This window comes from Rutidosis leptorrhynchoides, chromosome 8 (genome assembly GCF_046630445.1).
Source record: "Rutidosis leptorrhynchoides isolate AG116_Rl617_1_P2 chromosome 8, CSIRO_AGI_Rlap_v1, whole genome shotgun sequence".
NCBI classification, from domain to species: domain Eukaryota; kingdom Viridiplantae; phylum Streptophyta; class Magnoliopsida; order Asterales; family Asteraceae; genus Rutidosis; species Rutidosis leptorrhynchoides.
Window position 1 is genome coordinate 51,675,100 of NC_092340.1, and position 144,179 is coordinate 51,819,278.

At 31.8% G+C, this 144,179-nt stretch overlaps 1 protein-coding gene across 1 annotated transcript; it reads left to right on the top strand.

The window, feature by feature from the left end:
* Positions 1 to 71,203: 71,203 nt before the first annotated feature.
* Positions 71,204 to 74,104, top strand: LOC139863403 (uncharacterized). Its single transcript, XM_071852037.1, has 2 exons — positions 71,204 to 73,400; positions 73,846 to 74,104. Exon 1 carries the CDS (start codon positions 71,204 to 71,206, stop codon positions 73,292 to 73,294), a length of 2,091 nt encoding a protein of 696 aa, XP_071708138.1. The 3' UTR covers positions 73,295 to 73,400; positions 73,846 to 74,104.
* The last annotated feature ends 70,075 nt before the right edge of the window (positions 74,105 to 144,179 follow it).

Consider the following 144,179-nt stretch of genomic DNA (forward strand, 5'->3'; position numbering starts at 1 on the left):
TCGGCCCTTTGACATGCATCACAGGATTTGCAAAGAAGGTGTGCGTCTTTAAAAATTGTAGGCCAATAGAATCCAGCGTCGTAAACTTTTCTTGCTGTGAGTTGAGGCCCATAATGCCCTCCTGTTGGTCCTGTGTGACAATGGTTTAAGATTTGACTAGCTTCATCCCCGAATACACATCAGCGGATTATTCCATCGGGACAACTTGTAAACAAATGTGGATCTTCCCAGAAATAGTGTTTTATATCACTAAAGAATTTCTTTCGTTATTGGTACGACAACCCTTTTTCAAGGAATCCACATACTAAGTAGTTTGCATAGTCTGCAAACCATGGAATTTCATTATAATCGATCTTCAAAAGATATTCATCAGGAAAATTATCTTGTATGGCCGATTCATTTAGAACTTCTATTTCAGAATTTTCAAGACGAGAAAGATGATCAGCGGCGAGATTCTTTGCTCCCTTTTTGTCTCGGATTTCAATATCGAACTCTTGTAAGAGTAAGATCCAACGGATTAATCGTGGTTTGGCATCTTGTTTTGAAAATAGGTATCTAAGAGCAGAATGGTCGGTATAGACCACCGTTTTAGCTAGAACGAGATATGAATGAAATTTGTCAAAAGCAAAGACAATAGCAAGGAGTTATTTTTTAGTAGTTGTGTAATTTGTTTGTGCTCCTTGTAACGTCTTAGTAGCGTAATAAATAGGTTGAAATCGTTTTTCAATCCTTTGTCCTAAAACGGCTCCCATTGCAAAATCACTTGCATCGCAAATGAGTTCAAATGGTAGATTCCAATTTGGAGTTATCATGATCGGCGTATTAGTGAGTTTTTCTTTAAGAATATTAAAAGATTTGATGCATTCATCTGAAAATATGAATGGAGCATCCTTTTCTAGGAGTTTATTCTTAGGAGTGGCAATTTTAGAAAAATCTTTTATGAAACGTCGGTAAAAACCGGCATGCCTTAGAAAACTCCTAACTCCTCTAACATTGGTGGGATGTGAAAGTTTAGCAATTACATCTACTTTAGCTCTATCCACTTCAATTCCTTCCTTTGAGATTTTATGACCAAGAACGATGCCTTCTTTAACCATGAAATGGCATTTCTCCCAATTAAGAACTAGATTTGATTGTTCGCATCTAATAAGCATTCGTTCAAGATTAACTAGACATGATTCAAATGTATTACCGAAGACTGAAAAGTCATCCATGAAAACTTCCATGCATTCTTCTATCATGTCATGAAAAATTGCCATCATGCACCTTTGAAAGGTTGCAGGGGCGTTGCAAAGTCCAAATGGCATGCGTTTGTAAGCAAAAGTACCATAAGGGCACGTGAATGTGGTTTTATCTTGGTCTTCGGGTGCTATTGGAATTTGAAAATATCCGGAAAAACCGTCAAGAAAGCAATAGTAACTATTTCCAGCTAACCTTTCCAACCTTTGATCAATGAAAGGTAAGGGAAAGTGATCTTTTCTGGTGGCGTCATTTAGTTTTCTATAATCAATACAAACACACCATCCTGTTACAGTCCTAGTAGGAATAAGCTCATTTTTTTCATTTGTGATGACAGTCATGCCACCCTTCTTAGGTACGTATTGAACTGGGCTTACCCATGGACTATCAGAGATTGGATAAATTAATCCTGCATCAAGCAGTTTAATAATTTCTTTCTTAACAACATCTTGCATATTAGGATTTAGTCTTCGTTGGCGTTGCACATAGGTTTTATGACCTTCTTCCATAAGGATTTTATGTGTGCAATACGAAGGACTTATGCCTTTAATGTCATGAATCTTCCATGCAATAGCTGGTTTATGAGCTTTTAACACAGAAATGAGTTGAGATTTTTCATTTTCAGTAAGATAGGACGATATTATTTCAGGTAATTCAGATTCACCATGTAAATAAGCGTATTCCAAATGGTTTGGAAGTGGCTTTAACTCTAATGTCGGTGGTTCTTCTATCGATGATTTGTATCGATATCTGTCTTTCTCTTTTAGCATTTGAAATTCTTCTGTTGTTGGTTCATAATCATTAGCCATGAGCGTAGCTAACAATTCAGCTTCATCAATTAGTTCAGTTCCTTCTCCTAAAGAACATTCTCCTGTTCCTTGTAATTCTGGAAATTCTTCTAACAATTCTGCATGTGAATCTATAGTTTGAATATAATAACATGTATCATCTGCAGATTGCGGTTGTTGCATGGCTCTATCAACAGAAAAGGTAACACTCTCGTCCTCTATACTTAGGGTCAGTTTCTTACCGAACACGTCTATTATTGCTTTAGCCATGTTTAAGAATGGTCTTCCTAATATAAGAGGAACTCGAGAATCTTCTTCCATGTCCAGAATAACAAAATCTACTGAAAATACTAAAGTACCAACTTTAACTAGCATGTTCTCCATTATCCCTCTAGGATATTTTACTGATCGATCGGCTAGTTTTATGCTTATTCGTGTTGGTTTCAATTCTCCAAGGTCTAGTTTAGCGTATAGTGAATATGGCATTAAATTTATACTAGCACCTACGTCTGCCAATGCTTCTATTGAACTAAGACTACCCAGAAAATCTGGAATTGTGAAACTTTCTGGATCTGAGAGTTTTTCTGGTATCTTATTTAACAATACTGCAGAACAATTAGCATTCATTGTAACAGCCGGAAGTTCTTCCATTTTCTTTCTATTTGTGATTAGATCTTTCAGAAATTTAGCATATCTAGGCATTCCTGATATCACATCAATGAAAGGAAGATTGAAATTTATTTGTTTAAACATATCCAGGAATTTGAATTGTTCAGCTTCAAGTCTTTCTTTTCTCATTTTACTTGGGTAAGGAAGTGGTGGTTGGTATGGTTTAACATAAGGCTTTGCCTTAACTGTGTTATCTTCATTAACCTTTTCAACTACCGGTTCTGATTCTTTATCTTGCTCAGGCTGTGGTGCCTATGTAGTAGGAATAGAGTCATCAGAAATTTCAGGCATTTCATGTGGTTTAAGTGTAATACCACTTCTCGTGGTAATGGCTTTAGCTGTTTCATTCCGGGGGTTAGCATTTGTATCGCTAGGTAGACTTCCCGATTTTCTTTCACCTATCAACCTTGCTAGGTTGCTTACTTCTTGTTCCAGATTTTGAATAGAAGCTTGTTGATTTCTAAATGCTTGAGCATTTTGTTCATTGGTTTGTTTCTGAGATGTGAAAAACTGCGTTTGAGATTCAACTAGCTTCGACATCATATCTTCTAAATTTGGCTTTTTATCATCAGTTTGTGGTGGTTTAATTGGAAAAATATGTCTTTGCTGATTGTAAGTATTGTTGGATACGTGTTGATTGCTAGGACCTTGTTGTTGTTGTATGGAACATTTCGGTTATAATTCTGATTTTGATTGTAGATTGGTCTTGGCGGTTAATAATTATTCTGATAATTATTTCCAGGCCTTTGATTTATGTATGAAACATTCTCTCTTTGTTCCATTGTTTGTTCAATACTTAGATAATCTTTTGTTAAATGTGGTCCTCCACACTGCTCACAACTAATTCGTATTGAGTAAATATCTTTAGTCATCTTTTCCATTCGTCTTGCGGACATGGAATCAAAGTCATGGCTAGAATTGGCTCTAGCCGCTTTAGATGATCTAACGATGTCTTTTTCTTGATGCCACTCATGTGAGTGGGAAGCAGTGTTATCAATAATTTTGTAAGCTTCAGTTGCGGTTTTATTCATAATGGAACCACATGCTGCTATATCGATGTCTTTTCTTGTAGTAATGTCGCATCCTTGATAGAATATTTGCACTATTTGATAAGTGTCTAAACCATGTTGCGGACATCCTCTTAACAACTTTCCAAATCTTGTCCACGCCTCATATAGTGTTTCATTTGGCTTTTGTGTGAACGTAACAATTTCTCCTTGAAGTCTCACGGCTTTAGATGCCGGAAAGAATTGTTTAAGAAATTTTTCAACTAAAATATCCCATGTATCAATCGCCCCTTCAGGTAACGATTCTAACCAATCTTTGGTTTCTCCCTTTAAAGTCCAGGGAAATAACATGAGATAGATCTGTTCATCCTCAACTTCTCTGATTTTGAATAGAGTACAGATCCTATTAAAGGTACGAAAATGTTCTTTTGGATCTTCCTTCGGCGCACCACTAAATTGGCATTGATTAGTTACCATGTGTAGGATTTGTCCTTTTATTTCATAATCTGTTGCATTAATGTCTGGTTGAGTAATTGCGTGACCTTGGCCAGTGCGTTTAGCCCTCATTCGGTCTTCCATACTTAGAGGTTCCAGATTTTCCATGATTGAATTTGTTGAATCTGAATCACTAGAGGATTCTGACTTAATGGTTTCTTCCTCGACAATCTCTGGATGAGTGATTTGTGGTTCAGGAGGAATAATTAGTGGTTCAGGATCTCTGAATTGTCCCTGAATATTCTTCGAATTCTCAATTGTGAGGTCGGGTTCAAAAAATGTATTATCGGAAATTTGAATTGGAGTACTTGGTCGACTAGATGATGATTCTAAAGAAAAATCAATGACGACAATATTGGCTAGATGTCTTGATCGAGTTACAGGTGGTGAACGTATGAAAGGTGGTGAACGTTTTGCTCGGTGCATGAATATCCTATTAGTTATAAAAATAAAAATTATATAAGTTATCAAATTAATAGACTTTTCTGATTTTGCTCACGTTTCGGATAGCCAATAGATGCATCAGGTAGCCAGGACCCTTTAAATCGGAAGCCTACAACTCGCCACTAACAAATCCAACTATTACTACGAACCAGAAAATTTTGGATGTCTATCAATTTAACCGCTTAAAATAATTTTTCGTTTTGAAATTTTAGAGGAGAAATAGAAAATTCTATGTTCTTTTAACTAGAAAGTCGAGAAATAAGAAAGAAAAAGAGTGCGTCGTAAAACGTCGAAAAATAAAAGTCGAAAAATAATAATAATAAAATGCAGCGTTGAAACTTAAAAGTCTAAAAACTAAAAATTAAAACTTACGTCTAAAGGTATTAAAGCTTAAAGGAATTCTATATCCAAAATGGCAATAACTTAATTAAGCACTAAAATCTTAAAACGGCGTCGCTAAATTCTAAAGCACCTAAATCTTAGTCTAAAGAAATGCACTTAAGGGATTTTAAGGCAAAGCCTAAAAATCTAGAGCTATTATGACAAAATACTAAGTTTAAAACTAGTTACAAACGAAAAAAAATAAATTACGAAATAAACGATAAAAATATACAATTTATAACTAGAATGATAAAAATACAAATTTTATAAAAATATTATTTTTATATTATTATTTTATAAAAGTAGTAATTTATATAATTAATAATAATTTTAAAACTTAATATTACTAAATATAAATTAAAATTAAACTTAAAAACTAATTAAATAACTAATAACTAATTAGGGTTAATAATAATAATAATAATAATAATAATAATAATAATAATAATAATAATAATAATAATAATAATAATAATATAAATTAAACCCTAATCCGTATTAATTGCAGTACTAGGTTTCAGCTGTCACAGCCCTCATGCGACCGCATGAGTTTTGCACTTGAGGGCCATGCGATCGCATGGAATCAGATACCAGGCCAGGAGTTGGGCTTCGACAGGCTCGGCCCAGATTCTTTTTACTTATTTTTTTAAAATATAAAAAATATTTATAGAATATTTATATAAAATATAATAAACTTATATTTTAAAATCTTAAAAATAAAAGTACTTTTTATATAAAGTCTTAAAAATATATTTTTTCTTTTTATTATATATTTTTTATATATATAACACTTGTTATTAATACAAAATATTTTTACGAAATACAAAATAATATATTTTTACAAAAATATAGTTTACAAAAATATAGTGTTTTGATTCGGCGTCCTCGGCAGCGGCACTAAAAATACTTGATGTTATGCGATGTGTATACGAAATATTTATATTTTTATTACGAAATACTATTAAATACGATACAATTTTACACAAGTTATTTATTTATTTATAGAGTGGATATACCTAAACCTTGCTACAACACTTATAGGCAGTGTACCTAATCGTACAGTAGTGTAGTTTTTAGTAAGTCCGGTTCGTTCCACAGGGAGCTAGCCAAGTTTAACGCTATATTTTATTTTAAACTAATATTTGTATATATATATATATATATATATATATATAAGTAGTATTATTATTATAAAATAAAAATGGAGTTTTACCGTTTAATGACCGGTTTGTCGATTTTATGTCTTAAGTCACAATTAAAACCTAATGTAAAAAAATAAAAATAACTTAATTTAAAGCGTAAAGTAAATGATGATAATAAAAGTGCGATAATTAAAAAGTGCGATAAATAAAATTGCGATAATTAAAAAGTACGATAATTAAAAGTGCGATAAGATATAAAATAAAGAAATTATGCTTATTTAAACTTGCGTAATCATGATGTTTGACGTGTTTATTTTAATTTATTACCATGGGTTAATTGTCATTTGTCCTGGATTATTCAATATGTCCATACGGTTTTTGTCCATAACAGTCCATCAGTCATAAATATAAAGTGCAAGTGTCCTCGTCAAATTATACTTATACCCGAAGTCAAATATTCCAACTAATTGAGGACTTAAACTGTAATAAGGTTTTAATATATTGTTAATGATTACACCAAGTTATCGACTGTGTGCAATCCAAGGTTTTAATACTTTATTATCAATTACACCAAGTGTCCTTGTATGTAATCCACCCCTATTTTAATGAGTCCATTGACTATTAATCCATTCTCGTGTCCGGTTAAATGAACGATTATTAGTACTTATAAATATCCCGCCCATCGTGTCCGATCGAGTGTATGTGGTTATTTATAGGTACGTCCAATTGTAAATCTCTATATTAAATTAACGAACTATCATTCAGTTAAATAAATATAAAGCCCATTAATAGTCCATAGTCCAATTTTCACAAGTGTCGGTCTTTTGTCCAAACCCCAATTATGGTACAAAGCCCAATTACCCCGTCTTTAATATTTAGCCCAACATCACGATTACTTCGATTTAAATAAGCATAATAATAACTTAGCTACGAGACATTAATTTAAAAAGGTTGAACATAACTTATAATGAGTATTAATCGCGTAGTGTTACACGGACAGAATTTCGACTTACAAACTTAAAACATTCGCCACTATAACCTTATTATTATTAACTTAATTTTAAAATTAAAATATAAATATAAATATAAATATATATTGAGAGTGAGAGAGATTGAATATTGTGTAATTCATTCGGCCGAATTCGTTGCTTTTTATAGCACTTGGGCAGCTACTGGACTTCATGCGATCGCATGGAGTTTATGCCTCCAGGCCATGCGATCGCATGGCACCATTTTACAGCTCAGGATCTTTTGTTTGCAAGCTTGCCGACACTTATTATATATATATATATATATATATATATATATATATATATATATATATATATATATATATATATATATATATATATATATATATATATTATATATATATATTATATTTATATGTATAGTTGACTTGTCATTTTAGCTCCGTTGCGTCGCGCGTTGAGAGTTGACTCTGGTCCCAGTTTCGGATTTTCGAACGTCCTTTCGTACTATTTAATATCTTGTACTTTGCGTTTCGTGGCTCGTACTCTTGTAACTTTTAGACGTTTCTCATCAATAATTTGAACCACTTTGATTGTACTTTGTACTTTTTAGCGTTTTGGTCGTTTGCGTCTTCAAATCGTCGAATCTGTCTTTTGTCTTCACCTTTTATTATTTAAACGAATATCACTTGTAAATAGAACAATAGCAACTAAAAGCTAGTCTTTCTTGAGGGATAATGCTATGAAATATATGTTCGTTTTTAGCATTATCATCAGGCAACCTGTAGAGATGATTTACAGTTTAATTGGTCTAGATCAATCTACGCTTGATCAGGTATTCATAGATCTCAAGGATCTAGATCAAGAGTTGAGCGTAGAGATCTGGTCAGGGTAAAATAAAGCACAAATAAACACGAGACTCCCCTATTAGAATGAAAACTCTAATCTGATGAAGAAACACAGAGAAGCAATGAACAAGAAGCAGCAGAAGACAATCAATAACCAGTTCTTCAAGATCGGCCAAGAAGAACAAACCCTAACCCTAATTTTTCAAAATTAGGGTTTTCAAAAGAACACCACAAATCTGTCAACAATCGGTTGATAGAAACACCGGGAAACAATTAGAGATCGATCTGCTCTGATACCATGAAAAGTATACGAATCAAACACCAAAAACAATCAAATTTCAATAACAGAGATTTGTACTTCGTTTGAATCACCAAAACAGTACATAAATTGCGATCTTCTTAATATAGAAGAAGATTGTTAAGGTTCAATCAAACTAGAAACCAAAATTACAAGATCATAACAGATGATCACTCGGCTAGTCGAGAGAGAAAGCAAAAACACAGAAATCGATTGAATGAATGAATCAATCACATAATAACCCTAAAATCTATGCTATATATATAAATTAAGAATGACAAGTTTAGCCCCTCTTGAATGGACAGCTATAATCCTTGAGCACCAAGTAATTCCATAAGTTCCATTCCAGTCCTCATGTTTCTTTAGTTTTATCACCAGCCATCCAAAATCATCCATCTTGACATTTAACTACAAACACATAAAATAAACAAAGTAAAAAAGAATAAAAATAACAAGAATAAGAATAAGATTGTAAACATAATATAATTCATCAATATATATATATATATATATATATATATATATATATATATATATATATATATATATATATATATATATATATACACACACACAGTGGTAGGATCAAGGGGGAAGTAACCAATCGGGGGGAAGCGGGGGGAAGCAAAAAATTTTTTTTCGTTTTTTGAAAAAACTTTGTTCACGAATATTATAGATTGAATGAAAATATGAACATTTAATAAAGACACTTTGTGATAAATGTTTTTATTTTGGCGGAAAAACGCTCGAAGAATTAATATATAACAATTATCGTATTTTTCGAGCGTATTTTGAGGTTTTAGATATTAGGGTTTATAGGGTTTAGATATTAGGGTTTAGAAATTTAGGTTTAGGGTTTAGATTTAGGGTTTAGATTTAGGATTTAGATTGAGTTTTTAACACGAACGGTTTAGAGTTTAGGTTTTAGGGTTTAGGGTTTAGGGTTTAGGGTTTAGGGTTTTGGGACTAAACCCAAAACACTAAACCTTAAACTCTAAATCGGGCTAAATTTTACTTCACAAAACATGAAGAAAAAAAAACGTTAACATTCTTCACGATTAATATTATCTTGAAAGTTATTTTGTCGATCGTTTTCCCGCCTAAATAATAACATTCGTCACGAAGTGTCTTTTTTAAATGTTCATATTTTAGTGTGATCTTGATGCCTGAAATTTGTTTTTTCAAAAAAATGAAAAAAAAAGAAAATTTTTTTGCATCCCCCCGCTTCCCCCCAATCGGTTACTTCCCCATTGATCATGCCTCTATATATATATATATATATATATATATATATATATATATATATATATATATATATATATATATATATATATATATGTATTGGTAGGATCAAGAGGGAAGTAACCATTCGGAGGGAAGCGGGGGAAGTAAAAAATTTTTTTTTTCGTTTTTTGAAAAAACTTTGTTCACGAACATTATAGATTGGATGAAAATATGAACATTTAATACAGACACTTTGTGATAAATATTTTTATTTGGCGGGAAAACACACGAAGAAGTAATATATAACAATTATCGTATTTTTCGAGCGTATTTTGAGGTTTTAGATATTAGGGTTTGAATATTAGGGTTTGAATATTAGGGTTTAGATATTAGGGTTTATAGGGTTTAGATATTAGGGTTTAGAAATTTAGGGTTTAGGGTTTAGATTTAGGGTTTAGATTTAGGATTTAGATTGAGTTTTTAACACGAACGGTTTAGAGTTTGGGGTTTAGGGTTTAGGGTTTGGGGTTTTGGGTTTATGGAATAAACCCAAAACACCAAACCCTAAACCCTAAACCCTAAAATCTAAATCGGGCTAAATTTTACTTCACAAAACATGAAAAAAAAAACGTTAACATTCTTCACGAACAATATTATCTTGAATGTTATTTTTGTCGATCGTTTTCCCGCCAAAATAATAACATTCATCACGAAGTGTCTTTTCTAAATGTTCATATTTTCATCCAATCTATAATGTTCGTGAACAATGTTTTTTCAAAAAACAAATTTTTTTTTTTGCTTCCCCCCGCTTCTCCCCGATTGGTTACTTCCCCATTGATCCTGCCCTTATATATATATATATATATATATATATATATATATATATATATATATATATATATATATATATATATATATATATATATATATATAACAAAAATAACTTCTACTGGTGTTCATCTGTTATCTAACTGTTTTACCTCCTTGTACATGCATCACATCGATCGCTACTAGTTAGTTTGCGCTGTCAAAAAATCGCGGCACATGGGAATGTGCAAGCAATGAGAGTTAGACCTATAAGCTACATTGTTGATTCATAATAAATTTGTAGGGAACTAGTGATTAATAACAGTTTAGTTAATATAGGGGTCATGAAAGGTTAAACTGGAAAGATTTGTGAGTTAGTGACCTCTGCCATATGCTTGTACTAAACAGCTTATCACATGGCACAACTAAGGACTGGTAGAGAACTCACAATACAAATATGGCCCTATTTTCTTTATTACTACTTATACTTACATTTTTAAGTTACAGCTGTTTTTACTTTTATTACAGCACTCCCAATAGAGATGTGAAAGTGTTGTGAATCTTCTAGCCAATAATTGGCACCATTAGGAGCAAAGTGCCAAAGTATTGCCAATCTTAGCTAGCCAATGGTTTAGTGAATGTTGAGCATTTTTTTTCACGAACTTTATTGGTGTAGTTAGTTGTACATTTGGGTATAAGATGTGTACTATAGTTTATTTAATTTATATATAGTGGTTGAGAAAGGGTGTGATTGTTGGGAGTGATATGTGATGGGTTAGTGGTGAAAAGAATTAGGAAGAAAATGACGATGTGTCGCTGATGTGGCAGTGTATTAATTTGAAGAAAGGGTTTCATTGTTGGGAGTGCTCTAATGTCGTAGAACGGTTATAACTTTATTTATCTTCTAGAATGATTTCATCTTACTTGGAATGTTTTTCGATCAATAGAATGCAGTAACATTTCAATTTTGTTGCGAGGATACTTAAATAGTTGTCGAGTGATCTAAACCGCAAAGGCCACTTTTTTGTATATATTTTGTATGAAAATGAAACTATTATTAATTTTTTTTTTTGGCGAAAATACATATTATGTATATAAATAAAAAAGATCTGATGATCTGATACAACTTGTGCGCTCTAATGAGTATCAGTTCAGGAGTTGATATAATCTTCACTAAATACTATTCTACTGGTTCAGTTTTAAAATCAGCTCTGTTCACTAGAGTGGAAGGAAGAGTATGTACATGAATTCCCTTGTTATGTTAATAAATGAAATAAATAAATAATAAATATAAATATATACATAAAAAAGCGAAGATAAAAACTAAACTTTTTTATCGACTTATGAAATAGTAGTACATGATTGGGATATTTAAACTTAGGAATAAAAAATAAAGTTTTTTCCTCCGATTCTTTTTAAAATTTTGTGTTCTGATTCTCTACTATAAGTGCGCTTGATCGTTGTCGTTACCACCTAAAGTACTCAATTTGCTAGGGCATCCGAATTATGTTCAGCTGAAAAGGCATTGGTCAGCTCTGTTATGAATGTTTTTCAAGTGTAGGAAAACAAATTGAATGGTAAAAGAATTATACAAGTAGCCTTGGGCCCGTTAGTTGTGGGCTCAAATAGAGCAATGTGAGCTGACATGACACGAACAAAATTAGGGATTATCACGTAAATACTCATTTTTTCTACATTTTTATGACTTAGAACCAAAAAAAAAAGTTGACAATTAGTCAGCGCAAGGTGCCTCTTTGCGACCTTGCATCCCGGTAGACGCAAGGTGCCTCTTGCGACCTTGCTTCCCGGAGACACAAGGACGCAAGGTGCCTCTTTTTTTGGCGAAAATAACGAGAACTTTATAAAAATGGAAAATATTTTCGAAAAGAAAACGAATTCAACGAGAAGTACAAAAGAGGAACCCGATGAGGCACGTACCTAGAAAGTGACTAACTATCAAACTATCTATCCCGAGCCTCATCTAACTTAAACCGAATCGAAATCAATAAACTTAAAGCAAACGAGTACAATAATTACGAATACAAAAGAATATAACGAGACATGAACCCGATATACGAGGACTCAAATGTCCTTAATGAACACACTGAACTTTGTCATTTCAGCACCTTGAACTACTTTTTGCTTACGTTTTTGCCGTTTCTTGTTCAAAAACGGCGCACGCGGGATTATTTTTTTTGAGTTATTAAGGTTATCCGTAACCGGTTCATTCTCGGCCATACTCATCATCATAATATCAAAAGCCGCGAAAGCTTCTTTGGACATCTTATGATCTGCCTCTTGATCCTGCCTCATATCATAATTAATGAAAAATTTCAGAAATTTCATCAAACACCTTACGCGCAATTTACTGTAAGATTAAATGTGCAAGATACACCATATACTTATATGGCTAAATTTATTTGAGCCTTCGGGGTCACACACATATACACCTAGACGTCAAATGAAATATATATATATGATGTATATATATTACTCAAGTAACGAAACAAGTTAAAATAATTAGTTATGAATTGATTAATTAAGTAATTAGTTTATATGAATTAATTATCTAAAATTAAATAAGAGATTTAATAGTTTAATTAATTAAATCATACTCCGTATCTTTTAATAATCAACATGTTTGTTGCTTTCGGCCTAGTGCAGTAGTTTGGTCACAAAAGGAATTAAACATCTTGAGTGGAGTATACCTACTATCTTGTTTTAAATTAAAAAGTAGATCAAAATTATTGACCACTAACTTATGAGTGTTTGTATGTGTATATAATACATATAAAACCTCACAACATATAGTTTTGCTCTCTGACATTCTTTTGTGTACAAAAAGAGAAGAAAACCAATTTTTCATATAAGGCTCACAAACACCAAAGCAAAGTTTACATTGTTTTTGGTTTCTTCTGAAATCAAATCGGAAATAATACATACGGAATATTAGTTCTTGTATTAATATAATTTGATTATATTAATACGTTACTTGGGGTTTGGACTAGCATCCATTGACAGTCGCTTGAAGTGTAGTGTGGACTATCCAAAGAGACGGTCATAATTTTGATCGTGAGTTTCTCTCCATCAATTCATTTCTTCAAGAAAGGTATAACGTTTACTCACTTTGTGAATTTATATATTTTGAAAATTATTAGTGGTGTAATTGGATCTTGTTGGAACCGTGAATCGTGTGCATGTTTTGTAATGTAAAATATGTTTATTTTAACTATCCGCTGCGTTAATCTGAATGAAAAGTACACACGGTTTTCCATCAGTGGTATCAGAGCCGCTTTTACACCATTTTAATTGTCACGTGATTTTCTGAGATCTAGTTTTGTGGTGAATTGGTAAAAAAAAAACTTTTTTTAATATAATTTCAACATGTTTGTTTTAAATTAAACCTCATGAGGCACAAATAAGATCTGAAAAAATATCACTATTATAAATTTTAAATTTATTATGCCTTGAATAATTGTTCTTTATTTCATTCCATGGTTGTACACATGCATTGTAATCATGGACAAGCCATATGTATTTTTTAATAATATAGTTATTAGAATTGTGATTGCACACATAGTCTATAATGCCCCGACCTATGTATGATTGTTGTGATTGTTGATTACGGCAATATTATGTCATGTTGATTAATTGTATTATTAATAAGGCCATTTTTGAAGCCAAAATTGTATTATATTTATTTTTCATTTTCATAAGTATTGTATTTAAGTTTATTCTAAATTGTAAAAGTATTAGATTAGTTGTATTTTTCAATTTTATATAAATGTAATAAGATGGAGATTAAAGATAAAGATGCAACGTGGAGTTTGACTTAGAAGATGGCGAACAGGTCAAGTTGACAACGATGGCGTTTGTCAAGTTTTCACTTGATTCTTGAATCAAGTGAGAGCTACGATATTACACTTAGTTTGACCTCTTGATCCCATGTCGGCTCATGGGATCGAGAATAGGATTTTCGGGCTAGGCTATGTGTGTGTGTGATGCATGATATGGTTATGTTTTATCTTTGCATTATACATAATTGTTGATTAGAACATATGCTAAATGTTTTTGATGAAAACATCAAATAAAACCGGAAAAAGTTTCAAAGATTAAAATTGATGATTTTAAAAGTTAAACTCTAACGAGTTTAAAGTTAAATGATTTTTGAAACACAAATTATGTATGACCGAAATCTTTTAAAATTGTTTTAAAATGATACACGTTTGTGAATTTGTTATTTTTATATATATAATAAAATAACAAACTAGATGCATAAACACGATCGACATATATATAATTGGTTAAAATGGTTTTTAACAAATAGTGTAGCGAATCTTGTGTGCATGCATTATTCGTTAAAACAAACCATTTTAAAATACCCATCAAATTTAAGTCATGCCATCCAATGAGCTTGTAAACACTCCTCGTTATTTTTTGGTTACGGTGAGACCTAATTGAATTATAGCCACGAGGTATATTTTCAGTTACGAGTGAGACTAGGCTGAATTTCCACTGTTTTCAAATTGGACGACTTAATCGTATTCACGGTGAGACCTGAGTTCGAGGCAAGGATGGGACAGACATGCTAGTAGATAATAGTGGTTTGTTAAACTACACATATTTCTAAGTCCCATAAAGATCTAAGAGTTGCACTTGTGATGCAATTGGTAACCGCTACCTACCAATACGCTCTATAACTGCTAGCTGATCAACAGATGTAGTTATGGAACCTCTATGTGGATCTTAGGCTTTCGTAAATTAATTGTTTTTAAAAAATGTTAACTCTTGGGTAATTATTTTATTAAAGTATTATATCGAAAATATTAAAATTGAACCTTTTTCTTTTGTAGATGCCAAACAATCAAAACGTAAACTAAAACACCATCCGTTCTTTGTTGGAGAAGGAGAAACTCAATGGTTCAAACTTCCTCGATTGGTACCGCAACCTAAGAATTGTTCTCAAATATGAAGGAAAGTTGAACAAAATTGAAGAACCCTTACCCGAAGCTCCTCCTGAGACAGCTACTGCTGCTCAAAAGAATGCTTATCAGAAGTTGTTTGATGAGCAAGAGAAGATAGCTTTAATCATGCTTGCTAGTATGACTTCTGACCTCCAAAAGGAAATGGAAGATCGTACAGCATACGATATGATGACTGAGCTGAAAAATATGTTTCAGAAACAAGCTAGTCAAGAGTTATATGAAACTTATAAGCTTCTTCAAACATGTAAAATAGAGGAGGGTCAATCAGTGAGCTCTCGTGTCTTAAAAATGAAAAGCTACATTGACCGATTGGAAAAACTTGGAACTACCTTGCCGCCTAACTTGGCTATGAACACAGTTTTGGTTTCACTACCAAAATCGTATCACCAATTTGTGATGAATTACAATATGCAAGGTTGGGAGAAATCTCTGGCAGAGGTGCACTCGATGCTCAAAACTGCTAAACATGATATTTCATATAAGGTTTCCAATCCAGGTGTCCTGATGATTAGGGATGGTAAGGTGAAAAAGAATAAGCTGAAAACTTGGGGAAAAGGAAAAGGCAAGGCAATTGCAAAGAAAAAGATTCCACCACCTCCCAAGAAAGAAAACCCAGCAAAAGACGCCGAATGTTTTCACTGTGAAAAAGTTGGCAACTAGAGGAGGAACTGTCCTTCCTACTTATCTGAGTTGAGAAAAGGCAAAGCTGGCCAGACCAGCAAATCAGGTATATTTCATATACAGTTATATACTTTTTCTAGTGATTCCTGGATTTTTAATACTGGTTGTGGTACTCACATCTGTAACAATATGCAGGGAGTGAGAAGAAGTAAGAGACTGAAGAACAACACACTAGACTTAAGAGTGGGCAATGGGGCTCGAGCTGCAGTCGAAGCTATTAGCACCTATGAGCTTACTCTACCTAGTGGTCTTATTATTTTGTTGGAACAATGTCATTATGCTCCTAGTATTACGAGCAATGTAATTTCAGTTTCTCTTTTGAAAGATGTTGGTTTTGAACTTACATTTACGCACCTTGGTATTTCAGTTTCTAAGAATAATGTATTTTATTTTAATGCTATTCCACGTGATGGTATTTTTGAAATTGATATGCATGGTGTGATTTCAAATAATAATTATGTATATACCTGTACTGCCAAAAGAGTCAAGCAAGACTTGAATAATACCTATCTATGGCATTGTCATCTTGGTCATATAAATAAACAACGCATTTCAAAACTCCAATCTGATGGGCTTTTGGAATCAACTGGCTCTGAGTCATTTGATGTATGCGTGTCATGTTTATGTGGAAAGATGACAAAGGCTCCTTTCTCTGGTTTAGGTGAAAGAGCTAAAGATCTTTTAGGACTAATACATACTGATGTATGTGGCCCTTTTAGAACTATGTCTAGAAATGGTGAATCATACTTCGTTACATTTACTGATGATTATAGTAGATATGGTTATGTTTACTTGCTGAAACATAAACATGAAGTTTTTGAAACGTTCAAAATCTTCCAAAATGAAGTAGAGAATCAACTTGGAAAGACCATTAAAGCCCTTCGCTCTGATCGGGGAGGGGAATATATGAGTCAAGAGTTTTTGGACCCCTGAAGAATCGTGGGATTGTCTCACAGTTCACTCCACCTTACACACCACAGCACAATGGTGTGTCGGAACGGAGGAATCGAACTTTACTTGATATGGTTCGATATATGATGAGTCTAACTACTCTACCAATGTCTTTTTGGGGTTATGCATTAGAGTCTGCTGTACGCATACTCAATATGGTTCCAACCAAGAAGGTAGAAAAGATACCATATGAGTTATGGCATGGAAAGAGTCCTAAGTTGTCTTATTTGAAAGTATGGGGTTGTGAAGCGTATGTGAAACGTGACACTTCAAACAAGTTAGAACCCAGAGGTATCAAATGTCACTTTGTGGGATACCCAAAAGAAACAATGGGTTACTACTTTTACTACCAAGCTGAAAATAAAGTGTTTACTGCTCGTTTTGCTGAATTCTTTGAAAGAGATCTTCTCTTACAAGAAGTCAGTGGGAGTAAAGTAGATCTTGAAGAAATTCAAGAATCACAAAGTAACATACCTTCTGAAGGCACTAACCAACTGCACGTTGAAGCTGAACACACTGTTGATGAGCCAGAACGTGTTGCACCTGTAATTCGTAGATTTAGTAGAACTCCTCATCAACCTGAGAGGTTAAATCTTCTGATTAATTCAGATGAATCTCATCTAGGGGATTATGATGAACCCTCTAGCTACCGTGAGGCCATATCAGGTTTAGAATCTGAAAAATGGCGAGATGCTATGGATACAGAGATGCATTCCATGAAATAAAATCAAGTATGGGACTTGATTGATCTTCCACCCAATTTTAAAGTAGTTGGGTGTAAATGGGTCTTCAAGAAGAAGGCTGACATGGACGGTAATGTAAACACTTTTAAGGCTCGATTTGTGGCAAAAGGTTATACTCAAACTCAAGGAATTGATTATGAGGAAACTTTTTCACCAGTCGCGAGCATTAAATCAATTAGGATACTTATTTCCATAGCTGCTTTTCATGATTATGAAATATGGCAAATGGATGTCAAAAACCGCTTTCCTAAATGGCGATCTAAGCGAGGACGTATATATGGTTCAGCCGGAAGGGTTTGTGAATCCTAAGCATCCTACTAAAGTATGCAAGCTTCTAAAATCCATTTATAGATTAAAGCAAGCATCCAGGAGCTGAAATCTTAAGTTTGGTCAGAAAATCAAAGAGTTTGATTTTTCTCAAAACCAAGATGAGCCCTGTGTTTACATTAGAGCTAGTGGGATCAAAGTTGTCTTCTTGATCTTGTATGTTGATGACATACTACTTATTGGAAATGATATTCCAACTTTGCAAGATGTCAAATCTTGTCTTGGAAAATGTTTTGCCATGAAAGATCTTGGAGAAGCTAAGTATATTCTAGGAATCGGGATCTATAGAAATAGATCCAAAAGGCTTATTGGTTTGAGTCAAAGTACATACATTGACAAAATCTTACGAAGATTTAACATGCAAAACTCCAAGCGTGGAGCATTGCCCATGCAAAAGGGCATAACCTTGAGCAAGTCTCAAAGTCCTATCACACCTGATGAGATAAGACGAATGAAATGTGTTCCTTATGCTTCGGCTATAGGATCCATTATGTATGCCATGTTATGTACTAGACCTGATGTCTCGTTAGCCTTAAGTTTGACGAGTCACTATCAACAGAATCCAAGTGAAGAACATTGGATTGCTGTTAAGAGCATTCTTAAGTATTTGCGGAGAACTAAAGATATGTTTTTGGTTTACGGTGGTTTGGAAGAAGTGTTGAGTATTAGATGTTATATAGATGCTAGTTTCCAAACTGATCGATATGATTCTCGATCCCAGTTAGGGTATGTCTTTGTCATAAATGGCGGGGCAGTTGATTGGAGAAGCTCAAAGCAGAGCACAGTCTACAATGGAAGCAGAATACATTGCTGCCTCAGAAGCTGCTCAAGAAGCTGTCTGGATTAGGAAGTTTATTGCTGAACTCGGAGTAGTTCCCAGCATTGAATCCCCTATGAAAATGTACTGTGATAAATCAAGTGCTATTATACTTGCGAAAGAATCACGTGTACGTAAAGGTAGCAGACACATTCTTCGAAAGTTCGACTACATTCAAGAAGTCGTTGAGAGGAATGATATTAGTATTCTTAAGGTTCATACAGATGATAATCTAGGTGACCCGTTCACGAAGCCCATGACACACAACAAGCATGATGATCATGCTAGTAGTATTGGACTTCGTTATGCTGCTGATCTTTTTAATTTGTAATTTAGTATTTGGATATTTTTGGAACATTAAACAGTTTTATCATAATGGATTGATATATTGATGGTATGATCATTTTTATTTATATCATTGTGTTCTATATTAGCATGTTTAATCCATGAGTAATTGTTGATTATTTAAAATCTCCATAATCAATCATGTTATGGGAATAACATGAACTAAGATTAATATGAATAGTTGGTTATATTTATTGATGATAAATAGTTAACTTGTAGAGACCAAATTCATATGTATTCATTGATGATGGATATTGGAATGACCCAACAGAGATATCACTACATGGATCATTATCAGTTGTGAATCTTTTAGTGATTATGTCTTTATGTCCTTAGACTTGAGATGCACGCCGGTTTCGATGTGTGGAATATTGTACTTTGATATGGTTAAATGCTGTCCTGAATAAGGCTGTAATAAAGGCCATTATTGAGTATAATGTAAAGCTCGTGAGAGACATGTGTATGCAATATAGGATTTGTTCCTCCAAAATGTTTGGAGTTACATACTTTTGAGCTCCTCGATGAATGAATAAGATATTTGTGTGGCCGTACCCAGATGTAATTAAGATGATGCTTAATTAATTTAGTGATCTAATTCAGTTCTAAGATCGAGAAATAAAATCATTAAACAAATGAGAATGACCGATGATCCATATCTCAAGTTTAACTAAAGTATCTGAAACAAAAGGACACATGACATTTATCACTTACTAAGTGCAGTTCTGAGAAACTATCCTCAAATGAATTTAGAAACAATGGTGTGTTGCTAGATGCTATACATTGTTTGTATAGTTACCTAGTGTTGTGTCATGCACAAGTGGGAGTCTGTAAGATTAATGTGCAAGATACACCATATAACTATATGGTCAAATTTATTTGAGCCTTCGGGGTCACACATATACACCTAGACGTCAAATGAAATATATATATGTGACGATCGCTCCAAATCCATATGGACGAACACGTCATTCATTAATTTCATTGCGAGGTATTTGACCTCTATATGATACGTTTTGTAAACATTGCATTCTTTTCAAAAGGTACACAATAAATGAATATCAATTTCTAAGGTTTTCAACGTTTTCTACATATAGACAATCACCATAAATAATAGTTTACCATAATACATCTGTTGATAATGAAGTCAAAATAAGATACACGGTGATGATTTTGTGAATGCAAAGTTTTCTTGAATAAAGTATGTATGACTCCATGCACATAGCTTGTATCACATATAAGCAAACAGCGGAAGACTTCTAGAAACCTGAGAATAAACATGCTAACAAGTGTCAACACAAAGGTTGGTGAGTTCATAGTTTTAGTGTTTCGTGTAATCTGTATATAAAAGTGGATCACAAGATTTCAGTTGTTTCATCCAGAAACGTTTATCAATAGATTCTACGTAACAGAGCACCCTGGTAACTAAGCTTTAACGTTATAATGATAAATACCCCATTCTTTTTAATACACGCAAACCAACGTGTCCTAAACTCAAATAACACACGTCCGTTAAAAGGCTAGCGCTCTAGCTCGGACGGGGATGTCAAGCCCTATGGATCCATATACTGTTATTCACTCCCACCAGTCCATATCCTATGTACTGGCAGCTACTAGTTACCAAAGCTAAGGGATTTTCGGTTCAAACTCAGTGTAGAATTTAGTATGTACTTGTGTCCATTGTGTTTAAAATAAAGTGCATGTATTCTCAGCCCAAAAATATAGATTGCAAAAGCAATTAAAAGGGAGCAAATGAAACTCACCTTAGCAGTACATAAAGTCGTTCACCGAAATGTGACCGAAACTTGGAATACCAAATAACCGTAGATCTCAACCTAGAGAACATATGTTGGTCAATAATTGTCTATCAAGCTAGGTCAGGTCATAGTGTATCACAATCCTAATGCCCGAGATCGACATACAAAAGTTATCTAAAGTCGTTTCAAAAAGTCAATTTTGACAGTTGTTTAACAAAATGAGACGTACCTTATATAAGGATTCATTTACTCGGTTGGTAATATTCAAAAATCCAATTTATCAATCTCGTAAACAAGTTGTTTAAATCTTAATTGCAGATTCAAAAGCAATTTCAATTAACGTCAATCATAATTCAGTTGATCATATCTTTTAATCCGTTCATCGAAACTATTCGATATCTAAATGAAAAGTCATTGATTTTTCGCCAGCTTTCCAAAAACATGCATATCATGTACCTTTTACCAGTAATATATGTATTTAATTCGTGATTCATCATAAACTGTTTAACGACAAAATTTAGCATACAAGCATGTATAAATATATATACTCGAGCACTAGACATGGATACACAATTAATATATAAAAGATAAAATATGAGTGCTTACGTATCAATATTGAGATTCAATATTGTAGGAAAGTACGTAGACCCAACGGAGATGATAAACACTAGGTTTGATTCACAAATATACCCCCGAACATTACCCATAATCTCCTTGGCAATAACCCATAATTTTCTTAGCTCTATCTCGCTTGAAAACCATTTTGAAAGTGACACGCTCATAACCTCGTCGTAGTATTTTATGTATAATACTAATTAATAATATTAATAATAATAAGATTAATAATAATATTAATCTTAATAATAATAATAATAATAATAATAATAATAATAATAATAATAATAATAATAATAATAATAATAATAAAATATGGAGTAATATATGATGTGTGAAAACTAAGCCAAAAATCGAGCAATTTATAGAACCTTTTCTGAAAAAGTACCCCATGCGATCGCATGGGATTTGTGCTTCAAGGCCATGCGATCGCATGGCCCTCTGATCCAGCTCACCAACTTTTGTTTTCTTGTTTGTCGACATATTTATTTATTAATATATAATATATATTAATTAATTATATATTATATTATATTCTCGTACATAGTTGAAATTTTCGTTCCGAGGTCTCGTACGTTGTCACTCGACTTATGCCCCGGTTCCGGTTTCTCGAACGCATTTTCGTATGCTTAGAAAACTATCACTTTACGTTTCGTGACTCGTACCTTTGTCAAAATATAGTCTTAAATTATCAATAAACTATACCACTCAAAGTATATCTTAATCTTTCGAGTGTTTTGGTCATTTACTTCTATAAATTATTGTCTCGTTATTTATTAATATAATAGTATTTATCAAACGTTTCATAACCAAATTAATATCTATTCTCATTATTTATAAACACGTTTTAAAATACATCTCACATGTTATTCATATACTTAATTCTAACAGTTAATATTCTTTATTTTTGTATATGTCCAAATTACGTTATTTAAATAAACACACTTAATTAACCAATTCTATTATATCGAAAAACGTTTTCGCACGTTCGAAACACAATCAATTAAATATTATGCAGTTTAGTTTACCACTAACTTTTATCTAACTTTTGTCATCAAACACTTTACCATTTATTCCGAATACCGTTAAAAAGGAATAAATTCTCAAATCAGTGTGGACCTCACAACAGAGACCTAATAAATATCTTTTAATTCAATTGTTTGGCATAATATTTTAACTTCGTAGTTGAATATATCAATCAGATAATCAAACCAATAAGTTTAATGCACATTATCATTTACTTAACACTTTGTTACGTTTTCAGGTTATAGTATATGTATCTATTTACATATAATTGTTCGCGAATCGTCGAGAACAACTGAAAGGTATTTGAATAGTTCAAAAATTTTGAGATTCAGTTTTACAGACTTTGCTTATCGTGTCGAAAATGTTAATCATACAAAGATTAAGTTTAAATTTGGTCAGAAATTTCCGGGTCATCACAGTACCTACCCGTTAAAGAAATTTCGTCCCGAAATTTGAGTGAGGTCGTCATGACTAACAATAAAAATGTTTTCATGCCGTATATGTGTTGATAAATAGAGTTTTATCACCGTTAAATAATATGGATAAAACAATCCGATTATTCGAAGCGTATGAGAGAAGTTATCGTAAAAGAGTGAAATGAAGAATAGAGATTCGTCTTAACTCTTGACGTATTAACGATTGATTTCCGTAATTTAAGGAACAGAAAATCTTCATAATCTAAATAAGATTTGATTCTTCGGAATTTAAGGAAATTAAGATTTCTTTTGATTATGCGTAATTTGCCTCGATTGCTATGTTTGATATTTCGCTATAAATTGACCTCTTTCGTTTCATTATTTTCATCACTCTTACATCTTCTTCCTCATTTCCTATTTTCAAAAGATTGTAAAAAAAATGCTTCATCCAGTTCTAATTCTTGATATACTCCTAACTTTCATATCTGTCATTCTTCTTTTTCATCTACCACCGGAGGAAGTTATTTTCTTCTACCATTACCTTGGGGTTATAGTGTTTTTCATTCTCCCGTGTCTTTATATTGCTATACGCATTGATATACACAGTTTGTAATTTCTGGGTGGTTTTTGGGTTTTATATCTTCCCTTATATTTCGATGTCTCTGCTTCCGTCTTTCCATAATCATTGACATCCACAGTTAATACTCTCTCCAATTTACTGTGATTTATATATACTCTCATTGATATTTTGAAGCTTCATGCTTTTGTTTTATCTTCCCGACTTTAAATCAAACGAATAATGGTCCAGAATTCGTAGGTATGAATTTCGGAATGAACATAACTAATGTTCTAAAAAGAAACGGTAATAGCACAATCTGACTTGTCAAATTACCAGAATACCTCGAAAAAGACCGAATCATTAAGAAAATATTTTCTTGATAGTTTAGAGGTTAAATAGAATGAAATAGTTATGTAACATGGTTTATAATGAGGGTATGATCTGTGAACCTTTATCACATTCCATTAGAAACTCAGCATGACTTACTGTAATATAATCACGTTGATCAAGTGTCATTATATTATACTAATTCATGCTTCAGTTCCCAACACTACTTCAAACATCCATTTTTTGAATTTTTTAGAATTTAGAAACTAAAATAGTTTCTTTTATGATGTAACACAGATAGCGCGAAGAGATAAATAATTTTGGATAATAATAGTTATGAAGATATCTTCAGAAATATCGAAGATATTTATAATGAAAGATATAATGATATCTTAAAATTTCTAATATCGAAGGATGATGAAGAAGATTTGTTCGTAACGGTTTTGAGTCAGGAGCAAGGTATTCGTTAATGACTTCAGTAGATACTGAATCATTTGTATTCTTTGAAGGCGGGTTTAGTCTTTGTGATTTGTCCACAACCTCCTTCATGGTTTGCTCAATCCGTTTTTCAGTTCCAAACCTTCTCTTTTTCTGAGCTTTGCCAACACACTATTCTTTATCATCAAACTTTTGGCTAATAAAGTCGTTTACAGTTTTTGCTGCTTCATCAGCATTTTTCCAAAATTCAGAGGACTAGTTTCGCAGTTTGGGGTGTTTTTCAGAAAATTCACCTTCGAAGTAAATAAGTCTAGGAGATAGACATTATATGTATATATATAACTGTTGGTGTAGAATTGCTGCGAAATTCAAAATAGTGATTGCTAATTCCCGGTAGTTGGTATGGCAATTACCGTTACAAGATGTGGATGAGTACATGATAGGGTTTCAATGAACAATTATAATGGTTTTTTGGAGAGACTTTAAGTCACAGATTAATGAATTTACTGGTACATTTACTGTTAATGTGGTGGAACATGAAAGGTTCCCCAGTAACAAAAACGTATATGCCAGGGTTACAAGTCTAAAAGGTCATCGTTGACTGGTTGAACGGTTGATAATACTGGATACTTTTGAAAAGGAATTGCAAGGTTATTTTCGGTAAAAACAATGCTAATGGATCTTGCACAGATTTAAAGTCAAAGTATAGCTTTGAAAGATGTAGAGATCTAAGAATGATGTCACCGGTTCAGAGTTATGACTTGGATTCTGATCCGTCAATATCAGAATATGTAATTGAATTTGTATGAAAATGATTGTATATTGTTGTGAGCATTGTTAATAATTTTTGAATCAAAGTTGAAGAATGTATAGTGTAACATATTAATTGCGAACTTATCTATTTCCCGGGTATTACCTACCCGTTAAAGATATCACAATTAATACTTTGTACAAAAGAATTTTTATTACCGTCTTTATGAAAATATATGTATGTATATTTTCTTCAGATGTAACACATATTTAATGAGTTAATATCATATTAAGCTCATTTAATTTTCGGCTTGACTTAGAAATGATTAATCTCTAAAACATTAAAGATTACATAATCTTTGCGGAGTATTTCGCTAATGTAATCGATACTTCATTATTTATTCTTATTCCTCGGTGAAGGATGTTGATGCTCGTGGAATTTTTTGTGAACCTTACAAGGCACAGATGATGTTGTCTGGAAAGTTTAGAGTACATCGAAAATGAAAATGTAAAATCAATTATGTAATTGAATAATACACTTGGTTTATTATGAAATGGAATTCATTAAGTTGAAACAGGGATTGTAGTTAACAATGGTTAAGTTGTTAAGGAAGGATGTACATCATTGCATATTAGTAATATGAACTAACCGAGTAGTACCTACCAGTTAAGATTCACACGTAATAGCTTAGTACGAAAAGATTTATTTTGATTTCAAAATTCATATATATTAAATATACATAAAATTTCTTCAGGGAAAATGAGTTAATACTTCATCGGTTATTGTTGCTGGTATTTCTTGGTAACTACAATGCGTATGACGTTGATGTTCAAGGTACATATTGTGATGTTGAGGCTTGCGTGCGGATGTTGTTGGTGGTGGTAATGGTACTGTTGGTGTTGTTGCCGGTGGTACTGTTGATGTCGGTGATTCTGCTGGTGCTTGTAACCTTTGCACCATATTCTCCAAAGCCACTACCCGAGCGCGAAGCTCGTTGACTTCTTCTACTACACCGGGATGATTGGCGGTTTGGACGAGCGGATGAATAAGATCCATAATTTGAGAGAGTATATGATCATGACGAGATATTCTGGAGATGAGAGAGAAAATGGTATTACGAACAGGTTCGCCGGTAAGTGCTTCAGGTTCTTCGCCAAGAGGGCAATATGGTGGATGGAAGGGATCGCCTTCTTCTTGTCTCCAATAATTAAGTAGGCTACGAACCCATCCCCAATTCATCTAGAATAGGTGATGGCTGATTGGTTGATCCATTCCGGTTACACTTTCTTCAGAGTTCAGGTGAATATCCATATCGGAATAGCTGTCGGAATTTAAGGAATTTGAACTAGATACGGGATCCATCTTGTATAATTAGAGAGATGATTTTTGATATGAAATAGATTATAGAATTTAGATTGGTACTCTTCAATACATAATTTACATATGTATATATAATACCAAAATCCCGTAAATTACGGAGAAATTTTCGGAAGATGGCAGTCAAAGTTTACTGTAATAGATATGCCAAGATATGAATTTTGTCTATACACTATCTATGCAATCAATGCAATAAGACGTGTTTAGACTTAAGATGATAGATGATGTCGTAGCGTGGGGGTACGAAATAGTTTATATTTTTACTAGGAAATACTATTAAATATGCTACAATTTTACACAAGTTTTAATTATTTATTTACAAATGGGATATACCTAAACCTTGCTACAACACTATAGGCAGTGTACCTAATCGTAGAGTAGTATAGTTTTTAGGAAGTCCGGTTCGTTCCACAGGGAGCGAGCTTATTGCACACTATATTTTTAAACAACTATATTTGTACAAAATATATATAATTATATATAATAATATATAAAAGGGGGTTTACCGTTTAATGACCGGTTTGTCGATTTATATTTTAAGCGAAGTGTATAGTAAATGACGATATTTAAATAACAATATAAAATAAATAACAATAATTAAAATGACAATAAATAAAAGTGCGAGGAAATATGAAATAAAATATATTATGCTTATTTAAACTTCCGTAATCATGATGTTTGACGTGTTGATTTTAGTTTATTCCCATGGGTTAATTGTTCTTTGTCCTGGATTATTTAATATGTCCGTCTGGTTTTTGTCCACAACAGTCCATCAGTCATAAATATAAAGTGCGAGTGTCCTCGTCAAATTTTCCTTATATCCGAAGTCGAATATTCCAACTAATTGGAGACTTAAACTGTAACAAGGTCTTAATACTTTGTTTAATAATTACACCAGGATATCGACTGTGTGTAACCCAAGGTTTTAATACTTTGTTAACAATTATGCCAAGTATCCTTGTACATAATTTCACCCTTGTTTTAATAATTCCATAGACTATTAATCCATTCCCGTGTCCGGTTAAATGAACGATTATTCGTACATATAAATATCCTGCCCATCGTGTCCGATCGAGTGTATATGGTCATTTATAGGTACGTCCAATTGTAAATCTTTATATTAAAATTAACAAACTATCATTTAGTTAAACAAATATAAAGCCCATTAATAGCCCATAGTCTAATTTCCACAAGTGTCGTTCTTTTGTCCAAACCCCAATTATGGTACAAAGCCCAATTACCCAATTTTAATATTTTTAGCCCAACATCATGATTACTTCGGTATTAAATAAGCATAATAATAACTTAGCTACGAGACATTAAATTAAAAAGGTTGAACATAACTTACAATGATTAAAAATAGCGTAGCGTTACACGGACAGAATTTCGAATTACACCCTTACAACATTCGCTAACATACCCTTATTATTAGAATTAAAATTAAAATTAAAATTAAAATTAAAATTATAATATATATATATATATATATATATATATATATATATATATATATATATATATATATATATATATATATATCGTATGATGAATGAGGAGAAAAAGATGTAAATAATCCGTCGAATTGCATGGCCTTTTATAGGCAGATTACTCTTTTTGTGTGCTCCGCGAGTGCGGTGGGTTTTGCCTTTATAAGCTCCGCGAGTGCGGAGCTGTGGAATCCAGCTCACACAAGTTTGGCTCCTAGCTTGCCGACGGATTTTATTATATAAATATAATATAAATATATAATTTATATAATTAATTATATATTATATTATATTTATATACATAATTAATTTGTAACTTTCGGTCCGTTGCGTCGTACGTTGAAAGCTGGTTCATGTCTCGGTTCCGGATTTTCGAACGTCCTTTCGTATAATTTAATATCTTGTACTTTGCGTTTTGCGTCTTGTACTCTTGTAATTTTGAGACGTTTCTCATCAATAATTTGAACCACTTTGATTGTGCTTTGTACTTTTGAGCTTTTTGGTCGTTTGCGTCTTCAATTCGTCGAATCTGTCTTTTATCTTCACCTTTTAATTTTTAAACAAATATTCCTTGTAAATAGGACAACTGCAACTAAAAGCTTGTCTTTCTTGAGGGATAATGCGATGAAATATATGTTCGTTTTTAGCATTATCATGTATATATATTACTCAAGTAACGAAACAAGTTAAAATAATTAGTTATGAATTGATTAATTAAGTAATTAGTTTATATGAATTAATTATCTAAAATTAAATAAGAGATTTAATAGTTTAATTAATTAAATCATACTCCGTATCTTTTAATAATCAACATGTTTGTTGCTTTCGGCCTAGTGCAGTAGTTTGGTCACAAAAGGAATTAAACATCTTGAGTGGAGTATACCTACTATCTTGTTTTAAATTAAAAAGTAGATCAAAATTATTGACCACTAACTTATGAGTGTTTGTATGTGTATATAATACATATAAAACCTCACAACATATAGTTTTGCTCTCTGACATTCTTTTGTGTACAAAAAGAGAAGAAAACCAATTTTTCATATAAGGCTCACAAACACCAAAGCAAAGTTTACATTGTTTTTGGTTTCTTCTGAAATCAAATCGGAAATAATACATACGGAATATTAGTTCTTGTATTAATATAATTTGATTATATTAATACGTTACTTGGGGTTTGGACTAGCATCCATTGACAGTCGCTTGAAGTGTAGTGTGGAATATCCAAAGAGACGGTCATAATTTTGATCGTGAGTTTCTCTCCATCAATTCATTTCTTCAAGAAAGGTATAACGTTTACTCACTTTGTGAATTTATATATTTTAACAATTATTAGTGGTGTAATTGGATCTTGTTGGAACCGTGAATTGTGTGCATGTTTTGTAATGTAAAATATGCTTATTTTAACTATCCGCTGCGTTAATCTGAATGAAAAGTACACACGGTTTTCCATCATTTACGTGCAATGAACACAATAAACATATGGAACAAGAACGATGTGACGACCCAAAAATTTCCGAACAAATTTAAACTTTAATCTTTATATTATTCCGACATGATAAGCAAAGTTTGTTAAGTTAAATCTCAAGAATTTTAAACTGTGTTCATACATTCATTTAACCTCGACCAAATTTCAATGATTCACGAACCATTTTATGAACGGACATGATTGTATGTATATGTGTATATATTATAACCTGAAATATTAACAAAGTATTAAATAATAATACTTTACGTGAACGTATTTGTTTCAATGTGTCTATAGATGGAATTATAAGATAAGATCAAATGATTGAATTATTAGATACATTGAATTATGATTACAAGTCTTTGTTGAGAGGTCCACTATGATTTGAGAAAATCTATTCCTTTTAACCATATTCGAAAAATGGTAAAGTGATTTACAAGTTAGAACAAAAGTGTCATTAACAAGGATTAGACAAAAGTTAGTGGTAGACTAAAGTTAATAAGAATGATTTAGTTACAAGTGTACGAAAACGTTTTCGATATAATTAAACTTGTTTATTAAAATATCTTTGTTTAAATAACGTGAATTGGGATATTGATTATTAGATATATATATATATATATATATAGAAAACTTGCAACTTGTATTTAAAATATATGTTTTCTAATTAATTAAGTACACGGTAGTAACACTCACTTAGTAATGCGATTGATATTTAAAACGTTATTGCATAAATAAATTGTATCTATTTAAGCTTTAAAGTATACACAAAACGTGTTATAATATTTTTCTAAACGTTTATAAAACGAACTTTGAAATGTAATTGGTTTTGTAAGACTAAATATTATATCATTAGATAAATAATTCAAACATATATATTATGTACAACTTTACAATTCTAAATAAAAAAATATATATATATTTTAACTTAGTCATAAAACATCCTGATTTATAATAAAATATTTTGATAAACAACGAGTCGCTGATTTATAGAAGCAAATGACCACAACGCTCAATTTTATAAGCTACATTTTTTTATAAGGTAATTTATTGACGAGTAAGTCAAATTAGTAATAAGGGTACACGTCGCGTAACGTAAAAGGCTAGTTTTCTAAACGTATGAACGTGCGTTCGAAAAACCGAAAATGGTACATGAGTCGAGTGACAACGTAAAAGTCATTAGAACAAAAATTACATTTTTACCCTGCTCGTAAATATAATATGATATTTAAATAATTATAAAGATTAAATATATTAAATAATTAAAAATGTGTGTCGGCAGGATCAAACAAACGATGTGAGCTGTAAAACATTGTCATGCGATCGCATGATGGACGCACACAACATTCATGCGGTCGCATGGGTGGAAATGTCAAGCCACATCTATAAAGCGAGCAAGTCGGGTTCCAGTGTAATTCATATATTTCTCTCGATCTCTCTCTGATTTATATTACTCTTTATATTATTTATTTTATTATTAATATTATTATTATTATTATTATTATTATTATTATTATTATTATTATTATTATTATTATTATTATTAATCGTATAATTATTATTAATAGTATTAGGAGTAACTAGTATTAGTATTATACATAAAATACTACGACAAGGAGTACGCGCGAGTTATTACAACATGGGTTTTATAAGTAGGATAGGGCTAAGGAAATTATGGGTTATAGCTATGGAGGTGATGGGTAATGTTCGAGGGTATGCTCGTGAGGTTAATCTAGTGTTTATCGTCTCCGTTGCGTCTATGTACTATCCTGCAATATTGAATCTCAATATTGATACGTGAGCACTCATAACTTAACTTTTATATATTAATAGTGTATCCCTGACTAGTGCTCGAGTATATAGGATTATGCATGCTTGTACTTTTGATATTGCTGTTAGATAGGTTATGTTAAATCCTGAATTAGTTACATATGCGGTTGAGATAAGGTATATGATATGCATGTCGTTGGAAAGCTGACGAAAAATTAAGAACTTTTCATTTAGAACTCGAATGATTTCGATGAACGGATTAAAAGTTATAGTCAATTGAATTTTTGTATTATTATTAAAAATGATTATTATTATCGTCGTTATAGTTTTTATCTAATTATTATTATTATTATTATTATTATTATTATTATTATTATTATTATTATTATTATTATTATTATTATTATTATTATTATTATTATTATTATTATTATTATTACTACTACTACTACTACTACTACTACTACTACTACTACTACTACTACTACTACTACTACTACTACTATTATTATTATTATTATTATCATTATCAATAAAATGTATTATCATTAAAAATTGTTATTTTTATTATTATTACTATCGTTATTATCGTTAATGTTATAATTAGTATTATTGTTATTATTATCATAGTTATTAGTATTATCATTAATATTATTATAATATTTATTATCATTAGTATTATTATAATTAAAAACTAATATTAGTAACACCTAATTAATATGATTACTAATATTATCATTAACATGAACGCGATATAAAAGACGATTAAAATCTATTAGAGAATAATGAGTATGGATATCATGATGAAAATTAAACTATTGTAAGATATTGATTTAGATAAAATTATCGTTCTTATTATTTTTATTATTAATATTATTATTAAAAGTATCGTTAGTATTAAAACTATCATTTTAACAAAATTATTGTTATAATAGAAATGTCATTGATATTATAAAATATCATTATTATTATCATTTTAAATAAAATTATTATTTTAAAATAATATTAAAAAGCATTGTAAATATTAAAGTTATCATAATTAGAATTATCATTTTATCATAATATCATTTTTTTAGTGAATATAAATATTGATATTTTTATTAATAGAATAATAATGATTATTATTACAAAATAATACAACTTTTACTTATTATTATTATTATCAATGTTAGTTTATCAAATAAATATGTAATACAAATAATATATTACCTTAATAAAACCTATCATTATATTTTTATGATATTAAATGAACTTTATAAATTTTATTACTTAAAATATATAAAAGTATATTTTTATATAAAGTTTATTTATTAATTATTAATTGATGTGCGGGATCGAGACCTTTATTTATGAACGGATTTGAGTTGTTTTGTTACACGAATTGATTTATTGTATATGTGGTATTTTATAGATTTTAGGTTGATTTCACACATATATATAGGCAACTAGTCCTATCCGTGTAGTTTAGTTTGTTGGTAAATCCGATTCGTTCCACAGGGAGATGGAGTGTTTAATGGTTTTTAATAGTCTTTGATGTCAAACTTAATTAAAGGGGGTTTTGGATTAGGCATTTATAGTAACAGTAAAAGAAAATAACTTAAACTAAATTACTAAATGAAATTACAAGATTACAAAAATTAACTTAAAAAGGGAATCTAATTGAAATTATACTAATTATGATGCGACAATTATATTACTAGATGGTAATTAGTAAAATAGTAATTTTTAATAAAACTATATGTTTAGAATTTTGTTTTAAGTAATTATTATATAAACTTATTTAAATTAACTAAATGACATTTTTAATAAAACTAATACAAATTAAAAGGAAATTAATTAATTAACTAATTATAAACTAGTTATAATTTATAAACTTATAATAATTAATACTAATTTTAAGATTAAAACATTTATTAAGGTATTTTATAATAAGTAAAACTAATTAACTTAATTAAAATAACTAATAACCTAAATATATATAATTAAATAATTAAAACCCTAAATTTAACCTACGATGTACTGTAGCCGCGTTTTATTCCTACACGATTCGTGTGATGCTACACGATTCGTGTAAGGCTAAAAATATGTGACAAACAACTGTTTCGAAAAATAAATATTTTTATGGTTTCTTTTTATATTTTAAACTTATAATTCGTGAATAATAACAATAATACTTTTTATAAGAAGTATAAATAAGATAAATGAGAGTGTTTACTTAATTGTGTCACCCCTAGGTCCATGGATTGTTTTAAGTTTTACGCCCTATTAAAATGTTCTAGTATCAAACTTTACATTTTTCTCTCGAATAAATATAAGGTTACAACTTAACTAAATAAAATCTAATTTTCATTGGATTCTTTTTAGAAAGCTACTATTCCCTAAGTATTTAAATTGAGACCTAGCCTAGTTTTGACCTTCGCCAATACCCAAATTATAACGGTTTCCCTTTTTATAATTTCACCTTCATATAATTTATTGATATCACCCAAACCACCGAAGTTTATTTCTAAATTGGTGTCAATAACTTATCCATAAATTCGTCTAGATCATTTTTAATGTTGAAGCTTAATTTAGGTAAATAAATATAACTTTCGTTATTTAAATTTACTAAATTAAGCGGCAAGGGTTAAATACCTAATTACATAAAAATGGTTCTTTTAACTAGGCTCAATATTAAAAATACTAAAGTTACATTTTAACTTTACTAATGGTAACAATCCATTTCACTAGGGGTTCTACATTTAAGCAAACACTAGGGAAATTTAGTTATTCATTACACTAAGGTAGACATAAAAATATAGATATGCAAACATAATAACAACGCTAATTTTAACAGAGTAAACTTACTAAAATATCTTCACTTGCATTAACTTCAAACGGTAGAAAAATTACAATAATAACACCCCTTTCACGCGTACAATAACACCCTTTATCACGAACAATACACCCTTAATATTACAACTATTTTTAACCTTGAACTAATAGAGTAATAAAAATTACAGAATAATAACTTGCGTATAATAATTGTATGAAAATTATGTGTGTGTATAGTAATTTTGTACTTGATAATATTCTCTGTGTTATATTGTGTCCTTCTGTCTCTGAACGTACTCTGTATTTAACATAGATGTAGTAGGTAGTAGTTGAGTCAAAAGTTTGTTGAATCCTGCTGTAGCACAATTGAGAAAAAAGTATTCTTTTAAAACAAAAAAGCAGCCGCCCCACTTTCATTTGGAATCTGTTTCTGGTTGAAAGATTACACGATTCGTGTAGTTGTACACGTTTCGTGTAAGTACAATTCTTTGAGGTTGTAGATTTTTTAGTTACGGACGTCTGGACACCTGATTCGCCTTTTTTCGAGTCCGTATGATTTAGTTATGATTTTTCTCGTGCAGGCGCGCTGATTTCGTGATTTCGATCATTTTGACTTGTAGTCTTAAGGCGCGATGTTGTAGTCTTTTGTTGCTCATTAGAAATCTTCATTTTATCTTCATTTTGATCTTTATATCATTGAAAATCCATAATAACATTTCATTCGACGCTTTGGACATTTTTACCAATTACAAACCGAAAACTACTCGAATACACATAAAAATCATAACATTTTGGATTGATATTGCGACGAAGTATATGTATATTTATAGCAATATCAAATTACCCCACACTTGAACGTTGCTTGTCCTCAAGCAATTACATCTTTTAACAGAATTAGAACATTATATATTTTTCTTTATCGAACATTTAGATCACACAACACACACTACACGAAATGAAACACACGCTATATGAAATATATTACACAACACAGTATTTATTGGATCACACGCACACCACACGAAACGAAGTTCTGACAACAGAAACAAACATGAAACTCGTGATTAGGGTTTAAAAATTTGGATCCTTAGGGAAAATTGGACCTTGTGAAAACGTTTTATGATTTTATAAAATGTCATGCTAGTTTTTACACTAGACACGTTTTCCAGTTTTAACCTCAAATTCCGGTTGAGGGTAACTGAAAACCGAAGTCTCAGTCGGCGATTAGCAAGCTATTCGCCCCCATGATTGTAGTATCATGGAACTTGAAGCCAAATGTCCAAAAATAGTTTTACACAAATATAATTCATAAAATAGCATAAGTTTTAGAACAAAATTATATCGTGTCCAAATATCATCGGTGAACCATGAGTTTGCACACCTCAATTTGTTATGGCATATGTATGTTGACCGCGGTCAAACATAGATGCGGTTAATCTTTACGGAGATCATCCATCTGGGGATTAGATTCATTAGTCTTAAAAGCTAATTTGCATTGTGCCCCCCCATTGTACGAGACAGATCCATCTCATGGTTAGGATAAGTCTGACCACCAAAAACCCTGTTTGATGCTGAGGTTAGGTGGATTTCCAGCCGATTTTAGGGATGACTTTTCAAGATTTTTCGTCAACCTACAGCTGTTCTGGACTACATCTTCTAACATAAATTAGCAAGTGTGTCAATTCGGAAGACTTTACTTCCTTACGGGATGGATTTGATTCATCCTCTATTATTCGTGATAATGGAATATTCAGGTTTATACATTCTGTAACAATGATATCTGCAATAAACTTCAAAGAAACATGTGATAAATGGTTCTCAATATAAGGATTTATAAATTCTTGTTATAAATGGTTTTCTTTTATAAGTTTTAAACAAATAAACTTATGTATTTTTAATGTATGGAGACAACAATTTCGGTTTTTACACCTGATCTTTAATTGCTCGTAGTTACCTTAAAAATTGATTAGATACATTTGTTTAAAAATTTTCAAATTTTCATAAAAACCAATAACTTATTAGTTCTCGAGAATTTATATATTCCCACCCCACACTTAAGATTATGTAATGCCCTCATTACATAAAATCAGATAATAATGTATAAATTTGAGAGGACAAAAAGTGTAGAGTATTTGGAACTTCCTTTGTTAACCGATTTGGATTTTCAAATTGTTTTACCTATGATCATATCCAATGTTTGTATCACAATGTAATTTGATGTTTCGTTTCGTCTAATTGCATTTTCGTCTGTACCTGTCAAAACCATGTTAAAAACACACAAAATATGGGGTTTTAATTCAATCGTACAACACATTTTTTTACCTCACACTATATTTTCTTGCTAATATAAAAAATAAAAACATAATAAGTTTCAATACACACCAAAAAATTATGTTATTACAAACTAAAAAATATTTTTTTTTTTTTTACTTTTTTCATTTTATATTTTTTTTATATAACTTATAATCAATTAAATTTAAAATATCTTTTATAAATTTATATTTGTAACGGAAATTCGGTTGTTATACCTGATCTTAATCCGTTTATAAATTTTTAAATTCAATTTATAAAATTCAATTCATTAAAAGTTAAAGTTTTAATATTTTTCGAAAACAAATTTAAAATAAAATAAAAACACTCTATTTTTGTGTTAAAAAGATTAACATTTTTAAATTTTAAAACAAGTATATGAAAAATACAAATAAAAAGGAATTTAAAATAAAAACGAGACACACGAATGGGACTATTTACAATGTGTGAAGTTTATTAGCGAGTCGTTCACGCGACTCCACCCCAATTTTAACTAACGTCGGGGTGATAAACATCACCCTTCTTTACTCCAATAGAACCATTACCGCAACCATTCTCGCCATTAATTTTTGATAATAACCAAGAGTCCGAAAATCTTGACTCTTCAACCGATTTTTTCAACTTATATTTCTCAAGTTTCGATAAGTTTGACACCAATCTCTCTCTCAAATGTTCATCTTTTTTCGACATAGCATTTCTAACCCTACCATATAACTTTTTCATGGTTTTCTCAACAACACTATCATTGGGCGGTTTACTATCTAGTTTCTCCTCATCATCCTCCCCACACTTAGCTTGTTGACTAATGGGTTTGACATTGTCAACAATATTCACTGAAACTATCGGTGTGGGTGGTGGGTTCATACTAAACTCAGTTTGATAGGTTGCACTCTTGCCTCTATCCTTCAAAACTAGTTTTCCTGTTTTCCAATCTGTTAAAGCACATGCAGTTGCTAAAAATGGTCTACCTAAAATAATAGGTACAAACTTATCTTCCTTCATGTCTACAACTACAAAGTCAGCTAGAAACTCAAGTTCACCTGTTTTTACTACTAAGTTTTCAACAATCCCTACAGGTTTATTAACCGACTGATCAATGAATCTAATGCCTGAATTGGTCGATTTAAGTTCACCTAAGTTCAAATGCGAGTAAATGGAATAAGGCATGAGATTTATACTTGCACCTGAGTCAGCTAATGATCTAAGAGTTTTAGATTCATTAAGCTTACAAGGTATTATGAACGGTCCGGGATCACCTAACTTAGGTGGCAACTCATTCTTCTTCATAATAGCAGCACATTCTGCTTCAAGGAACGCGGATGATGCTTGTTCACACACTCCTTCTTTTGCCATCAAATTATTCAAGAATTTCCCATAGTTTGGCATACCTGCAATAACATCAACCAAAGGTACATTTACACAAATATTATCCGTATTTAAAGGCTTACAATGATTCTCCTTTAGTTTTTCGGATGCAAGTGCTTGCGGGTATGGAATGGGTTCTTTATAGTCTTCCACTTTAGGTGCTTGCTTCACCGTATCTTCCGCTTCTTCCTTGATCTTCTTCAAATCATCATCAACCCTAAACTCGGAAGGCTCGGTGATTTCCATTTTCTTTACTTCCACATGATTTCCCGACATCAACCTCATCAAATAGTCACCATACTCGGGAGTTATTGCACCAACTCGGATCCCTTCATCTTCACATGTTATACTCTTCACACTTTCAACTCGAATACCATCAATCTCTTGATAAGGAGTGTAATCATCCATCTTGGATAAATCAGAAAATATAAACTCATCACACTCTTCATCTTCACACCCAAGAGTAAAAATAGGACTATGCTCCGGTGTTTTGAAACTTGCTTCATCCTCACAGAAACTATAAATAGCATTCACTTGTGAATATGCTGGAGCTTGAGGATCCTTCTTCTTTAGTATAACCGGAGGATTACTTGCACTTGGTGTTCTCTCTGCTAGTAACTGTGAGATCCTTCCAACATCTCTTTCTAAAATCTGAATCGTGGCTTGTTGATTTCGGATTTGCTGAGTTTGAAGTTCCTCATTTTGCTCATGCTTAACCATAAAATCTCTCAAGAGATCTTCTAAACCAGATTTCCTCTCAGGTTGAGGTTGCATAATTGCTAATGGTTGTGGTTGATTGGGTTGGAAATTATTTTGATAATTTCGTTGAGGTTGATTTCGGTTATTATAACCTGGTGGCGGATTTCTTTGATTTTGATTTGGGAAATTCCGGTTGTTTTGGTAACCTGGATTTCCTCCTTGATAGTTATTGTTATTTTGATAGTTATTATTATTTGATCCTGAAGGTCCTCCTACTTGATAGCTGTTTGTAGGAGGATATTTTCGGTTGTTTGCTTCTATAGCTGGAAAATCGCTAAAGTTCATTTCACCTTTTCGTAAGTAACCTAAGAAATTTGCTTGCTCTTCCATTGTACTTTGATCACAATCTCTAGTAAGATGGGGACCTTGGCATAGTTCACATCCTACTCTAATAGCATGCATTTCCTTGGTTACTTTCTCGATTTGCCTTGCTTGATTTGCTATTTGAACTTTTAAAGAAGCAATTTCATCATTGCTTTCGATACTAGCAACATTTGATGATCTAGAGAATTCTATTTCTTGATGCCAGTTATGAGAATGGGACGCTAAATCAGCAATGATTGTATGAGCGTCTTCAGGTGTTTTCTTCATAACCGAACCTCCGGCTGCAACATCTATATCTTTTCAAGTTGCTACATTGACTCCTTTATAGAATATACAAACTTTTTGGAATGTACTCAACCCGTGTTGAGGACATATTCGAAGCATTTTATTGAATCGAGTCCAAGCTTCATAAAGAGTTTCATTAGGCTTTTGTTTAAAGTGATTTATATCACTTTGTAATTTTGCTGCTTTTGAAGCAGGAAAGAATTCTGACAAAAATTTGTCCATCATATCATTCCAGTCTTCAATATAGCCTTCAGGTAATGAGTCTAGCCAATCTCTAGCTTCATCTTTTAATGACCATGGAAAGATTTTTAAACATGCGACATCATCGGTGACATCCTTAATTTTGAATAGTTTGCAAATGCTTACAAACTTACGAAGATGCTCGTTAGCATCCTCGTTTGGAGCTCCACCGAATTGGCATGTATTAGTTACCATGTGTAAAAATTGACCTTTTATTTCAAAGCCATCAGTCATCGGGGGTTGGATGATTGCGTGGCCTTGACCTTTTCTTGTGGCCTTCATTAATGCTTCCATTGTTAGGTTTGTCTCAGTCATTTTATCTTCTTCTTTAATAATTTGCTCTATGATTGGTTGAATTATTGGTTCAGAGTCGGATTCTAAGGAAAGTGACTCTAAATTTTTAGCAAGAGTTTCTACGTCTTGAGCTCTTAAGCGTTCGTGAAGTTTTCTTTCGGGTTCAGGATGTGAAGGTGTTAATTCATCGTTGGAGGAACGTAAGTTCATACATTAATTTCTTTTATGAAATCACAACACTAAAGGTTTATCTAGGGTTACCTATTTGTTTCTCTTTTTTAGTATTTTTCGGTGTTTTAAAATTACTAGTACTTCCTATTTCTTTTTGTTGTTTTTGTCCTTTATTAATTCTTTGAGATTCCGGATTTAAGTTTAACGAGTTTAGGATTGAACGGATCATACAATTTGGGAAATTGTACAAAGAACTAAAGGATTTATTCAAAAACTTTGAACTTTCTTGGAAATAAATTTCCTCGAGAGGATCGAATAACATAAAAACAATGATAAAAACCTTTAAACAAACAGATTATCCTTCTGATTTTTTTGCCCACGTTTCGAATAGCCAAAAGATGCAGCAGAGGGGCAGGATCCTTCAAAGACCAATAAAATTGGTGATCCAACAACCCGGTCCACGTACAAATCCAACTATTACTACGAACCAGAAAAATTATCTATTTATTTACTGCCAACTCCCCGGCAGCGGCGCCAAAAAGTTGATGTGCGGGATCGAGACCTTTATTTATGAACGGATTTGAGTTGTTTTGTTACACGAATTGATTTATTGTATATGTGGTATTTTATAGATTTTAGGTTGATTTCACACATATATATAGGCAACTAGTCCTATCCGTGTAGTTTAGTTTGTTGGTAAATCCGATTCGTTCCACAGGGAGATGGAGTGTTTAATGGTTTTTAATAGTCTTTGATGTCAAACTTAATTAAAGGGGGTTTTGGATTAGGCATTTATAGTAACAGTAAAAGAAAATAACTTAAACTAAATTACTAAATGAAATTACAAGATTACAAAAATTAACTTAAAAAGGGAATCTAATTGAAATTATACTAATTATGATGCGACAATTATATTACTAGATGGTAATTAGTAAAATAGTAATTTTTAATAAAACTATATGTTTAGAATTTTGTTTTAAGTAATTATTATATAAACTTATTTAAATTAACTAAATGACATTTTTAATAAAACTAATACAAATTAAAAGGAAATTAATTAATTAACTAATTATAAACTAGTTATAATTTATAAACTTATAATAATTAATACTAATTTTAAGATTAAAACATTTATTAAGGTATTTTATAATAAGTAAAACTAATTAACTTAATTAAAATAACTAATAACCTAAATATATATAATTAAATAATTAAAACCCTAAATTTAACCTACGATGTACTGTAGCCGCGTTTTATTCCTACACGATTCGTGTGATGCTACACGATTCGTGTAAGGCTAAAAATATGTGACAAACAACTGTTTCGAAAAATAAATATTTTTATGGTTTCTTTTTATATTTTAAACTTATAATTCGTGAATAATAACAATAATACTTTTTATAAGAAGTATAAATAAGATAAATGGGAGTGTTTACTTAATTGTGTCACCCCTAGGTCCATGGATTGTTTTAAGTTTTACGCCCTATTAAAATGTTCTAGTATCAAACTTTACATTTTTCTCTCGAATAAATATAAGGTTACAACTTAACTAAATAAAATCTAATTTTCATTGGATTCTTTTTAGAAAGCTACTATTCCCTAAGTATTTAAATTGAGACCTAGCCTAGTTTTGACCTTCGCCAATACCCAAATTATAACGGTTTCCCTTTTTATAATTTCACCTTCATATAATTTATTGATATCACCCAAACCACCGAAGTTTATTTCTAAATTGGTGTCAATAACTTATCCATAAATTCGTCTAGATCATTTTTAATGTTGAAGCTTAATTTAGGTAAATAAATATAACTTTCGTTATTTAAATTTACTAAATTAAGCGGCAAGGGTTAAATACCTAATTACATAAAAATGGTTCTTTTAACTAGGCTCAATATTAAAAATACTAAAGTTACATTTTAACTTTACTAATGGTAACAATCCATTTCACTAGGGGTTCTACATTTAAGCAAACACTAGGGAAATTTAGTTATTCATTACACTAAGGTAGACATAAAAATATAGATATGCAAACATAATAACAACGCTAATTTTAACAGAGTAAACTTACTAAAATATCTTCACTTGCATTAACTTCAAACGGTAGAAAAATTACAATAATAACACCCCTTTCACGCGTACAATAACACCCTTTATCACGAACAATACACCCTTAATATTACAACTATTTTTAACCTTGAACTAATAGAGTAATAAAAATTACAGAATAATAACTTGCGTATAATAATTGTATGAAAATTATGTGTGTGTATAGTAATTTTGTACTTGATAATATTCTCTGTGTTATATTGTGTCCTTCTGTCTCTGAACGTACTCTGTATTTAACATAGATGTAGTAGGTAGTAGTTGAGTCAAAAGTTTGTTGAATCCTGCTGTAGCACAATTGAGAAAAAAGTATTCTTTTAAAACAAAAAAGCAGCCGCCCCACTTTCATTTGGAATCTGTTTCTGGTCGAAAGATTACACGATTCGTGTAGTTGTACACGTTTCGTGTAAGTACAATTCTTTGAGGTTGTAGATTTTTTAGTTACGGACGTCTGGACACCTGATTCTCCTTTTTTCGAGTCCGTATGATTTAGTTATGATTTTTCTCGTGCAGGCGCGCTGATTTCGTGATTTCGATCATTTTGACTTGTAGTCTTGAGGCGCGATGTTGTAGTCTTTTGTTGCTCATTAGAAATCTTCATTTTATCTTCATTTTGATCTTTATATCATTGAAAATCCATAATAACATTTCATTCGACGCTTTAGACATTTTTACCAATTACAAACCGAAAACTACTCGAATACACATAAAAATCATAACATTTTGGATTGATATTGCGACGAAGTATATGTATATTTATAGCAATATCATTAATAAATGAATAATATTATTTACTCTAATAAATCTTTTAAAAATATTTAAAAATATCAAACGACGATATTTAAACTATATAATAATCATGTATAAAGTTTGAAAATCATTTTGAGTCAAATTTGACTTTTGGCTGACTTTTGCATATTAGTCTCGAGCATTAGGATTGTGGTACACTATGACTTGACCTATATTGTTAGACAAATATTGATCATTATATAAATATATATACTTAATATAGGTTCGTGAATCCGAGGCCAACTTTGCACTTGTTCAATTATGTTATATGTATTTTTACTACGAAATACAGTCTGGTGAGTTTCATTTGCCTTTTTACCCTTTATATTTTTGGGCTGAGAATACATGCGCAACTTTTATAAATGTTTTACGAAATAGACACAAGTAATCGAAAACTACATTATATGGTTGGATTATTAAACCGAATATTGCCCCTTCAAGTCTGGTAACCTAAGAATTAGGGAAATGGCCCCTAATTGACGCGAATCCTAAAGGTAGATCTATCGGGCCCAACGAGCCCCATCCAGAGTATGGATGCTTTAGTACTTCGAGGTATTATTTAGTATATTAGCTGCGCTTTGTATACTGAGGGGATATTCTATATGCATCTTGTTAAGGTCGGTTACCAGGTGTTCAATCCATATGAATGATTTTTATCTCTATGCAGTTAAATGCGAAATGCCCGATATGAGATGTGTATTTATGAGAAATGAAAATCTTGTGGTCTATTAAAATGATGAAAATGGTCGTTTATGATAAACTAATGAACTCACCAACCTTTTGGTTGACACTTTAAAGCATGTTTATTCTTAGGTATTAAAGAAATCTTCTGCTGTGCATTAGCTCATTTTAAAGATATTACTTGGAGTCACTCATGGCATATATTTTGAAAGACATTGCAATCGAGTCATTGAGTTCATCAAGATTATTAATAAGTCAATTATAGTTGGATAGTAGATATTATGAAATGGTATGCATGTCTGTCAATTTTCGATGTAAAGAAAGTTTATCTTTTAAAAACGAATGCAATGTTTGTAAAATGTATCATATAGAGGTCAAATACCTCGCGATGTAATCAACTATTGTGAATCGTTTATAATGTATATAAACGAGTTCTTTCAGTTGGTATCAGAGCGGTGGTCTTAGCGAACCAGGTCTTGCATTAGTGTGTCTAACTGATAGTTGTTTAGATGCATTAGTGGGTCTGGACTTCGACCGTGTCTGCATGTCAAAAGTTTTGCTTATCATTTCTAGTCGAAAATCATCTGCTTATCATCTTTAGGAAATTACCTGCTTATCATTCTTAGTCTAGACACGTTTTACTGCATTGACTGCATGAATAGTGTATAGACAAAATTCATATCTTAGCGTATCTGCTAATTCATATCTTATCGTATCTATTACTATAAACTTGCCTGACATATCCCGTAAATTCCTCTGTAATCTACGAAACCTTTTGCTCTCTATATATAGATATTCTATATAATTAGAATACCATCCAATATTCGAAAATCAATTCATATCGAAAATCTTTTATTCAAATCGTACGAAATGGAATTCGTCATCAGTTCAAGTTACTCGGATTCCGAAATGGAATCCCACTCAAGCTCCGAAAGCAGTATGACTGGAATGGATCAACCAATCAGCCATCATTTATTTTGGATGAATTGGGGATGGGTTCGTAGCCTCCTCAATCATTGGAGACAAGAAGAAGGCGATCCCTTCCATCCACCACATTGCCCTCTTAGTGATGAACCTGAAGCACTTACCGACGAACCTGTCCGAAACACTATTTTCTCTCTCATTTCTAAAGTATCTCGTCATGATTATATATTACATCAAATTTTAGACTTTATTTATCCGCTCGTCCTAACCGACAATCACCCCGGTGTAATAGAAGAAGTCAACGAGCTTCGCGCTCGGGTAGTGGCTTTGGAGAACATGATGCAAAGGTTACAAACACCAGCAGCAGCATCAGCATCAGCAGCATAACCAGTACCACCATCATCAACGCCAACACTACCATTACCACCCTCAACCACAAACGCGTCGTAAACCTCAACTTTACAATCTATCCCACGAGCACCAATGTCATACGCTCTGTAGATACCAAGGACTACCAACAACAACAAACGATGAAGTGTTGATTCATAACTTCATTGGTGAAACATTCTGCGATGATTATGTAGTCTCTAAAGTCTTAGAGATTATCTATTCTAGCCCTAACCATAAATCTTGTGTAAACCAAAGTGATAGAAGAAAGAGTAGAAACCCTGACAAGAATGGTGTGTGGTTTACAAGTTAGACTTGTTTTACCAACATCATCAACAGTACCGTAGCATCATCAGCACAGTCAGTGCCGTCAGCATCGTCAGAATCAGCAGCACCTATGACATCACAAAATCCGTCAGTTCAAGAATCACGGTGGACATCATTACGAATCAATAACACGTATATTGTATCAACGAGTTATGAAGCATTAACTCATTCCCTCTGAAGAAATTATATGTATATTTTATATATATATAAATTTTGAGATCAAAATAAATCTTTCCGTACTAAGCTATTATGTATGGATCTTAATTACTCGGTTAATTCATATTACAAATATGCAGTAATGTACATCCTACACCCGCAACTTAATCATTGTTAACTACAATCTCTGTCTCAATTCAACAAATTCTAATTCATAATAAATCAAGTATATATTTAATTTTACACTTTCATCATCGATGTACCCGAAACTTTTCAGATAACATCATTCGTACTTTGCAAAGTTCACAAGAATTTAGTGAAAACCAACATCACGCCTCAACAAATAACGAAGTATTGATTCATAATTTCAATATTATTGAAGAAATACTTATGTAATCTCTAAAGCCTTCAAGGGATTATTCAATTCTAGTTCCAACCGTAAATCGAATGAGTTTAATTTGGTATTAACTCATTAAAATCTATGTTATATCTGAAGAGAATATATACATATATATTTTCATAAAGACTGTAATAAAATTCTTTTGTACAATATTAATTGTGAATTTTTTTTTAACGGGTAGGTAATACCAGAGATTATATATATATATATATATATATATATATATATATATATATATATATATATATATATATATATATATATATTCACAATTAATATGTTACATTCTTCGAATCTGATTAAGCAAATTATCAACTATACTCCCTACTTTCACAATAATATACATTCTTTCATAGAAATCAAAACAACTATACTCATTTAAACTCAATTACATATTCTGATTTTGAAACCTCAGAATTAAATTTGAGATATAACCGGTACCATCACTTTTAGATTCCTACATCTTTCGAAGCTATACTTTGACTTCAAAACTGTGTTAGAACATCAAATATATATTAACAATTACAATCTGTGTTCAAACCCTTCGAAAATTTCTGAAGACACTTCAATTAATGAACAATTGAGATGATGATCTAACCACATGTTACCCATAGTTATGTATCTGAAAAACTCTCGAACCCAAAGTCATAGTTTAACACGTATCCGTGTCAGACCCTTTGGCATTTATTAGCTAAAATGACTTTTCAAATAGCCAGTTTTGTCACAGCTCCAGCAAGACAACTTCAATTTTGCATTTGAAGTAGCCTTATCACAATCTTGATATATATGATTACCCTTTTGTTACCGGATAACCTTTCATGTTCCACACATTAGCAATAAACTTATTCACAACTTCACTGTTCTTTGACCTTTCGAAGAATCATTATATTTACCGAAACTCCATCATTTACTCATTCGCATCTTGTAACGAGAATTGCCATATGAATCATCGGGAATTAGCAATCAGTATTTTGAAATCTCGCAGCATGTCTACGCCAACAGTTATATGTGTATATATAACGTCTATCATCTGGACTTAATTTGAATGTGAAGTTTCTTAAAAAAACACTCCGAACTACGAATTGGTTCTCCGAAAATGGAAAAATGCTGATGAAGCAGCAAAAACTATAAACGACTTTAACAGTAAAAGTTTGATGATAATGAATAAGTGTGCTGGCAAAGCGCAGAAAAAGAGAAGTCTTGGAACTGGAAACCGGATTGAGCAAAGTATGAAGGAGGCTGTGGACAAATCACAAAGACTAAACCTGCCTTCAAAGAATCCAAATGATTCAGTATCTGCTGAAGTCATTAACGAATACCTTGCTCCTGACTCTAAACCCCTACGGACAATATTCTTCATCATCCTCTGATATTAGAAATTATAAGATATCATCGTATCTTTCATTATAAATATCCTCCATATTTCTGAAGATATTTCCATAATCATTTTTATCTGAAATCAATTACCTCTTCACGCTATCTGTATTGCATCATAAAAGAAACTATTTTAGTTTCTAAATTCTAAAACATTCGAGTTTAAAATAGGAATATTTTTGAAGTAGTATTGGGAGCTGAAGCATGAGTTAGTATAATATAATGACACTTGATCAACTGATTATATTACATTAAGTCATGCTGAGTTCCTAAATGGAACGTGATGATTCACAAATCATAACATCACCATGTGCCATGTTACACGACTCTTATATTCTATTTAACCTCTAAAATATCAAGAAAATATTTCTTGATGATTCGGTCTTTTTTGAGGTATTCTGGTAATTTGACAAATCAAGGTTGTAACATTACAATTCTCTTCTTAGAATATTAACTATGTTCATTTCGAAATCCATACCTACGAATTCTGGATCGTTATTTGCTTGACTTGAAGTCGGGAAAAGGAGACAAAAGTATGGAACTTTTGAATATAAAAGAAAATATAAAGTTCGACAACAACACGTAAATTACAAACCGTGCATATCAATACGTATTGCAACATAAAGGCACGGGAGAATTAATAATACTATGACCCCCAAGGTAATAGTAAAAGTAAATAAAATCCTCCGGTGGTAGATGAAAAAGAAGAATGACAGATATGAAAGTTAGGAGTATATCAAGGATCAAAACTGGATGAAGCATTTCCACAAACTTTTGGAAATATGATTTAAGAAAGAAATAATAGAAGGTGTGAGTTAAAAGGAAACGAAGGAGGTGGATTTATAGCGAAATATCCGACAGAGAAATCAAGATGGATTATCGCATTAATTCGAAGAGGATCATAATTTCCTTAATCGTCGAAGAATCAAATCCAATATAGATTACAAAGATTTTCTTTAAATTCGGAGATTAATTGTGATGACGTCAAAGGATATTGTAACGACCCGAAAATTTCCGACCAAATTTAAACCTTAAACTCTATATATTTCCGACACGATAAGCAAAAACCTTAATGTTGAGTATAGAAAATCTGAAATCTTTATTAGGATGATTAGTTACCCTCTTGACCAAGCCTGGCGATTCACGAACATCATTGTAAATAAATATGTATATATTATATATATAAGAATATATAATGTTAGTTATTATGATAAATATTAGTATTATTTATAGACATTAATATTACTAATGTTATTAGTATTTTATCATTGTTAACATGTGTATTAGTATTTTATTAATATCATTTTCCAGATTGTTATTATTACTCTCATTATTATTAATATTAATAAAAATATTAAAAATAGTATTAGTAATATTATTATCATAATATATATAATATATAGATATGAAATTGGATACATGTAACTTGCTGTGTCTTAATTATTACTTATAAATATTATTAATACTCTTATCATTAAAAGTCATAATTTTTATTATTACCAATAATATTATTATCAAGAATGTTATTATTATTATTATTATTATTATTATTATTATTATTATTATTATTATTATTATTGTTATTATTAGTATTAGTGTTATCATAAATATTATTAGTAATTTTATCATTAAAATGATTATTTAGTATTATCATTAAAAGAAACATTATTATTATTATTATTATTATTATTATTATTATTATTATTATTATTATTATTATTATTATTATTATTATTAAAAATATAATTATTAATCTATATTAATTACGAATTCCTACAAAAAGATAATCTCAAAATCTGTTTCACGATCTAGTTCACTGTATTTGATTTTCGTTTTTATCTCTAAAGTCATTAAAATCGTACAAATCAGATATAGATGGATTTTTTTTTTCTTTTTTTGTTTTTATTATTCCTGTTTTTTTTGATTTAACATGTCGATTCAGTAGGATATATATGTCCAACGAATTCCCTGTGTTTCTAACCAAAAATTCAGTAACTTTACCCTCTTAAAGATCAATTTCAGTTACACTTAACAATTGATATCGATCGAATTTACCTGGAAAATAGGAAACAAGTCGACACCTCTGTTTTTGGTTCATTCTTCCAAAAGGATCGAATTTAAATCAAATACAAATTGTAATAATGTAGTTGTGATCTACATATATATTTCAAACAATCTGCAAACTTTCAAATTTCAATCTTCCGTAATAAATTCCAATTTCAGAGTTAAACATTTTTTTTTATAAAAGTAAAACTAATATTATTTCATGAAAATTCACATCCGTTTTGATGATTCTGTTTCAATTGGCAATTCAAAAAGTTTCTAAGAAGGAATTGGAGTCTATTTCATGTTATAAATATTATCTAAAACAATCAGAATTTCGAAAAGTGATTAAGAGTTGTTAAAAGGGTAATAGCGGCGGTTTTATTTTTTTTGTTGATTGTTTAATTCTGTTAAGAAGAACCAATGAATTACAGATATCATGTGTTGTTTTATGATCCTAAAATTGTTATGTAACGAGCTGATAACATGGGTTAATTCTCTGAGGGAAACCGAAGGTTGTAATGAAGAAGATGATGGGATAACAGAATAGAATAAAAATTAACTGGGTAACAATATTTTCAGAGAAACAGAATTGGTTCGTTGGTTATGAGTGTTTGGTTGTAACCGAGATGTCCCAGGTTCGAACCAGGCTAGGGGTTTTTTTTAAAAAAGAGGCTTTTCCAAGGTAGTCCCCATTTGATTATTATTATTATCATTTTACTTATTAATGATATTATTAGATATTTGTATTATTATTAGAATTATTAATGTTATTATTATTATTATTTTTATTAACAAAGGTATTGTTATTAAGATTATCATTATTAATAAAATTATTATTTTATGGTTATTATAGTTATCATTATTATTTTGTTATCATTAATATTATAACAAAAATTATCATTTAAATTATTATTATTATTGTCAACATTATTATTATTATCATTATGATAGTATTATAAATATTATTTTTATAAATAAATGACAATTATATATTTTATATCTATATTAATATTAGATACTATCTTGTTTAATAAAATGATATTATAATTAAGTTATAAGTAATATATATATATATACACAACTAAATAAATATAATATATAATTTAAGACAATATATCAACTTGTTCGATTACGATTGTGTGTATTAATAGATATACAAATGATATAGGTTTGTGAATCCAAGGCCAACCTTATTATTGATCAATGATGTTATATGTATTTTTACTACAAAATACATTAGGTGAGTATATAGTCCCTTTTAAACTTTAAATATTTTTGGGCTGAGAATTCATGCGCTATTTTTATAAATGATTTACGTTATGGACACAAGTGACTAAAATTACGTTCTACATGGGTTTGAATCAAAAATCCCCTAGCTTGGTAACTTTAACTATTGGTTTATGAACTGGTAGGCGCGAATCCTAAAGATAGATCTATCGGGTTTTACACCCCCACCCAGATGTTGTTCTAGTCACTACTAAACTAGAAGAACGGGTGTTTAGTACTTCGAGGTTAACGGAACGCACTTGATTCGGTGCACATATAACTCAGGGGTACACACTCTTGTTAAGGCTAGTTACCGGGTGCCCACTGCTTGGAATGCTTTTTATACACTTGCGAGTGTATTATGTTTATAAATATGAAATCTTGTGGTCCATAGTTATTACGTTACTAGCATCAAACCTATATATCTCACCAACTTTATGTTGACTTTTTAAAGCATGTTATTCTCAGGTACGAATTAAGTCTTCCGCTGTGCATTTGCTCATGTTAAGGACATTACTTGGAGTCGATCATCGCAATGGAACCAGATGTTGAAGATTTCGTCCAGATGGATAAGGACGGGTTTTTACATTTGGTATCAGAGCGTTGGTCTTAGCGAACCAGGTCTCCCATTAGTGTGTCTAACTGATAGTTGTTAGGATACATTAGCGAGTCTGGACTTTGACCGTGTCTGCCTGTCAAAAGTTTTGCTTATCATATTTAATCGGAAATCATCTGCTTATCATCCTTAGGAATTGCTTGCTTAGTATTCTTAAGTCTAGACACGTCTTACTGCATTTAGTGCATCGATAGTGTATAGACAAAATTCGTATCCTAGCGTATTTGTTGCTATAGACATTGCCTGACGAATTTCAAGGATTCTCCGCAAATCACGGGATTTTGAGTATTATAAATACATATGTAAGTTATGTATTGAAGAATATCAAACCCAACTCCTATAATTTATCCCAAACCAAAAATTCATTCCCCGACTATACAAGATGAACTCCGCGTCCAGTTCGAATTCCTCCGACTCCGACAGCTACGCTGATATGGATTTTCATTCGGGCTCCGAAGGCAGCGTCACTGGAATGGATCAACCAATTTCCCATCATCTATTCTGGATGAATTGGGGATGGGTTCGTAGTGTACTAAATTATTGGAGAAAAGAAGAAGGTGATCCCTTTCACCCACCGAATTGCCCTATTGACGACGAACCTGAAGCACTTACCGGCGAACCTGTTCGAGAAACCATTTTCTCTCTCATTTCTCGAGTATCTCGTCACGATTATATCCTATCCCATATTTCGGACCTTGTTCATTCGCTCACCCCAACCGCCAATCATCCTGGTGTACTAGCAGAAATTAACGAACTTCGCGCCCGTGTGACGGCTTTGGAGAACACGGTGCGAAGGTTACAAACATCAGCAGCAGCACCGGCAGCATAATCTGTATCATCATCATCAACGCCGACAATACTCCTAACACCCAACCACAATCACGTCGTAAATCTCAACACCACGATCTGTATCTCGGATATCAACATCACACGTCTCAATATCATCATCTGTACTTCAAGTATAATCCTCGCTTTATATATCGTTTTACATCGATTACCTTCGCTTTATGTAACGTTCTACCTCATATATCCTCGTTCGACATGGTGATTATGAAATCTCTAATGTTTTAGAGATCATGTAATCCAGTATTAACGATAAAACAAATGAGTTTAATATCTTATTGACTCATTAAAACCAAGATTACATCCGATGAAAATATATATGCAAGTATATTTTCATAAAGACTGTAATTAAAAATTCTTTCGTACAAACTGTTAATGATGAAAATATTTTAACGGGTGGGTAGTACCCGAGAAATATTCAGATTTCACATTAATAAGTTACACTGTAAATTCTTCGAATCTGATTCAACGGTCAATTGCTACTCTATTTACAATCACCGATATACGTATTCGTTCACCACAGAATAACTATTTCCATTCAACTTCATATTTGGATTTTGACCTATCAGAATCCAACAAGTGGCATAATGAAGAAAACATCGGATATAATAAAATTTGTTAGAAACAAACGAATTAACTAATTGAAATTCTGTTAAGATTCCACGCTAACTGTTCCTAGCTAACTATTCCCAGCTAACATTTAATTTATCGCAATTTACATTCTCGCAATTTTATTTATTGTTATTTAAATTCCGCACTTTAAATAACGGGACACGTATGCAAGGTTTCGACTTATCATATCGACCCATCTATATATATATTTCGGAACAACCGTAGACACTCTATATGTGAAGGTGGGAGTTGGCTATACAGGGTCGGAGTTGATTCCAAAATATATATATACTTTGAGTTGTGATCGACACCGAGACCGGTACACGGGTCACGATACGTATTATTTAATTCAAATATTATATATTAAATTATATATGAATCATTGAACCATCGGACTATAGAACTGCTAACTTTGGACAATTAAAATGAATTAAATTAAAATATTGATTATAACATATGAAACTAAATAATTCTTCAAGTTTGCCACTTGATTTCATCCTAAACCTCATTCGTATCTCGACAATTACAGTTCACATTCAAATCTTTCGTGATATTTTTTTTTATCTCGATCGATAAGTTGAACCAACCGCACCTCATCTCTGGAAGAAAAGATCGTTGCATAAAATTTATGCACCTGAAAATTCTCGAAAACTGAGGAAAACGTTTAACCCATATCCGTGTAAGCTCCTTTGGCGCTGTTATTATCAAAAACAACTTTGCAGTTCCTTTCCAAAGTAGTCAATTATGTCACAGCTCCACTTCAACTTCTCAGTAAGATTACTTTTAGTATAACTTCGATATATATACGTTGTTCCATCGCCATCGTTACCGGAGAACCCTTTTATATTCCACCATATTACCATCAGCGTTTAATCATCTAAAAACACAATTCTCCTGAAACCACCTCAGTTTGATAACCGATGACCCAGATTCGCTAACTATGAGAATGCTGACGAAGCAGCATTGTTGTAGAAGGTCATAATAGCCAAAAGATGATGATAAAGAATGGAGTATTGGAAACATTCAATAGAAAATTTAGTACCGAAAAGGGGATTATGCGAAACTATGAAGTAAGCAGTGGACAAAACACAAAGAATAAGTTTGACTTCAAAGAATTTAAAAGATTCAGTGTCTGCTGAAATCCTTAGTACATACCCTACTCCTTACTCTAAAACCTTTGCTGACACTATTCTTCATCATCATCCTTCGGCATTAGAAGTTCCAAGATATTATCATATCTTTCATTATAAATATCCTAAATGTTTCTGAAGATATTTTTATAACTATTCTTATCGGAAATCATCTATCTTCTCGCGCTATCTGTATCACATCATAAAAGAAACTGTGTTAGTTTCTAAATTCTGAAACCTTCGAATTTAAAATATGAATGTTTTGAAGTAGTGTTAGGAACTGACGCATGAATTAGTATAATATAATGAAACTTGATCAACTTCATTATATTACAGTAAGTTATGTTAAGTTTCTAATGGAATGTGATGATTCACAGTACCATCATCATGTGCCATGTTACACGGCTCTTACATTCTATTTCTAAAAATATCAAGAAAAATATTTCTTGATGATTCGGTCTTTTCTAGGAAATTCTGGTAATTTGACAAATCAAAAATTGTGCCATTACCATCTATTTTTGAGAGCATTAACTATATTCATTTCAAATTTCATACTTACGAATTTCGGATTATTGCTCGCTTGACTTGAGAATGGGAAGAAGAAACGAAGGAGTGAATTTGTAGTGAAATATTCGACAAAGAAATCAAAACAGATTTCCGCATTAAATCAAAGAAGATCCAGATCGCCGAAGAACCAAATCTTATTACGTAGGATTTTCTTTAAATTCCTTAAAGTTCCGAAAGTCAATAGTAACTATGTCATCGGTTGAAATAAATATATTCATTTACTCATTTCACTCTTTTGTGATAGCTCCACTCGTGCGCTTCACATGATCGAATCGTTTTTATCTAAATCTCTCGATAATGATAAAACTCCATCATCACCTCATATTCGTCATGAAAACATTCTCATTGTTATCTATGACAACCTCTATCAAATTTCGGGGACGAAATTTCTTTAACGGGTGGGTACTGTAACGACCCGGAAATTTCCGACCAAATTTAAACCTTAAACTCTATATATTTCCGACACGATAAGCAAAAACCTTAATGTTGAGTATAGAAAATCTGAAATCTTTATTAGGATGATTAGTTACCCTCTTGACCAAGCCTGGCGATTCACGAACATCATTGTAAATAAATATGTATATATTATATATATAAGAATATATAATGTTAGTTATTATGATAAATATTAGTATTATTTATAGACATTAATATTACTAATGTTATTAGTATTTTATCATTGTTAACATGTGTATTAGTATTTTATTAATATCATTTTCCAGATTGTTATTATTACTCTCATTATTATTAATATTAATAAAAATATTAAAAATAGTATTAGTAATATTATTATCATAATATATATAATATATAGATATGAAATTGGATACATGTAACTTGCTGTGTCTTAATTATTACTTATAAATATTATTAATACTCTTATCATTAAAAGTCATAATTTTTATTATTACCAATAATATTATTATCAAGAATGTTATTATTATTATTATTATTATTATTATTATTATTATTATTATTATTATTATTATTATTATTATTATTATTATTATTGTTATTATTAGTATTAGTGTTATCATAAATATTATTAGTAATTTTATCATTAAAATGATTATTTAGTATTATCATTAAAAGAAACATTATTATTATTATTATTATTATTATTATTATTATTATTATTATTATTATTATTATTATTATTATTATTAAAAATATAATTATTAATCTATATTAATTACGAATTCCTACAAAAAGATAATCTCAAAATCTGTTTCACGATCTAGTTCACTGTATTTGATTTTCGTTTTTATCTCTAAAGTCATTAAAATCGTACAAATCAGATATAGATGGATTTTTTTTTTCTTTTTTTGTTTTTATTATTCCTGTTTTTTTGATTTAACATGTCGATTCAGTAGGATATATATGTCCAACGAATTCCCTGTGTTTCTAACCAAAAATTCAGTAACTTTACCCTCTTAAAGATCAATTTCAGTTACACTTAACAATTGATATCGATCGAATTTACCTGGAAAATAGGAAACAAGTCGACACCTCTGTTTTTGGTTCATTCTTCCAAAAGGATCGAATTTAAATCAAATACAAATTGTAATAATGTAGTTGTGATCTACATATATATTTCAAACAATCTGCAAACTTTCAAATTTCAATCTTCCGTAATAAATTCCAATTTCAGAGTTAAACATTTTTTTTTTATAAAAGTAAAACTAATATTATTTCATGAAAATTCACATCCGTTTTGATGATTCTGTTTCAATTGGCAATTCAAAAAGTTTCTAAGAAGGAATTGGAGTCTATTTCATGTTATAAATATTATCTAAAACAATCAGAATTTCGAAAAGTGATTAAGAGTTGTTAAAAGGGTAATAGCGGCGGTTTTATTTTTTTTGTTGATTGTTTAATTCTGTTAAGAAGAACCAACGAATTACAGATATCATGTGTTGTTTTATGATCCTAAAATTGTTATGTAACGAGCTGATAACATGGGTTAATTCTCTGAGGGAAACCGAAGGTTGTAATGAAGAAGATGATGGGATAACAGAATAGAATAAAAATTAACTGGGTAACAATATTTTCAGAGAAACAGAATTGGTTCGTTGGTTATGAGTGTTTGGTTGTAACCGAGATGTCCCAGGTTCGAACCAGGCTAGGGGTTTTTTTTAAAAAAGAGGCTTTTCCAAGGTAGTCCCCATTTGATTATTATTATTATCATTTTACTTATTAATGATATTATTAGATATTTGTATTATTATTAGAATTATTAATGTTATTATTATTATTATTTTTATTAACAAAGGTATTGTTATTAAGATTATCATTATTAATAAAATTATTATTTTATGGTTATTATAGTTATCATTATTATTTTGTTATCATTAATATTATAACAAAAATTATCATTTAAATTATTATTATTATTGTCAACATTATTATTATTATCATTATGATAGTATTATAAATATTATTTTTATAAATAAATGACAATTATATATTTTATATCTATATTAATATTAGATACTATCTTGTTTAATAAAATGATATTATAATTAAGTTATAAGTAATATATATATATATACACAACTAAATAAATATAATATATAATTTAAGACAATATATCAACTTGTTCGATTACGATTGTGTGTATTAATAGATATACAAATGATATAGGTTTGTGAATCCAAGGCCAACCTTATTATTGATCAATGATGTTATATGTATTTTTACTACAAAATACATTAGGTGAGTATATAGTCCCTTTTAAACTTTAAATATTTTTGGGCTGAGAATTCATGCGCTATTTTTATAAATGATTTACGTTATGGACACAAGTGACTAAAATTACGTTCTACATGGGTTTGAATCAAAAATCCCCTAGCTTGGTAACTTTAACTATTGGTTTATGAACTGGTAGGCGCGAATCCTAAAGATAGATCTATCGGGTTTTACACCCCCACCCAGATGTTGTTCTAGTCACTACTAAACTAGAAGAACGGGTGTTTAGTACTTCGAGGTTAACGGAACGCACTTGATTCGGTGCACATATTATTATAACTCAGGGGTACACACTCTTGTTAAGGCTAGTTACCGGGTGCCCACTGCTTGGAATGCTTTTTATACACTTGCGAGTGTATTATGTTTATAAATATGAAATCTTGTGGTCCATAGTTATTACGTTACTAGCATCAAACCTATATATCTCACCAACTTTATGTTGACTTTTTAAAGCATGTTATTCTCAGGTACGAATTAAGTCTTCCGCTGTGCATTTGCTTATGTTAAGGACATTACTTGGAGTCGATCATCGCAATGGAACCAGATGTTGAAGATTTCGTCCAGATGGATAAGGACGGGTTTTTACAGATATGACTATAATCTTATTTCATTCACTTACGATAACTTCCCTCATACGCTTCGAGTAATCGAATTATTTAATCCCTACTCCTTAGACATGATAAAATTCTATAATCGTCATAATAACATTCTCATTGTTAGCCATAATGACCTCTATCAAATTTTCGGGACGAAATTTCTTTAACGGGTAGGTACTGTGACGACCCAGAAATTTTCGAACAAATTTAAACTTTAATCTTTATATTATTCCGACATGATAAGCAAAGTTTGTTAAGTTAAATTTCAATAATTTTAAACTGTGTTCATACATTCATTTAACCTCGACCAAATTCCAACGATTCACGAACCATTTTATGAACGGACATGATTGTATGTATATGTGTATATATTATAACCTGAAATATTAACAAAGTATTAAATGAACAATACTTTACATGAACGTATTTGTTTCAATGTGTCTATAGATAGAATTATAAGATAAGATCAAATGATTGAATTATCAGATACATTGAATTATGATTACAAGTCTTTGTTGAGAGGTCCACTATGATTTGATAAAATCTATTCCTTTTAACAATATTCGGAAAATGGTAAAGTGATTTACAAGTTAGAACAAAAGTGTCATTAACAAGGATTAGACAAAAGTTAGTGGTAGACTAAAGTTAATAAGAATGATTTAGTTACAAGTGTACGAAAACGTTTTCGATATAATTAAACTTGTTTATTAAAATATCTTTGTTTAAATAACGTGAATTGGGATATTGATTATCAGATATATATATATATATATATATATATATATATATATATATATATATATATATATATATATATATATATATATATATATATATATATATATAGAAAACTTGCAACTTGTATTTAAAATATATGTTTTCTAATTAATTAAATACACGATAGTAACACTCACTTAGTAATGCGATTGATATTTAAAACGTTAGTGCATAAATAAATTGTATCTATTTAAGCTTTAAAGTATACACAAAACGTGTTATAATATTTTTCTAAACGTTTATAAAACGAACTTTGAAATGTAATTGATTTTGTAAGACAAAATATTATATCATTAGATAAATAATTCAAACATATATATTATGTACAACTTTACAATTCTAAATAAAAATATATATATTTTAACTTAGCCATAAAACGTCCTGATTTAAAATAAAATATTTTGATAAACAACGAGTCACTGATTTATAGAAGCAAATGACCACAACGCTCAATTTTATAAGCTAAATTTTTTTATAAGGTAATTTATTGACGAGTAAGACAAATTAGTAATAAGGGTACACGTCACGTAACGTAAAAGGCTAGTTTTCTAAACGTATGAACGTGCGTTCGAAAAACCGAAAGTGGTACATGAGTCGAGTGACAACATAAAAGTCATTAGAACAAAAATTACATTTTTACCCTGCTCGTAAATATAATATGATATTTAAATAATTATAAAGATTAAATATATTAAATAATTAAAAACGTGTGTCGGCAGGATCAAACAAACGACGTGAGCTGTAAAACATTGTCATGCGATCGCATAATGGACACACATAACATTCATGCGGTCGCATGGGTGGAAATGTCAAGCCACATCTATAAAGCGAGCAAGTCTGGTTCCAGTGTAATTCATATATTTCTCTCGATCTCTCTCTGATTTATATTACTCTTTATATTATTTATTTTATTATTATTATTATTATTATTATTATTATTATTATTATTATTATTATTATTATTATTATTATTATTATTATTATTAATCATATAATTATTATTAGTAGTATTAGGAATAACTAGTATTAGTATTATACATAAAATACTACGACAAGGAGTACGCGCGAGTTATTGCAACATGGGTCTTATAAGTAGGATAGGGCTAAGGAAATTATGGGTTATAGCTATGGAGGTGATGGTTAATGTTCGAGGGTATGCTCGTGAGGTTAATCTAGTGTTTATTGTCTCCGTTGCATCTACGTACTTTCCTGCAATATTGAATCTCAATATTGATACGTGAGCACTCATAACTTAACTTTTATGTATTAATAGTGTATCCCTGACTAGTGCTCGAGTATATAGGATTATGCATGCTTGTACTTTTGATATTGCTGTTAGATAGGTTATGTTAAATCTTGAATTAGTTACATATGCGGTTAAGATTAGGTATATGATATGCATGACGTTGGAAAGCTGACGAAATATTAAGAACTTTTCATTTAGAACTCGAATGATTTCGATGAACGGATTAAAAGTTATAGTCAATTGAATTTTTGTATTATTATTAAAAATGATTATTATTATCGTCGTTATAGTTTTTATCTAATTATAATAATAATTATTATTATTATTATTATTATTACTACTACTATTATTATTATTATTATTATTATTATTATCATTATCAATAAAAGGTATTATCATTAAAAATTGTTATTTTTATTATTATTACTATCGTTATTATCGTTAAAGTTATAATTAGTATTATTGTTATTATTATCATAGTTATTAGTATTATCATTAATATTATTATAATACTTATTATCATTAGTATTATTATAATTAAAACTAATATTAGTAACACCTAATTAATATGATTACTATTATTATCATTAACATGAACGCGATATAAAGGACGATTAAAATCTATTAAATGAATCGATTAGAGAATAATGAGTATGAGTATCATGATGAAAATTAAAATATTGTAAGATATTGATTTAGATAAAATTATCGTTTCTATTATTTTTATTATTAATATTATTATTAAAAGTATCGTTAATATTAAAACTATCATTTTAACAAAATTATTGTTATAATAGAAATGTCATTGATATTATAAAATATCATTATTATTATCATTTTAAATAAAATGATTATTTTAAAATAATATTAAAAAGTATTGTAAATATTAAAGTTATCATAATTAGAATTATCATTTTATCATAATATCATTTTTAGTGAATATAAATATTGATATTTTTATTAATAGAATAATAATGATTATTATTACAAAATAATATAACTTTTACTTATTATTATTATCAATGTTATTTTATCAAATAAATATGTAATACAAATAATATATTACCTTAATAAAACCTATCATTACATTTTTATGATATTAAATGAACTTTATAAATTTTATTACTTAAAATATATAAAAGTATATTTTTATATAAAGTTTATTTATTAATAAATGAATAATATTATTTACTCTAATAAATCTATTAAAAATATTTAAAAATATCAAACGACGATATTTAAACTATATAATAATCATGTATAAAGTTTGAAAATCATTTTGAGTCAAATTGACTTTTGGCTGACTTTTGCATATTAGTCTCGAGCATTAGGATTGTGGTACACTATGACTTGACCTATATTGTTAGACAAATATTGATCATTATATAAATATATATACTTAATATAGGTTCATGAATCTGAGGCCAACTTTGCACTTGTTCAATTATGTTATATGTATTTTTACTACGAAATACAGTCTGGTGAGTTTCATTTGCCTTTTTACCCTTTATATTTTTGGGCTGAGAATACATGCGCAACTTTTATAAATGTTTTACGAAATAGACACAAGTAATCGAAAACTACATTATATGGTTGGATTATTAAACTGAATATTGCCCCTTCAAGTCTGGTAACCTAAGAATTAGGGAAATGGCCCCTAATTGACGCGAATCCTAAAGGTAGATCTATCGGGCCCAACGAGCCCCATCCAGAGTATGGATGCTTTAGTACTACGAGGTATTATTTAGTATATTAGCTGCGCTTTGTATACTGGGGGGATATTCTATATGCATCTTGTTAAGGTCGGTTACCAGGTGTTCAATCCATATGAATGATTTTTATCTCTATGCAGTTAAATGCGAAATGCCCGATATGAGATGTGTATTTATGAGAAATGAAAATCTTGTGGTCTATTAAAATGATGAAAATGGTCGTTTATGATAAACTAATGAACTCACCAACCTTTTGGTTGACACTTTAAAGCATGTTTATTCTCAGGTATTAAAGAAATCTTCCGTTGTGCATTAGCTCATTTTAAAGATATTACTTGGAGTCACTCATGGCATATATTTTGAAAGACATTGCAATCGAGTCATTGAGTTCATCAAGATTATTAATAAGTCAATTATAGTTGGATAGTGGATATTATGAAATGGTATGCATGTCTGTCAATTTTCGATGTAAAGAAAGTTTATCTTTTAAAAACGAATGCAATGTTTGTAAAATGTATCATATAGAGATCAAATACCTCGCGATGTAATCAACTATTGTGAATCATTTATAATGTATATGAACGGGTTCTTTCAAATGAAGCGGAATTGGACCAACTAAATTTGTCTTCGTTCTTTGTCTAGATTATATTAAAATAGTTTTAAAATACTTCACAACCAGAACCATACGGGCTTCTTTTTGTCAATTTCGTTCCATTAACGCAAGGACGCAAAGTGATAAGACTATATACATATAAATATACATATTCATATACATTTAAGTTAAACTAAATACTCTACATTCATGTACCCACTTTAAGCTGATATAATATAAATCAAAATTAAAAAGTATCAAATTTGAAAGTGATATTACAACTCTTATTTATCTTAGTCGATCAATAGGCTTTTCGTATATTTTGGTTTGTTATTTAGTACTCCATATAGTCTTCTTAGAGCTATTGCACGTTAGGTGTTTGATGGAATGTCTGAAAGAAAACATTGATTATGACATGAGGCAGGAGCAAGAGGCACCTTGAGTCTCTGAGAAGCAAAGTTGTAAGAGGCACCTTGCATCCTTGCGTCTACCGGGAAGCAAGGTCGAGGCACTTTACGTGGACAAATTGTCAACTTTTTTTATGCGTTATGAGTCAAAAAGGTAGGTAAAATGGATATTTAGGTCATAATCCCATAACGTCTATCTTCTGGACTTAATTTGAATGTGAAGTTTCTTAAAAAAACACTCCAAACTACGAATTGGTTCTCCGAAAATGGAAAAATGCTGATGAAGCAGCAAAAACTATAAACGAATTTAACAGTAAAAGTTTGATGATAATGAATAAGTGTGCTGGCAAAGCGCAGAAAAAGAGAAGTCTTGGAACTGAAAACCGGATTGAGCAAAGTATGAAGGAGGCTGTGGACAAATCACAAAGACTAAACCTGCCTTCAAAGAGTCCAAATGATTCAGTATCTGCTGAAGTCATTAACGAATACCTTGCTCCTGACTCTAAACCCCTACGGACAATATTCTTCATCATCCTCTGATATTAGAAATTATAAGATATCATCGTATCTTTCATTATAAATATCCTCCATATTTCTGAAGATATTTCCATAATCATTTTTATCTGAAATCAATTACCTCTTCGCGCTATCTGTATTGCATCATAAAAGAAACTATTTTAGTTTCTAAATTCTAAAACATTCGAGTTTAAAATAGGAATATTTTTGAAGTAGTATTGGGAGCTGAAGCATGAGTTAGTATAATATAATGACACTTGATCAACTGATTATATTACAGTAAGTCATGCTGAGTTCCTAAATGGAACGTGATGATTCACAAATCATAACGTCACCATGTGCTATGTTACACGACTCTTATATTCTATTTAACCTCTAAAATACCAAGAAAATATTTCTTGATGATTCGGTCTTTTTTGAGGTATTCTGGTAATTTGACAAATCAAGATTGTAACATTACAATTCTCTTCTTAGAATATTAACTATGTTCATTTCGAAATCCATACCTACAAATTCTGGATCGTTATTCGCTTGACTTGAAGTCGGGAAACGGAGACAAAAGTATGGAACTTTTGAATATAAAAGAAAATATAAAGTTCGACAACAACACGTAAATTACAAACCGTGCATATCAATACGTATTGCAACGTAAAGGCACGGGAGAATTAATAATACTATGACCCCCAAGGTAATAGTAAAAGTAAATAAAATCCTCCGGTGATAGATGAAAAAGAAGAATGACAGATATGAAAGTTAGGAGTATATCAAGGATCAAAACTGGATGAAGCATTTCCACAATCTTTTGGAAATATGATTTAAGAAAGAAATAATAGAAGGTGTGAGTTAAAAGGAAACGAAGGAGGTGGATTTATAGCGAAATATCCGACAGAGAAATCAAGATGGATTATCGCATTAATTCGAAGAGGATCATAATTTCCTTAATCGTCAAAGAATCAAATCCAATATAGATTACAAAGATTTTCTTTAAATTCGGAGATTAATTGTGTTGACGTCAAAGGATATGACTATAATCTTATTTCATTCACTTACGATAACTTCCCTCATACGCTTCGAGTAATCGAATTATTTAATCCCTACTCCTTAGACATCATAAAACTCTATAATCGTCATAATAACATTCTCATTGTTAGCCATGACGACCTCTATCAAATTTTCGGGACGAAATTTCTTTAACGGGTAGGTACTGTGACGACCCAGAAATTTTCGAACAAATTTAAACTTTAATCTTTATATTATTCCGACATGATAAGCAAAGCTTGTTAAGTTAAATTTCAAGAATTTTAAACTGTGTTCATACATTCATTTAACCTCGACCAAATTCCAACGATTCACGAACCATTTTATGAACGAACATGATTGTATGTATATGTGTATATATTATAACCTGAAATATTAACAAAGTATTAAATGAACAATACTTTACATGAACATATTTGTTTCAATGTGTCTATAGATGGAATTATAAGATAAGATCAAATGATTGAATTATCAGATACATTGAATTATGATTACAAGTCTTTGTTGAGAGGTCCACTATGATTTGAGAAAATCTATTCCTTTTAACCATATTCGGAAAATGGTAAAGTGATTTACAAGTTAGAACAAAAGTGTCATTAACAAGGATTAGACAAAAGTTAGTGGTAGACTAAAGTTAATAAGAATGATTTAGTTACAAGTGTACGAAAACGTTTTCGATATAATTAAACTTGTTTATTAAAATATCTTTGTTTAAATAACGTGAATTGGGATATTGATTATTAGATATATATATATATATATATATATATATATATATATATATATATATATATATATATATATATAGAAAACTTACAACTTGTATTTAAAATATATGTTTTCTAATTAATTAAGTACACGATAGTAACACTCACTTAGTAATGCGATTGATATTTAAAACGTTAGTGCATAAATAAATTGTATCTATTTAAACTTTAAAGTATACACAAAACGTGTTATAATATTTTTCTAAACGTTTATAAAACGAACTTTGAAATGTAATTGGTTTTGTAAGACTAAATATTATATCATTAGATAAATAATTCAAACATATATATTATGTACAACTTTACAATTCTAAATAAAAATATATATATTTTAACTTAGCCATAAAACGTCCTGATTTAAAATAAAATATTTTGATAAACAACGAGTCACTGATTTATAGAAGCAAATGACCACAACGCTCAATTTTATAAGCTAAATTTTTTTATAAGGTAATTTATTGACGAGTAAGACAAATTAGTAATAAGGGTACACGTCGCGTAACGTAAAAGGCTAGTTTTCTAAACGTATGAACGTGCGTTCGAAAAACCGAAAGTGGTACATGAGTCGAGTGACAACGTAAAAGTCATTAGAACAAAAATTACATTTTTACCCTGCTCGTAAATATAATATGATATTTAAATAATTATAAAGATTAAATATATTAAATAATTAAAAACGTGTGTCGGCAGGATCAAACAAACGATGTGAGCTGTAAAACATTGTCATGCGATCGCATAATGGACACACATAACATTCATGCGGTCGCATGGGTGGAAATGTCAAGCCACATCTATAAAGCGAGCAAGTCTGGTTCCAGTGTAATTCATATATTTCTCTCGATCTCTCTCTGATTTATATTACTCTTTATATTATTTATTTTATTATTATTATTATTATTATTATTATTATTATTATTATTATTATTATTATTATTATTATATTATTATTATTATTATTATTATTATTATTATTATTATTATTATTAATCATATAATTATTATTAGTAGTATTAGGAGTAACTAGTATTAGTATTATACATAAAATACTACGACAAGGAGTACGCGCGAGTTATTGCAACATGGGTTTTATAAGTAGGATAGGGCAAAGGAAATTATGGGTTATAGCTATGGAGGTGATGGGTAATGTTCGAGGGTATGCTCGTGAGGTTAATCTAGTGTTTATCGTCTCCGTTGCGTCTACGTACTTTCCTGCAATATTGAATCTCAATATTGATACGTGAGCACTCATAACTTAACTTTTATGTATTAATAGTGTATCCCTGACTAGTGCTCGAGTATATAGGATTATGCATGCTTGTACTTTTGATATTGCTGTTAGATAGGTTATGTTAAATCTTGAATTAGTTACATATGCGGTTGAGATAAGGTATATGATATGCATGACGTTGGAAAGCTGACGAAATATTAAGAACTTTTCATTTAGAACTCGAATGATTTCGATGAACGGATTAAAAGTTATAGTCAATTGAATTTTTGTATTATTATTAAAAATGATTATTATTATCGTCGTTATAGTTTTTATCTAATTATAATAATTATTATTATTATTATTATTATTATTATTATTATTACTACTACTACTATTATTATTATTATCATTATCAATAAAAGGTATTATCATTAAAAATTATTATTTTTATTATTATTACTATCGTTATTATCGTTAAAGTTATAATTAGTATTATTGTTATTATTATCATAGTTATTAGTATTATCATTAATATTATTATAATACTTATTATCATTAGTATTATTATAATTATATATACCTATATCTAAAAGGTAAAGTGGAAATGAATAGTACTATTCATTGTTCTACTTTTCGCAAACTTAACCCCTTAACTTTCATTAAAATACAAATCGAATCCCCCACTTTATAAGTATATTTTTCTCCAAATTTCACAAGCTTAACCCCCTAACTTTTATTAAAATACAAATCGAACCCCTACTTTATTAACTTTTTTTTTACTAATATTCAATTTTCACAAACTTAACCCCTAACTTTTATTAAAATACAAATCGAACCCCCACTTTATACGTAAAGTTTTTTTAAATTTCACAAACTTAACCCACTAACTTTTATTAAAATACAAATCGAACCCCCACTTTACTAACTTTTTTTTTAAATAAAACCCGAACGCTAAAAGAAGCAACTTTCACAAAAGGAACAACCCTTCAATGTTATGTCGAAAAAAATTCTTTTTTACAAAATAGATCAAGACTTTTTTTTTAACTCGCAATCAAAACGGAGCCCCCGGCACGAAGCGAGGGCTCCACAACTAGTTAAAACTAATATTAGTAACACCTAATTAATATGATTACTATTATTATCATTAACATGAACGCGATATAAAAGACGATTAAAATCTATTAAATGAATCGATTAGAGAATAATGAGTATGAGTATCATGATGAAAATTAAAATATTGTAAGATATTGATTTAGATAAAATTATCGTTCCTATTATTTTTATTATTAATATTATTATTAAAAGTATCGTTAATATTAAAACTATCATTTTAACAAAATTATTGTTATAATAGAAATGTCATTGATATTATAAAATATCATTATTATTATCATTTTAAATAAAATTATTATTTTAAAATAATATTAAAAAGTATTGTAAATATTAAAGTTATCATAATTTGAATTATCATTTTATCATAATATCATTTTTAGTGAATATAAATATTGATATTTTTATTAATAGAATAATAATGATTATTATTACAAAATAATATAACTTTTACTTATTATTATTATCAATGTTATTTTATCAAATAAATATATAATACAAATAATATATTACCTTAATAAAACCTATCATTATATTTTTATGATATTAAATGAACTTTATAAATTTTATTACTTAAAATATATAAAAGTATATTTTTATATAAAGTTTATTTATTAATAAATGAATAATATTATTTACTCTAATAAATCTTTTAAAAATATTTAAAAATATCAAACGACGATATTTAAACTATATAATAATCATGTATAAAGTTTGAAAATCATTTTGAGTCAAATTGACTTTTGGCTGACTTTTGCATATCAGTCTCGAGCATTAGGATTGTGGTACACTATGACTTGACCTATATTGTTAGACAAATATTGATCATTATATAAATATATATACTTAATATAGGTTCGTGAATCCGAGGCCAACTTTGCACTTGTTCAATTATGTTATATGTATTTTTACTACGAAATACAGTCTGGTGAGTTTCATTTGCCTTTTTACCCTTTATATTTTTGGGCTGAGAATACATGCGCAACTTTTATAAATGTTTTACGAAATAGACACAAGTAATCGAAAACTACATTATATGGTTGGATTATTAAACCGAATATTGCCCCTTCAAGTCTGGTAACCTAAGAATTAGGGAAATGGCCCCTAATTGACGCGAATCCTAAAGGTAGATCTATCGGGCCCAACGAGCCCCATCCAGAGTATGGATGCTTTAGTACTTCGAGGTATTATTTAGTATATTAGCTGCGCTTTGTATACTGGGGGGATATTCTATATGCATCTTGTTAAGGTCGGTTACCAGGTGTTCAATCCATATGAATGATTTTTATCTCTATGCAGTTAAATGCGAAATGCCCGATATGAGATGTGTATTTATGAGAAATGAAAATCTTGTGGTCTATTAAAATGATGAAAATGGTCGTTTATGATAAACTAATGAACTCACCAACCTTTTGGTTGACACTTTAAAGCATGTTTATTCTCAGGTATTAAAGAAATCTTCCGCTGTGCATTAGCTCATTTTAAAGATATTACTTGGAGTCACTCATGGCATATATTTTGAAAGACATTGCAATCGAGTCATTGAGTTCATCAAGATTATTAATAAGTCAATTATAGTTGGATAGTGGATATTATGAAATGGTATGCATATCTGTCAATTTTCGATGTAAAGAAAGTTTATCTTTTAAAAACGAATGCAATGTTTGTAAAATGTATCATATAGAGGTCAAATACCTCGCGATGTAATCAACTATTGTGAATCGTTTATAATGTATATGAACGGGTTCTTTCAAGCGAAGCGGATTTGGACCAACTAAATTTGTCTTCGTTCTTTGTCTAGATTATATTAAAATAGTTTTAAAATACTTCACAACCAGAACCATACGGGCTTCTTTTTGTCAATTTCGTTTCATTAACGCAAGGACGCAAAGTGATAAGACTATATACATATACATATACATATACATATACATATACATATACATATACATATACATATACATATACATATACATATACATTTAAGTTAAACTAAATACTCTACATTCATGTACCCACTTTAAGCTGATATAATATAAATCAAAATTAAAAAGTATCAAATTTGAAAGTGATATTACAACTCTTATTTATCTTAGTCGATCAATAGGCTTTTCGTATATTTTGGTTTGTTATTTAGTACTCCATATAGTCTTCTTAGAGCTATTGCACGTTAGGTGTTTGATGGAATGTCTGAAAGAAAACATTGATTATGACATGAGGCAGGAGCAAGAGGCACCTTGAGTCTCTGAGAAGCAAGGTTGCAATAGGCACCTTGCGTCCTTGCGTCTACCGGGAAGCAAGGTCGAGGCACTTTGGCCGGACAAATTGTCAACTTTTTTTATGCGTTATGAGTCAAAAAGGTAGGTAAAATGGATATTTAGGTCATAATCCCATAAAATCAGTATCTGAATTAATGACTATCCATAAAGGGGTATATTAGGAATTTGACATATAAGGTCGGGCATATTAAGCCCATTTGGAGAAACGGCTGTTGGTCTATGAGTGGGATGATCAAATCAATGCCATAAGGAGGTGAGTCAGCCCGTGTAGTACTCATAGTAGTAACCAAGTACTACGTAATTATTGTTTCACTATCAACTAACGAGTCACTAAACACAAAACACACACGACCATGTATAGACAGTTAGACACTAATTAAACTGTTCCTAGCAACAGATAATACTAATTAAGGAAAGATCAGGTGATCATAAATTGTACAGACAGCCTTGAATTATTTCATTACAGTTATGGACTCGTACAAATGTATAATGTAATATGTATGCTCAGCTCATAATGCTGTAAATAATAGGTGAACAGCTTATATTTAAACATGCTTTGTTTGAAATAATTGTAATATTATAACAATTGTGGTAACTGTTAGGTTTGATCTCTGCATAGTGTAAGTAACACAGTTGTAATGAAGCACCATCAATGTTTGGGAGTTAGTATTGGTTGGCAGTTGCAGTGAAGATTAAATTTATATACGCGGTACAATAAAATATAAACGGTTTTTAAAATAATAATGGAACTTTAATCAAACATAGCGCGTAGGCATAGGTAGTAGTACCATTTAAAAAACTTGGACGTGTTAGAGTTATAACTTAACTGTTTTTTTACAAAATAAAGTCAGTTTGTTATGAATATTGTAGATCTTAAAGGCCCATTATTGGAAATAAAATTACATAGGAGTTTATTTGTGAGTGAGGCGTTAAAAAAGTTGCATGTGATGGAAATAAATAAGTACAACTACACCAGAATAAAAAAGATAATACCAAATGCATGTGTTTCTTGATACCTATTAATAAATTATGTGAATCGACATATGTTAAAGTTATTTAAATAAATTAATAGTAATTTTAATTAACATTATTTATGAATATACACAAAAAAAATAATACTCTACTATATTAAATTAATTTTTTTTAACGGCGATTTTTTGGCATCAGTAGATCATTTCTTTCAACGACCCTCATCATTTGCACGTAACACACACGTTCGGGCAGAAACCCGAACCCGATCGACAGTACCCGGGAACACATCCATTCGGGCAGTGGTTCCGGGTAGGGGTCCGTGAACGAATTCGGTAAAACCTCCCTATAGGGTCAATATATACCACCATTATTGGTGTTCAATTGGTTTAAAGAAAATCATGTCATCGCTAAGGATCGAACCCATGACATCTCCATATCCCATGACACAAAGTACATAGGGAGAACCGTTGGGCTATGCCCGCAAGTTATATTAAATTAATTATTAGCGAGTTTTATAATAAATATACAAGTAACAATAATATTTTAGAAAATTTTGACTTCATAAAATGTATACTTTCGATTTTGTAATACTTTGAACCTCACCCATCACTCGAGCTCTTGTTGTCTACGGCTTAAACGAATGTGGTATTTGGGTTGGGCACTTGGACTTGGTTAAAGACTTAAGGTAAGCTGGTTTGGGATGCGCTGGTCTAGGCTAGATTGGGCTTCGATGGTGGAAATATAACTTTGGTCAATTGGTCTATCATGACATACATCATGACATACTTCTTGATATCGTACAAATGATCGTTTATATATCAAAGTTGGTCCAAGTGAACCAAACGGTTTCATATAGCTTGAGTTCAACTGATAGTTTTATTCAACAAGATACTTTATAACTTGGATGTTAAACGAATGTGTAAATTAAAATTTCTTGATTTTTTTTTATGGTAGGATAATAATGTGTTTGTGTTGCTATTTGGATAATATACTCCGTATGTCTGTAGGTATCCTTTTAAAATAGCATTTAAATTAAATTTATAAAAATAAATTCAAAGTGAAGTAATAATAATTTTAACAGAAGGCTAGAGGTTATTTAGTTTACGTGACATCTTCATAATTTAGGGGGTAAAATATTGAATTCTCATAACTGTAGGGTTGTATTTGTTAACTAACTTCAAGCACAGGGGTACATTTGTTAATTTTCATTTCCTTGGGGAATACTGCAAAAACCCTTTGTAAATCACCATATAGAGATGAAATTAGGGTTTTACAGACAATGAAATTTAGGGTTTAGTAGACGATGATTTGGATTAAACACTCATCTTACCGTATTCGAATTCATCCCTCTTTCTTTGCTGTTCTTGATTCTCGTAAGTTTTTTGCCTCACCCCTTTTCTTCAATCGCTCTCCTAATTTTGCTGCTTTCATTCATTCCAATAATAATCGAAATTGTAAAGAAATTAGTCTTCTCAGAACCCTAGATGATGCTGTATATACATTCAATCATATGTTCAATAGAACCCCTGTTCCCCCAATTCCAGAATTCACTAAAGTTTTAACCTTTATAGTTAAGAAGAACCATTTTGGTGCTGCAATTTCTCTGATTAAAAAGTTTGACTTTTTAGGAGTCAACCCTGTTTTACATCCCACTATTTACGTTTTCAACATTGCCATTAATTGTTTCTGTCAGCTCAAAAGGTTGGATTTTGGGTTTGCTGTGTTAGGGAAAGCAACAAAGCTTGGTTATGCACCTGATTGTGCTACTTTTAATACACTTATTAGAGGACTTTGTGTTAATGATAAGCTTAGTCAAGCGGTTAAGTTGTTTGACCAGTTAATGGAAAACGGGTTCGAACCTAGTGTAGTGACTTATGGTACGTTGATTAACGGTTTCTGCAAATCAGGAGACGCTCGTAGTGCGATCGTATTGTTTCGGAAGATGGAAACATCGCCTTGTCCACCTGGGATTATTCAGTACAGCACCATTATAGACAGATTATGTAAGGATGAACAATTTGTAGAGGCTTTAGAGTTTGTTTCAGAAATGTATAGTAAAGGTATTTTGCCAAACGTTGTTACATACACTGGTTTGATTCACGGTTTATGTAATATACGCTCGTGGGACGAAGCATTGAGATTGTTGAGTGAGATGCTTGCTCGAAACATAGCACCTAATGTACATACATATACTATATTATTAAATGCATTATGTAAAGATAGTAGGATAAATGAAGGTGAAAGTTTGTTATCATTGATGATCAAAAAAGGTGTGATGCCTAATACTGTCACATACAATGCGCTTATGGACGGTTATTGCCTACTCGGAAAGATAGACATTGCTAGAAAGTTGTTTGACTCTATGGTTGACCATTGTTGCACACCTACTGTTATAAGTTACAACATCTTAATTAAGGGTTACTCTGAACACACAAGAATAGATGAAGCGTTGACTTTTTTTGGTCAAATGTCTGAAAACGGTATTGATCCTAATCTCGTGACGTACAATACTCTAATTAGCGGTTTGTGTCAAGCGGGTCGACTTGAGGAGGCCCTTTTACTCCCTTCCGAAATGAAATCGTGTGGTTTAAATCCAGATATTTGCACTTACAATTCCATTTTAGATGCCCTTTGTAAGAATAAGAAACTTAACGAGGCCGTTAAGTTTTTTGAAACTTTGACCGGTCAAGATGTTATCAGTTACAACATCTTAATCAACGGGTACTCCGAAAACGAAAAACTAGACGACGCGTTATGTTATTTTAGTGAAATGTCTAAGAGAGGTGTTCATCCTAACCTTGTTACATACAATACGCTAATTAACGGGCTGTATCGCGTGGGTCGACATGAGGAGGCACATACGCTTTTTTCTGAAATGAAATCTATTGGTCTGAATCCAGATATTTTTACTTACAATACCATATTGGATGTCCTATGTAAGAACAAGAAACTAGACGAAGCCCTAAAATTGTTTAAGATGCTTGATGATAATGATGATGATGTCATACCTGATATCGTTACATGCAATTGTGTTATCGATGGTATGTTGAAGTGTGGGGAAACTGATGCTGCGTGTGAGGTTTTTTCAAGTCTTTCTGATAGAGGATTGAAACCGAATGTTCGTACATTCAACATCATGATTGATGGATTGTGTAAAACGGGTGAACTTGATAAAGCGAATATGTTTTTTCTGGAAATGAAAAATTTTGGTTGTGTTGCAGATGATGTTACTTATAAGATAATGGTGCAGGGTTATCTTCAAGCAAATGATACAATTAAAGCGATTGAATTTCTTAATGGACCGATTGATGCTGACGTGTCAGCAGATGCTAGAAAATTGTTGAATACGTTTTTGTTGACTGAACAGTTAAAAGATGTTACAGTTTCAGGATGAGTATTTATGCTGTACCAAGCGCATATTATTATTATTGGTGTTCGGTGACAGTATTTGGGATTGGGGCACTTTTGCAGTTCACCAAAATCGTCTTGCTCAAAATCAGGTACAAAAATCATTTAGGTATTGTTTGTTTTTTAAGATGTTTTGGTCTGAAGATTTGCGGACCACGTCTGTAAAGAAGATGTGGTCTTTAGGTTTGTGTGCTGAATAGTGAAGACTGTTTGTGTTTATGTCTGCAAAATAACTTAATTTTGTCTGCAGCACTTAGAAGCATATTTCTAAGTCTGCGAGGCTGTAGATATTATAAGACATTATTTTATCTTATGTCTTCAGAAAAACAAACTGCCTGCTGTAAAAACGTCTGCGGGCGCGAAGACATAAGACATAATAAGATCAGCAGACAGAAAAACAAACAACACCTTAGTATTGCCAAACGACACCTGCAAGCATTATGCTTGTGTATAATTGTTAACTTCTGTAGTATACATTTTCTGTAGTATATAACGTATAATGTCCTATGAAAATGAATATTTCTGATGCTGTTGCAGAACCCTATCAAATTCGAGATACTAGTTACAGTAGCATATTACACCTAAGTTGGAGACTAAGGTCAGCCGAAGGTTCTGGCGTTAGCTGTTGCTTCGTCGAATTATGTGATGTGTATAGCTTTATAGGTATAACTACATTTGGTAAGTACTCCGTATAATTCATACGAGTTATGACATTTAAATAGTATAAATTATTTAATATACTCAAGTGCTACCGATGATATTTATGATTCAAAGAATGCAATTTGTCACTATCTATAGCCTGTAATGAAAGTATTCCCTACACACACGTTTAAAAATGAATTTTTTTTTAGAAGAATCCAATTCCTTGTATAGTTGTGTATAAAATAGTTTACTGAGATTTAAATAAAAATAAAAAAAAATAAAAAAATTCGTTGTAATAAGTTCCGATATAAAATGAAGACTACCCAAAATTTGAACGCTATATCAAAACAGTAAGCTAGACAAAATGATACAAGCAGCAACATGAAGAGGTATGCATAAAGAGAGAGAGAGAGAGAGAGAGAGAGAGAGAGAGAGAGAGAGAGAGAGAGAGAGAGAGAGAGAGAGAGAGAGAGAGAGAGAGAGAGAGAGAGAGAGAGAGAGAGAGAGAGAGAGAGAGAAATGTTAGTGCAACTTCAATCGTGACAAACTACACAATAGGAATATGCAAGAACAATTGAACACACATATGCACTTAAACCCTAAACGGTTTATGCTTTATTCAACAATTTTTTATCAAACAAAAGCTGAATTTCAAAAAGAGATAAAACCCAATATATGTAGTCTGGGAACTCAAATAGATAAAGATGAAATAAACAATTTAAAAACCATAAAAATAGGAAACCAATTTGTTTCCAACTCCAATTCCTTTAGTTGCACGTCAATCATGATCCATCAGTCAACTTTGTACGCCTAGCTCAACACTTGGACATATTCAGCCCACGATGTACTCCTTGGCCCAACAAGACAAAAATCAGCAACTTTAGCTGTGCTTGGACTAGGCCCACCAGGATCATAAACATATGCATTTAGCACACCCGGATCAAACACACGCACAACAACAGTTAATGGGTCTAGCCTACCCGAATCAGATATATATGCATCAAATGTTGATCTTGTAAACAACCCCAATGTAGTTTTTTTTTTACACAAAATTTTATTATAACCCTAGCAAGGCGCTAGCAAAAAATAAAACAAATTACAAAGAGGCCATTGGATTTTACAACCACGTTGTCCAATTAATATGTCTCCTATAAAAACGAGAGTACAACCAATCAAATGCCGAGACAATGATGCTGTCGAATACATGCGACATTTTAAACTTTGCTTTGTTGAAGACGTAACTATTACGTAGATGCCATATATTCCAAAATGCCGAGATAACTATCACTCTGAGAGTAGTACGTTATTGCCATTTAACGGAACACCGTCAGCCCATAACCATGCTTTGTTAATCGAGTTCCAAGATGGAAATTGGAGGTTGGTAAGTACTTATCTTGCATCAAATTTGTTGTGAGATTATGTTTATCAATAAGTAATCTAGCGCAAGAAATCAAATACGTTTGTGTGGAGTTTTTGGTCCAAAGCCAAAAATTAGGGAAATCCGAAAACGTGACGTTTGATAGTCTAGACATTAAGTCGCCCAACTGAACTGTTTCAATCCCACCGCGAGGGGGTCTTCTCCGGGACCAAATCCAATCGTTATTTGAGAACCAAACAACAACATTGTTGTCTTGACATGTATTGATTATAAACAAACAAGGAAAAGCAAATTGCAAGTGGAGTAACGTCGAGCCAAGGGTCGTACCAAAAACTAGATGATTGCCCATAAATCTGAAGTTGAAACTGAAAGAGCTTAATGATTTGAAATGGAATGTAACAAGGATGGGTGGAACGGATAGAGATCACCGGTGTTATTACACCGCATGATTGAGGTCCCCTTCGGAAATTCCTTCACAGTAAACCAAATGGATCAAAGTCAAGAGATATATTATTATTAACTGAAAGACGTCGAACGAAAACTAAGTTTTTAATTAAGTCTGGAGACTAAAGGACATTATTTAATTGTAAATGACGTGAGGAAAAGGAAGGAGAGATTGGCCATAACCTTTAATTGACAAACTTTGACCATTACCTACAATAATACGTTTATAGCAATTTGTTAAACGTAATTTGTTGGATAGTAAAACAAAAAGTTACCTTGATTGTTAGTCATGTGGGAAGTGGCTACCGTATCCAAGTACCAATTTTCATCTGGTGGATCTAAAGTCATTGTATGCATATCAGTCTCCAATATCAGTAGGTTGAGAAACAACAGCTGCTGCATAATTAAAACTGGGCCGAGGGCCCAAGAACCCTAGCTGGCCACTTCATGTTTGTCGTGACGATCGCTCCCAATTCATATGGATGAACACGTCATTCATCGATTTCATTGCGAGGTATTTGACCTCTATATGATACGTTTTGTAAATATTGCATTCTTTTGAAAAGGCACACCATAAATGAATATTTAAATCAAAGGTTTTAGACATCTGATGATTTCTACATATAGACAATCACCGTAAATAATAGTTTACAATAGTACTTCCGTTGACAACGCAGTCAAAATAAGATTCATGGTGATGATTTGGTTAATGCAACGTTTCCTTGATAAATATGCCATGTAAGACTCCATGCACATAGCTTGTCTAACATATAAGCAAACAGCGGAAGACTTCTAGGGAACCTGAGAATAAACATGCTAACAAGTGTCAACACAAAGGTTGGTGAGTTCATAGTTTTAATGTCTTGCATAATCTGTACATAAAGGTGGATCACAAGATTTCAGTTGTTTCATCCAGAAACGTTTATCAAAATATTCTACAAAATTGAGCACCCTGGTAACTAAACTTAACGTATATATATTTTATACCCTTTGTATAATCATCTTAATAATACACGCAAACCAACGTGTACGCTTCTCAAATAGCATACGTCCGTTAAAAGGCTAGCGCTCTAGCTCGAACAGGGATATCAAGCCCTATGGATCCATATACTACTACTCGCGCCCACCAGTTCTTATAACTGGCAGTTACTAGTTACCAAAGCTAAGGGATTTTCGGTTCAAACTCAGTGTAGAATTAAGTATGTACTTGTATCCATTGCGTTTAAAATAAATTGCATGTATTCTCAGCCCAAAATATTTAAAGCATTTAAAAAGGGATCTATAAACTCACCTTAGCAGCATATAAAGTCGTTCACCAAAATGTGATCGAAACTCGGATTACCAAATAATCGTAGATCTCAACATAGAGAACATATGTTGGTCAATAAATGTCTATCAAGCTAGGTCAGGTCATAGTGTATCACAATCCTAATGCTCGAGATCGACATACAAAAGTTATCCAAAGTCGTTTCAAAAAGTCAATTTTGACAATAGTTCAACAAAACGAGATGTACCTTATATAAGGATTCATTTACTCGGTTGGTAATATTCAAAAATCCAATTTATCAATATTACAAACAAGTTGTTTAAATATTAATTGCAGATTCAAAAGCAATTCCAATTAACGTCAATCATAATTCAGTTGACCATATCTTTTAATTCGTTCATCGAAATTACGCGACTTCTAAATGAAAAGTTATTGATTTTTCGCCAGCTTTCCAAAAACATGTATATCATATACCTTTTACCAGTAATATATGTATTTAATTCGTGATTCATTATAAACTGTTTAACGACGAAATTTAGCATACAAGCATGCATAAATATATATACTCGAGCACTAGACATGGATACATAATTAATATATAAAAGATAAGATATGAATGCTCACGTATCAATATTGTGATTCAATATTGCAGGAAAGTACGTAGACGCAACAGAGATGATAAACACTAGGTTTGACTTGCGAATATTACCCATGAACATTACCTTTAACCTCCATAGTTATAACCCATAATTTCCTTAGCTTTATCCCGCTCGAAAACCCATTTCAAAAGTGACCCGCTCATGGCTTCGTCGTAATATTTTATGTATATTCTAATAATAATAATAAGATTAATAATAATAATATTAATCTTAATAATAATAATAATAATAATAATAATAATAATAATAATAATTAATAATAATAATTAATAATAATATAAATAATAAAATAATTAATAATAATTACGGAGTAATATAGTAATACAGAGAGATAGATGAATGATATGTAACTGAGCCAGAATTCGAGCTTTTATACTTGTGGCCTGTCCCCTTACACCATGCGATCGCATGGGTCAGAAGGGTAATGGCCATGCGATCTCATGGCCCTGATGTCCAGCTCACAATTTTTTTGTTTTTATTCTCGTCGACATATTTATTTATAATATATATAATATATATAATTTATATAATTAATTATATATTATATTAAATTCACGTGCATAGTTGATTTGTAATTTTAGTTTCGATAGTTCGTACATCATCACTCGACTTATGTCCCGGTTCCGGTTTTTCGAACGTTCTTTCGTACATTTAGAAAACTTGCATTTTACGTTTCGTGTCACGTACCTTTGTCAAAATATAGCCTTAAGTTATCCATAAACTATACCACTCAAAGTATATCTTAAACTTTTGAGTGAATTGGTCATTTACTTCTATAAATAATCGTCTCGCTATTTGTTAATATATATATATATATATAATATATACATTTTCATTTTGAAATAGTGTTTTACTGTAGCAAAGTTACTGTAGCAAATAGTGATTTTCGAAAACACTGTAGCTTTTCGGGTACTGTAGCAATTCGAAAATACTGTAGCAAATTAGTGTTTTACTGGTTCATCTTAAACGTTTTAGTTAACTTTTCTAAATATCAATCGAATCAATAATCGAATGTTAATATCGTTTACTAAATAACTTGAAATCACACACACACACACACACACACACACACACACACACACACACACACACACACACACACATATATATATATATATATATATATATATATATATATATATATATATATATATATATATATATATATATATATGCACATTAAGTTATATATATCTTGCTCGTGAATCTTCGAGAACAGTCAAAGAATAATTGATTACATGAATATAGTTCCAAAACTTTGAGACTCAACATTACAGACTTTGCTTATCGTGTCGAAAACATTAAATCATTTAAAAATAAAGTTTAAATTTGGTCAGAAATTTCCGGGTCATCACATTTGTGGACGGGCCAAGGAGAAGTACGATAAGGGTATGGTGGTGCAGTCCAACTTGCATTAGCCCATGCCCAAGGGTCGTAAGCCCATGGTTGTTAATTGTTGTGGTGCTGGTGACCCGCCAGAATAGGATCCGGATGAAACAGATCCATGATAACTTCGCCCTCCTCCTCTATTTTCAAAATTGTTAGTGGCAACGATTTCCCATTTCCATCCCGTTAATTACCCATGCCTCTATGATTAAACGAGCGATTGGATGGAGTATTCGATGGTGGGTGATTTGAACCGGTGGTGGAAGAAACAAGAGCAGTTGCGGCGCTAGAAGCTACATGAGTAGCAAGTTTTTGTTTGTGAGATTCTTCAAGTATGAGCATGGATCGGGCCTCATAAAATGAAGGGAGTTTTTCATGATGAGAGATGATTGATTGGAGACTTGCGTAGCTATCGTTTAGAATGGTGACGAGTTGCAGGACCAGTCAATCTTAGCAGGCCCTACATTACCCAATTGATCGACGAGAATTTTTAGTTCCTGACAATAAGAAGACGCATCAGGAAAATTGTCAATACGAGTATTTGAAAATTGATGTTGCAAATGAAATGCCCGCGAACTTTTGTTATCGTGAAAAATGCCCTTTAATCGGTCATACGCTTGTTGTGCAGTTTCGTGTGGTTTGAAGATTGTGCGAAGTAGATCATGAGAGATAGTCCCATATATCCATTGGAGAACGATGGCAACAAGTCGTTCCCAAGAAGTAGTTGTTGGTGGTGGCGTTGGCTGAGTGACTGAAGAAGAAGAAGATGAATCACTGGTTGCGGGAACAATATGATTGAGTACTTCGTAGGCCCTGCAATGGATCTGAAATAGACCAGACCAAAAAGAGTATTGACTCTTTTCCATCTCGGGGGTAATAGGTATGAAGTTTTTGATATTGTTTACAGCAATTGCTAGATGAATTTTGTTTGTATCAGACATTGTTTTTTGTAGGAAAAGAGAAAGAATAGCAGGTGAGAAGAACGAGAATTTCAAGGGTTTAGAAACCTTTAGCTGCTGATACCATAAAGGAGAATAATCCTTGATTTTATGCATTATAATGTCGAGTATATATACAATCGAACGAATACAAGCCTCTTACAATGGAAACTTTCTAACAAACTTTGCACTATATATGAAATATGTCTCACTAATAACAATATACAAATAATAGGTGATTCGTTACGATTTCATTGACTTATAAAACGTTTATGACTCTGTTGAAGAAGCTTGGAGACTTAAATGTTTATGGTGAGACACTTTACTTGAAATCTCCTGATAAAGGTAACTAATTATCGGGTGAATTGAAGTTGTGATGTGGTCCAGCGGTTGGTGGCCTGCCTCCTTTAGGGGAGGTCAGGAGTTCGACCCCCGTTGGCTACATATTAAAAACACAATTTCATCTCTGCCATGAAGTATCCACTCATGGCACCTTTCCCATATCGTTGGGGGGTAAAAGGGGAGGGGGTTTTACTTGGCCGTGCCCTTGGATCGGTTTCAAGATTTCCTCCCGGGCAGCGATGGGGGCGGGTTATTATTGTTGCATCGGCATAGTCGAAATGGGAGATGATCGCAACGGGTGGTTTAGTCCCCTCGGGTGATCCCAATCGCTGTTAAAAAAAAAAAGGACTCTTGATTTTTGTGATCTTTATGTTGTGGGAAAATTGGATCTCTAATGATCTGTTTTGTATAAATATGCGGATGGTTATTTTCGTGTTTTAATTTGTTTCGTTTATTTGTTTACTGGCTTCTTTATTGATCAATAATCCGGTTTAGCCCGGTTAAGTAATTAGGTTCGTGATGAGATGTATCTACAACCCTTGTTGGTTTGGAGCGTCTTTGTTTTTGTGATGTTTTTACTTTTTAGTTTTGTTTTCTTGCATGTCTTTTTCGTTGTTTCCGCGCTTTCCTAGGTGCGCATCTCTATCTACAAAAGTAGGGGTGATTGTCATAGATAGATTGGGTCATTCGTAACCAGAGGTCCAGAGCAATAACCGATGCTACAGCATAAACTAAAGCTATACGTTGCGGCCCCTAAAGACGTAACTAACAGATTCTGTTTTATCTGCCCATCCAAGTCATCCCGAACTCCAAAAAAGCAGAGGTGTGGTCCGGAGAGTGTGGTGTTATTTAGTTTAGGTTGTTGCTTAATGTAGCCTTATTTCTTATTAGTGCCACCACTTTGTTGGTTGGTTTAATTTATTTGTAATGTCTTGTGTTGTGTTCGTTTTGGTTTCTCTCATCTTATATATCTCTTGGATTGGGGGAAGGCTTTACTTCTTTTGTTTACTTCTTATATGATGAAAGTTTCCCGATCTTATATAAGTACTGTATACTGTATTCGGGAAAAGTAAATACAACCCTTGTAGGTACAAGTTAGACAATTTGTATGCACATATAATTTATGAGAACACCTCAAAAGAAAACTGATCACTGCATCGAAACATCCATACAAGTAACTAAATATGGGCCTGCATGCATGCATGCTAATTCCATAAAGAACACATCTTTATTGGCCAAGATGGTGTTCTTTTGTGTTTGCACCCATTATTACTTGCTACGCACGGAACTACCAGTATTGATTCAATGTTGCAATCTCTTCCCATGAGTAACCATCGATACCAACTTGTGTACCCGTGTTATTTACAGTAGTTGTGTCAACTGTGGTCGTGGCAGCCGTGGTGGTGGTGGTGGGATTATAATAGTTGTTAAAGTTGGATTCGTTTTTAGTTTGGCCTGTAAAATGTTGAACAATTTCTTTGAACTGAGAAGGATCCTTTGCTTCTACCAAAACCGGGCTCGAAATGTACTTCACTTTAATGGACTTGTCATCTTGTGTTGTTGTAGTCTTGCCTGCACCAGCTCTATCGCCATTGTTTTTGCTCATTTTCATCAAGGTTAGAAAGGAATATAATATAATATGATGGTGTGTTTAAAATCTTATAATCCATATGGGCCGTTAGGTCTTTAAATATATGTTTATGGTGCCAAAAGAGTACAACTTTTTTAGCTTAAGGTATAAACCAAATTAACAGTATGATCTATTATTTGGTGCAAGGAAAGTAGTTGTCTCTAAAATGGGTTTTATCTCTTTAAGTGATTATAGAAAATGATGTAGGATATTACAACTGTGGATGCATAAGGTACAAGTGATTGGTGCAAGTGTTTTGGGTTCATGAATCTTGTTGAATGGTTTTTTGGTAAATAGACAAAATTTAGTTGTTTATTGACTGACATAAGTGGCTTCGCGGATATAACTAAAAAATAGATAGATGGTTCTGAAAGATACGTTGACATTGATAGATATAAATAACGATGAGGTGGTTATCTTTATATAAGTTAACGAAATAACCAAGAAAAATGGGATTTTGCTATTTGATCATTTAGTCATTATCAGGTGCTAAAAGTCTGTGCAGGAAGCTTTAAGGAAGGTGGGAAACAGGCTGCTTTTATTCATTTTTAATTTTGTGTAAAACTCATGAGTCGTGTATTCTTTAGTTAACTTTAACTATGATATAAAAAAATACGAATATTAATACCTTGCTTGGTATGGGTACGCCCCTATTAACGAGGGCAATGAATGTTTAGTTTAAGGACGACAAAATTTAACAGTCTGGTTCGATCTTTGTGGATTGTGATTAACCATAGTTGAGATGAAGATATCAAGAGATCAAAGGCAATGAGCCGTTTAATGGTTGAGGTTTTACCGACTTAAGTACTTTAGATAAAAGCTTGTCGCATGTAGGTAATCTAACATAGTATTTGTAGTTTAATGCGTGTTTTGCAACAGAGGCCTAGAGTTTGTAGAAACCTTAATTCTACGATGATCGGTTATGTATATTCTTTCCATAACTAACTTTCGTGATTTTCACCTACATAATAGGAAAGAATTTTAGTCTCTTATAGATAGGATCCGACAGATTTTGAATCAAACCATGAGACCCATTCGGTGTCCATACGCACCAATGAATGCGTTTACTACGAGGATAGTTACGTTGTGGTAATATCCATCTAATGCGAATGTTGGCGCAAAGTTATATGGCTCGAAACTCTTAACACACAACTATATGCATCATTTTAACTTCTATAGTGTAGAATGCAACACTGGCCTAACTAAAGTTTATTATGTAAGGTTTTTATGATCCAACAATATGAGTAATTTCATAAAAATTACTCAACCCACAAAAGATAAACGAAGACGATAATAAGAAAATTAAGAATGCGATAATTTAACGTGGTTATATGTAATCAAAGGTTGATTACTTTAGTTCACGAACCAAACTAGAGAGATTTTATTGATAAAATACGTGCATACATGTATGAGTTACAATATGGTCATTTTATAGAGGAAACCAAACAAGAAAACGACTTTAACGAACAAGTTTCTTAAATCTAGAAACTTCTGGCCGCCCAGCACATTTCTCGCGATCGCGAGTTTCAGCACAACATATGACTCGCATCGCGACTTATTGTTCGAGGAGAAATTCCAGTCGCGAGCTAGTCTTTCCCTTTCATGTGTCATGACCAAGATGATCTCGCGATCGCGAGTTCCTCCTTCGCGGTCGCGAGTTCTGCTGCTTGTCTTGTTTTGATTCTTCTTCACATCCAACAATCTCTCACTTGAAGGATAATCTAAACAATCTTCGTCAACCCAACACTTCAACAAACTAACCAAGAACGTTAAACCACCATTTATACCGCTAGAACGCCATTTAGAACAATGACACTCAACACATTCGTCGGATGAGTAGACTTTTGATACAAGGTCTTCAACACTACTTGTTAGAATTGAACCATCAACTCTCTATCTCTCTAGTCGGTCGTCTTCTCTCATCAATTCATGAGAAGACTTGTTGAGACAATGCAAAACCTCAACTTGTCCGTCGTCACCACCTTAGTAAGCATATCCGCAGGATTCTTCGAACCAAGGACTTTCTTCAATTTTAAAGTACCATCTTTTATATGTTGTCGAATAAAATGATACCTTAACTTGATGTGTTTTGTACGACTATGAAACATCGGATTCTTTCCAAGATGAACCACACTTTAATTATCACAATACAAGACGCAATAGTCTTGTCTTTTATCTAACTCACCCAAGAAATTCTTCAACCTAACAAGCTCTTTAGAAGCTTCCGCAATAGCCATGTATTCGGCCTCCGTGGTTGATAAAGCAACACTCCTTTGTAGTTGAGACATCCAACTAACCGTCGTCTTCCCTATTGTGAAAACATAACCCGTAATGCTTTTCCTTAAATCATCACATCCACCCAAATTAGCATCCGCATAACCTCTAAGTATGACATTGTTTTTAGAGAAGCACAAAACCAGACTAGAAGTACCTTTCAAATACCGAAGCAACCATTTAACCGCTTCCAAATACTTTTTTCCCGGATTAGACATATAACGGCTCACAACTCCCACCAAATGGGCAATATCCGGTCTCGTAAAAACCATGGCATACATGACACTACCCACGACTGATGCATACGGAACCTTTTCCATCTCCTCCTTGTCTTCTTCCGTTTTAGGTGATTGACTTTTCGATAACTTTATCGCGCTACCCAAAGGCATAGAACAAGCCTTTGAATTCTCCATGTTAAACCTCTTTACAACTTTTTCAATATATTTGGATTGAGACAAGTATAGAGTACCTTTCACACGATCACGCACAATGCTCATTCCAAGTATTTGCCTAGCACCACCAAGATCTTTCATCTCGAACTCATGGGAAAGTAATATCTTCAACTTGTTGATTTCGGAAATGTTAGAATTTGCAAGTAACATATCATCAACATACAACAATAAGATAATATAAGAAGACTTGAATTTCTTCAAGTAGCAATAATGATCCGCTTCACATTTTAAGAAATCAATCTTCTTCATAAACTCATCAAACTTCAAGTACCATTGCCAAAGTGCTTGCTTCAATCCATACATACTTTTACTTAACTTACAAAAGCACTTCTTTTTACCATTTACCTCAAAGCCCTCTAGTTGCTTCATAGAGATCTCTTCATTAAGATCTCCGTGTAAGAATGTGGTCTTCACATCTAATTGTTCTATATGTAAGTCTTCGGATTGCAACTATAGAAAGTACCAACCGAATAGTAGTCATTTTAACTACCGATGAAGATATCTCGTTGTAATCAACTCCATCCTTTTGTTGAAAGTCTTTGACCACCAACAGAGCCTTGTACCTTTTCTTGTCATCCAACTCATTCTTGATTCGATACACCCATTTGTTTTGCAACTCCCATTTATCATGAGGTAATTTTACTAGTGACCAAGTTTCATTATTCTCAAGTAAACTCATCCCTTCTTTCATGGCAAGATTCCATTGTATGGATTCTTTGGATTTCCTTGCTTCAAAGTAACTTTCGGGGTTCATCATTCTCGGTATAAAGCAAGTAGTTTGTTGATGAAGAATAACTAGGATTAGGCTTGAGCACTCTATTCGAACGTCTTAGTGTAGGAGCAACCGGTATGGTTGGACCGATTTCATTAGCAACCTCCTCATCACTAGAAATCTCACTATGTTCGGAATTATCACCGGTTTCCAAACCATCTTCATCATTAGTTTTAGGACGTCTCACCATTATTCGACAATTCATTGTTACCCAAACTCCCACTAGAACCTGTAAGATCCTCAATAGAAATATCGCCAAAAGTAACATAATTCGGCTTAGGACTCCCCGTTTCCGGTTTGCCATAAACCGAATCTTCATCAAAGGTAACATCATGAGAACGAATCACTTTTCTACCCTCGTTGTTCCAACATCGGTAGTCCATCTCATCCGAACCATAACCAATAAAAGTACACTTCTTTGATTTTGCCTCAAGCTTGTCTCTATCCGCATCTTTGGTCTTCACATATACATTACACTCAAAGATTCTAAGATGACCATAACTCACTTTATTACCTTGCCATTCTTCCTCGGGAATTCGGAAACCCAATGGTGTTAAGGATCCCCTATTGATGAAATAAGCTGCTGTATTTACCACATCCGCCTAAAACGTCTTAGGCAAACCGGCATGTAATCTCATACTCTTAGCCCTTTCATTCAACGCACGATTCATACGTTCAGCGACCACATTGTGTTGCAGTGTCTCTGGTACCGTCTTTAACATCTTAATACCGAGCTTTACACAATGGTCTAAAAACTCAAGACTACCATATTCTCCTCCATTATCTGACTTTAAGCACTTCACCTTTAAGTTAGTTTCATTTTCAACCATAGCTTTCCACTTCACAAAAGTAGAAAATACATCGGATTTTGCTTTAAGAAAATAAACCCATACCTTTCTAGTGGATTCGTCAATGAAGGTGACATAATAGCGAGAACCTCTGTGTGATTCTACATTCGTTGGACCAAACACATCCGTATGAACTAGCTCCAATTTCTCCAACTTGGGCGTATTCCCCGATTTCCTAAACTCACCTACTTTCGCTTCCCATAAACACATGGTTCACAAAACTCAAACTCCACTTTCTTAAAATTATGAATTCTCCCACTCGAAACAAGAATCTTCATACTCTTCTCACTCATATGCCCGAGTCTTCGGTGCCATAGAGTAGAATCGGTTCCAACATCAACCGTAGCAACCACCGTGTATTCATCAAACAATTCAACCCTATAGAGTGTCCTCCTTTTATGTCCACGAGCCACGACACAACTACCTTTAACCACCTTTTAATTGGCGGTTTTCAAAAGTAACCGCGTTCCTTCCTCGTCCAATTGACCAACCAAGATAAGCTTCCTCTTTAATTTAGGAATGAACCTCGTGTCTTTCAAGGTCCACTTAGAACCAAGAGTAGTCTTCAATACAACATCTCCAATGCCCTTAATCTCAAGCTTATATTGTTTACCAATCTTACCTTACCTTGATATATCGAAAATTCTTCATCACTCTCTTAGTAGGTGTAGCGTAAAAAGAAGCTCCTGAATCCAAGATCCAAGACTCCACCGAATTCTCAACACTACATAATATTGCATCATCCGTATCTACCGCAGTCAAGTTGACACCTTTCGGAGGAGGCCGGATTCTTGCAATCTCATTGAAAGTGCCCCTTTTGAATGCAACACCAACAAATAGCTTCACTTTGTTCCTTTGATAGATACCTCTTCTTAGAATTTTTCCTACCATTCTTTTCTCCAGGATCAATTTTTCTACCACGGTTGTCGGTACTCAACAAAGATTCGGAAGATAATTCCACCGAGTTTCTCCTACGAGTGTCTTCACTGAGAATCGAATACCTAATACCTTCAAACGCTAGCTTAGTAGTTCTCGTAGAGCTACTAACCGCGGTAACCGTACCCGACCAACTTTCCGGTAATGATGAAAGAAAGATTAGTCCTTTTAGTTCATCATTGAGACGACCCGTCCAAATCCATAAGGATGAATACAATAACATATGATTACATCGTGAGGTATTTGACCTCTAATTGATACATTTTACAAACATTTCATTCGTTTTTAAAAAGACAAACTTCCATTACAACGAAAGTTGACAGACATGCATACTATCTCATAATATATCCAAACTATGAATGACTTCTTATCAATCTTGATGAACTTAATGACTCGAATGCAACGTCTTTTGAAATATGCCATGAACGACTCCAAGTAATATCTTTAAAATGAGCAAATGCACAGCGGAAGATTTCCTTAATACCTGAGAATAAACATGCTTTAAAGTGTCAACCAAAAGGTTGGTGAGTTCATTAGTTTATCATAAACAATCATTTCCAATAATATAATAGACCACAAGATACTTATATTTCGAAAACAATCTGTGCAGGTCTACTCACTGCTGTAAAAATCATTCATATAAAGAACACCGGAACCTTTCAAAACAAACTCACCAATGGTAGCTAATGCGTCGTGCAATGCAAAAATTTCTCACTGTGGTAGTTAATACAATACTATTTCACCAACGGTAGCTAATGCATCGTGCAATGCAAAAATTTCTCACCGAGGGAAATACAACAACGGTAGCTAATACATCGTGCAATGCAAAAATTTCTCACCGTAAACAATCTTTCAACGGTAGCTAATGCATCGTGCAATGAAAAAATTTATCACCGAGGGTAGCTAAAACGGTAGCTAATGCATCGTGCAATGCAAAAATTTCTCACCGATAGTAACTACTAAATCGAACCATTTCGGTAGCTAATGCATCGTGCAATGCAAAAATGTCTCACCGATGGTCGATAATACAATCTTTATAGTAATCGAACCTCTGAATCCAAATAATTCTATCATAGAATGTAGTTTTGAATACTTGTGTCTATTTCGTCAAACATTTATAAAAGCAGTTCATGTATTCTCAGTTCAAAAATATATCTCAAAAGCATTTAATAAAACAGTTATAAAAACAACGCATGTATTCTCAGTCCCAAAAATGTAAAGAGTAAAAGGGAATCAAATGAACTCACAATACTGTATTTCGTAGTAAATATGCACATGATGGCATTGAACAAGTGCAAGGTTGGTCTCAGATTCACGAACCTATGTTAATTATATATATTTATATGTTGGTCAATAACAGTCTAACAATTTAGGTCAGGTCATAGTGTATCACAATTCTAATGCTCGAGATTATCATGTAAAAGTCAACAAAAGTCAATCTGACTAAAAATGATTTCTAAAATTTATACGTGTTTATTATATAACTTAAATATAGTCGTTTTATATATATTTAAATATATATATCAGATTTTGAAATGTCCCGTTCATATCGATTATAAACGTTTCATAGTAATTGGTTTCGTTGCGAGGTTTTGACCTCTATATGAGACGTTTTTCAAAGACTGCATTCGATTTTTAAAACAAACCATAACCTTTACTTTATCAATAAAGGTTTAAAAGATATAGCGTAGATTACCAAATAATGGTAATCTAAAGTACAACGTTTACATACAACCATTTCATAATGGGTTACGATAATATATTACAACAATTTATTTTCCGAATGCAGTTTTTCTTTAAACATTATCATACAAGCATGCTGACTCCGAATCTTGTCCTTAATCTAGCATGCAACAGTGGAAGCGCTTAATAATCACCTGAGAATAAACATGCTTAAAACGTCAACAAAAATGTTGGTGAGTTATAGGTTTAGCCTATATGTATATCAATTTGTAATAATAGACCACAAGATTTCACTTTTCATAAACATTCATCTCATATCAGGCATTTCGTAAACTGCATAGAGATAAAAATTATTCATATGGTGAACACCTGGTAACCGACCTTAACAAGATGCATATAGAATATCCCCATCATTCCGGGACTCCCTTTGGACATGACAAATTCGAAGTACTAAAAGCATTCGGTACTTTGGATGGGGCTTGTTGGGCCCAATAGATCTATCTTTAGGATTCGCGTCAATTAGGGTGTCTGTTCCCTAATTCTTAGATTACCAGACTAAAAAGGGGCATATTCAATTTAATAATTCAACCATCGAATGTAGTTACACGTACTTGTGTCTATCTTGTAAAACATTTATAAAACTGCATGTATTCTCATCCCAAAAATATTAGATTTTAAAAGTGGGACTATAACTCACTTTCACAGATTATCAATTCATCGAGAATTAGACTTGGCCACGGGTCGATTCACGAACCTATAAAAAATATATACATATATATCAAAGTATGATCGAAATATATTCATACCATATTTTATTATGTTTTAACGATTTAAGTTTGTTAAGTTGACAGTCCAACATTAGTAGTCCATAATTAATTGTCCAGAGTTAGTAGTACAGAAATAAATCAATATATATATTATCTCGAATCAATCCACGACCCAGTGTATACAAGTCTCAGACTCGATCACAACTCAAAGTATATATATTATTTTAGAATAAACCTCAACCCTGTATAGCTAACTCGATCATTACCGCATATAGAGTGTCTATGGTTATTTCAAATAATATATATTGATGACGTCGATATGATATGTCAAAATATTGTATACGTGTCTATGGTATGTCAAGATTACATAATATATGTTAGAATATATGTATAATACAATATAAGTTAGTTAAGTTATGGTTAGTATAGATTTGTTACAAAGTTTCACGTAGCTAAAACAAGCAAAAGTATCCAATTTTATTTTACCCATAACTTCTTCGTTTTAAATCCGTTTTGAGTGAATCCAATTGCTATGGTTTCATATTGAACCAAATATTTAAAATCTAAACAGAAAAGTATAGGTTTATAGTCGGAAATATAAGTTACAATTCATTTTTGAAATAGATAGTCATTTCCGTCGAAAGAACGACATCTTGATGACCATTTTGAAAAACATACTTTCACTTTGAGTTTAACCATGATTTTTGGATATAGTTTCATGTTCATATGAAATATCATTTTCTCAGAAGAACAACTTTTAAATCAAAGTTTATCGTAGTTTTTAATTATCTAACCCAAAACAGCCCCCGATTTTACTACAACGGCGTATGTCCGGTTTTACGGTGTTCTTCGTGTTTTCAGGTTTTAAATCATTAAGTTAGTATATCATATAGATATAGAATTTAATGACCCATCCTAATCCATCTGGAAGAATACATTACATTTGGTTACATCGCGAGGTACTTGACCTCTATATGATACATTTTACAAACATTACATTCGTTTTTTAAAAGACAAACTTTCTTTACATCGAAAGTTGACAGCATGCATACCATTTCATAACACATCCAACTATAATTGACTTAGTAATAATCTTGATGAACTCGATGACTCGAATGCAACGTCTTTTGAAATATGTCATGAATGACTCCCAGTAATACCTCTAATATGAGCAAATGCACAGCGGAAGATTTCTTTCATACCTGAGAATAAACATGCTTTAAAGTGTCAACCAAAAGGTTGGTAAGTTCATTAGTTTATCATAAACATTCATTTCCATCATTTTAATAGACCACAAGATTTCAGATATTCAATTGTACACGTAACCCGAGTACATAATAACACGCATAATCCGCGAATTAAAAATCATTCATATGGTGAACGCTTGATAACCGACTTAACTTTAATGCATAGAATATCCCCAAACAGAACCTCTCGTCTGTATAATAATAATAATCTCGAAGTACTAAAGCATCCGTACCCCAGATGGGACTTGTCAAGGTCCATAGATCTATCTTTAGGATTCGCGTCAATTAGGGGCCATACCCGTTTCCTAATTATTAGGTTACCAATCTAAAAGGGGTGATATTCAATATTCATAATCCAACCATAGAATGTAGTTTTTGATCACTTGTATCTTTTTCGTAAAATATTAGTAAAATCAGCGCATGTATTCTCAGTCCTAAAAATATATATAAAAAGGAGTAATGAAACTCACCATACTGTATTTTGTAGTAAAAATACTTATGACGATACTGAACAATGTAGGGTTGGCTTCGGATTCACGAACCTATATCATTTGTATATATATTAAAATATATACTTGTGATCGAACAATTATATATATTATTATTAGTGATAAAATTTTATATTGATAACTTTCATTACATATATATTCATTTTATATATAAAAATATTTATATATTTAAGTTGTGTATTAAATATATTTTTATATAATATCATTTGTTTGTTAAGTTAATGATAATACTAAAATAATGATAATATTATTATTACTTAGATTTACTAATGATGTTGAAAATAATTATTTTGATAATATCATTAGTCATCTTGTTAGTAGTGATATTGATAATGATAATAGTATTATTAATAATAAAGAAAATGTTAATTTTAATAATAAAAAAATGCAAATTTTAAGGTGATAGATTTCTAATAAAACTGGAACTAATAATGTCAAATAAAATAATACTTTTAATAACAATCCTACTTATTAATGAAAATTTTGATAATAACAATAATTTTAATAATAATGATAATAATACTAAAATATTGATTTAACCATGATGGTACTAAATTTTAACCATAATGATAATACTATTAATAATACTAATAATAATACTAATAATAATACTACCGATAATGATAATAACTAAAATAATAATTATACTGCTAGTGGTAGTTTTGATGATAATAATAATAATAATAATCATAATTGTAATTATAATAATGATAATAATAATAAATGGTAATCAATACTTTTTGTAGTAAAATAATAATAACTATAATACCTAATAATAATACTAGTAACAACAATAATGATAATATTATTAATTAGATTACTGTTAATAATAATTATAATACTTACATAAATGATAATAATGTAAACTATGTTAATAAAAATTATGATATCCATAATAATAATCAACATAAATCAATAATTAATAATAATAATAATAATAATAATAATAATAATAATAATAATAATAATAATAATAATAATAATAATAATAATAATAATAATAATAATAATGATAATAATAATAATAATAAATAAATTAGCTACCTTGATGAAATAGCTAAATAAAAAGAAAAACTGTCATCGACCGGGCTCGAACCTCCGACCTCTCGTTACCCGCAAACACCCTTAACCATAGCACTACCGACTATTTTTCTGATATATTATCTAACTTGTATTTATTTAACCCAAATTCGTTTTTATCTTCTTCTTCATCATCATCAAAATTAAATCGAACCAAAACAATTCAGCTTACTACAAATACGATTTAAATACTTCAAACTATTTAGAATTAACCAATATCAAATGTTTAAATCAACTGAAAACGAAAATAAAGAAAAAAATTTATATAAGAACACCACGGTTGCTGTAGCGACTGTCTTTAAAAAAATTAGTTTTTGAGTTTGAGAACGTTTTGGACAAAGTTTATAATAAAAATAATGTTTCAAAACATCTGTAGAAACTTTCCAAACCATCAATTTAACTGAAAACCTCAAAATCGTTTCGAATTTCTTGATGAACCGAAAGTTTGACTTTTAAAAATTAACCTTTGACTCAAAAATTCGAATTCAATATGAAGAATTGGAAATCCAAACTTTGCAGATAATTTTAAAATGAAATTCCTAACTGATCTACATTTATACATTTTGGAATTTGATTTGATTTCGATATTTTGATTTATGAAAGACGATACAGAGATATATTCGTTGTAAGAGAGAGAATAAAAAAATTTTAATCAGGAAATAGAGAAATTTGGGTAATTGATAATGATATTGGAAGTCCACTGATTTAACACACATAGATGAGATGATCGATTTATACAGAAAGATGTATGTCGACTAGTATCACGAGCTTAACAGCAGATAAAAAAAATAAGAAAAACGGATAACGACTTGTAATCAATAATTATGCTTAATATCTGTCACATTTATTTTTAATGATTTATAAATATGTTAATAATAATAATAAATCATATTTATTATTAATAACAATAATAACATCATTGATAAAGATAAATAATAATAATATAACAATAATAATTTCCTAAAAAAATAGGTTAAATAATAATTAACTCTAATGATAAATAATTTTTTTATAATGATAATAGTAAAAATAATAATAATAATAATAATAATAACTAGAATCATAATTTTACTACTACTTATAATAATAATGAAAGTAATAATAACAACTTATATTGTAACTTGCATTTAAATTTAATATATTAATATCACATATTATTAATTATGTATATTTAAATAGTTATATATACATATATATAATATTTATACTTTTTATATATGTATTCCAATATACATACTATAATAACTATTTATAGAAATCATATATATATTTAATTATTTTGTATCTTATTTTACATATTTAATTCTAATGTTTAAATTATATTTTATTATTTTAAATTATTATATATACTTTTGTTTATTTCTAATTGATTAAAGTGTACTTTTATTTATTCAAAAATATTACATGTACATTTATATTTATATTTATATACATATATTTAAATTTTTATTTACACACAATTGTTCGTGAATCGTCGGGAGTAGTCAAAGGTCAAATGAATCCATCTAAACAGTTTAAAAATTTTGTGACTCAACATTACAGACTTTGCTTATCGTGTCGAAATCATATAAAGATCAAGTTTAAATTTGGTCGGAAATTTCCGGGTCATCACAGTACCTACCCGTTAAAGAAATTTTGTCCCGAAATTTGATTGGGTTGTCATGGCTGACAATAAGTATGTTTTCATGATACATATGGGTTGATAAATAGAGTTTTATCATTACTGACTAAAACGATTCAATTATGTGAAGCGTACTAGTGAAGCTGTCACAAAAGATTGAGATAGAGATTTAACTTTTGAAGTAGTCACGGTGGATTTTCGGAATTCAAGGGATTTAAAGAAATCTTTGAAATCTAAATAAGATCTGACTCTTCGAGATTTAAGGAAACTAGGATCTCTCTAATTAAATGCGGAGATCTGCTTTACTTTCTTTATCAGATAATTCCCTATAAATTAACTTCTTCCGTTCCATTACTTTTACCACTCCTATACTCAATTTCCAAAGATTGTGAAAATGCTTAATCCAGTTCTGATCCTTGTCCTTATCCTGACTATTGCTACAATCATTCTCCTTTTCCAGCTTCCACCGGAGGAATCTGTTTACTTCTACTTCGCCTTTGGGGTTATAGTGTTTTTAATTCTCCCGTGTCTTTATGTTGCGATAAGCATTGATATACACGGTTTGTAATTTATGTGTTGTTATCGGTCTTTATATTCTCCTTTTTATCTGGGAGTTCCACGCTATTATTTTCTCTTCCCGACTTTTAGGTCAAGCGAATAATGGTCCAAAATTTGTAGGTATGAATTTTGGAATGAACATAGTTACTATTCTAAAAAGAAGATTTTAATGGCACGATCTTGATTTGTCAAATTACCAGAATACCTCGGAAAAGATCGAATCATCAAGAAAATATTTTCTTGATATTTTTATAGCTTAAGTAGAATACAAGAGTCATGTAACATGGCACATGGTGACGTTATGATCTGTGAATCATCACGTTCAATTTAGAAACTCAGCATAAATTACTGTAATATAATCATGTTGATCAAGTGTCATTATATTACACTAACTCATGCTTCAGTTCCCAACACTACTTCAAAAATATTCATATTTTGAACTTGAAGGTTTCAGAATTTAGAAACTAAAATAGTTTCTTTTATGATGTAACACATATAGCGCGAAGAGGTAAATAATCTTGGACAATGATAGTTATGATGGTATCTTAAGAAATATCGAGGATATTTATACTGAAAGATTCGATGATGTTTCAGAATTTTAAAATATCTAGAATCAAAGGATGATGCGGGAAATCTGTCTGTGAAGGTTTAGAATAAGGGGTAAGGTGTTTACTAATGGTTTCGGCAGACACCGAATCATTTGGATTCTTTGAAGGCAGGTTTCGTCCTTGTGGTTTGTCCACATCTTCCTTCATACTTTGCTCAACCCGTTTTTCAGTACCAAATTTTTTGTTTGAGATTTTCTAATCTACTATTCTTTATTATCAAACTTCTGATCGTAATTTGCTGTCTACAGTCCTTATTACTTTATCAGTCTTTTTCAAACTTCATGGTACTGATTCGTAGACTGGGGTGTTTTTCAGAAACTTCACATTCGAAATAGACATTATATGTATATATAACTGTCGAAGTAAAACAGCTACGAGATTCGAGATTGATGATTGATGGTTTTCGACAGTCGGTATGGCAATTATTGTTACAGGATGCAGATGAGTAGATGATGGGGTTTCAGTGTGTACATATAATGATTTTTCAGAGAGACCTATGCCAAAGGGGTAATGAGTTGCTGGTACATCTGCTGATAATGTCGTGGAATATAAAAGGTTCCTCGGTAACAAAAGGGTAATCATATATATATCAGGGTTATAATAGGGTTACTCTGAATGAAAAATCAGAGTTGACTTGCTGGAGCTGTGACAGAATTTGCTACTTTGAAAAGGATTCGCATGGTTATTTTTGCTAATAAATGCCACATGATTTGACGCAGATATGTGTTAAACTTTTACTTTGGTTTCGAGAGTTTTTCAGGTGCATAACTATATGCATAAATCTTTCCTTCTGTAGATGAAGTGTGGTTGGTTCATCCTCTGGATTGAGGTGTGATGTTGTGCGAGGTGTATATGAAATAGTTATATTTTTATTGCGAAATACTATTAAATATGATACAATTTTACACAAGTTATTTATTTATTTATTGAATGGGATATACCTAAACCTTGCTACAACACTTATAGGCAGTGTACCTAATCGTAGAGTAGTGTAGTTTTTAGTAAGTCCTGTTCGTTTCACAGGGAGCTAGCTGAGTTTAACACTATATTTTTTTTACAACTATATTTATATAAAATATATATAATTATATATAGTAATATTATTATAAAAGGGGGTTTTTACTGTTTAATGACCGGTTTGTCGATTTTATATTTTAAGCGTAAAGATAAATGATGATAATATGAATGACAGAATTTAAATTGCGAAAAGTAAATTGCAGTAATTAAAATGACAGTAAATAAAGATACGATGAAATATGAAATAAAAATATTATGCTTATTTAAACTTCCGTAATCATGATGTTTGACGTGTTGATTTTAGTTTATTACCATGGTTAATTGTCCTTTGTCCTGGATTATTCAATATGTCCATCTGGTTTTTGTTCATAACAGTCCATCAGTCATAAATATAAAGTGCGAGTGTCCTCGTCAAATTATCCTTATATCCGAAGTCAAATATTCCAACTAATTGGGGACTTAAACTATAATTACACCAATTTTCCTTGTATATAATTCACCCCTGTTTTAATAAGTCCATTGACTATTAATCCATTCCCGTGTCCGATTAAATGAACGATTATTAGTACTTATAAATATCCCGCCCATCGTGTCCGATCGAGTGTATATGGTTATTTATAGGTACGTCTAATTATAAATCTTTATATTAAATTAACGAACTATTATTCAATTAAACAAATATAAAGCCCATTAATAACCCATAGTCTAATTTCCACAAGTGTCGTTCTTTTGTTCAAATCCCAATTATGGTACAAAGCCCAATTACCCCATCTTTAATATTTAGCCCAACATCATGATTACTTCGATTTAAATAAGCATAATAATAACTTAGTTACAAGACATTAATTTAAAAAGGAGAACATAACTTACATTGAGTATTTATCGCGTAGCTTTACACAGACAGAACTTCGACTTGAAAACCCGTAAAATAAACGTTACGCTACCCAAACTTGTAGAAATGTAACCACTAAATTAACTACTCCTACTCCTAAAACTAAATTACATAAAATAAAAATTAAAAACTGAATTTAAAAATATAAAAGAGTGTGTTTGAAGCTCGAGCACAGGCCTGGTATTTATAGCATTTTGGCCTGCTACAGTAACCCATGCGATCGCATGGGTTTTATGCCTATTTCCCATGCGATCGCATGGCCGCCAGATCCAGCTCACATATTTTTTGTACACTAGCTTGTCGACATATTTAATAAATATATATATAATATATATATAATTTTATATAATTATATATATATTATATTATATTCTTGTGCATAGTTGACTCGTAATTTTGGCTCCGATGTTTCGTACATTTACGCCCGGTTTATGTCTCGGTTCCGGTTTCTCGAACGTCTTTTCGTACAATTTAATATCGTGCAATTTGCGTTCCGCGACTTACGTTCTTGTTAATCTTTAGACGTTTTTCTTCGATAAATTAAACTACTTGGAGTGTAACTTGTACGTTTGAGCATTTTGGACGTTTTCGCCTTTTAAATCTTCGTTTTCGACTTTAAATCTTCGTTTTCGAGCGATCTTCGTCTTTCGTCTTCACACTTATTTATTTTAAACAGTTACAACTAAAAATAAGGAAATTACAATTAAAAACATTACATTTTGGAATGATATTGCGACTAAATATATGTTCTTTTGGAGCAATATCAATTATCCCTACACTTGAGCGTTGCTTGTCCTCAAGCAATATAGAACTTGAAATTAAATCACACGAATCACTTCTTTATTCTTCACACTTTATACATTAGTGATTTTGATATGACGGTATAAACAATGATAGTAACGATGTGGTTTACAGTCCCACATGACTATAAAAATTTAGATCCTTAAGGAAATTGGATCTTTATGAAAACATTTGATCTTTTAAAAATTCATTCTAGCTTTTACCCTAGATAATTTTTCCAGAATAACCCTTCATCGGTGTATGCAAAATGTTTTTGTGGGTTTGGTGGGTTTCAGATTTGAAAATTTTAGCTCAAAACTTATGGTTTTGTGTCACCCACTTGCTAACCTTGTATTAGGAAAGCAACACGTCCAGTATACTTGCTCCGTATATTACCTTTCGGTAAACTACCGTCCGGTTGTAAAGGAAAGCGTTGAACAAGCAACTGTTAGGGCGATGTTTAATGACATGCAGATGTTCATGGTCTACAATGTATCGGATGCAATTACTATCCTTTGTAGGAGCAATAGTAAAGATCACCCTATAATTTTTTTCGGTCTGACACAAGGTCCTGTCTTCGACCATGCTATGCAACCACCGTTCTTACGGTTGACACTCAAATTGGTTCAGGTGACCTAATGAATTCCAGGTGAATTCCTAAGATTTTACGTTCAATGGTAATGAACGCATTGAAAATGGGTTTTCAGAAAACAAATCGGTTTAAATTTGATCAAAATATTTTCTCGTTCAAGCTCGAGTTTAGATATCATCGAATTCCATGAGTTTGTAATTCTCAATCTTTAAAGTCAATCTCAAGGATTGAGTAATATCAGTCTTAAAAGCTGATTTTTAATCTTTAAGGAGATTATCCTTTCTGGGGGTCTGATTCATTAGTCTTATCAAGCTAATTTGCACGGTGCCCTCCCCATTTTACAAGACAGATCCTCTCATGATTAGAATAAGTCTGACCACTTGGCGACCCTTTTTGATGCTGAGGTCCGTGGATTTCCTGCTGATTTTAGAGATGACTTTTCTAGATTTTTCGTCAACCTACAGCTGGTCTGGACGATAACTTCTTGACCTAAATCAAGAAGCGCGTGTCTTTTTTGGAAGACTTTACTTCCTTTTAATGATGGAATTGATTCATCGTGTAGATCCATCTTTTCTTTTATCTTTATTATAATATTGCGGGTAAAACAGTCAATTTAGTCCAAAACAAAAGGACCTGCAATAACTTTACAGAAACATGTGATAGATAGTTTTTTTAATTGAATAACTTGGTACATTATCACCACACTTAGTTTCTTTCTTTGCCTTTTTATTCTCCTTTATTCCATTTTAAATGAATTCAAATGTTTTAGGGTGTTTCTCAATTTATGTCCTTTCCGAGGTAACGATAATTTCGGTATTAACACCTAGTTTTCATCGTTCATAAATATGTATAAACATGATTTTGAATTCATTTATTTGAAAATTTTTTAAATTTTCACAAAATTTGGCAAATAAACTAAGTGCAAACCCGAGAGAATTTATAACCCTTCCCCACACTTGATATCATGCAATGCCCTCATTTGCATGAAATCATACTATAATTATAAATTCACGAGGGTGATAAGTGTAGAAAAGTGATTAAAAATACCCAGTTTGTAATTACAAAGCTCATCGAATGATAGATGGCGCGCCTCATCGTTAATTCCTTCTTGTTTTATCACACATGTTTTTCTTCAAAAACGGTTGCTTTTTTGAACTGTTTGCTAATCTTTGAAAATGCGTCTTTTACCCTAACTTATTATGCATGTTTATTAACGAGTTATGCACTAACCCGAATCCCGAATTTAACGTTAAGTGGGGTTAGACTTCCCCATACTTAGCTGACGACATGTGAAGTCGGTAGAATAAGTTCCAAGAATTAAAATAGTGAGCTAGTTATTTACATCTCGGGTGGTATAAAATATATCAATGGGTTTAAAGTTTAGACCCACCCGATCGTCACTACTTAATTCTTTTTTAAGTGTAGCTTTTAGTAAATGGATATGTCTCTTTTCTAGTTCTTGGTCAAATGGATCGATATACACCGACATACATATTTCTATAGGGTGGACAATTCCTAACATTTCCTTTCGTTCATTCTCGGGATCAAGGTTTTCACCTCTATTACCCAAATGGGTGAAATTCGATGTGTCAATATCTATTACAGCTTGTAGTTCATCTTTGGTAGATGACTCGTCTATTGAGAATATTGGGTTAGAAGGTTGTGGAATGGTGAATTTCGGGATCCAAGCAAATTCTTCTTCATTAATGGTACTTATCGGTCCCACCATTTTGGTCTCGGGGGTAAAATTTTCAACGTTATCATTTTCCCAAGAGTACCAATTTGTCACCCTTACTTCTTCTTCATCCATTGATGGATTGATGATTTCGTTGGTAGAGGCTAATGTGTCGATATGTTGTGAAATTGGTAAGGCTGAATAAAAAGTATCATCGGGATAGTTGGTGATTTCGGAGCTCTCGAATTCATCAAAATTCGATGATATGAGATTTTCTTGCACACGACTCCTCAGATCAACAGGTGTGTAATCTGATAGAGTTTCAGCTTGCCGATTTACAAACTCTCTCATTTGTTCATTTTGAGCATCAAGTTCTTCGAGTTTGATTTTCATATAATCTAAAGAATTTTCAGGCACATAATTTTCTTCGTCTTCTAGTTGTTGAGTTTGGATATATTCTTGAGAATAATCCCAATTAGAATTGTATTCCTCATAATCATTCCATTCAGGTTCCATGGGTGCATAATTTTCTATAGGAACGTAATAATAACATTCCCATGTTGAGTGATAATCTCCACATATTTCACAACCAGTTATTGTTTCGTCATTCGTGATCCAAGATTGACCGAACGAATTGTCATCAACACCTGTTTGAGAGTATTGATTAAATTGATTTCGGATGTCATAAAGAGTTTCCAAAATATTTTCGAGATTTTTCATAATGCGCTTATTACCAAATTTTGGCTACAATGTGGTGCATTTACTAATTATCCTATTAGTTATAAAACTAAAAATTATATAAGTTATCAAATTAATAGACTTTTCTGATTTTGCCCACGTTTCGAATAGCCAATAGATGCAGTAGGTAGCCAGGACCCTTTAAATAGGAAGCCCACAACTCGCCACTAACAAATCCAACTATTACTACGAACCAGAAAATTTGGATGTCTATCAATTTAACTGCTTAAAATAATTTTTCGTTTTGAAATTTTAGAGAAGAAATAGAAAAAAATTCTAAGTCCTAAAAACTAGAGCGTCGATAAATAAGAAAGAAAAAGAGCGCGTCGAAAAACGTCAAAAAATAAAAGGTCGAAAAATAAATGTCGAAAAACAAATAGTCGAAAATTAAAAATAAGAAAATAAAGCGTCGAAACTTAGTATTCTAAAAACTAAATATTAAAAGTTATGTCTAAAGGTATTAAAGCTTAAAAGGAATTCTATATCCAAAACAGCAATAATTTAAAAAGTACTGAAATTTTAAAATGGCGTCGCAAAATTCTAAAGCACCTAAATCTTAGTCTAAAGAAAAAGCACTGAAGGGATTTTACGGCAAAGTCTTAAAAGCTAAATATAAAGTAACTACGGCAAAATACTAGTCTAAAAACTAATTACGAACGATAAATATAAAAATTACGAATTAAGCGATATAAATATACAATTTATAAAAAGAAACTAAAAATGATAAAATTACAATTTTTATAAAAATATTATTTTTATATAAAAATATTAATCTATATATTTAATAATAATAAATAAACTTAAAATTAAAATTATAAATTAAAACTAAAATTATAAACTAATTAAAACCCTAATTAATAATAATTATAAAATAAAAACCCTAACTGCATTTATGGCGTACCAGGTCAGACGTGTCAGACCACCCCACGTGATCGCATGAGGTTTAGGCTGATGGGTCATGCGACCGCATGGCCTGTCAGTCCAGGTTTTTTTTCCAGATTTTATATTGTTTTTCTAAAAATTATAAATAAATATATTTATACAAATATATATTAAAAATATAGTGTTTCGCCGCTTCCCCGGCAGCGGCGCCAAAAACTTGATGTTGTGCAAGGTGTATATGAAATAGTTATATTTTTATTGCGAAATACTATTAAATATGATACAAATTTACACAAGTTATTTATTTATTTATTGAATAGGATATACCTAAACCTTGCTACAACACTTATAGGCAGTGTGCCTAATCGTAAAGTAGTGTAGTTTTTAGTAAGTCCGGTTCATTTCACAGGGAGCTAGCTGAGTTTAACACTATATTTTTTTTACAACTATATTTATATATAATATATATAATTATATATAGTAATATTATTATAAAAGGGGGGCTTTTACCGTTTAATGACCTGTTTGTCGATTTTATATTTTAAGCATAAAGATAAATGATGATAATATGAATGACAGAATTTAAATTGCGATAAAGTAAATTGCAGTAATTAAAATGACAGTAAATAAAGATACGATGAAATATGAAATAAAAATATTATGCTTATTTAAACTTCCGTAATCATGATGTTTGATGTGTTGATTTTAGTTTATTACCATGGTTAATTGTCCTTTGTACTGGATTATTCAATATGTCCATCTGGTTTTTGTCCATAACAGTCCATCAGTCATAAATATAAAGTGCGAGTGTCCTCGTCAAATTATCCTTATATCCGAAGTCAAATATTCTAACTAATTGGGGACTTAAACTATAATTACACCAATTTTCCTTGTATATAATTCACCCCTGTTTTAATAAGTCCATTGACTATTAATCCATTCCCGTGTCCGGTTAAATGAACGATTATTAGTACTTATGAATATCCCACCCATCGTGTCCGATCGAGTGTATATGGTTATTTATAGGTACGTCCAATTGTAAATCTTTATATTAAATTAACGAACTATTATTCAATTAAACAAATATAAAGCCCATTAATAACCCATAGTCTAATTTCCACAAGTGTCGTTCTTTTGTTCAAACCCCAATTATGGTACAAAGCCCAATTACCCCATCTTTAATATTTAGCCCAACATCATGATTACTTCGATTTAAATAAGCATAATAATAACTTAGTTACAAGACATTAATTTAAAAAGGAGAACATAACTTACATTGAGTATTTATCGCGTAGCTTTACACAGACAGAACTTCGACTTGAAAACCCGTAAAATAAACGTTACGCTACCCAAACTTGTAGAAATGTAACCACTAAATTAACCTACTCCTACTCCTAAAACTAAATTACATAAAATAAAAATTAAAAACTGAATTTGAAAATATAAAAGAATGTGTTTGAAGCTCGAGCACAGGCCTGGTATTTATAGCATTTTGGCCTGCTACAGTAACCCATGCGATCGCATGGGTTTTATGCCTATTTCCCATGCGATCGCATGGCCGTCAGATCCAGCTCACATATTTTTTGTACACTAGCTTGTCGACATATTTAATAAATATATAATATATATATATATATATATATATATATATATATATATATATATATATATATATATATATATATATATATAATTTTATATAATTATATATATATTATATTATATTCTTGTGCATAGTTGACTCGTAATTTTGGCTCCGATGTTTCGTACATTTACGCCCGGTTCCGGTTTCTCGAACGTCTTTTCGTACAATTTAATATCGTGCAATTTGCGTTCCGCGACTTGCGTTCTTGTTAATCTTTAGACGTTTTTCTTCGATAAATTAAACCACTTGGAGTGTAACTTGTACGTTTGAGCATTTTGGACGTTTTTACCTTTTAAATCTTCGTTTTTGACTTTAAATCTTCGTTTTCGAGCGATCTTCGTCTTTCGTCTTCACACTTATTTATTTTAAACAATTACAACTAAAAATAAGGAAATTACAATTAAAAATATTACATTTTGGAATGATATTGCGACTAAATATATGTTCTTTTGGAGCAATATCAAGGTGTTTTCAAGAATCATGAAAGGTTTGAACGCAGATTGTAATCGTCAAGATACAAATGAGGTTTAAGATGAAGTTAAGTGGCAAACTTGAAGAATTATTTAGTTTCATATGTTATAATCAATATTTTAATTCATTTTAATTGTCCAATGTTTGCAGTCCACAGTTAGCAGTCTACAATTTGTAATTCAATAATTCATATGTAGTTTAATATATAATATTCGAATTAATTAATACGTATCGTGACCTATTGTATACATGTCTCAGACTCGATCACAACTCAAAGTATATATATTATTGTAGAATCAACCTCAACCCTGTATAGCTAACTCAAGCATTACTGCATATAGAGTGTCTATGGTTATTCCAAATAATATATATAGATGCGTCGATATGATATGTCAAAACCTTGTATACGTGTCCCGATATTTAAAGTGCGTAAAATAAATAACAGAAATTAAATGAAGATAAATAAAATTGCGAGAATTAAAATTGCGATAATAAATTGCGATAATTAAATGTAATAAGTTAGCTAGGAACAGTTAGCATGAATTCTTAACAAAATTCTTCTCATAGTTAAATTGTTTATTTCTAACAAATTTTATTTTGTCCAATGTTTTCTTCATTATGCCACTTGTTGGATTCTGATAAGTCAAAATCCAAATATGAAATTGAATGAAAATGGTTATTCTGCGGTGAACGGATTCATATCTCTGTGGATGTAAGTAAGATAGTAAATGACCGTTGAATCAGATTGGAAGAATATACAGTATAACTTATTAATGTGAAATTTAAATATTCCTCGGGTATTACCTACTCGTTAAAATATTTTCACCATTAACAGTTTGTACAGAAGAATTTTTAATTACAATCTTTATGAAAACATATATATTTTCTTCAGATGTAATCATGGATTTAATGAGTTAATATGATATTAAACTCATATAATTTTCGGTTTGAGCTAGAATAAGTAATCTCTAAAACTATTAAGAACCACATATTCTTCGCAGAATATTTCTTCAATGAAGTTATGGATCAATACTTCATCGTTCATTGTTGTTGGTACTCCTTGGTATCTATGGTGCGTATGATGTTGATGCTCGTGGGACAGATTGTGATGTTGAGGTGTGGGATGCGGATGTTGCTGTTGGTGATGGTGATGGTACTATTGATGTTGCTGAAGCTGGTAAGTTTTGCACCATATTCTCCACATTGATTACTCGAGCGCGAAGCTCGTTGACTTCTTCCATTATTCCGGGATGATTGTTTGTCGGAACGAGCAGACGAATAAGGTTTAGAATCTGAGTTGTGACATAGTCGTGGCGAGATACTCTGGAAATGAGAGAGAAAATGGTGTTTCGAACAGGTTTGCTAGTAAGTGCTTCAGGTTTTTCGTCAAGAGGTGAATTCGGTTGGTGGAAAGGATCGCCTTCTTCGCGTCTCCATTGATTAAGTTGACTATGAACCCATCAGATGAATTGGGGATGGCTGATTGGCTGATTCATTCTGGTGACGTTGCTTTTGGAGCTTAGGTGAACATCCATGTCGGAATAGCTGCCGGGTCCGAAGAACTTGAACTAGTGACGAGTTCCATTTCGTACGATTGAGTAAAGGATTTTTCGATATGAAATGATTTCTGGCTATTGGATGGTATTCTAATTACATAGAATATCTATATATATAGAACAAAAGATTTCGTAGATTACGGAAAAGTTTACGGAATATGTCAGGCAAAGTTTACAGTAACAGATACGCTAAGATATGAATTTTGTCTATACACTATTCATGCAATCAATGCAGTAAGATATGTCTAGACTAAGAATGATAAGCAAATGATTCCCTAAGAATGATAAGCAGGTAATTTTCGACACGAAATGATAAGCAAAACTTTTGACATGCAGACACGGTCGAAGTCCAGACTCACTAATGCATCTAAACAACTATCAGTTAGACACACTAATACAAGACCTGGTTTGCTAAGACCACTGCTCTGATACCAACTTTAATGACCCGTCCTAATCCATCTGGACGAATACCTTACATTTGGTTACATCGTGAGGTACTTGACCTCTATATGATACATTTTACAAACATTGCATTCGTTTTTAAAAGACAAACTTTCTTTACATCGAAAGTTGACAGCATGCATACTATTACATAACACATCCAACTATAATTGACTTAGTAATAATCTTGATGAACTTGACGACTAGAATGCAACGTATTTTGAAATATGTCATGAATGACTCCCAGTAATATCTCTAATATGAGCAAATGCACAGCGGAAGATTTCTTTCATACCTGAGAATAAACATGCTTTAAAGTGTCAACCAAAAGGTTGGTGAGTTCATTAGTTTATCATAAACATTCATTTCCATCATTTTAATAGACCACAAGATTTCAGATATTCAATTGTACACGTAACCCGAGTACATAATAACACGCGTAACCCGCGAATTAAAAATCATTCATATGGTGAACGCTTGATAACCGACTTAACTTTAATGAATAGAATATCCCCAAACAGAACCTCTCATCTGTATAATAATAATAATAATCTCGAAGTACTAAAGCATCCGTACCCCGGATAGGACTTGTCGAGGTCTATAGATCTATCTTTAGGATTCGCGTCAATTAGGGGCCATACCTGTTTCCTAATTATTAGGTTACCAAGCTAAAAAAGGGTGATATTTAATATTCATAATCCAGCCATAGAATGTAGTTTTTGATCACTTGTGTCTATTTCGTAAAACATTAGTAAAATCAGCGCATGTATTCTCAGTCCCAAATATATATATAAAAAAAGAGTAATGAAACTCACCATACTGTATTTTGTAGTAAAAATACATATGAAGATACTGAACAATGTAGGGTTGGCCTCAGATTCACGAACCTATATCATTTGTATATATATTAAAACATATACTTGTGATCGAACAATTATATATATTATTATTAGTGATAAAATTTTATATTGATAACTTTCATTACATATATATTCATTTTATATATAAAAATATTTATATAGTTAAGTTGTGTATTAAATATATTTTTATATAATATCATTTGTTTGTTAAGTTAATGATAATACTAAAATAATGATAATATTATTATTACTTAGATTTACTAATGATGTTGAAAATAATTATTTTGATAATATCATTAGTCATCTTGTTAGTAGTGATATTGATAATGATAATAGTATTATTAATAATAAAGAAAATGTTAATTTTAATAATAATAAAAAAAATGCAAATTTTAAGGTGATAGATTTTTAATAAAACTGGAACTAATAATGTCAAATAAAATAATACTTTTAATAACAATCCTACTTATTAATGAAAATTTTGATAATAACAATAATTTTAATAATAATGATAATAATACTAAAATATTGATTTAACCATGATGGTACTAAATTTTAACCTTAATGATAATACTATTAATAATGCTAATAATAATACTAATAATAATACTACTGATAATGATAATAACTAAAATAATAATTTTACTGCTAGTGGTAGTTTTGATAATAATAATAATAATAATAATAATAATAATAATAATAATAATAATAATAATAATAATAATCATAATAATAATAATAATAATAATAATAATAATAATAATAATCATTATCATAATTGTAACTATAATCATGATAATAATAATAAATGGTAATCAATACTTTTTGTAGTAAAATAATAATAACTATAATACCTAATAATAATACTAGTAACAACAATAATAATAATATTATTATTTATATTACTGTTAATAATAATTATAATACTTACATAAATGATAATAATGTAAACTATGTTAATAAAAATTATGATATCCATAATAATAATCAACATAAATCAATAATTAATAATAATAATAATAATAATAATAATAATAATAATAATAATAATAATAATAATAATAAATAAATAAATAAATAAATAAATAAATTCGCTACCTTGATGAAATAGCTAAATAAAAAGAAAAACTGTCATCGACCGGCTCGAACCTCCGACCTCTCGTTACCCGCAAACACCCTTAACCATAGCACTACCGACTATTTTTCTGATATATTATCTAACTTGTATTTATTTAACCCAAATTCATTTTTATCTTCTTTTTCATCATCATCAAAATTAAATCGAACCAAAACAATTCAACTTACTACAAATACGATTTAAATACTTCAAACTATTTAGAATTAACCAATATCAAATGTTTAAATCAACTGAAAACGAAAATAAAGAAAAAAAAATTATATAAGAACACCACGGTTGCTGTAGTGACTGTCTTTAAAAAAATTGGTTTTTAAGTTTGAGAACGTTTTGGACAAAGTTTATAATACAAATTATGTTTCAAAACATTCGTAGAAACTTTCCAAACCATCAATTTAACTGGAAACCTCAAAATCGTTTCGAATTTCTTGATGAACCGAATGTTTGACTTTTGAAAATTAACCTTTGACTCAAAAATTCGAATTCAATATGAAGAATTGGAAATCCAAACTTTGCAGATAGTTTTAAAATGAAATTCCTAACTGATCTACATTTATACATTTTGGAATTTGATTTGATTTCGATATTTTGATTTATGAGAGACGATACAGAGATATATTCGCTGTAAGAGAGAGAATAAAAAAATTTAATCAGGAAATAGAGAAATTTGGGTAATTGATAATGATATTGGAAGTCCACTGATTTAACACACATAGATGAGATGATTGATTTATACAGAAAGATGTATGTCGACCAGTATCACGAGTTTAACAGCAGATAAAGAAAATAAGAAAAACAGATAACGACTTGTAATCAATAATTATGCTTAATATCTGTCACATTTATTTTTAATGATTTATAAATATGTTAATAATAATAAATCATATTTATTATTAATAACAATAATAACATCATTGATAAAGATAAATAATAATAATATAACAATAATAATTTCCTAAAAAAATAGGTTCAATAATAATTAACTCTAATGATAAATAAATTTTTTTTATAATGTTAATAGTAAAAATAATAATAATAACTAGAATCATAATTTTACTACTACTTATAATAATAATGAAAGTAATAATAACAACTTATATTGTAACTTGCATTTAAATTTAATATATTAATATCACATATTATTAATTATGTATATTTAAATAGTTATATATACATATATATAATATTTATACTTTTTTTATATGTATTCCAATATACATACTATAATAACTATTTATAGAAATCATATATATATTTAATTATTTTGTATCTTATTTTACATATTTAATTCTAATGTTTAAATTATATTTTATTATTTCAAATTATTATATATACTTTTGTTTATATTCTAATTGATTAAAGTGTACTTTTATTTATTCAAAAATATTACATGTACATTTATATTTATATTTATATACATATATTTAAATTTTTATTTAAACACAATTATTCGTGAATCGTCGGGAGTAGTCAAAGGTCAAATGAATCCACCTAAACAGTTCAAAAATCTTGTGACTCAACATTACAGACTTTGCTTATCTTGTCGAAATCATATAAAGATCAAGTTTAAATTTGGTCAGAAATTTTCGGGTCGTCACATCGAACACGTGTTTAGTTGATTTTAAGTTAACATATCATATAGATATAGAACATGTGTTTAGTTTATTTTAAAAGTTAAGTTAGAAGGATTTACTTTGTTTGCGAACAAGTTTAGAATTAACTAAACTCTGTTCTAGTGATTACAAGTTTAAATCTTCGAATAAGATAGTTATATATATGAATCGAATGATGTTATGAACATCATTACTACCTTAAGTATAGTAGGTAAACCTACTGAAAATGACAAGAAATGATCTAGAGCTTCAAAGGATCTTGGATGGCTTAAAAGTTCTTGAAGTAGAATCATGATACGAAAACAAGTTCAAGTGAGTTTACTACTCGAATTAAGATTGTTATAGTTATAGAAATTGAATCAAAGTTTGAATATGAGTATTACCTTGAATTAGAAAGATAACCTACTGTAAATAACAAAGATTTCTTGAGATTGGATAATCACTTGAAATGGATTTGCAAGGTTGGAAGTAAGCTAGTAAACTTGAAAGTGTTCTTGATGTGTTCTTGAGTTATTGTTTTGTAAGTTGGTTTATGTATGGATTTATGAGCTAGATTGATGTAGATTCTGATGAAGATGATGAAGAACACTTAGAACATCAAGAATGAATTTGAGAGAGATGTGTTTGATGCAGAAAAGTTGGAATGAAAATGTGTTTGTGGTGGGTGAAAGAAAACGTGAATATGGAGTCAAGATATAGGCTCCATTAGTTTGATTTTTAGTGTAATCATTCATGCTAGATGCCAAATGATAGTTTTCACATGTTTGATGACTCATTAAGGCTGCTAAGGAGTTGATCATTGAGTGTATATACCAATAGTATATACGTCTAGAGGTTGGGTATTATACGAGTACGAATACGGATTGAATACGAGTAAATAGTGTTTACTGCAGCAAATAGTTTTTACTGTAGTAAATAGTATTTTACTGTAGTAAATAGTATTTTACTGGAGCAAAGCGAAAATTTACTGTAGCAAATAGTGTTTTACTGTAACAAATAGTGTTTTACTGTATCAAATAGTGTTTTACTGTAGCAAATAGTGTTTTACTTGTACATCTTTGATTTAATTGTATTTCTTCTTATATATATATATATATATATATATATATATATATATATATATATATAAAATAAAAACTTACATCATAAAAAAATAAAATGATTATATAATCATCACAAGTTATGACGTTCGTGAATCAGCAGGCAAACGGGGTGGTCAATTGTCTACATAAACTCATTTCAATTAATCAAGTCTTAACAAGTTTGATTGCTTAACATGTTGAAAACATTTAATCATGTAAATATAGTTTTCATTTAATATATAAACATGGAAAAGTTCGGGTCACTACAGATTTTATTAAAGTAAATAATAAAAGTCATTTATTAATAGAAATTTATATTAAAATATATATATGATAAAATATACTTTTATATATCTTAAGGAATAAAATTTATAAAGTTTACTTAATATCATAAAAATATAGTGGTATGTATTATTAATGTAATTATATTACGTGTGATGAAAATATATTTGTATCACATATTTAAATTCTATAGATAATAATAATAATGAATAAAAATTGTATTATTTTGAAAAAATAATAATTACTAATAATAGTAATAACAATATTTATTTACTAGTGATGATATTAATTATAAAATGATAATTTTTAATAATAATACTAAAATGATAATAATAATGATATTTTATAATAACAATAATATTTCTATTAAAACGATAATTTTTAATAAACTGATAGTTTTAACTTTAACGATAATTTTAATAATAATAATGATATTTTAATAATAATCTTAATGATAATAACGATAGTAATACTAATAAAAATGAAAATTTTTAATGTTAACATTTATAATGATAATAATAATAATAATAATAATAATTAGTTAATAATAATAATGACGATAGTAATAATAATAATAATCATTTTAACAATAATACTTAAAATCATAGATAATTCAATTGACTATATCTTTTAATCCATTCATCAAAACCATACGCTTTCTAAATGAAAAGTTTTTAATTTTCCGCCAGCTTTCCAACGACATGCATATCATATACCTTATCCTAGTAGCATATGTATTAAATTCAGGATTCATCATAAACTCTCTAACGACAAAAATTAAACATACAAGCATGCATGATCATATATACTAGAGCACTAGTCAGGGATACACTAATAATATATAAAAGTTAAGTTATGAGTGCTCACGTATCAATATTGAGATTCAATATTGTAGGAAAGTACGTAGACGCAACGGAGATGATAAACACTAGATTAGACTCACGAGCATACCCCCGAACATTACCCATAACCTCCATAGCTATAACCCATAATTTCCTTAGCTCTATCCCTCTCAAAAACCAGTTTTGAAAATTCATTTTAGATCACTCGAGCAGCACTCCCTCGTAGTATTTTATGTATAATACTAATACTAATAACATTAATACTAATAATAATAATAAGATTAATATTAATAATATAAATAATAAAAATAAATATATACGGAGTAATTTGATATGTGTCTGTGCAAACGAAATGAAGTAGCTTGATATTTAAAGATGTGATCTGCACTAACCCACCATGCGATCGCATGGTGTTAGAGTCTTGTGTCCACGCGATCGCATGGGCACTGTGTACAGCTCACTTTTGTTTAACCTATACTGCAGACACTCTTTTAATTATATTATATATATATATATATATATATATATATATATATATATATATATATATATATTTAATTTATCTAATTAATTATATATTATATTATATTTATATTTATAGTTGAATTAAAAATTTTGTTCCGTTGACTCGATCGTTGACGCTCAACTTGTGTCCCAGTTCCGGTTTCGTGAACGACATTTCGTACGCTTAGAAAACTAGCACTTTACGTTTCGTGACTCGTACCCTTGTCAAAATATAAACTAAAATCATTGATAAAATATGTTACACAAAGTATAACTTATACATTTGAGTGTTATGGTCATTTGCTTTAATAAATCATTGTCTCGTTAATAAAATATATATGATTAATTTAAATCAAAACGTTTCGTATCTAGTTAACATTATATTTTATTTACATATATATATTTTAAAATATAGTTTGTACATAATATAATATTTAGTTTTTGAAAACTCAATTATATTCAAAGTTCATTTAAAATCATTTAGATAAAAATGTTATGTCGTGTCACGTTTACGTTTTTGAAACACTATTTATATATTTGTAATTTATAATATAAGCTTTAATTAAATTCTTCAAAATTCATAAACAATCTATCTTATAAAACATAATAATAATAATAAAGTTCTTGTTAAACTGTAATTGTTTTAGTACATTTGAAACTAAATCAATTAAATATGATAACTTTTGTTTTTCAAAACTAATATATTTTTAAAACTCAAATTGTTGAAAGGTTAAAATAATGGAATCGTTATATCATAAAACGTATTAGAAAAAGTAAGATTATATAATAGCTTTTAAATTACCGTTTGTTAATGAAGCGTGGGATAAAGTTTAATGGTATGAAATTATCTTAATGTTAACGTCGATATCTATTTTCTAAGTTATCTATATTCCATAACTTTTATGTTAAATAATATGAAAACTAAATTGTTATCTTAATAAAAGTCACGAGTGAAATATAGTAAAGCATATATTGACAATCAACAAGAATCTCCACTAACTTTTGTCTATCTCTCGTTAAGTGACACTTTTTTCTTACTTGTATTCACTTTATCATTTATTCTGAATATCGTTTAAAAGGAAAGGTTTCCTAAATCAAAGTGGACCTCTTAACAGAGACTCGTAATCATACAATGTATCTGATAAATCAATCATTTGATATTATCTTCTAATTCCATCGATAATCATATTGAAACAAATACGTTCATGCAAAGTATTATATGTCATAACCCGTCCTAAACCATAAGGACAAATATAATAACATATGATTTCATCGCGAGGTATTGACCTCTATATGCGACATTTTTCAAAGAAAACTGCATTCGTTTTTACAATACAAACCATAACTTTTATTAAAAATACAAAGTTTAAACAACATAATAATGATTATCGTTTAGCGATAATCTTAGCCTTACAAACTTTACATGTGATGATAACAACATGATTTCCAACGTATTTTACATTACAACTTCTCCGATATGCAGTTTTATTTTTGACACAAATATGCATACTCAAGATCTTGCTTAAATTCAACATGTTGCAGCGGAAGCTTTTAGTTATCACCTGAGAATAAACATGCTTAAAACGTCAACATAAAGTTGGTGAGATATAGGTTTAATGCCGGCAGCGTTATAAATATAGACCACAAGATTTCATATATAAACATTTTAATAAAAATATTCTAAGTTGTTGAACACTTGATAACCATACTTAGCATTTAATCAACGTCGCATATTCCCTTTATTATGAAATCTTACTACACCGTACCAAGTTTAGTCACCGAAATGAAGTACTGTGCAACCATTGAATACTGGTCGTCCAGTCCGGTTGGGGTTGTCAGGCCCGATAGATCTATCAACAGGATTCGCGTTTACAATACCGCATGTAAATAGTAGTTACCAAGTTACAGGGAGGTATGCCAGTGGTACAACTCAACGTAGAATATATATTTTTAATCACTTGTGTCCATAACGTAAATCATAAAATGCATGTATTCTCATCCCGAAATATTTAGAGTTTAAAAGTGGGACTATATACTCACTTTTACCTTGAAGGTATTTAACACGACTTGATCTCCGATAGATATCACGAACCTAACCATATATATAATATATCAACATATTTTCTTTTCAAGTAATCGTTACATATATAAATATACTTATAATACTTTTAATATTTTCTTAGTCCGTAGTTAGCAGTCTGTTGTTAATGGTCCACAATTAGTTGCTCAATAAAATAAATAAAGACCCCATCGTATTCGTATTGATCAGAATTAATCTCGACCCATGGTACCATGTTGTCAAATGACGTGTTGCGTACATAAAGTACCGTGTTGTCAAATGACGTGTTGCGTACAATCATGAGGTCTTATGATTAATCTTCTAGTGTTGTTTACGGGTGGTCCTGAAATATATAAAATCAAATCATAAGTAAATATATATAAAATATCATATTAATTAGCAAAAATATGATTAGTTTAGTTTTACTCCAATTAATTTCGTAGCTAAACTAGCTTCGGATACCCGATTTTGTTTTAAGGTGTTCTTTGTAAAAACAAGTTGTATCTTGTTAAGTTAGCATATCATTATGATATATTACAGGTCTTGAAGTATTTTAAAAGTCAAGTTAGAAGGATCTATTTAGTTTGCGAACAAGTTTGAAATCATTCAAACTATGTTTTTGTTGTTATAATTTATAACTCAAAATAAGATAGCTATATAAATATGAATCGAATAAGATTATGAATAAGGTTACTACCTCAGGTTACTTGGATAAAGCTACTGGAAAAGATAAGAAAAATCTTGGAATCAAAAGAGTGGTGGAGTGGGATTGAAAGATTGGAAGTAATCTCCTTGAAATCGGATGACTATATTGATACGTTCTTGAGTAGGTACATGAAGAGAGATTAGAGAGTGAATTAACTTGAAAGAAAATTGGAAATGAAATTGTATGTGTGTGTGTGTGCAAAATGATGTGATTATGGGATGGATATATAGGAGATTTAGTTTGTTTTCTTGCATATAAGTCATACATGAGGTTAAATGGTTGGTTCCCACATGTAACATCATGTCTAGTGGCTGATCATTGGAGTTTATTGTTGGTATATACTAATAGTAAATACGTATAGAAGCTGGGTATGATACGGTTACATATATCCTAGATATACTTGTAGAAATTTTGAGGAAACGGAACGAGAATTCAAATATGGACGGGTTTATAACTGTAAAAGAGGCTCAAAACCGGGCTTTTATTTTGGGTCAAACCGGGCCAAAATAAAATTTTAAGACATTTTAAATAAAGCAATGCCCCTTGGACCCCGCCAGGGGTTGCCACCCCTTGGACCCCGCTATCGGGGGCGCTGCCCCCGAACCCCCCGTCATGATCAAGATAAGTTCAAACAAGTGTGCACTCCACACTTTCCCAAACTTGTTCGCTATTTATCAAGATTATTTTGGTTAACAAATTAATCCCATTACACTTAAATCATATTGGTGACATAAATCACCAACACATTATAGATTATAAGTATATATGTCAAAGAATGATACATATAGTTATCGTTTTGAAAACTTAAGTTAGTGATCTCAAAATATACCTATAACTCATTGTTGTTAGTACACAATGAGACGTTAAACCATCCTTAAATCATGTTAAATATGTATAGATATATATATATATATATATATATATATATATATATATATATATATATATATATATATACATAATCGTATAATTATCGTGTGTTATATAGTTCGTGATATCATCGCTCAAATTGGACGGTCAAACTTTGTGTAAAACTCTTTTCAAAAATATAAGTCTCAACAATTTGGATTGCTTATCATGTTGGTAAGGTTTAATTTATGTAAATATTAATCTCATAAGTATAAAACGATCGGAAAAATCCGGGTCGTTACATTATACGTTTAATACTTTATTAACGTTCTCAAGCTATAATATATATACATATACATACATATACATATTCATATTCAATTATATAATGGTTCGTGAATCATCAGAACTTGGTCGAGGTTAAATGAATGTATGAACATAGTTTAAAATTCTTGAGATTCAACTTAACAAACTATGCTTATCGTGTCGGAATAATATAAAGATAAAGTTTAAATTTGGTCGAAAATTTCCGGGTTATCACAATCATCAAACTTAATCTCTACCGATTCAAGCCTCGATAAGATGTTGTTAAACTCATTGATGTGATCCGTTGCACTCGTACATTCCTTCATCTTCGTAATGAACAATTGTCGCATAAAAAACCTTATTAGAGGCGGTAGGTTTTTCGTACATATTGGAGAGTGCCTTCAAACATGTAAACGTCATCTTCTCATTCAAAACATTATAAGCAACGTTCTTAGCAAGTGGAAGACGTATCGCACCTAAATCATGGCGATCCAGAAGTGTCCAATCGTCATCGCTCATGTCTTTGGGTTTGATCTCCAACAAGGGTTGGTGTAGCTTCTTTTGATACAAGTAGTCTTGTATTTGCATCTTCCAAAAGCCGAAGTCTTTTCCATCAACTTGATCGATCCTAAATTTTTCGTCTTCCGCCATCTTTCCAAACTCGTAACCTTGAGCTCTTGATACCAATTGTAAGATTTTTATGATCCAAAAATATGAGTAATTCCAGAAAATTACTCAACTCACAAAAGATAAACGAAGACAATAATAAAAAAAATTTAAAAACGCGATAATTTAACGTGGTTATATGTAATCAAAGGTTGATTACTTTAATCCACGGACCAAACTAGAGAGATTTATTGATAAAATTCGTGCATACATGTATGGGTTACAATAGGGTCCTTTTATAGAGGAAACCAAACAAGGAAACGACTTAACGAACAAATTTCTTAAATCTAGAAACTTCTGGCCGCCCAGCACATTTCTCGCGATTGCGAGTTCTACCCCAGCATATGACTCGAGTTCGCGAATTATTGTTCAAGGATAAATTCTAGTCGCTAGCTATGATGACCCGCCAAGTACCCTTAACGGCTCCGTCACTTGGTCTCATAGCTTGATCATAACTATAAATGAATCTAATAAATAACATTGCATTCTTTATTTAAAAATGTTCTCTATAAAGGAAACCTATAATAAATGTAAGTTTAGAAAAACCAATATAAATAAATATCAAAAGTTGACCAAAACCATGTCAACAAACACCCTCAATTTAATGTATCAAAATAGAATGCAAGTATAAATATTTAACAAAATATGCCAAAACATATACAGACTCTCTAAGCACAGCGGAGCAATCAATCAAGTACCTGAGAAAATATGCTAGTAAACTGTCAACAATATGTTGGGTGAATTGTAGGTTTAAATAACGTATAAGATTTAGACCACAAGATTTCAAATATTAGAAAACGTAAAAAAAAAATTATTCATTAACCCGTGAGCCACCTGGTGAAACAACCCAACCCGTCTTTAGACCCCAAATATTTTTTTTTTAAAATAGTAACCATTATCACGCCACTTGAATGGTTACATGGTGTCGACCGGTTCATACAAAACATTTAAACATTCAACAAGTTTAAATTTTACATAATAGACACGAAGGCCCTTAATCAAATGTGTTACAAGTTCGACCTCAAAATGATAGTTTTAAACCAAACGACACATGAGCATGGTTTGGGGCTAAACTACCCAAAACAATAGGCCGTCTTTCAAAAAGCTTCGCCAAAGCACCAACATGGGAATATCTAATTCCCGACAACCCCTTTCCCTTTCTCCATACTTGTACCTAAAAAGTGAACAACGAGAGGGGTAAGCAAAACGCTTAGTGAATGCAATAACTATACATATACATATATAACCTACTTACTTGCAATCACTTACACAATTGCCACATACATGCTAGCAATATAATTAGCATACCATCGCAAAGTATAACACTAATTCGCCAATAACACACGCTAGCAACAATAGCATATAACACGCACAATATAATATGCTACACTACGACACACAACCATGGTTAACCAATCGTACAAGGGAATGGTGCTCGCGAAAGACCATAGGAGTTCTCAACATCCATTAGTGTACTTAACACCGCGTATCACTAATCCCCGGGTGGCATCTTAACACCTCGATACTTCACCCCCCGAGTGGCATCTTAGCACCTCGATGCTTCACCCATCAAACATTCCGGAGTGGTGTCTTAACACCTCGACACTTCACTCCCGTGTGGCATCTTAACACGTCGATGCTTCACCCTTCAAAGATTACGGAGTGGTGTCTTAACACTTTGACACTTCACTCGTCACGTGAAATGTGGCATCTTAACACTTCGACACTTCACATCTCGCTACACAAATAAATACATCATATACATACACGTATAATTATTCCACTCACCATATCACTTCAGTGATGATTAAACACTTCCGCAAGTTTCAAAGCAAAGTACCTAATACATTAAGTACCCAATCAACATACAAACTAGTTGGACTAGCCACCAACACTTAACTCTTGTGCATTTAATGACCCAAATGCATTAAATGACCCATTTGCACAAAAACCGCTCATCTAAAGTCAAGACTTATCATTAATCACTAAAAGCTAGTGATTAAAGTCCACTAACACCAACTAACACAAATTTAGGGTATTTTCATACCCATCTTACCCAACTAGGTCAACCATTACCCATTTGACTCCTTTTAATGAAAGAACCCGTCATAATCCATCTGGAATAATACATTATATTTGGTTACATCGCGAGGTACTTGACCTCTATATGATACATTTTACAAACATTGCATTCGTTTTTAAAAGACAAACTTTCATTACATCGAAAGTTGACGGCATGCATACCATTTCATAATACATCCAACTATAATTGATTTAATAATAATCTTGATGAATTCAACGACTCGAATGCAACATCTTTTGAAATATGCCCTGAATGACTCCAAGTAATATCTTTAAAATGAGCAAATGCACAGTGGAAGATTTCTTTCAAACCTGAGAATAAACATGCTTTAAAGTGTCAACCAAAAGGTTGGTGAGTTCATTAGTTTATCATAATCGATCATTTCCATAATTTTAATAGACCACAAGATTTCATTAATAAATAATCATACACTCGCAAGTGTATAAAAATCATTCGTATGATGAACACCTGGTAACCAACATTAGCATAATGCATATAGAATATCCCCTGCATACTCGCAAGTATGCTATAAATATTGGCAATCGCAATCACCATTTAAATCGAAGTACTAAAGCATTCCAAATTCCAGAATGGGGTTTGTTAGGCCCATAGATCTATCTTTAGGATTCGCGTCAATTAGGGGCCATTTCCCTAATTCTTAGGTTACCAGACTTGAAGGGACGATATTCGGTTTAATAATCCAACCATACAATGTAGTTTCAAGTACTTGTGTCTATTTCATCAAACATTTATAAAAGCAGTGCATGTATTCTCAGCCCAAAAATATATATTGCAAAAGCATTTAAAAAGGGAGCAAATGAAACTCACAATACTGTATTTTGTAGTAAAAATACATATGACGATATTGAACAACTGAACAATGCAGGGTTGGCCTCGGATTCACGAACCTATATCATTTGTATATATATTAACACATATAATTGTAATCGAGCGAGTTAATATATATTATTATTAATAATATGCTTGTTATATTATATGTTATTTAGTTAAATTTAATTTATTTAATTTATATATTTTATATATACTAATATTTATCTTTCTTTATAACAGGTTATAAATAAAACTTATACTAGGGTTTTTATATGATAAAATATATTTATATATCAATTGATAGCTATTATAACTTAATTAGTATCATTTAAAAAATATGGTGATATGTATTACTAATATTATAGTAATGAAATTTTATATACGACTATATATTTGTAATAATATTGATAATGATCAGTGATAGTAATAATAATGATATTTCATTTATAACTTTCTTGAAAATGGTATATTTATTTTTAAAGATATTTTCATAATCATACAAATTTTAAAAATAATGATATTGATAATATTAATAATAATACCAGTATTAGTTTTCATTTTAACAAGGTGATAATGATTATAATGATAATAGTTTTTAACAATAACAATATTAATGATGATAATCATGCGAATAATGATAATAATGATAGCATTAATTATAATTCTTATGATAGTAATAATTATAAGTATGGTGATAATACTAATATTGATAATAATAATAATAAAATGATAGCATTAATAATAATTCTTATGATAGTAATAATTATAAGTATGGTGATAATTCTAATATTGATAATAATAATAATAATAATAATAATAATAATAATAATAATAATAATAATAATAATAATAATAATAATAATAATATGTTGTATTGTTTTCCTAATAACGATAATAATAATCATAATAATAATGATAATACTTATAATAATAATTATAATGATGATGCTAATAATTATAATGATAATACTAGTATTATTAGTAATACCTTTAATAATAATAACACTAGTAACAATAACAATTTATAATCATAATTATAACCTTAATAACTAATAATAATAATAATCATAACAATAATAATAATAATCATAATAATAATAAAAATAAAAGAAGTAGTGTATACCCTTAAAAGCTTTGTTTAAAAAGAATTGCCCTGGACCAGGCTCGAACCCGTGACCACTTGCTCACCCGCTAACACCTTAACCATCTGAACCAGTTTATTTTTCTGGAATTAAACCTAACAGATTTAGCTATACCCCGTATATCTGTGATCCTATCTTCTTCTTCTTCATTATTAATCAATTCAGCAACAACTCAAAATCTTAACCGAGAATTACCATAGTAATTTAGGACCTTCAACTAATTATAATCAACCTATGTTGAGCTTGAGCTAATTGAAAGCAAAAAATAAAAATAAAAAAATGAAACAGACCCATTGCTGTTCGCTGTTACGGTTTCAAAATAAAAAAAAATTGATTTCATAAACGTGAACGTTTTAGACCGTGGTTACAACATGAAATATGTTGCAAAACTCTTTTAGAAACTACCTGTACGCTTAATTAAACCTAAAACCTCAACTGGAAATTGAATTTCGCTATGAACAACAAGGTTGACTTTTTGAAAAAATTATCTTTGACTCTTAAATTTGAATTGGATAATTGAAATTGGAGGCTGAGACTTTTCAGATAGTTTAGGTGGACGAATTATAACATAACTGCATTGTTACATTGTAAAGATTGATTAAAATTCGTAAGATGACTAAAACTTTGAAGAAACAGAGGTGTCTGAGCTCTTTTTGATATTTTTCTGTTTTAATTTCCAAATTTAAAGATATACTGATAATGGTAGTGGTTATAAAATCGTTCACATCATCTGAAACTGATTAATTTATAGCCTAATTTGTGGTTGCCGACTGATATCCTACAGACAAGAATAAAAGGACAGAAAAAAAATAGAAAAAATAAAAAGTTTGAATATGATCGTTAACAAATTTTGGATTCTATCTATGATTGATTATTGATTGTTACTAATTGGAGACAGAAAAATCAACTGGTTTACAGACTGAAAATGATTTATAACTAAATCCTAATTTTCTGTATTTGTATATAATAAATCGTATTCTTGTGTATATATATAATAGTATAAGTATTTGTATATAATATAACTGTATTTTGTATACATATATGTATTTATGTATAACTAAATTTGTAGGGCTGTATAACAAGTATATCTATATCTGTATATTAAATTTATAAAGAAAACATAATAATGTTAATTATACATGCATTAATTTTTAATATTAGTTTTGTTAATAATAGTGAAACTAATAATAATAATAATAATAATAATAATAATAATAATAATAATAATAATACTAATAATAATAATAATAATAATAATAACAAAAATAAAGATAATAATATCAATAATATTAAGAACACTACTTGTACATATCAAATTTCATATATATTAAGAATAATTATAATAATAATAAGTAACAATGATAATAATGAAAATGATAATAATATTATTATTGATGATAATAATACTAATTATAATAATACTAATATAATAATATTAGTAATAATAATACTACAATCATTTATATATAACAAAATTCGTATCTATAGATTATATATAATTCTAATAACATTAATATTAATATTAATACTGAAAGTAATAACAATATTATTATAATAGTTATTCTAATATGTTGTTAATTATGTATTATTTATATTATATAATATCATAATTTAATATTTATATATTTTATACATGTTACAATATATTAGTTATTAATATAAATCTTATATATATATATATATATATATATATATATATATATATATATATATATTTATGTAGATTCATAATAATATTATATATCTATTTATATATATATATATTTTTAATGGTATCTTAACTATTTTATTTATTATTTTACCTTTTTAATTCCAATTGATTAATATGTATTTTATTAATATGTATATATATATATATATCTTTACATATTTATTTTACACACAATTGTTCGTGAATCATCGGGCATAGTCAAAGGTCAAATGAATTCATAAAAATAGTTCAAAAATTCTTGTGACTCAACTTTACAAACTTTACTTATCGTATCGAAATTATATAAAGATTAAGTTTAAATTTGGTCGAAAATCTCCGGGTCGTCACAGTACCTACCCGTTAAAGAAATTTCGTCCTGAAATTTGAGTGAGATCATCATGGCTAACAATAAGAATGTTTTCCTAACGAATATGGGCTGATAAATAGAGTTTTATTACGGTTGAATAATATGAATGAGATAATTCGACCACTCGAAGAGTACGAATGAAGCCATCACTAAATAGTGAAATAAGAAAGACAAGTTTCATCATAACTTTTGACTAGTCATGGTTGAATTTCGGAATTCAAGGATTTCAAAAGAAAATCTTGGGAATCTATAAGATCTGATTCTTTGAGATTTAAGGAAATTAAGATCTCTTTAGTTAAATGCGATGATCTGTTCCTATTACTATGTCTGATATTTCCATTATAAATTTACCTTTTTCGTTCCATTGGTTTCACCATTTCTATACCTTCTTTCTTAGTTCATACATCCAAAAGATTGTGAAAATGCTTAATCCCGTTCTAATCCTTGATATTTTTTTAGTTATCATTTTCGTCATCCTTCTTTTCAATCTTCCACCAGAGAAATCTGTTTACTTCTACTATTACCTTGGGATGATACTATTCTTAATTATACCGTGTCTTTATATTGCTATTCGTATTAATATCCATGGTTTGTAATCTTCGTGTTGTTATTGGGCTTTATATTTTCTCTTATATTTTGGAGCTCTTTGCCTTTTTATTCTCTTCTCAATCCCTAGTAATGCGAGTAATGGTCCAGAATTCGTAAGTATGGAATTTCGAATGAACTTAATGTTCTAAACAAGAGAGAACGTAACCGCACGATTTAATTTGTCAAATTACCTGAATCTCTGAGAATAGAACTATCAAGAATATTCTTTCTTGATATGTTTAGAAGTTAAGCAGAATGAAAGAGTAATGTAACATGGCACGTGATGACGTTATGAACTGTGAATCATCACGTTCCATTAGAAACTCAGCATGACTTACTGTAACATAATCACGTTGATCAAGTGTCATTATATTATACTAACTCATGCATCAGTTCCCAACACTACTTCAAAAGCATTCATAATTTAAATTCGAAGATTTACAGAATATAGAAACTAAAAGAGTTTCCTTTTATGAGATAACACAGATAGCACAGAGAGATAATTAATATCGGACGAGAATATTTATGAAGATATCTTCAGAAATATTGAGGATATTGATAGTGAAAGATACGATAATATCTTAGAATTTTAGAATCAAATTGTGATGAAGAAATTTATTCACGATGATTTAGAGCGATTAAGGAGCAAGGTATTCGCTAAAGATTTCATCAGAATTAGAATCATCGGGATTCTTTATGTACAAGTTTAGTCCTTGTGATTTTTCCACATTCTCCTTCATAATTTCGCATAATCAACATTTTGGTACTAAATTTTCTATTGAGCGTTTCCAACACTCCATTCTTTATCATCAACTTTCGACTGTTAAGGTCGTTTACAGTTTTTGTTGCTTCATTCATCTTTTTCAACATTCAAAGTATTGATTCGTATACTGGGTGCTTTTCAGAATTTCGGAGTGGAAGATCATAATTCTAATAACTAAGTGTTATATGTATACATATAACTGTTGATGAAGAAACGTTGCGAAATTCAAAAATACTGATTGCTAATTCCTGGTAATTGATGTGGTAATTCTCGTTATAAGATGTGGATGAGTATATGAATAGGTTTTAACAAACAAATATAATGGTTCTTCGGAGAGACTTAAGCCAATGAGTAATGAAGTTGCTGGTAAGTTTACTGATAATGTGGTGGAATATAAACGGTTCTCCGATAACGATGAAGAAAGGCAAACTTATATATCGAGGTTATAATAAGACTAATCCGAATGAAAGTCGAAGTTGATTTGCTGGAGCTGTGACAAAATTGGCTAATTTGAAAAGGAATTGCAAAGTTATTTCTGGTAATAACAATGCCAAAGGAGCTAGCACAGATACGTGTTAAACGTTTTCTCAGGTTTCGAGTGTTTTCAGGTACAATACTATATGCATCAATCTTTCTTCCGTAGATGAAGTGCGGTTGGTTCATCCTCTCGATTGAGGTGTTTTCAAGAATCATGAAAGGTTTGAACGCAGATTGTAATCGTCATGATACAAATGAGGTTTAAGATGAAATCAAGTGGCAAACTTGAAGAATTGTTTAGTTTCATATGTTATAATCAATATTTTAATACATTTTAATTGTCCAAAATTGACAGTCCACAGTTAGCAGTCCACAATTTGTAGTTCAACAATTCATATATAGTTTAATATATAATATTCGAATTAATTAATACGTATCGTGACCCGTTATATACATGTCTCAGACTCGATCACAACTCAAAGTATATATATTATTGTAGAATCAACCTCAACCCTGTATAGCTAACTCAAGCATTACTGCATATAGAGTGTCTATGGTTATTCCAAATAATATATATAGATGCGTCGATATGATATGTCAAAACTGTAACGACCCTGGATTTTCCAACGTTTATTTATTAATAATTATTATTATTAATATGTGTGATTAAACAAATGTATGTTATTACATTTACATGTTGCCATGATTGCCCGAACTTGACTTTAATTGCCCGAAACGTCTTTGTGACACCCGAAACTTTCACGAATAATATTTTTAGATATTATTTGCATTCATGATTAAGTTTATTAATCATTTTATTTAACTAAGGTTACTAGTTAATTACATGGGCTTTTATTGGATTTATTTGTTAACTAATGGAACTTGGGCTTGTTTAGTGTAATGGGCTCATGAATTTAGATTTGTAAGCCCACCATACATCACATATGGACTTAACTAGCCCATTCTTCTTCATGTAAGTACTACTTAGGGATTTAACTAGTTAGTTTTACTTGAAGGAATCTAGTTACCATAATCCCCATGCACATACACAAAATAACCACACTTTTGAAGGCTTTACATGTAATAATCTAGTGAACAAATCCTTCCCCCCTTGACCCACCCAAAATCGTCGGCCATAGCAAGCATAAGGGGAGTTTTGTTTTCATTTTTTATCACTTCATTCACTAGCATTCTCTCATTCAAAATACACACACAAATTCCTCTCAACTTTTCTCTTCTTTTTCTCTCTAAATTGTAAGTAGCAAGAACTTTCTTCTCTTCTTTTTCTTTGGCCAAAACCGTGGCCTTACACCACAAAATCATCATCATCATCATTTGTTGTTTGCTACTTGTTCTTGATTATTATTTAGTTACATGTATTTGTTAGTTACTTTACTTACTAGTTTCCAAGAACCAAACTTTCTAGTTTGATTCTTCATTTTATCTTGTTATAACAAGAACAACAAGAACATAAACTTACTAGTTATGTTCTACATATATTTTCTTAAAGGATTGCAAGTTCATGTGTTGATTAAAATCATACTTGTGATTCATGAAGTAAACTTTAAAGTTTACTTTCTTAAAGATCAAACTTTGGTTTGAATCTTTAAAGTATGAACAACCATGAACAAATTACTTGTTTACTTAGTTTACTTCTTCATTTTATACACTTTAATTTCATGTTTGTTGTTGTTGGTCAAGTACTACACGTTAGTCTTGATCTCATACTTTCTTGAAACTTAAAGTTAACTTTAAAGATTCAAGAACATGGAAGTGTAACTCTTTATTTATAACTTTACATACTTGTGTTGGATTTAACTTAATAACCTTAGATCTAGACTTTTAGGTCTTGGATCTTCAAGATCTAACTAAGAACTATGTTCTACATCTTAAGATCTTGATTAGTTAGTTTATTTTCAAGTTTATAGTTCCATATTACTTTTACATTTCATGTATGTGTTGAATCTAAGACTTTGATGTAACTTTGGTTCATCAAAACACTTGTAACACTTAAGTGAGTTGTGCTTCATGTCTTAGACTTGCACTTGGGTTATGATGGTCAAATCTTGGTCAAGATGATGCAAACACATCAATGAGTTGTACACTTGAAGCTATAGGCATCAAGGATGAGAACCATGATGAACATCAAGCACCAAACCCACCGGAACCTACTATTTTTCTGTTTCCTGTCCCCTGCTTACTGTTTTTCTGTTTCTGTAACATACCAGTACACCTGGGCTACTGTAACCTTTATTTTCAGTTATCTCAGTTTGTGTAGATAACTTTTCATATAGGACTCGTCTTAATCCGAGTTACGGTTTAGGATTTATGGCCCCCCGATCGTCACTATGTCCTTTAACGTTGTGCAGAAATTTCTGACCTACTCGCACTTAGGCCGTCGCCACGGTCAAACGAAGATGAGTTTACTTCTGTAAATTTTACCACACTTAAAGGACTCATATACGGAGCCATGGCCACTGGTCTCACCTTAATTCATTAAGGTTAGAGGCCGTGGTGACTGACTGAAGTCAGCCTTTGTTTTAAACTACTTTCATAAACGAAACTTACTTTACGCCTTTTGTTAAATGATGATTGATGATGAACTTTAAGACCTTATTTACATACTTTTAAACCTATTCGGACGATTTAATGACTTAGTACTATTTAACTTAGGTTGAGGACTTTCGGACCGATTACTTGCACACTTTTCCCGACTCGACTTTACGACTACATTATCATTGTGAGCTATAGCATTCCCTTTTTACTTTAACTTATTTTGGGAACTGTGAATACATGCGGATTTTATGTTTTACATACTAGACATGAGTACTTAAACTTTATATATGTGTGGGTTATATAACGGCAGAAACATTCCTTTTAGCTCGGTAACGTTTAGTCATTGGTTTTTGAACCGGTGAACGCGAATCTTAGATATGGATCCATAGGGTTTGACATCCCCACTTGGGCTAGTAGCGCTAGCATTTAACGAGTGTTTAATACTTCGTAGACATATGCACTTGCCAAGTGTACTTTCAGGGGTTATAAATGTTAAGTTAGTTACCAAGTGCCCACGGTTAACATATACTTTATCATACTGTTTTGAAACGCTCTTTGTAGTACTGAAATCTCGTGGCCTACCTTACTTACTGTTATACTTAAACTATAGCTCACCAACCTTTGTGTTGACGTTTTTAAGCATGTTTTTCTCAGGTGCTTAAGGTTATTTTCTTCCGCTGTCGTGCTAGTCTTGCCGTAGACACCCGCTGCTCTAGTGTTATCACCGCATGAACTGTTTATCCTGCATTCAAACTTTAATACATTTGAAACTATGTTTTGTAATGACCTAAGGGTCACATACATTTATTTATGCTTGCTATTCGTAGAAGCATACTGTTGGTGAAAACAATTGACGTTGGTTATGACGTCATCTTTTTATCGTGAATGCAACTTCTTTTATTACAGCATATAGTACTTAACTTTGTAATGATCCTGTTGTTGATGATTCGTACGCGATGGTTTTGTATGGGTCATCACATTTGGTATCAGAGCATTGGTTGTAGGGAATTAGGTTGCATTAGTGAGTCTAAGACTGACCCGAGTAGGATTCACTAATAGGACTAATCTACAACTTGCTAGTTTACTTGTTTCCGCTGAACTTAGTGCATGCTGCTGCTTACTTTTACTGCTATATGCCATACGCTACTACCTGATTTCACTACCGTATGATATTACTTGCTTTCGATTGCATGCTACTTCCGTACGATTCCTTATTATTGCCATGCTACTTATTGTTATACATGATTTAAACTGTTGGCCTAATACGTGCTTGCTTTATGACTTACTGACATGGAAAATTTATTTTTCCTTGTTCAGATGTCGGATGTTCCACCTGCTATCGTTTTGGGTAGTTTAGACTCGTCAGCCACCCCACCTGCTGCTGCTGCCGTCACACCGATCCCGCTACGCACCAGTGACCCCGGCGCTTCGTCTTCCGGAGCTAGTAGTAGTGCGCCGGCATCAGTGGCTACTATTGGTGGACACGTGGACCCTACGGAGATTCCAGCTCCGTCTGCTCCCGGACCCTCGGAGCCACAGCCCCGGATCGGCGGTGTTGTGATTCCCGCGGAGTTCGGGGAAGGGCCATTCTGTAACCATATGCGCATGCCGTGCCGATGCGCTGCTAATGGACGTTTAGTGCCGATTCCTCCAGGCAGACACAGAGAGATGTTGGCCGCCTTCGGACTGCCAGTTCAGCCACTAGTGCCACCACCACATGATTCGGATGACTCATCATCCACCGATTCTTCATCAGATGACTCCTCCTCAATATACCTATTCAGCCACCCTCCACCCCGCCGAAGAAGCGGTATCACTTCGACGGTACCATCATTCCGGGGATCAACAGAGGACGAGCCTTCACTGACACGTTTGGTCGACATCGTAGGGTTACAGCTCGTAAGCGGCTTGTGCCGTACCCTGCCGACCCACAAGTGCGTAAGGCACCCCGTTACGTGCTGACTATTTCTGGAGCCGGAACGTCTGTACCCCGTTTCGTGCGGTCTGTACCACCCGCACCACCGGCCCCACCCGCACCATCCGCACCACCCGCACCGCCTGCCCCACCATCTCCCTCTAACGAGGAAATGAGGAGGGAGGTGGGAATCCTCCGAGCTCGGGTTACTGAGCTCGAGGAGCAGTTGGCTCAGGTTTTAGACATCCTTCACCCACCTTCACCGTAGGGCCTTTGTATTTAGATTTCATTATGTAATCTAGTTGTAGTTTTATGTTTCACTCATGTATTGTACGAACTTATTCAGATGTATGAAACTTATTATTATTAATGAATGGAACTTTGCGTTATTTAATTCTTGCACGATGTTCTATTTACATTACTGTAAGATGATTCTGTGGTATTTGTACCTAGATGCGTTATTTAATAACATGTGATGTTTTGATTCCATGTTGGTTACTATATACTGTATTATTACTACTTGCATACTGGATTTTGACTTGAGTCAAAATTTTTGTTTAGAACATCATGGCTAACGGTCGATCCACACCTACTGCTGCTCAAATTGAAGAGGTGATCTAAGAATGTGTAGCCACAGCCCTAGCAGAAAGAAACCTCCAAGCTCCACCGCCACCACCACCGGTTATCCCACCCGTTCGAAATGGGTGTACTTACAAGGAATTCCAGAGCTGCAAACCACATAACTTCAGTGGAACCGAGGGACCGGTTGGTCTCACCAGATGGTTCGAGAAACTTGAATCAGTATTCCGAGTTAGCAACTGTTTGGAGGATAATAAGACCAAGTTTGCATCTTGCATGCTATCTGACGGCGCACTAACGTGGTGGAACACGTTAGCTCAAGCGAAAGGTATCGATGAGGCGTATGCTACGCCATAGGAGGAATTCAAAGCGGCTATGATTGAGGAGTATTGTCCGAGAACCGAAATCCAAAAGATGGAAATGGAATTCATGCAGTTAAAGGCCGTTGGGAACGACCTTGATAGTTACAATAGGAGATTTTTGGAACTAGCCCTGATGTGTCCGACAATGGTCACCCCAGAATTCAAACGAATGGAAAGGTACTTCTGGGGACTCCCTAAGAGTATTAAGGGAAACGTCACCTTATCCAAGCCACTGAATGTTCCCGAGGCGATGCGCATAGCACATACTTTAATGAATCAGATAACCATCGATGAACTGGAGAAAACTAAGTCTGAAGCGGGTACTAGTGAGAAGCACAAATGGGATAACCACAACAACAACAACAACAACAACAACAACAGAGGAAGGAACTATGATCAAAACCCGGCAAAATGACATGAGGGTTTCAGAGGAAACAACAACGGTGGAAACCCCAACCCCAACAACAACACCAACTCCAACCCGAACTACAAAGGAACCTTACCACAATACAAGCGGTGCTACAAGCATCATACTGGTTATTGTAATGTTGTTTGTGAGAAGTGCCAATGGACTGGGCATGTTGGAAAAGACTACAAGGTCACCACTTTGAATGGGAAGCTGAAAACCAATGGACCAAAAAAGTGCTACGAATGCGGACAGATGGGCCATTTCAGAAATGCATGCCCCAACAAAAGAAAAGACGGTGGACCACCCTGTGGTAGAGCTTTCAATGTTAATGCAAGGGATGCACGCGATAACCCCGACTTGGTGACAGGTATATTCACAATCAACAATCTTTTAGCTTCTGTCTTGTTTGATACTGGTGCGGATAGAAGTTATGTATGTAGACATTTTTGCGATAAGATTAATTGGTCGTTAGTCCCGTTAAAAGAGAGTATGCTTGTCGAGGTCGCCAACGGTAAACTTGAAAAAGTTGACCACATTAGTCGAGGAGCTATTATCAACATAGCTGGTGCAGATTTCGAAATTGATTTGATACCTATCAAACTGGGAAGTTTTGACGTGATCGTTGGTATGGATTGGTTGAGTAAGATAAGGGCTGATATTATCTGTGGAGATAAAGCACTTCGCATACCACAAGGAGATGGCAAACCACTGGTTATCTATGGAGAGAGATGTACCTCGAAGTTGAACCTCATTATTTGCGTGAAAGCGCAAAAGATTATGAAGAAGGGACGTTTTTCTGTCCTAGCACATGTGAAAGCGGTAGAAACTGAGGTAAAGAGCGTGAACGACGTTCAAATTGTGAACAAATTTTCCGATGTCTTCCCAGAGGAATTGCCTGGATTACCGCCGCAGAGAGCAGTGGAGTTTCATATTGATTTAGTGCCAGGAGCTGCACCTGTAGCTCGCGCACCTTATAGACTCGTACCTTCCGAGATACAAGAATTATAGAGTCAACTACAAGAGCTGTTAGATCGAGGGTTTATCCAACCAAGTTTCTCGCCTTGGGGCGCACCTGTTCTGTTTGTGAAGAAGAAGGATGGATCCTTCCGTATGTGTATCGACTACCGTGAACTCAACAAATTGACAATCAAGAATTGGTATCCTCTTCCACGAATTGACGATCTCTTTGATCAACTACAAGGATCGAGTGTTTACTCTAAGATCAATTTGTGATCCGGCTATCACCAGTTGAGGGTGAAAGAAAGCGATGTAATGAAGACTGCATTTAGAACTCGTTATGGTCATTATGAGTTTCTCGTGATGCCATTCGGATTAACCAATGCACCTGCCGTATTCATGGACCTCATGAATCGTGTCTGCAAGCTGTACTTGGATAAGTTTGTTATCGTCTTCATAGATGATATCCTCATCTACTCTGAGAGCGAAGAAGAACATGAGCAACACCTCCGACTAGTGCTTGAACTCTTGAGACAAGAGCAACTTTATGCCAAATTCTCCAAGTGTGAATTTTGGTTGAAGGAAGTTCAATTTCTGGGTTATGTTGTGAGCGACCAGGGTATCAAAGTAGATCCCACCAAGATTGAAGCCATCAGCAAGTGGGAGACCCCCACTACTCCAACTCACATTCTCCAATTCCTAGGTTTCGCCGGGTATTACCGAAGGTTTATCGAAGGATTCTCTCTGATTGTGCATCCTTTGACCGCGCTGACTCACAAGGGCAAGAAGTTCATTTGGGAACCCGCACACGAATCAGCATTCCAAACTTTGAAGAAGAAGTTAACCACCACACCTATCCTATCACTTCCTGAGGGCAGTGACGACTTTGTTGTTTATTGTGATGAATCGAAGAGTGGTTTTGGTTGTGTACTGATGCAACGATCAAAAGTTATTGCCTATGCCTCTCGTCAACTGAAGATTCACGAGCGGAACTACACTACACATGATCTTGAACTTGGATTCGTTGTCTTTGCGCGCAAATTGTGGAGACACTATTTGTATGGAACTAAGAGCACTATCTTCACCGATAACAAGAGTCTCCAGCATATCCTTGATCAGAAGCAACTGAATATGAGACAGCGTCGATGGATCGAGATGCTCAACGACTACGATTGTGAACTCCGTTATCACCCTGGCAAGGCCAATGTTGTAGCTGATGCTTTAAGCCAAAAGGAGAGGACGACACCTCTTCGTGTTAGTGCTCTGAACATCACCATCCATTCGAACCTCAACAGCCAGATCAGAGTAGCCCAATATGAGGCTCTCAAGGAGGAGAATATATCTCACGAACATTTGAACATACTTGTCTCTCGATTCGATGTTAGGGAGTCTGGACTCCGATGTTATGCCGGAAGAATTTGGGTACCTCTTTATGGAGATCTACGAAACCTTATACTTGATGAAGCACACAAATCGAGGTATTCGATTCATCCTGGAGCGGGCAAAATGTACCACGGCCTTAAAGAACAGTATTGGTGGCCGAATCTTAAGAAGGACGTTGCAACTTATGTTGGGAAGTGTTTGACTTGTTCAAAAGTTAAGGCCGAACATCAGAGACTTTCTGGGTTACTTCAACAGTCGGAAATCCCACAATGGAAGTGGGAAAGGATCACAATGGATTTCATCACTAAGCTACCAAAGACAGTGGGCGGATACGACACTATTTGGGTTATTGTTGACCGCCTTACCAAATCTGCACACTTTCTAGCGATGAAGGAAACGGATACGATGGAGAGACTTGCTCAATTATACATCAAGGAGGTTGTATCTCGTCATGGTGTACCTTTATCGATCATCTCGGATCGCGATCCCCGTTTTGCTTCTAGATTTTGGCGTTCTTTGCAAGAAGCCATGGGAACTCGTCTCGATATGAGTACTGCTTATCACCCTCAGACTGACGGGCAAAGTGAACGAACAATTCAGACATTGGAAGACATGTTGCGTGCATGTGTCATCGATTTCGGAAAGGCCTGGGAAAGGTATTTGCCACTCGCCGAATTCTCGTACAACAACAGTTATCACTCAAGCATTAATGCTGCACCTTTTGAAGCATTGTATGGCCGCAAGTGCCGATCTCCTATTTGTTGGGCCGAAGTAGGCGAAAAGCAAATCACCGGACCCGAGGTAGTCCATGAAACGACGGAGAAGATTGCTCAGATTCAAGCGAGACTTAAGACTGCCCGCGATCGCCAAAAGAGTTATGCCGATCTTAAACGTAAAGACTTGGAATTCAACGTTGGTGATCGTGTAATGTTGAAGGTTGCACCTTGGAAAGGTGTGATTCGCTTTGGAAAACGTGGAAAGTTAAGCCCACGATACATTGGTCCTTTTGAAATCTTGGAACGTATTGGACCCGTTGCTTACCATTTGGATCTACCAGCACAATTGAGCTCAGTTCATCCTACCTTCCACGTGTCAAACTTGAAGAAGTGTCTTGCTGCACCTGAACTTATCATACCACTTGAGGAACTTATAATTGACGACAAACTCCACTTTGTGGAAGAACCTGTTGAAATTATGGATCGAGAGGTCAAAACTTTGAAACGTAACAAGATTCCAATCGTCCGAGTATGATGGAATGCCAAACGAGGACCTGAGTTTACTTGGGAGCGAGAGGATCAAATGATGCGGAAGTATCCTCACCTTTTCCCGACTCCTCCATCTACCTCAGCTTAAATTTCGGGACGAAATTTTCTTTAACAGGTGGGTAATGTAACGACCCTGGATTTTCCAACGTTTATTTATTAATAATTATTATTATTAATACGTGTGATTAAACAAATGTATGTTATTACATTTACATGTTGCCATGATTGCCCGAACTTGACTTTAATTGCCCGAAGCGTCTTTGTGACACCCGAAACTTTCACGAATAATATTTTTAGATATTATTTGCATTCATGATTAAGTTTATTAATCATTTTATTTAACTAAGGTTACTAGTTAATTACATGAGCTTTTATTGGATTTATTTGTTAACTAATGGAACTTGGGCTTGTTTAGTGTAATGGACTCATGAATTTAGATTTGTAAGCCCACCATACATCACATATGGACTTAACTAGCCCATTCTTCTTCATGTAAGTACCACTTAGGGATTTAACTAGTTAGTTTTACTTGAAGGAATCTAGTTACCATAATCCCCATGCACATACACCAAATAACCACACTTTTGAAGGCTTTACATGTAATAATCTAGTGAACAAATCCTTCCCCCCTTGACCCACCCAAAACCGTCGGCCATAGCAAGCATAAGGGGAGTTTTGTTTTCATTTTTTATCACTTCATTCACTAGCATTCTCTCATTCAAAACACACACACAAATTCCTCTCAACTTTTCTCTTCTTTTTCTCTCTAAATTGTAAGTAGCAAGAACTTTCTTCTCTTCTTTTTCTTTGGCCAAAACCGTGGCCTTACACCACAAAATCATCATCATCATCATTTGTTGTTTGCTACTTGTTCTTGATTATTATTTAGTTATATGTATTTGTTAGTTACTTTACTTACTAGTTTCCAAGAACCAAACTTTCTAGTTTGATTCTTCATTTTATCTTGTTATAACAAGAACAACAAGAACATAAACTTACTAGTTATGTTCTACATATACTTTCTTAAAGGATTGCAAGTTCATGTGTTGATTAAAATCATACTTGTGATTCATGAAGTAAACTTTAAAGTTTACTTTCTTAAAGATCAAACTTTGGTTTGAATCTTTAAAGTATGAACAACCATGAACAAATTACTTGTTTACTTAGTTTACTTCTTCATTTTATACACTTTAATTTCATGTTTGTTGTTATTGTTGGTCAAGTACTACAAGTTAGTCTTGATCTCATACTTTCTTGAAACTTAAAGTTAACTTTAAAGATTCAAGAACATGGAAGTGTAACTCTTTATTTATAACTTTACATACTTGTGCTGGATTTAACTTAATAACCTTAGATCTAGACTTTTAGGTCTTGGATCTTCAAGATCTAACTAAGAACTATGTTCTACATCTTAAGATCTTGATTAGTTAGTTTATTTTCAAGTTTATAGTTCCATATTACTTTTACATTTCATGTATGTGTTAAATCTAAGACTTTGATGTAACTTTGGTTCATCAAAACACTTGCAACACTTAAGTGAGTTGTGCTTCATGTCTTAGACTTGCACTTGGGTTATGATGGTCAAATCTTGGTCAAGATGATGCAAACACATCAGTGAGTTGTACACTTGAAGCTATAGGCATCAAGGATGAGAACCATGATGAACATCAAACACCAAACCCACCGGAACCCACTATTTTTCTGTTTCCTGTCCCCTGCTTACTGTTTTGCTGTTTCTGTAACATACCAGTACACCTGGGCTACTGTAACCTTGATTTTCAGTTAGCTCAGTTCGTGTAGATAACTTTTCATATAGGACTCGTCTTAATCCGAGTTACGGTTTAAGATTTATGGCCCTCCGATCGTCACTATGTCCTTTAACGTTGTGCAGAAATTTCTGACCTACTCGCACTTAGACCGTCGCCACGGTCAAACGAAGACGAGTTTGCTTCTGTAAATTTTACCACACTTAAAGGACTCATGTATGGAGCCATGGCCACTGGTCTCACCTTAATTCAGTAAGGGTAGAGGCTGTGGTGACTGACTGAAGTCAGCCTTTGTTTTAAACTACTTTCATAAACGAAACTTACTTTATGCCTTTTGTTAAATGATGATTGATGATGACCTTTAAGACCTTATTTATGTACTTTTAAACCTATTCGGACGATTTACTGACTTAGTACTATTTGACTTAGGTTTAGGACTTTCGGACCGATTACTTGCACACTTTTCCCGACTCGACTTTACGACTACATTATCATTGTGAGTTATAGCATTCCCTTTTTACTTTAACTTATTTTGGGAACTGTGAATACATGCGGATTTTATGTTTTACATACTAGGCACGAGTACTTAAACTTTATATATGTGTGGGTTATATAACGGCAGAAACATTCCCTTTAGCTAGGTAACGTTTAGTCATTGGTTTTTGAACCGCTGAACGCGAATCTTAGATATGGATCCATAGGGTTTGACATCCCCACTCGGGCTAGTAGCGCTAGTATTTAATGAGTGTTTAATACTTCGTAGACATACGCACTTGCCAAGTGTACTTTCAGGGGTATAAATGTTAAGTTAGTTACCAAGTGCCTACGGTTAACATATACTTTATCATACTGTTTTGAAACGCTCTTTGTAGCACTGAAATCTTGTGGCCTACCTTACTTACTGTTATACTTAAACTATAGCTCACCAACCTTTGCGTTGACGTTTTTAAGCATGTTTTTCTCAGGTGCTTAAGGTTATTTGCTTCCGCTGTCGTGCTAGTCTTACTGTAGACACCCGCTGCTCTAGTGTTATCACCGCATGAACTGTTTATCCTACATTCAAACTTTAATACATTTGAAACTATGTTTTGTAACGACCTAAGGGTCACATACATTTATTCATGCTTGCTATTCGTAGAAGCATACTGTTGGTGTAAAACAATTGACGTCGGTTATGACGTCATCTTTTTATCGTGAATGCAACTTCTTTTATTACAGCATATAGTACTTAACTTTATAATGACCCTATTGTTGATGATTCGTACACGATGGTTTTGTACGGGGCATCACAAAAACCTTGTATACGTGTCCCGATATTTAAAGTGCGTAAAATAAATAACGAAAATTAAATGACGATAAATAAAATTGCGAGAATTAAAATTGCGATAAATAAAATGCGATAATTAAATTGTGATAAATAAATTGCGATAAATAAAAGGTAATACGGAATTAACAGTTAGCTAGGAACAGTTAGCTAGGAACAGTTAGCGTGGATTCTTAACAAAATTTCTCATAGTTAATTTATTTGTTTCTAACAAATTTTATTTGTCCAATGTTTTCTTCATTATGCCACTTGTTGGATTCTGATAGGTCAAAATCCAAATATGAAATTGAATGAAATGATTATTCCGTTGTGAACGGATTCGTATATCTGTGGATGTAAGTAGGATAGTAAATGACCGTTGAATCAGATTCGAAGAATGTACAGTGTAACTTATTAATGTGAAATCTAAATATTCCTCGGGTATTACCTACCCATTAAAATATTTTCACCATTAACAGTTTGTACAAAAGAATTTTTAATTATGACCTTTATGAAAATATATATACATATATATTTTCTTCGGATGTAATCATGGTTTTAATGAGTCAATATAATATTAAACTCATTTGATTTATCATTAGAACAAGAATATATAATCTCTAAAATATTAGAGATTACATAATCATCATGAAGAACGAAGATAACCGATGTAGAACAAGATGTAGAACGAAGGTTATGCTCGAGGTATAGATTGTGATGTTGAGGCATGTGATGTTGAAACTTGGGTTGTTGGTGGTACTGTTGGTGCCAGTGGTGTTGTTGAAGCTGGTACATTTTGCACCATGTTTTCCAAATTGATTACTCGAGCGCGAAGCTCGATGACTTCTTCCATTATTCCGGGATGATTGTCGGTCGGAACGAGTGGATGAATAAGGTTTAGAATTGTGGATAGAATATAATCGTGTCGAGCTACTCTAGAAATGAGGCTGAAAATGGTGTTTCAGATAGGTTCACCGGTAAGTGCTTCAGGTTCTTCACCAAGAGGTGAATTTGGTTGATGGAAAGGATCACCTTCTTTTTGTCTCCAATGATTAAGTAGGCTACGAACCCATCAGATGAATTGGTTGATTCATTCTGGTGACACTGCTTTCGGAGCTTAGGTGAAACTCCATATCGGAATAGCTGTCGGAATTCGAGGAATTCGAACTGGTTGGGGGATTCATCTCGTACGATCAGATGAAGGATTTTCGATAAGAAATGATTATAGGATGTAGATTAGTACCCTGCAATACATAATTTACATATGCCTATATAATACTAAAATCCCATAAGTTACGGAGGAATCTACGGAAGCTGTCAGGCAAAGGTAACAATAACAAATACGCTAAGATATGAATTTATCTATACACTGTCTATGCAATAGAGGCAGTAAGACGTGTATAGACTTTAAGGATGATAAGCAAATAATTTTCGACATTAAATGATAAGCAAAACTTTTGACATGCAGACACGGTCGAAGTCCAGACCCACTAATGCATCTAAACAACTATCAGTTAGACACACTAATGCAAGACCTGGTTCGCTAAGACCACCACTCTGATACTAACAGAAAGAACCCGTCCTAATCCATCTGGATGAATACATTACATTTAGTTACATCGCGAGGTACTTGACCTCTATATGATACATTTTACGTACATTGCATTCGTTTTTAAAAGACAAACTTTCATTACATCGAAAGTTAACGGCATGCATACCATTTCATAATATATCCAACTATAATTGATTTAATAATAATCTTGATGAGTTCAACGACTCGAATGCAACTGATAACGCCAAAATTATACATGTTTATTGTCCTTATTCCGATCCAATTTAATATCAATTTGTATGTAATTGTTGTATGTACGTATTGTAATTCATGTATATTTGTAAAAGTCCATTGTGATTGAATAAATGAAGACCAACATCAAAAACAGAGTTAAAACGAAGATTGAACGCTTAAAACAGCCCAAAACCATTGAAACAGGTCCAAATGTGACGCATCTCTCTTAGATGCGGAGCATCTCTGCACCAAATAACTCCCGACAGTTTCAGATGCGGAGCATAAAGATTTCTGGACTAAAACTGCACCAGATGTGGCACATCTGAAAGGGATTCGGCGCATCCAAGCCAGATACGGCACATCTGTCCCAGATGTGGTGCATCTGATCCCCTTCTGACAGTCCTGAGTGCAGAACCTAGCTGGAATCTACTGAACGTAAAGAGATGCGGCACATCCCAAAGAGATGCGGTGCATCTGGTCACTTTCTGGCCAAAATACCTAACTTTTGAGCCTATTTAATAGAGCCTTGGGTTACATACTTGGTACACATTCATTATTACATTCTCCCTCAGTTCTAGTACGATTTTCAAGGCTTAAGAAAGGCTACAAGGCAATCTCCACTCTTTCAACATCAAGATTAAGCTAGGGTTATTCATCACAATTGGTATTATTGTTCTATATCTTTTAAACATGAATTCGAATTGTATTTACTGTTTCATTAGTTCTACTATGATTATGTTTGGCTAAAAACCTTGTTTGTTTGCTTCAATGTAAGATTTATGGCTTGGGATTGTTCTATACTTTGATGTTATGCTAGTTATATATATGTTTGATTGATTAAATTATCTTGTTCAACCATAAGAACCATTGTTATGCTTGCTTAGTTCATTACTTCAATTATATAGATTGCAAACCTATTAATGTGAGTTAACTAGGAAAACAATCTATACTTCAATACACCTAGTAATCTAGACGATTAGATGCATAAACTTAAGTGATTTTGTTATGTGTTTAATTCGGTAATTGAATAAGTTCCAAAGCAACATAGTTATGAAATTACCTCAAGTGATTGTTGTAATTTAGGTTTCACGTGAGTTTAACCGGGTTGGATCTAGTTAGTTAATCAATCTAAATCACCATGTTCTTTCAAAAGATCCATTGTTGTAATCATCCTTGTATCCTAGTTCAATTATGTAAGTTATGACTTGGTTTATGTGAGTTTATCAAAGACCATAGCTTATACTTCAACACCTAGTGATCTAGCCACCTATATGTGAGTATAGGATGTTAATTGAACGATATTTAGGATATACAATCATGTAGTTTACTTAGAGTGATCTTAGTAAACTAGGTTTTATGTGAATTCAACCACGAAAGAATCTTGTTGATTAAGCATAGCTCTTAAGTTTATAGATATTGCGAAATTGATATAAACTAATTACTTGTAACTATGAAATAACCGTTTTAATTACAAAAGAACAATCTCTGTCATTTATCAAGCATAGAAGTAAACACCGCATTCTCATTCTTGTTATTCATTATATTTATTTACTGTTTCGTTAAACGAAAATACAACTTCAAACACAAACCCCCCTTTAGAATAATTAATCGTTGTAAAATCCTTAAAACAAACTTTTCCCTGTGGATCGAACTGGTCAATTTACTTGCTAGTTACTGCATGATCGGGTTTTAGTTGCCTGTATTATGTGTTAATTATTAAGCATATTGTCTACATTTTAAAGGTTACGTCTTGACACATCAACTTTTTGGCGCCGCTGCCGGGGAAGCGGTTTTGTTAAAAGATTTTAATAAACTTTGAATTATTCGATCCTTTTGTAGGAATTCAATTCCTAGAAAAATTACTTTTTATTGTAAGCTTGTGTTTTTGCAATTGGTTTGTTTGTGGTGTTGTGATTACAGGATAGTTATTGATGTATGAATCTACGTTCTTCCAACTCTAATTTAATTCCTTCATATCCTGAACCTGATAGAGAATTTCACGAATGCTTAAGAGCTCAAGAAGTAGAGTCTCTTGCTCAGGGTTTAGAATCACTTTCATTAAATTCTAACTCTGAACCAATTGTTCAACCAATCATAGAGCCAGTTATTAAAGAAGAGGAAGAGATGGCTGCTACAAATCAAATGATGGATGCATTAATGAAGGCAACAAGAACAGGTCAAGGCCATGCAATTATTCAACCCACGATGACTGATGGTTTTGAAATAAAAGGTCAATTTCTCTACATGGTGACTAATACATGCCAATTCAGTGGAGCCCCAAATGAGGATGCTAACGAGAATCTTCGTAAGTTTGTAAGCATTTGCAAGCTTTTCAAAATCAAAGATGTCACCGATGAAGTTGCATGTTTAAAAATCTTTCCATGGTCACTAAAGGATGATGCAAGAGATTGGCTAGACTCATTACTGGAAGGTTATATTGAAGATTGGAATGATATGATGGACAAGTTTTTGTCAGAATTCTTCCCTGCTTCAAAAGCAGCAAAGTTGCAAAGTGATATAAATCACTTCAAGCAAAATTCTAATGAGACTCTTTATGAAGCTTGGACCCGATTCAATAAAATGCTTAGGATATGTCCTCAACACGGGTTGAATACATTCCAAAAGGTCAAAATATGTGGCTACTCGAAAGGATATTGATGTTGCAGCAGGAGGATCAATCATGAAAAAAACTCCCGAAGAAGCTCACACAATCATTGCCGATATAGCAGCACATTCTCATAATTGGCATCAAGAGATGGAGTTCTCTAGATCATCAACGGTTGCTAATGTCGAAAGCAACGATGAAATCGCTGCATTAAAAGTTCAATTGGCAAATCAAGCAAGGCAAATTGAGAAGGTAACCAAAGAAATGCACGCTATCAGGGTAGGGCGTGAATTGTGCCAAGGTCCCCATCTCACTAGAGATTGTGATCAAACAACGATGGAAGAGCAAGCAAATTTCTTAGGTTACTTGCGTAAAGGTGAAATGAATTTTGACGACTTTCCGGCGGTTGAAGCAATGAACCGGAAATATCCTCCTATCAACAGTTATCAAATAGGAGGACCTTCAGGTTCAAACAACAACAATTACCAAGGAGGAAATTCAGGTTACCAAAATAACCGGAATTTCCCAAATCAAAATCAAAGAAATGCACCACCGGGTTACAATCACCTAAACAATCGTAATCAACCTCCACGAAATTGCCAAAATAATTTCCAACACAATCAACCACAACCACAACTACAAGCACATGTACAACCACAACCCGAGAAGAAATCCGATTTAGAAGATCTTTTGAGAGATTTTATGGTTAAACACGAGCAAACTGCGGAACTTCAAACTCAGCAAATTCGAAATCAACAAGCTACGATTCAGAATTTAGAAAGGGATGTTGGAAGGATCTCACAGTTACTAGCAGAGAGACCATCTGGTGCTCTCCCCTCAAATACTCAAGTGAATCCCAGTAACAATCAAATAAGGAATGAGCATGTAAATGCTATAACTACTAGAAGTGGTTTAACCACTAACCCGAAGACCCTTATGTCCCCGGAAGTTCCTTTGTCTCCTTCTATTTTGCAGGTACCCGTTGATGTAGATGAGCATGTTGAAAAAGAACAAGAGAAAGATGATCCACCAGAGGTCATATCGAAGAAAAGTGAAGAACCACCAGCGAAGGTGTACAAGGCACCTATTCCATACCCAAAAGCATTGAAGAAAGACAGACTCGCGAGCCAATATCAGAAATTTGCAGATATGATCAAGCAAATCAGCATTAACATGCCACTCGTGGAGGTTCTTAAGGGTATGCCCCATTACGGGAAGTTTTTGAAAGATCTCATATCCTCGAAGGGTAAATACCACGAAGTTTCTACCACATTCCTCCATGAGGAGTGTTCGGCCATCTTGAAAAAGCAAAATGTACCTCCAAAATTGGGAGATCCGGGTAGTTTTATCATACCATGTATGATGGGTGATTCGGTAGTGTACGATGCACTAGCCGACCTAGGTGCAAGTGTTAACCTAATGCCTTACTCGTTATATTTAAAACTTGACTTAGGAGACTTGAAACCAACCCGTATGGGTATTCGATTAGCAAACCAATCATTTGATACTCCCATAGGTATAGCCGAGGATTTTTTTGTAAAGTTGACTCACTTATCTTTCCCGTCGATTTTGTTATTCTAGAAATGCAAGAGGACACAAAAGTTCCTATCATTTTAGGACGTCTTTTCCTCAACACCGCAGATGCTATCATTAATGTCCAAAAAGAATAATTAAGTCTAGGTGTGGGAAACGATAGAATAATTTGTCACATTGACAAGGCCACGAAATGACCCATTTCCACCGATGACTCTTGTTTTCAAATTGATGTTATATGTAACGACCCGGTTTTTTCCAATCGTTTTATACTTATGAGATTAATATTTACATAAATTAAACCTTACCAACATGATAAGCAATCCATATTGTTGAGACTTGTGTTTTTGAAAAGAGTTTTACGCAACGTTTGACCGTCCAATTTGACCGATGATATCACGAACTATATAACATACGATAATTATATGTTTGTGTATATATATATGTATTTATATATATTTAACATGATCTAAGGATGGTTTAACATCTCATTGTGTACTAATGACAATGAGTTATAAGTATATTTTGAAACTACTAACTTAAGTTTTCAAAACGATAACTATACGTAACATTCTTTGATATATATACTTATAACCTATAATGCTTATACATGTATCGTATATATAATGTATTTAATCACTTTTTAAGGACTTAAATACATAAAACAATATAAGTATATTCACAAAAGATAGCTATATTTGAATTCTCATTCCGTTTCCTCAAGATTTCTATACGTATATCTAGGGTATATGTACCCGTATCATACCCAGCTTCTATATGTATTTACTATTGGTATATACACATCAAATCAACATCCTAATCAACATTATTACTGCCCTAGATATGAGGTAACTAGGATTTTTCAAGTAGCATGAAT

Bases quoted from the DNA above. Each gene is read 5' to 3' on its own strand.
- LOC139863403 (XM_071852037.1), top strand. From the start codon at position 71,204: ATGATTTGGATTAAACACTCATCTTACCGTATTCGAATTCATCCCTCT.